Below are 144,179 nucleotides of genomic sequence, written 5' to 3' on the forward strand. Positions count from 1 at the left end.
TCTTTACCACAAATGTGTTGTATTGACATGCTGTCGAAAATTGCCTATGCTAAAAATTGATATTTAAAAATTGTCATGATTAGAACGTGTGACTCTGAAGAGGCGCAAAAACTGAGACAGTTGGATAATGAGAAAAAGTTTATTGAAAAAATGGAAATGGACAAGATAGGATTTCGGCTGTTCGGAGGTCTGGTGAGCTCTGCTGGAAAAGATAGGGAGGATGGTGAATAAACTGAGCTTTGGGATTTGTGAGAATTTGGGTTTTGATGGTGAACGCACGGAGGTGGCGGCTAGGGCTTGGTCTGGGGAAAGAAGTGCTGTTCGATGGTCCGGGTTGTTGGTGCAGGTCCAGATTCTCTCTCAGTGTTGGTTTGTTGGAGGGTGGACAGGCAGGCGAGCGCAGGCAGGAGGGCTGACAGATGGATCCGGGGTTCTTCTCTGGAAAGAGAACGTTCCAGGTTTCTCTCTGACTCTGATTCCAGGCTTGGGTTTCCAGGCCTTAAACTTGATGGCTTTCTGGAAGGAGATCACAGGGACAAGGTTAGGTTAGGTCTCACAGAAAACGAGGCCAACAAAGAGTTGATCTGTACCACGCAGAAGCGTAAACGAACTGATGCCCTCCTCCTAGTTTCAGCTCCTTATGAAGACTGGTAATTAGCTCTGATGGAATGCACCTGCCCGTCCAGCCCTGCAGAGGAGAGGGAGAAACAAAACACAAACCTGCACCTAGACCACAGAGTATGACAGCACCCCCCCCTTAACGGACGCCCCCTGGCAGCCGTCCAGCAGATGAGGCCTCAAAGTCATCAATAAGAGTCGGATCTAAAATAAAAGAACGAGGAACCCAGGAACGTTCCTCGGGACCATACCCCTCCCAGTCCACCAGGAACTGGCGTCCACGACCCCGACGTCTGGAAGCCAAAATCCTTCGGACAGTAAAAGCAGGATGGCCATCCACAACCCGGGCGGGTGGAGGGGGCCTGGTAGGAGGGCTCAACTGGCTGGAGATGACAGGTTTAATCTGGGAAACGTGGAAAGTGGGGTGAACACGAAGATGAGGAGGAAGCTTGAGGCGAACAGCAGTGGGACTGATGATGCGGTCAATGGTGAATAGGCCAAGGAACCTGGGAGCCATTTTCTTAGAGACTGCCTTCAATGGAAAGTCTTTAGCTGAAAGCCATACCTTCTGTCCAGGGGTGTAAGTGGGTGCAAGAAGGCGTTTACGGTCAGCAATGTTCTTGTTCTGGATGGTGCGTTCAAGTGCTGCTTGGGTCTGCTCCCAAAACCTACGACAACGGAGGAGATGAGACCTGACTGACGGGAGGGCGGATTCAGGAAAAGATGTGGGGAGCAGTGAAGGTTGGTAGCCGAGCGATGCTTCTACGGGGAGACTCCGGTAGCAGTTGAAACATGAGAGTTGTGGGAATACTCCACCCAGGCTAACTGTTGGCTCCATCACTGCATGAAAAGTGAGATTTTCGTCCCCGTAAACTCCCGCAGATCTCCCTGATTTTCGTCAGTTTCCGACAATTTGCAACCCGCGCTTGTCGCCGTTTGTCAGTGCCACAAATTGTCGGGAACGGACTCTGACGTATGTGGAGAGCGATCGCTGTACTAATGGCCCTAATTAGCATATGAATGCAGCGAACCCGCGCGGCTGGCCAGGTCTGGCTTGAATAACCTACTCAGTATTGGCTGAAACCACTATTCTCAAACAAGTAAAATCGCTCGTGATTGGCAGCAAAACCACACGTGGCCAGGCTAGGCTTTAATTTTCTTACTGAATATTGGACGGAACCACTTAAACAAGTAAAATCGCTCGTGATTGGTTGGCATATATATATATATTTACATATATATTTACATAAATATATAAGTAAATATATATATACATATACAAATATATATTTATTTATTTATTCATATATTTATTCATTCATATGTTGTGTATTTATGTTATCCTACACTACTACACAACTATTAGGCTACCATCAAGGACATGAATGAATTTATACAGGAAATGAACATTTGCCAGGAAGATGTTTATGCAAAGAAAGAGCTTTATTAAAACAAACACAACTATATACAACGCGAGGATCTGCCCACACATGCGTATCCAAAAATTACAACTCCGTGAACTGTCCGTTTGCCTCCCCGGGGTTGGAGGTAACTGGCAGCATTCCCTCTGAGGCAGGTCCGATGTGCAGACGCCTACTGTGCGTGGCTCTGTACTTCGGCATCGCTTCTAACAGGGACTGCAGCTTAACACAGAGTTCAGAGAGATCCGGCCTACGAAATGACGGCGGCCGTACAATCCATCCGCCAACGACGCCATCTTCTTCGTCAGACATGAGGTCGACGGTGGCGGACTTCCAGAGTTCGACTTCCTCATGAGCTAGCACACTCTGCCTCGATTCCAGCAGCTGTAAAAAAAAAAAAAAAAAAAAAAAACAATGAATCAGCACTATGCGATGGGATGCACTGCGTATGGACACAACACATCTATCAACGCACCTGAAAAATAGTCACCAAATAAAGTCTTTATGAGGAGAGATTAGGCTGTGAAAACAAAATGTACAGTTATGATCGGTATCCATCCGTATCTATTTCCTTTTACCGCAGAATGAAAGCATATTCTTTAACTCTTACCCTTGCTCCGGTTCATAGCGCCTGCAATTTGTCTCCGAGTTGTGAAGACGGCATACTGCTTCCTGTGAAACACAAAAAATACACTTTAATAAAGCTTGTTCTTTCAAGGCTACTATTAGCCGTAGCTTAGGCTAGGCTGCTTTTAGCTTAGCAGGCAGTAATCGAACATTTATTTACTGCTAGCTTCTCTTCTTTGAGTTCGTCTCTCCCGCACAGTTGTTCGACATTTTAAGTTTGTTTCAGTAACAATAATAATGAAAGAAAGGGAAAAAAAACTTAATGGTCCATGAAAAAAATATACAGATAACACAAGACAGAGTAATAAAAGATATCTGGTAAAAGACAGTAACAAAAAATCAATTACAATGACAAGTTGCAACTGTTATAAAAGCGATTTTACTTGGTGTATTTTGTTTAAATTTTTGATCAATTAATTAGAAGGGGAAGGGCATGTTTTGGCTAAAAGACACAGCTTTTTCTTTGTTCTGTACATTTTCAAATGTCAATCGAAGCTTCTGCAGTTGTAGTTGCATCCTGTGTTTGTGAAATTCTTATCCGTTGTAAATTTTCCTGGTTTTGACAAACAATGCACATTTTCTGAGAAGTAAAGGCATACAGCAGTGGATTAAAGCAATTATTTAGAAATGCAAGGGCTTTGACAATGTCCCATATATCTATACAAAACTCCAACAGACTTTTATTATTGAAGCTTATAGATCCCAAGGCCAACATGTTTATAGCATGAAGAGGAGTCCAAAGTACAAAGTTACTTATAACAATACTAGTTAGTAGCCTGGTTGTCTGTGGATAATTGAAAAAGGCTGCCTGGGTAACTTTACTGTGGAGGCAAATGTAGGAATAGGCAACCACAAAAATGGAAGCAAATCCAGATGTGGTCTCTAACAGTAGCACTGCCACTCCCTGAGCTTTGGATGAAAACTGAGGGTAGCAGTACGTCCAGTCCTTGTTAGTTTCCAGTTGTTCAAACACCAAAGCAGGGATAGACAGGATCATAGCAACAATCCAAAGCAGAACCATCAACAGTCTTTGATGTACCTGAATCCACATCCGTCGTTGCACTACCACAATGTAGCGCTGCACACTTAAAGCCGTCACAATCAACAGGCTTCCATAAAGGCTACAGTACACAAGATAACCCAGAAGCTTACAAGGCACCTCGCCGAATGTCCAGCTTTGTAGCAAAGTGTAAATCCACATGGGGAGAGTCAGCAGAGATAGCAGGTCAGAAACTGCCAGATTCAGCATCAAACACCGACTCAAGTGAGACATGTTCTGCCAGTTAGGCTTCAGAATAATCACAGCAATGTTACCAGGAATTCCCAGGAGAAAGCAAAAGGACAAAACCACCGCGGGGATCAACCCACTTGATTTCCAGTTACGAGGGGGTAGAAGTACTTGAGTAGACACATTGGTGTTAGGATCCATGGTGCAGTTGGCTGTAAAAGCTGTGCACTGAGTAGTAAAAAGGTAGTTAATGAGCTGTCAAGGAAGTAAAGTGGTCAGTGAAACAGGAATTGAAAAAAGGCCAAACCAATAAAAAAGGGGCTGGAACATCCAGCCTCATCTTTTGTTAGCAATAGGAAATGCTCAGTCCGATGTTGTTGGCACGAAAAACAGATGAAAACCTGATAAATACACTCAAACTCATTTGTGATTTTAACATTTGCAATCCTTTAGCTATGAATTACCTGACTACCATAGCCTTCTAGAAGATAACCAGAAGACAACTTTTCTATCATTGTATGCTCAGTTTTGGTTACACATCTGTTACTATTACTATTTCTAATGTCCTTTTTTTGTAGAGTTTTTCTTAACTACATTTTATCATCATCGTCCAGCATATGAAAAACAGAAATGATTTTCCTTTTTCCATCTCGTATTTATATCTTGTAGAAATGATAAGGTGGGTGCAAGCCCCAGTTGATCAGCAAATCAAATGTCGAAAGTGTTATATTACTCACCTTTAGTACGATGCAACGCTTTTTGTGCTATATTTTTGTCCTACTCTACAGCAGTTTCTGCATTGCGTGAGTGTTATATGAGAGATACACTATATTGCCAAAAGTATTTGCTCACCTGCCTTGACTCACATATGAGCTTAAGTGACATCCCGTTCCTAATCCATAGGGTTCAATATGACGTCGGTCCACCCTTTGCAGCTAGAACAGCTTCAACTCTTCTGGGAAGGCTGTCCACAAGGTTTAGGAGTGTGTTTATGGGAATTTTTGACCATTCTTCCAGAAGCGCATTTGTGAGGTTGCACACTGATGTTGGACGAGAAGGCCTGGCTCTCAGTCTCCGCTCTAATTCATCCCAAAGGTGTTCTATCGGGTTGAGGTCAGGACTCTGTGCAGGCCAGTCAAGTTCATCCACACCAGACTCTGTCATCCATGTCTTTATGGACCTTGCTTTGTGCACTGGTGCACAGTCATGTTGGAAGAGGAAGGGGCCAGCTCCAAACTGTTCCCACAAAGTTGGGAGCATGGAATTGTCCAAAATGTCTTGGGATACTGAAGCATTCAGAGTTCCTTTCACTGGAACTAAGGGGCCAAGCCCAGCTCCTGAAAAACAACCCCACACCATAATCCCCCCTCCAACAAACTTTACACTTGGCACAATGCAGTCAGACAAGTACCGTTCTCCTGGCAACCGCCAAACCCAGACCCGTCCATCAGATTGCCAGATGGAGAAGCGCGATTCGTCACTCCAGAGAACGCGTCTCCACTGCTCTAGAGTCCAGTGGCGGCGTGCTTTACACCACCGCATCCGACGCTTTGCATTGCACTTGGTGATGTATGGCTTGGATGCAGCTGCTCGACCATGGAAACCCATTCCATGAAGCTCTCTGCGCACTGTTCTTGAGCTAATCTGAAGGCCACATGAAGTTTGGAGGTCTGTAGTGATTGACTCTGCAGAAAGTTGGCGACCTCTTCGCACTATGCGCGTCAGCATCCGCTGACCCCGCTCCGTCAGTTTACGTGGCCTACCACTTCGTGGCTGAGTTGCTGTCGTTCCCAAACACTTCCATTTTCTTATAATACAGCTGACAGTTGACTGTGGAATATTTAGGAGCGAGGAAATTTCACGACTGGATTTGTTGCACAGGTGGCATCCTATCACAGTTCCACGCTGGAATTCACTGAGCTCCTGAGAGCGACCCATTCTTTCACAAATGTTTGTAAAAACAGTCTGCATGCCTAGGTGCTTGAATTTATACACCTGTGGCCATGGAAGTGATTGGAACACCTGATTCCAATAATTTGGATGGGTGAGCAAATACTTTTGGCAATATAGTGTACCTCCACAGGAGAATCCCCTGCTCATGGAAACTGCATTATTGGTCTTTTATTTTACTTTTGAACTAATAGTTAATACTTTAGTAGTTAAAACAAACCATTTCAGTGCCTTGTAAGGTTTTCATAGCCATTGAAACTTTTTCTTTTTTGTCTAACAACATCTTTATTTAGACCATTTGTGTCAGTACTTTGTAATCCAACCTTTACACTTACATCTGCAGTTTATTAGAATATATCTCTACCAGCTTTTTAATTCTATAGAATTATTTAGGTTTTACTCACAGGGTAAACTTTAGGGTTTGTCTGGCCAATCTAACAGTTAAAGGACCTCAGTTCTTGCCCTTTCAATTATAGCGTTGGCATTTGGCCAGCGATAATTGTCCTCTTATAAGGTATATTAAACCTGTGGCACTGTCTAAAAAAAAACTTGCTTGACTGGTTCTTCTTGTAGGAGGAGTGTCTATATGGGAATGAGTCATGGTTCTGTAGGTGATATGGAAAGCTGAACAGTGGCATTGGTTCTTGAAATGGTCTATCAAATCTGCCCCCTCCCCATATGAAATTTAAAAGTTTGGCAAACTTTACAAAATGCTTTCTCAGAATAACCTCATTTTGTGGTACGGTTCTCAGAATTATAACTTTTTGTGTCTATTATCTTGTTTGTGTTTGCCTGCAAAAGAGATGCATCACCTAACCATGGTGCTTCCACTACCATGCTTCACCACTTGCATAACTTGCATCCTGAGCACCTGAAATAGCTAGAAAAAGTTGTTTGAATAAATAAATGCTCAGAAATTCGGTATAAACAGTTGATATTTTTCTGTTTCCCCAATATAATAACAAAGAAAAAAATAACTTGATACAATTAGAGCTGTCTGGAAAACTTTGGGAGTATGAAGCTTATATAAGTGCTGTAACATACCACTTTATAACTGATTTTAAAAAAAAACTTCATCACAAAACAAAAATTATTTGACAAATAATTTCTTTCTCTATGAAACAATCAATTATTCTACCTTCAAAGAACTCAATGCCTTTAGTCTGTGCACCTCATTCAAACCAACATGTACTCTAAGCTGGAAGTAGAACTGACACTGAATTACCTGCAGGGAAATGGGAAGTTAAAATTTCCATGTTTGACAGAAATGTAAATGCAAAAAGGGAACATATTTGAAAGCATGTTAGAGCACTGTAGGCCACTCTGAGTAAGGGTTTGGGTTCTCAGGAAAAAATAGCTTTGCCTAGTCATTATGTGGTCAGTGTGATGAAAATGAAAAGCAAAAGATTGAAAATTATGAGAACACAGGCAGATGACGTATTAGTAAAATGATGTAAAATGAATCAGTTAAATACAGTAATAAATGCTTTATTTAGTCTCTTATTGAAATACATAGCAATAGTTTGTCCAGGTGGAAAAATTACGATACAAGGCACATTTGCATGTTTTAAAAGAGGTTTTGTTTAAAGAAAATCCCATATGTTTTTTTGATAACTTAAAATACATTCACAACAAGAACATAATTTTCACAAAGATCTTTCCTGTGTAGATGAAGCTCATCTGAGCCACCATGATTTTTAATTCAACAAGTGCTTAAACCCAAATCCTTTACAAGCTCCTCTAAAGAAAATTATATTTCATTCTGTAAATAGTAGGGTACACAAATATTCTTTCACCAATAGATGAAATGCTTGTTTTTGCTTGTCAACATGTATCATTATTACCATTATGATTCTGGATTGATCTCTGTTTCATAATTTCTAAACTTCTGCTACAACACATTAGCTTTTTTTGCAAACGCTGCACATTTTTCTAGAGTTAAAGGCATGCAATAGTTGATTTTGACAACTATTTACAAATGTCAATCCCCCAAAACTACCACAAGTCTTCCCACATAAACTTAACAGATGGTCATTCTTTAAACATACAGCTACCGCTCCCATTACATTTATCTTATTATTTGGAGCCCAGAGAACAAATAAACTGAATGATACTGCTTAAAACTGTTTTTGTGAGTGAACTAACCAGAGCAGCCCCTGCTGGAAGGTAGAACTAATCCACTCCTAATTTTTTGCATATCTCTTTTATATTCAAGTTTGCCCTCTCTGGCACATCACAACAAGATAGAACAGGATGGTCAATTCATTAACAGTAAGGAGCATTAATGCCGCACTACACAAGGTATGCTAGAAATGTTCAAGTCACGAGGGTGAATGTCCAGTATGAGAGTAATGAATGAATGAATCCAGGGTCAGCAGACAGAGAGGGTCAGAGATGGTCAGATTTAACATCAAGCATGACTTATTCTGCCTGTTAGGCTTGAGAAGAATCACTGAAGTGTTTCCAGGAGCTCCAAGTAGAAAGCAGAGAGAACTTTGCCGAATAAGACATAGTTAAAGTTTTAAATATGGACAGTCAAATAACTTTGAGATCAAAAAGGCAATATATTAAAAAGGACCATAAATGTGACAATGTCCTGTACAAGCTTGTGATTTTAACTGAGAGCTGTCAGATCCACAACATGCATGCAATGCTAAAGCTTCAAGGGGTACATTAATGACCAGGGCTTTCAAATTCCAATAAATTTCTTTTCAATACCTATCAGAAAACAAATACATCAGAGTATTGAAAATAGCAATTTGATAAAGATTTTTTAATCTATGGAAAAAGCTAATTCAAACCTCCATGACTCTTAATTAAAGATTAAATAAATACAAATCCTCTACATCCTGTTTTAAAGTATTCTATCTGTTGCTGTGCAGCATAGTTTGCAAAAATATTACATTACATATGAAGAATTTAGTCTTTTTTACTTACAGAAAAAAATTGAAATATATTAATATCATTATGGCTCTGCAATTACACTAATCTGTGGTTGTTTATTTCTAATTTTGTGCTGCAACTGCTTAATTGTTTTGCAAAACATGCTCATCTTTCTAGATGTGAAAGCATACAGGAGTGGATTCAGACAGCTATTTATAAATGTCACTGCTTTGTAAATATTTATGAGCTTTCTAAACAACTTTAACAAGGCATCATTCTTTAGACATACAGCTGCCACTCCCATTACATTTATGATATGATATGGAGCCCACAGAACAAAAAAACTGACAATGATACTGCTTAAAAGTTTTGTTGTCTGTGAATGGTTGAAAAAGGCAGTCTGATGAACTCTTCTGTAAAGGAAAACACATGACAATGCCACAAGGGAAATGGAAACAAATCCAAACACAGTCTCTGCAAGGAGAACAGCCACCTGCTGGAAGGCAGAAGAATAATGTGCTTCACAACTAATCCAGTGCTGATTTGTTCGCAGATTTCGAACCATCAAAGCAGGGATGGAAAGGATGATGGAAACCAGCCAGAGCATAAACAGCAGCATCCTCCTTTGTACCTGATGGCATCTTCTCTGACGCACAACAACAAGGTAGCGATGTATGCTCAATCCAGTCACAGTCAGCAGGCTACCATAAATGCTGCAGTAAACAAGGTATGACACAAGTTTACAAGTAATCAGGTCAAATGGCCAGCCAAAGAGATATGAGTAAATCCAAAGCGGAAGTGTCAAGAGACAGAGAAGGTCCGAAATGGCCAGATTCAGGATCAAACTCTGGCTAAGACTTGACAAATTCCTCCAGTTAGGCTTGAGAATAATCACTGTGATGTTTCCAGGAACTCCGAGTAGAAAACAGAGAGACAACACAAGTGCGGGGAACAGAATCTGTAGGTTCCAAGGCGATTGAGGTAGATCAGAAACATCAGAGACATTAGAAATAAGCCCAGTGAAATTGGATGCATCCATGATGAGTCGTGCTGGAACAATGTGCTCTGAGCAAATGGTTCTCTGAAAGTCACAGAAGCAAAATGCACTCATAAAGCAGCTCATATCCTGATGCAAATGAAGAGAGGATAGTTCTCCACAAAATGCTTTTGTGTAATCAGCTATCATATTTTGCATCCTGAATTCCCATGATCTATTTTCATATCATATTTCTTCTTTATTTTGTACATTTGACAAATTAATCTGCTATTTACTGATTTACTTAAAAAGTGAGGCCAAGAACAGGAAACAAACTATAAAATAATATAATGAGGGGCTGCTTTTTAAGAGAGAACAAAGTTTTTCAGTTTAGGAACCCTGTCAAACTACATTAATCATATATATGTTTTCCTGTGAAGGCTAAAAATATATGTATTTTTCCGGTGTGGGTGTATCTGCTGTTGCAATCTGTATACTATCTCGATGTAACATTTTATTTGATGTTTATTTGATGAAGCCTGGTCTGATTCGGAGAGACGGCATCCATCCCACTTTGGGTGGTGCAGCTCTTCTTTCTAGGAATCTGGCCACATTTATTAGTCCTCCAAAACCCTGACCACCCAGGGTGCAGACCAGGAAGCAGAGTTGTAGTTTAACACACATCTCTGCAGCTTCTCTACTGTTACCCACTCTTTACTCCATCCAGACAGTGTCTTGCCCACGACCAAAATCTAATAAATTAGCAAAGATTCCCAAAGGAGTAAATCATGATAATCTAATTAAAATCAAAATAACTCCAAGTGGGGAAAAAGTTAAAACAATTAAATGCGGTCTGTTTAACATAAGATCGCTTTCCTCTAAAAGTCTGCTAGTTAATGACTTGATTTGTGATAATCACATTGACTTGTTTTGCCTTACAGAAACCTGGCTGCAGCAAGAGGATTATGTGAGCATAAACGAGGCAACTCCTTCAGCTATTTAAATTTTCACATACCCAGAAGTTCTGGGCGAGGAGGAGGAGTAGCAACAATCTTCCAGTCTGACTTACTGATTACTCCCAAAACAGTTAATACCTACAACTCTTTTGAACATTTAACCCTTAATTTCCCTCATCCAAATTTCAAGGCAAGAAAACCTCTTCTTTTTGTAACTTTGTATCGTCCGCCAGGTCCTTACTCTGAATTTTTAGATGAGTTTTCAGAGTTCCTTTCTGATTTGGTATTAAATACTGACAGGGTCATCATAGTGGGAGATTTTAACATCCATGCTGACATTGAAGGCGATAGCTTAAGAGCAGCCTTTAATGCTATCTTAGACACTATTGGCTTTGTTCAAAATGTGAATAGTCCCACACATTCTCATCTTCATACTTTGGATCTTGTGCTGACATACGGCATAGAATGTGAAGAAATAACAGTATTTCCTCACAACCCTGTCCTCTTTATCAGATAGTGCAGTTATAAATTTTAAAGAATCGGCTTCACTTTCTCTCTCCTCTGTGTCGCTGAGCAGTGCTGCAGAGTGCAAAAGTATAGCTTATTCCCCTTCACAGGTTGATGATTTTGTTGATGGGGTTGCTAGTTCTCTGCGTACTGCCTTAGACAACGCAGCTCCTTTGAAAATGAAAACCGTTAAAAATAGAAAGCTTGCTCCTTGGTTTAATGCAGAGCTGCGTACTTTGAAGCAAAATGCTAGGAAACTGGAGAGAAAATATCGCTCCACAGGACTGTAGGAGTCCTTCCTAGTCTGGAAAAATTGTTTACTGCTGTATAAGAGGACCCTTTGTAAAGCAAGAGCAGCATACTTCTCCTCATTAATAGAGGAGAATAAGAATAATCCTAGATTTCTTTTTAATACAGTTGCCAAACTCACCCAGAGCCATAGCTCTGTTGAACCGTCCATTCCACCTGCTCTTAACAGCAATGATTTTATGGGATTCTTTATAAATAAGATTGATCTTATTAAAAATAAGATCATAAGCACTCCTCTATCCACGATTGTACCTGAGGTAGTCATGGAATCTGAACCGGGTTTAGACTGCTTTGATCCAGTTGAACTTTCTGAATTAGCAAAATTATTGTATTCATCTAGGCCTTCAACTTGTATGTTAGATCCAGTTCCAACCAGGTTATTTAGGGAGGTATTCCCTTTGATCTCCTCCTCCATTTTAGATGTGATTAATCTATCTCTGTTACAGGGATATGTACCTAAAGCTTTTAAGGTTGCTGTAATTAAACCTCTGCTTAAGAAACCGTCTCTTGACCCAGATGACTTGGTTAATTATAGACCTATATCCAATCTTCCTTTCTTATCCAACATTCTTGAGAAAGTAGTTGCCAAACAAGTTTGCGACCACTTACACCATAATGAACTTTTTGAAGAGTTTCAGTCTGGCTTTAGAGCTCATCATAGCACTGAAACAGCTCTGGTGAAAGTCACTAATGATATTCTCATGGCCTCAGATAATGGACTTGTATCTGTGCTCGTCCTGTTGGATCTTAGTGCTGCATTTGATACAGTTGACCATAATATTCTTTTAGAAAGACTTGAATATTTTGTTGGAATTAAAGGAACAGCACTAGACTGGTTTAAATCCTATCTATCTGATCGAATTCAGTTTGTTTATGTTAATGATAGATCTTCAACACACTCAAAGGTTACCTGTGGAGTACCACAGGGATCAGTGCTAGGACCAATTCTCTTTACTTTATACATGCTCCCAATTGGTAGAGTTATTAGACAGCATGGGATTAATTTCCACTGTTATGCTGATGATACCCAGCTATATCTGTCTATAAATCCAGATGAAGCTAACCCATTACATAGATTACAAGCATGTCTTGAAGACATAAAAACCTGGATGACTCTTAACTTTCTGCTTCTGAATGCAGACAAAACCGAAGTTATAGTCTTTGGACCAGAGTCTCTGAAAAAGAAGCTGATTAGCCAGTCACTTCATTTGGATGGGATTAAACTGATTTCAGATAATAAAGTAAAAAATCTTGGTGTTATTTTTGATCAGGACCTGTCATTTAAATCCCAGATCAAAGAGGTTTCTAGAATTTCCTTCTTTCATCTGAGGAACATTGCAAAAATTAGAAATCTCCTGTCCAGGGGTGATGCTGAGAAACTAGTCCATGCATTTGTTACTTCAAGGCTGGACTATTGTAATTCTTTACTATCAGGAAGTCCACAAACTGTAGTTAAAAGCCTTCAGCTGATCCAAAATGCTGCAGCCAGAGTTCTGATGAAAATTAAAAAGAGAGATCATATCTCTCCTATCCTGGCTTCTCTTCATTGGCTTCCTGTTAAATCAAGAATAGAATTTAAAATCCTCCTTCTCACATATAAAGCCTTAAATGGCCAAGCTCCATCTTATATCAGAGATCTGATTGTTCCTTATGTTCCTAACAGAGCACTTCGCTCTCAATCTGCAGGTTTACTAGTGGTTCCTAGAATTTATAAAAGTAGAATGGGAGGCAGATCTTTTAGTTATCAGGCTCCTCTCCTGTGGAACCAACTAGCAGTTTTAGTCCGTGAGGCAGACACTCTGTCTACTTTTAAGACTAGGCTTAAAACTTTCCTTTTTGATAAAGCTTATAGTTAGGGTGGCTCAGGTTATCCTGAGCTCTCTCTCTATATTTATGCTGCTATAGGCTTAGACTTTTGGAGGACATAGGGACCCCCATTTCATCATTCTGCTTCATTCTCTCTCGTGTTCTCCTATTCTGCAGAATCTGTTTGTTCAATCTCTAACCTTCTGCTCTCTCTGCTTTTCCTCAGAGTAGCTTTGCCTCGTCTGTTCCTGTTTGGCTGTGACGTCATCCAGGAAAGAAACATCAGCTGTGCTGCTTCCATCAACACCCTTGTTTGTAGATGTTGGAGATCGGCCTGTCTTCAGGTGTGGTCCTGTTTCTCTGGCCGTGGCTGGGTGGATGTGCTCTCTTCGTCCTCTGGAATGGGAGCTGCCTTGGAGCTCGTCTGCCTGGCTGTGTGTTTCCTGGACGGGGCCGCCTTTTACAGCTGCTTGTATCTCTGCTTCTGTCTCCTTGAACCCCAGTCGGCCTTGGCAGATGGCCGCTCACACTGAGCCTGGTTCTGCTGGAGGTTTCTTCCTGTTAAAAGGGAGTTTTTCCTCTCCACTGTCGCTACAAGCATGCTTAGTGTGAGGGATTGTATTTGAGTCAATGAGTCAATGCAATCAACTGGTTTTCCTTAGATAGAAAACTTTGTATCAATTTGACTGTATGATCTGGTTGAACTGTAAAGTGCCTTGAGATGACATGTGTTGTGAATTTGGCGCTATATAAATAAACTGAATTGAATTGAATTGAATTGATGTCTTGCTCTAATGCAACTATAACTTTTAATATATGTTTCATCACATGTATTTTTCTACAAAGTGTTATATAAGGCCTTGCCCTCAAAACTTAGCATGACATTGGATTTACACAAAAATGTCTATAAAAAAAAAAAAAAACACCAAATTTCACTACCTTTCTTAGTAAGAAACAAAAAAATCGCCAAAAACAGGCCACATGCATTAAAAATTATTTTGGGATGTATTTGCTGTTGCTTTGTTTTAATAAGCTTTTGTAATGGCACAAGATTTCATTGTATTAGGTTTTGCATTTAATTTTAAAGAACTTGTGTTGATGGTAGAAGATTCTGGCCACCTTACATAGCCTTTTTCAGCATATTCAAGGATTATTAATGGCGTTCACATGGATAAAGCTTATAGTAAGAGGTGCTCAGCTTATCCTGAGCTATCTCTATAGTTATGCTACTATAGTTTTAAACTGCCGGAGGACATAGGGACCCTTTTTCATCATTCTGCTTCATTCTGTCTCTATTCTCCCATTCTGCAGAAATTGTTAGGTCAATCTCTAATGTTATAAATATTGGCTGTCCTGCTGCCATCAAAATCTTTGTTTGTGGATGTTGGAGCTTTACCTGTTTTTCATTGTAGTCCTGTTTCTCTGACTGTGACTAACTGGATGTGCTCTCTTTCATCCTCTGACATGGGAGCTGGCTTGGAGCTCATCTGCCTGGCTGTGTGTTTCCTTGATTGGGCACCTGTGGAGCCTATTGTATTTCTGCTTCTTTCTGTATGCCTGCTTCTGTCTCCTCGAACCCCAACTGGCTTTGGCAGATGACCTCACACACTGACCCTGGTCTGCTGGAGGATTGTTCTTGTTAAAAGGGAAGGTTCTCTCCAGTGTCACTACAAGCGGTGTGAGGTATTGTCTTCAAGTCAATGACTCAATGCAATCAACAGGTCTTACTTAGATATAAAATTTTGAATCACTTTGACTGTATAATCTGGTTGAATTGTCTCCGTAAAGTGCCTTGAGATGACATGTGTTGTTAATTGGCACAATATAAATAACTTGAATTGGACTCAGTGGTGGTCAATAAAAAAATTATGCCTGATTCTCCTTGAACCACTTTAAAACTTTGAGCCTGATAAATGCTGGAACTGTGCTCTTAAAATATGCATTAGGGAAGAAAATCACTACTGACAGAATAAACTGGTCATTCAGTACATTTAAATAGTTAGCTGACATAATCCTTTTGGTTACTATTACTGAATATTGACCTGACACACTACAGGGAACACTGCAGGGACACCAGATGGTTGCACTGCCCCCACAGGCTTGTACAGTAGATAACAGGCATGACGAGTGCATCACTTCACTTACCCGTTTTCTTTCTATGATGCACCCATCATGGGCTTATCTTGGCTAAATCAGACTGCATTACTTTTGTTAAGTCCTCCAGAGTCTCATCTTTATGCCCCTGGCAAAAAGTAGACCTTTTTTTACTGTTGTCTTTTGAAACCACATAACTGTTCAGTCCAAATCATTTAATCACTTAAATATTTTATGTGTTGTGTGTGTGTGACAGACTTTAATTTTAACTTTTTTAAATATGTTATGGGCCTTAAGCCATGGTATTAATTTTGGACATTGGGGACCAAAGTCCATACTGGTAATAACCATGATCATTTGTGTAGGAGCATGCAGTTTTGTTTTGCTGTTAGACTCTCAGCTACAATTTCTGCAAAACTCTCTCCAAGAAACTCCCAAGATCCTGTCAACGAGGGGGGTGAGGTTGCTTGAGGACACTACAGCAGAGGGGAGTGAGGCAGAAATGAGTTCTTGTAGATTTAATGCAAACCGAGGCAAACATACAAAACACAAAAATACTGAGAACAAAAACACCCAGCAAATATCAGGGGGAAACTCACATGCAAAGCCAGACACGAGGAAGCAACTAACAATCCACAAGGAACCAGCACTGAAGCACTGCACAGGCAGGAGCGCCTGCCGAGGTTTCACAACCTTGGAGCTCTAACAGTGGGGCCTTTGAGGTGTTAACAACCTTGGAGCTCTTGCAGTTTTCTGTTTCATCACTTGATCCTGCCTGAGGTACAGGGCTCTTTGGATGGCACAGAGTGTGCTCATAAAGTGTAGCAAACTGTGGTGAAACACTAAACGGATCTGAGTGAGGAGAAACTCCAACAGGTCCTGACTGGGGAGTGGAGTCCTTAAGATGAGGAGCTCTGACTGCAGTGGTTTTTGGAACTTGCTTAAGTGTTTTCACCCATGAAGCTTGCTGTTGGTCATGGAGATGACTGAGACCACAGGGACATCTGCCCTGGTGTGGGGTGAAAAAAAGCTGCCAGCAGACTGACCCACTGGACTTCTCTTTATTTTCCATTAGGTTGCCACAGCAGTGCTTGTAGATGCAAATGCTTTATAAATAAATTAGCCTTGCTAATACGCAGTGGTGTCAAAAGTACACACATTTGTTACTTAGAAGTATAGATACTGAAGTTTAAAAACACTCTGGTAAAAGTTGAAGTATCAACTTGACCTCATTACTTAAGTAAAAATGAAAAAGTATGTTCTCCAAAAACTACTCAATGTATAAAAGTATTAAGTAACCTTAAAAAAAAAAACAGCCAGATGCCACTATATGAATTGAAAGCTAAATTTTCTGACTATTTAGGAAAATTCTTTGAGATAGGGCCAAGGATGAGGGAGGTCTTGTTGGTCTCTGTCTCCATCTACCGATAAGCTCTCACCTGTGTCCTACCTTTCAGACATTTCTACATCTTTTTCTGAATCCAACATTGTAGCATGGCATAGACAATTCACGTTTACAGTTTGAAGAACACCTGCTTGCTTCTGATGATTTCCTTTAGCTAACCAATGAGTGTTGGGCTATATGACTCATCCAATTACATAGGTATAGATACCTAAAAAGTGTATTTAAGTACAGTAACAAAGTATTTGTACTTCGTTAATTGACACCTCTGCTAATATGGCAGTGAACTGATATTTTTTCTTCTTCTGCTCTATAACACTGCAGCTTTTGCAGTCTTTTTTCCATTTAATGCCAATCAATAATTTATTGATATTAATGATTGAAGATTCAGCCTTTAATAAAGAGTACAGGAACTAGAAAAGCAATCTGAGACCGTAGACCTCTGACAAGCAGCAAATTTTGCCCCATACACCTACCATCTTAAAGGAATAGTACACCCAAAACATGATTAGCCTTCATTTTCTACTCCCCCCCATGCTGAACAACACTCTGGAGTATTTTTTTGATATCTCAAATGCATCTGGAGATCTGGGAGGCTTCTTGCTGTCTGCTGACATTCAAATAATGGAGGTCTATGGTGACCGAGACAGAAAGGTCCATAAAAGTCCACAAAAAACGTGTCAATATTCCTCCATATTGCTCGTCCAATGTGTTCCAAGTGTCCTGAGTGTGTAGCATCCAGAATTTACTCGAAACGAAGTCATTTAGAATGTTTTTAGAGCATAAACAGTAGTGTATAGGATTTCCTGAAAGCGCGCACATGCGCGCTCACGACGCTACGGAAGCCGGCAGACCAAACCAGATGAAAGTGCGCATTCAGCGTCTGCTCTGCCAATAATGCAAGCGTAGAAGAAGAAATGTGCTGTTTACCTGTGCAAAGAAAGAAACAACGAAATAAGAATGTCTGAGGACTTCAGTGTTGAGGAAGAGCATGAGTTCTTTGCCGAGCTGAATGCGCTGGTTTGGTCTGCCGGCTTCCGTAGCGTCGTGAACGCGCATGTGCGCGCTTTCAGGAAATCCTATACACTACTGTTTATGCTCTAAAAACATTCTAAATGACTTCGTTTCGAGTAAATTCTGGATGCTACCCACTCAGGACACTTGGAATACATTGGAAGAGCAGTATGGAGGAATATTGACACGTTTTTTGTGGACTTTTATGGACCTTTCTGTCTCGGTCACCATAGACCTCCATTATTTGAATGTCAGCAGACAGCAAGAAGCCTCCCAGATCTCCAGATGCATTTGAGATATCAAAAAAGTACTCCAGAGTGTTGTTCAGCATGGGGGTGAGTAGAAAATGAAGGCTAATCATGTTTTGGGTGTACTATTCCTTTAAACTCACACATGATCTGGATCGTTATATGTTAATGAATTTCTCCTTGGCATGAGATACACCTTTGGTACAAAATGTCTTTAAAACCCTTTCATAGGTTTACAAGTAAGCCACAATCTGCAGCCTCTGGTGTCTGTTCTTCTCTCACCTTCTTCATTCACTCTGCTTTCTTCTTTGTCAGCAGATTGAGACTTTGAGCAAGGCTTGGCTCCCGTTTCTTATGCATCAGTATAATATTTGTGGGCTCTGTTGAGCCGATACAAAGCTGTCAATAGTCACCGCTGCCTCCTTCTGGTTTAAGGGGGGACTGCTTTTCCCACCAAATAATTTCTAAGAAACCTTTAAAAAATTCCTTTATCCAGATTACAACCTGGATTCCCACCAAAATGTAATGGCTTGTTCTTTGGCTTGAGGCACACATCTGAAATTTTCAGCACAATCTGTCCATAACTTTTTCAGTTATTTTGATTACTTGATTATTTATTTTTCTATTTTTTTGTGAGAATTTGAAGGTCAATTTTTGGGAACTTTTTCATTGTCTGCACCTGTGCCATACTTTTATTGTTGCAAAACAAAGCTAACACTTGTAAATATGTAAAACTAACAGCCAAGCAAGAAATGGATAACAACAAAGTTGGTTTAGATGTGGTATTTGTCTTTTATTGCATCTAATTCAGACTACATGCATGTTGGGAGAGTGGACGATACCATTCGTCATAAAAAACAAAAAGAATGAAAAAAACAGCCTTCATATACCAAACAAACACTATTTATCCACAATCTTTTCAATATGCCATATTATTCTTTATTTTTCTTTCAACAGTTTAATACCACTTAATGCCACGATGGAGTAAAATACAGTCATCTTTTTTTTTAAATTAAGTAACACAGAAACATCCAGTGAACACCTGACTGTTTTACAGTAAGCCTTTAGGACCCAGAGGCTGCACATGAGCAAATGTACTGACTTCTGTTGCACCAGAAATGACCCAAAAAGAGCAAACTTTATCCTCTATTTAACCTTTCACTTCTCTCAAAACCAAGAAAAAAAATTAAGGTCACTGAGATTTTTAAATTGCAACCCAGATTGCCCATTTGCATGCACTAATTCAGTACCACTTCACACCAGCAGGGGCACCACAGAAAAAGCTTTATTCACCGCATCTCTTCTTAGAGAGTTGTGAACAAAAAAATTTGGGGAGATTTAACCAAACTTGCAGTTTTTTATTTATTTAAAGTAACTAAAAATATATATACTATGTATGCCATTTTTAACAACAAAGGTTACTGAAAATATGCAAAATCTGTCATTTAAAGTAGTCTAAAATGCATATGTCAATTTGAACAGTTCACTTTTTTGCATGTTTCATACAATGTCACAACAAAGGAAACTGAAAGTAAAACAGAAATCTGATCTGCTCAATTAAAAGTCTGGGTGAACGGGTGAATTCAGTCCTGGTGCTTTTGTTTATTTTGTTATAGTTTTACAAAAGCATGATGTTGGAAAGTGGGGGGATCAATCCCCGAGTTAATATGGGTACAAGTTAATAATGACACAAAACATTGCTCAGTACTGGTTTGGACATCAGGGGGGAGTGACTGAGGGGCTGGCAAGTGAAGCTACACTGAACAAAGTCCACATTAACTTCAAACACAGTCCTTGGTGGTGCCAAAAGAATCCAACACACGTCCACCATTCCAGGTCAGCCGATATGCTGAATGAATCTAAATACACATTTATTGATTTTTTTTTTTTTTTTTTGGTCATTTATCTTTCCATAGTATATTAAGTAAAGGTTAACACTGAAATACACACACACTCACACACATTGAAACATAACTGATTTTCTGTATCTAGGGTTCATATTCACAGTTGTGCTACAACATTAGATAACGAGGGTGGGTTTTCAGTCAAAGCTGGTGGAAGGTTAGAGGGGAACGATAGAAGAGATGATAGCTGGCTGGCTGGCTGAAGAAGAGGCTGGGACGGGTACAGACATCCATATCCACAGAGCTCCAGACACAATGACAAACCTTCAGTGGTTGAAGATAAAAAAAAATACAAATCAGGACAGTTACACAACCATGTTTATATAACAACTTTTGACTGTTGTCATTACATTTGGGTGATTTATGATTTGTAATAATTTGCGACAAATTTATACCACAAACAACAAATTGTAGTAAACAATGCAGAGATTTAATTAATTAAAATTGAGCAGACCCACCTTGGGGTTTATGGGTCAGGCAGTCTACATAAAGTCCTTGATATTCAGGTCATCCAGAGCATTCCTGGGTGGTGGGGGCTTTCTTGGGCTTTGGGCCATTCCAGGAGACATCTGCAAGCACATTCGATTTTAGCATTCACCCTTTTTTTGCATGTTTGCAATTAGTAGCCCACTTAGGAGCTTGTTACCGGTGCTCCAGGGGCCGCTCCTGTGGCAGGAAAGCCTGGTCTAGCCATGGGCATCATTGGTGCTCCGGCAACTGGAGCCCCAGCCTTATATAGAGACACACGGAGGGAGGAAACATAAATTAGATTTATTGTCTGGCATCTGATGCCAGAGGGAGGGACACCTAAGTAGCTGATTGTCCATCAATATCCGATAATGTTCAAATGGGACATTACTGGACTGGACAGGAGGGGTCATCTTACCATGATGAAGCTGGGGTAAGTCCCCATATAAGGACCAGGACCCATGGGAATGTTCTAAAGGTGTGGTGGGAAGGGGACGGACACGAGGAGTTTGGATATTACCATATTATAAAATAAATGAGAGATGCCGCAAAACCAACACACATAAGGGTAGGAAGAGAAAGTGCTGATGCTTTCTACAGGTGCTGGTCATAAAATTAGAATATCATGAAAAAGTAGATTGATTTCAGTAATTCCATTTAAAAAGTGAAACTTGTATATTATATTCATACATTACATACAAACTCATATATTTCAGATGTTTATTTTGTTTAATTTTGATGATTACAAATGACAACAAATGAAAATCTCAAATTCATCATATCAGAAAATTAGAATATTGTGAAAAGGTTCAAAATTGATGGCCCCTGGTGCCACACTCTAATCAGCTAATTAACTGAAACCACCTGCAAAAGCCTTTAAATGGTCTTTCAGTCTAGTTCTATAGGCTACACAATCATGGGGAAGACTGCTGACTTGACAGTTGTCCAAAAGACGACCATCGACACCTTGCACAAGGAGGGCAAGACACAAAAGGTCATCGCTAAAGAGGCTGGCTGTTCACAGAGCTCAGTGTCCAAGCACATTAATAGAGAGGCGAAGGGAAGGAAAAGATGTGGTCGAAAAAAGTGTACAAGCAAGAGAGATAACCGCACCCTGGAGAGGATTGTGAAACAAAACCCATTCAAAAATGTGGGGGAGATTCACAAAGAGTGGACTGCAGCTGGAGTGAGTGCTTCAAGAACCACCACACACAGACGTATGAAAGACATGGGTTTCTGCTGTCGCATTCCTTGTGTCAAGCCACTCTTGAACCACAGACAGCGTCAGAAGCGTCTTGCCTGGGCTAAAGAGAAACAGGACTGGACTGCTGGTGAGTGGTCCAAAGTCATGTTCTCTGATGAAAGTAAATTTTGCATTTCCTTTGGAAATCAAGGTCCCAGAGTCTGGAGGAAAAGAAGAGAGGCACTTCATCCACGTTGCTTGAAGTCCAGTGTAAAGTTTCCACAGTCAGTGATGGTTTGGGGTGCCATGTCATCTGCTGGTGTTGGTCCATTGTGTTTTCTGAGGTCCAGGGTCAACGCAGCCACATACCAGGAAGTTTTAGAGCACTTCATGCTTCCTGCAGCTGACCAACTTTTTGGAGATGCAGATTTCATTTTCCAACAGGACTTGGCACCTGCACACAGTGCCAAAGCTACCAGTACCTGGTTGAAGGACCATGGTATCCCTGTTCTTAATTGGCAAACAAACTCTCCTGACCTTAACCCCATAGAAAATCTATGGGGTATTGTGAAGAAGAAGATGCAATACACCAGACCCAACAATTCAGAAGAGCTAAAAGCCACTATTAGAGCAACCTGGGCTATCATAACACCTGAGCAGTGCCACAGACTGATCGACTCCATGCCACGCCGCATTGCTGCAGTAATACAGGCCAAAGGAGGCCCAACTAAATACTGAGTGCTGTACATGCTCATACTTTTCATGTTCATACTTTTCAGTTGGCCAACATTTCTATAAATCCTTTGTTTTTATTGGTCTTCAGTAATATTCTAATTTTCTGATATGATGAATTTGAGATTTTCATTTGTTGTCATTTGTAATCATCAAAATTAAACAAAATAAACATCTGAAATATATGAGTTTGTATGTAATGTATGAATATAATATACAAGTTTCACTTTTTAAATGGAATTACTGAAATCAATCTACTTTTTCATGATATTCTAATTTTATGACCAGCACCTGTAGTGAAATCAGCATCATCCAAAAGTGGTGCTGAAGACAGACAAAACAGTATGGCACACAAAAACAAAGACAAGCCCGCAAAAAAAAAACCTTACTCCAGCTGTAAAGTTCTACTCTTTACTGAAACATGCATAATGAGGGGTAAGTACAAATTTCCAAAAAAGTAAGTGAGCTGAACTATATGGAGTGAATTCAAAAAAGGCTTAAGATATTTATTGAAAAGAATAAGAAGCTGTAATTTAGCCATATCATATGTCTCTTCATCACTCTCCAGTACAAACTCCAGGTATTAAATAAAGCTAATGCAAAGTAAAAATTAAATCTTCCTGGATTTGTTATGGTGGATGGTAAAATAGCAGCATTGGTTGTCAAAATCTGTATGATACATTCCATCCTGAATCCTGCATCCCCTATTTAAACACCCGATGGTTAACACCTGGATACTGGAGAACCAAATGAAGGCAACGCTTTGAGATTGCTGCTTCTGATGTGCCCTGTCTGCCATGCGGGTCCACTCCATGCTATAAGACACAGACAACATTTACCATGGGTGCACCCCAACTAGGGGGAGCTACCTGAGGAGCCGCTGCAGTTCCCATTGTGAGGTCTTTAAGGAGGAGAGAGAAAGAGAGAAAGGTTCTGCAAAATCACTGTTTCACTGCAATAATGGAAAATCATACAACATAGTACAAAAACTTTTAGTCTTGTTTCCCATCAATCAGAATTTTACTATATGTCTAGAGCTTTTAATTCATAAAAAAATTTCCTTAATATTGGTATGTTATTATAAATTAAAATCACACCTTTGGCCCTATTTCTATTGGCTTTTCTACAGATCTCCACCATCCTGGCCCTCTCAATCATAACTTTAAAAAAAAAAAAGTCAATCAGGCTGTTGTTTGTTCATCTGCATGTCTGTCGTTGTACAGAAATATTTACATTTTGCATAAGGACTTAACATTCAGGTACTATTCAGTACAGTAGTTACACTTTGTTGAACATAAAAGATCAGATTACCGTAGTTAGAAGATTAAATAAATCTCTCTTTGATATAAAATATAAAGAAATTTGAAGCAGCCTAAAGCAATTTTAATGTTTCTTTTTAAACCTTTTTGTTTGTCTTAACAACAATGAGTTGTGTGAAATGTTAGCATGTATAGTGCGGCTCATTTTTTCCACTGACTGATTTATAATTTTATGGTTCAGTCATTAGCCAGCCTAATTGAGTATAAAAGGGGGCTGTCTACCACCAACCGTGTGTTAGTAACACTGATAATTTGAAAGAATGTTTTACAATCTATTAAAAGTAAATCGTTAGAAAATATGGTTATGTGACTCCAGTTACTTTTAACCACAGGAAGTAACTGCGAGTTCTAGTGGTTGAATAATAGTATATTACTGTATATTTCAAAATAGTTAATTGGCCCAAATTGGAACTAGAACTATACTGAGTAGAAACAGGTTCCAAATTGAAACATTTTCATATAATAATGAAGAGTTATAAGCTTTCAGCTATACATCTAAGCATTTTTATTAATTTCTTTATCGAAAATTGGTCACCAAAAAGTGCTAGTTATAGTAACAATTGAATACACAGTTCAACAACATGGATAATAGATGATTTGTTTACACATATGAAAGAGACAAGTATGTAGAGACAAAATGGCAACAAGGAGATACAAAATAGGGGTTCAAATTGGTTAGGTGTTCTAATGTATCCTGATTAGTTCGGAATTTAAAATTTGGAACAACTAAAAGCAAATTAATAGAAATCAAAGTACTTTGATACATGTCCTGTTCTTCTTATGATTAGATTAAATAAAAGTAATTGCATTCTGCTGTTTTTCAATCTCAGTATTTGTTGTACAGGCACATTTGTGACAGATGGACTGTGCAAACTAGTTGCTTTTCCAAAATAGCTTGTCAAGCAGTCTTGAAAGACTCAGTATGCAATGTCTGTAAAGCACTATTTTGGGGAATAATAAACTCTGCTGTTTGTGTCTTCTTGGTTATTGCTATGTTGTTTGACGCCGGGAGGGTATAACAAGCCATTTTTTTTAAACATACACATTTATCATTATTCAGTGTTGGAGTCTGCACTTATTACTACTTACTACTTGCCATGTTAGCCATAGAGGTGTCAACATCACCCGCCTGAGGGGTCACAGTGGGCTTCATTATGTCGCCTAGCCCATCAAATACTACAGGAGGGAGGGAGTAGAAGAAAGGAAGGGGCAGGATGGGAGATTAAGGGAAATATTAGCATCCTGTGTGAGCTATTCTCACACTACACGGCAATTCTGTAGCACATTTCTTTATTACTGGAGATTACTATGACGACCAAAAGATATCTCCATGACAACAGAGCAGTGGGGATGATCAATACTACTGTGATAGCAAACAATACAGAATTCAGATGAGGACAAAGAGTTTCTTTATAATAAGGAAGGAAATAACATTAAGAGTGTAAATGTCAGATTTATATACAATTAAATAAAGGAAAACATTTTAATTAGATATGCTTTTATATATATATATATATATATATGATTTGATTCTAACTTCAAAGAAAAACAAACACATGTGATGTATATTGCTGTTGTTTGACACAGACAGTCTTTGTCATCATCCAGCATCTGTTGGTGGAGGGAACAGTGCAGTGTGGCTGTGCCACTGCAATGCAGTGCACTGTGGGAATTTAGCGTATTAAAGAGCAAGGCAACTCACCCAATCAAATGGCAGGAAGCAAGAAATGAGCCAGCCCAAGAGCCAGATGGAGCAAGAGAGCAGGGGAGAAGTGTAGGGAAAAGACAGGATAGCAAAAAAAGCAGATATGCCAAAGTAAGAAGGACATATTAAGCTTTTTAAATAGCGCATGATAAAGAGATTGTACAGAATGGAAAAAGATAAGAGGTTAGGCCATAGAGCAGCAGTATAGCAGACCTTAGATATATAGGAACAGTGGGAGATGATTGTGAATTTGATGAAAGAGAAAAAAAAAGTTTACGTGGTCACATTAACGGAAATAATCCAATCTGTCTCCAGCAACCGACTCAGTGGTGTGCAATGGTGCCCTAAAAAAGTACCCCACCACTTGAACTTTGCACATGCTCCCATTATGAAAATATATCTAAACAATCATTAAAGAGTTCATAGATGATAAAGTGAACTGTCTTGATATTTACTCTAGAGTAAAAGTTTTGTTCGCAGCTTAAGGGACATGTGTCAGTGCCGTGTCTTTTTCTGTTACAAACAACTCTCTCAGAAAGGTGCTTTAAGCAGATATTCTACATAGAAATTACAATTCCTGATGGACAAGTCTCCATTGGTAAGAAATTGGAATTTGGTTTCTGGAGAAATTAATAAAGCATTTTGGAGTCAGTGCAAATATAGAGCTAGATTGTTTTATGATCATTTAAATGAAAGACATTCCAACTTTCTATACAGCATAAACATGTAATGTATTATTAAAAAGTCACAGTCTTTAGCACTTTTACACAATCAGACTAAAACGTTGGTCTACTCTTCTTTAATGTTATCATCAGTTTTCAAATCATGTCATAGAATCAGACTCTGGGCTTTGACTGGGTGATTAATATGAATAAATCTGCACTGTTCTAAAGCATTTTGTTGGCCTTGCTGAACATTTAACAGGCACTGTACGTATACTTAATAATGACAAAATTTATCTAAATATATGGATACCCTTTTAAATTGAACACTGAAATATAAGGGGATTTTTTTTATAAAAGAGATACTGGTAGATTGTCACTTAAATTATTATTAAAGTTAAAGGAATCAGAGAATAACACTATAAAGCATGTAGTTTTAAAGATTGACACCACTACAAAACTTCTGATACCGGTATATAATGTTCCTACTTAATGTGGGGCATTAAACTCCACATGATGAGACATCATGCAAAAATGAGACAAATACTTGCAGATAAAGGGAGGAAAAACACATGAAAGCACACTCGCACACTCACAGAAAAAGTGGGTCTCAGAGACATCTAAAACAGAACTCTCTCTCCATGGTAAAGGAAGATAACTGGTTAAAATCTAAGCTGAAATTGCAGTTGTCTTATGCTTTAGGCATAAGAAAGAGTGAAATAATTGCAACTCTGCATGGCTAAAAATGCACATGTAGGTTGGTGCATAACACATGACGATTTACCTGACATGAGCTCTGAACTTGGAGCAGCGGCGGCAGGAGCAGGAGCTGGTGCAGCAGCAGCTGGGGCATCCCCTCCTGTGGACTCTGTTGCAGGTCATCAAAAACATGACCCCATTGTGGCATGCCCCACAACAAAACGTTCAGCCATTTCCAACGCAGCATGAGGGCAAACAAGGGTAATAATCAGCCTCCTGCTTCAAAGCTGCTAATATCAGACAAAACAGTTGAAGTCAAAAATTATGCAAAACAAATCAGAACTCACACTCATCCAAGTAACAATCTTAACTCCTTTTTCATGTAATTAGTATATATATATATATATGTGTGTGTGTGTGTGTGTGTGTGTGTGTGTGTGTGTGTGTGTGTGTGTGTGTGTGTGTGTGTGTGTGTGTGTGTGTGTGTATGTGTTTGTAACTGATCAGTCCAAGTCCTGAATCCTTAGTCAGCCAAGCTGTGCAAGTAGTACAAAATAAACTATACTTATGACCCCCATTCAAAGCAGAAGCATAAGTACAGGCAATAGATGCAAATTCTGCAGCTGTAACCATACTAGAATAAATAAAACAGGATTTCACTTTACACCCTTATCTTCTTTGATGTTGTTTTCAAGAACCATGGAGACAGATTGAGGGCAGACAGTCATCTGCGTTACCCACCACCAAACAAGCTCATGATGCCTCCTGTGTCAATTTTGGGTGGTGCAGAGGAGAGGATAGGAGCAGGGGGGCTGAACAAATCGGCTAGAGAAGGCAAGGTGGAGATGATGTTTAGACCCCAACACGCAGTTGCACAAATGCACTCAGAGCAATCACTGTCATTTATTATGATGCATTAGCAGCACCTTTAGGGCAAGAAGTACATGCTCGAATCGGAAATTAGGTAAGAAACAAAAGTAAATGCTTTAAACAGCTCAATAGCTTTTATCCAATCTATAAGATGGCAAAATAGCCTTTTCCCTAATGAAAGCCAAGGACAAATCTGAAAGCAAACACAGCATGAAGATATTGGAGAACAGGAAGATGCACGCAAGATTGCAAACTTCGATGCAGGAGGGTACCTGCAGAAAACAAGTCAGTGCTGGGCAAGGGATCCGTTTTTGAGAGGCTTGAGTTTGGCATGGCGTCAAAAATATCTATGAGGGCATGCATACCAAGACAAAAAAGAAAAAAATACTTTTTTATTCTAAACCTGTTGATGAGGCTCATAAAAAGCAAAGTAACAAACATACAGTGACAATGAACAGTTAAAAGACACTCATCGTCTGCTTGAATTTCATACACATTTTGGTGCACTTAATTTTTTTAGAGTAAAATACTCTTTTAAAAAAAAATTATATGATATAGAAACTTTAAATGTATTGATCATTTTAATATGCTTTTAGGCATATTAAACAAACTCAACTCAGAGCTTTTTAGTTTGGATCGGAGACTAATTGAATATCCAGGGTCTGCCAACCACCCTCCCAATATTCAAACCTGTCATGACTTGAATACCATTTCAGTGTCCAGAGGTAAACAAGTTAAAAGTCCACATGGGCTGAGAAGGTGACAAACCAAGAAGCCAAACTGCCTTACTTTAGTTTGCAGTTTTTTGTTTGGCCAAAAAGTTATATTCGAAGACGAAGGAGTAGCTTTTTTGCTACGACAGAAGAATGTTTGAAGCAGTCCGTTTAAGGCTTTGAACGTTATACCAACCATAATGACACCTTTTTCATGCTTCTTAGATGCCTTTTTCATGCTGACCTTTCTTATGATGAAGAAAGGTCGATTCAAAAAAATTTTCATTGGCTTAAAGGAATAATACACCCAAAACATGATCTACTCACCCCCATGCTGAACAACACTCTGGAGTACTTTTTTGATATCTCAAATGCATCTGGAGATCTGGGAGGCTTCTTGCTGTCTGCTGACATTCAAATAATGGAGGTCTATGGCGCCGGAGGCAGAAAGGTCCATAAAAGTCCACAAAAAACGTGTCAATATTCCTCCATACTGCTCGTCAAATGTATTCCAAGTGTCCTGAGTGGGTAGCATCCATAATTTACTCGAAACAAAGTCATTTAAAATGTTTTTAGAGCATAAACAGTAGTGTATAGGATTTCCTAAAAGCGCGTTCACGACTCTACGGAAACCGCGGCAGACCAAACCAGATGAAAGTGCGCATTCAGCTCGGCAAAGAACTCATGCTCTTCCTCAACCCTGAAGTCCTCAGACATTTTTCTTTCGTTGTTTCTTTCTTTGCACAGGTAAACAGCACATTTCTTCTTCTACGCTTGCATTATCGGCAGAGCAGACGCTGAATGCGCACTTTCATCTGGTTTGGTCTGCCGCGGTTTCCGTAGGCTAGTGAACGCGCTTTTAGGAAATCCTATACATTACTGGTTATGCTCTAAAAACATTCTAAATGACTTTGTTTCGAGTAAATTATGGACGCTACCCACTCAGGACACTTGGAATACATTGGACGAGCAGTATGGAGGAATATTGACACGTTTTTGTGGACTTTTATGGACCTTTCTACCTCGGGCGCCATAGACCTCCATTATTTGAATGTCAGCAGACAGCAAGAAGCCTCCCAGATCTCCAGATGCATTTGAGATATCAAAAAAGTACTCCAGAGTGTTGTTCAGCATGGGGGTGAGTAGAAAATGAAGGCTAATCATGTTTTGGGTGTACTATTCCTTTAATACTAGCCCACACAGGTAATGAATTTAATTGTGTATGCTATGATTGTTCCATTCTAAAAAGACTTCAATTTGATATGAAATTAATGCAACTTCTGAGTGTATCTAAACTTTTCATTGGAACTGAATGCAGAAAACAGCCATAAACTGTAAGGGATTACCAGGCAGTGGAGGGGAGATTTATCAGAGCTGTATCAGTTCAGTGAGATAAGGAAGGTGTTAAACACAAAACCAATCATATGCCTCAAGTTTACCACCAAAGAGGTCAGTCGCAGGGCTGGTGATGTCGGAGCCTGAAATGGTGGCAGTGGTGGTGATGGTGGTGGATGTGGAAGTGAAGAGCGGTGAGGGGGATGGGGAAGGGGAGGGCTGAGTCTCCATAGAGCTAAAACAGACGTCCAGTGAGCTACTGTTCTCCACTGTCATCATCCCAAAAAGATCTAGTTCTGAAGATGCAGCGTTGGTATTGTCGTCTGACGGGGCAAAAGGGTCTTTGGGGATTAAGGAATTCAACATATGGAGAGGAAGAGGCAATGTTAGACAATGATTTCAAAACAAAACAGATGATTTATAGGGCACTGACTCTGGCTGAAATATTAAGGCAGTTTAAGGTGGTGATAAAGGTCACACCAAACTCGTTTAAATCCATATCTAACCAATAATGCTTTAAAGTTTGTAGAACTTTCACATTCATTGTGCTGCTTTCTGACACTCATGAAGAAAAGTGTGTAGTTCCCAAAAACCTATAGGGTAAAAAGAACCATGAAAGGAATAAGAGGAAAAGAAAATATGGAGAAATCTAACACACTCCAGCTGGCAATGGGAATATTTAGAGCTAAAAGGAATTGGAAAAAATACAAACCAAATGGTAACTGCGATAGTAGCACATAAAAAAGGAACCACCAAACTGTAAAGCTAGACATGCCAAATGGTTGTCCTTGATGAGGAATATATAACTATGTCAATCTTTATTCCTCAATTGTTCGTCATTTTTGTTTTAATGTAAAAATAAAAACACACAAATCAATCTATCTGGAACTTTACAGAAATATTTACTTTGAGAAGTTTCAATACGGAAATAGTTTTTATTAAAGCTTACAATTAACTTTTAGAAACAAGATGTTTCGATTTCCTGAAAAGTTACCTTTTTGTTATCTGTTCAAGAGGAGCAATATGTCAAGAACCTGAAGTAAAATGCATTTGTGTTTCTGTTTCTAGATAATAAGGAAAAAGCAATGTCTTTAAAATTCAGGAGACCAAACACACATACCTCTGCACACCAACACACCCAAAAACCATGTTCAGTCTACATTAGAGACAACTATTTTAACTAGCCAGTGGATGCCAAACAATTTCATTACTCCTTCAAGTATTTTCTTAGATATGAGCCACAAGTAAAAAAAGAAAGGTTTCACATCCACACCAGCATTTTCTGTAAAAGTGATGCTAGAACTACTATTTACATCCAGCTAGGTTCAGATTCTCCATCAAAAAAGATGTAAAAAATACTTTAGACATACGTGCAGTATACGTGAGCCGATATGATTACTTTGCCTACATAACGACAAAGCAAAGTTTGCAATACCTAAATTCTTCTGTTCCAAAATGACTTCTCAGAAGCAAAAATAGTTATTAACTTAAAAATTGTATATATACACACACACACAAAAACAATTATAGAGAATGGTTAAAGGGTGATGCTGATGCTCTGTAAGAAATATTGCATTTTTAATCATTTAGTAATACCATCAGCAAAAAAGGTCAAAACGCATTAATATTTTGAGTCAAAGTTTATCTTTCAACCTTAACAAATATACTTTTGGCTTTATATTAAATATCTTCCAACTGTGCTTTTTGTGAGCATTTACCAGAAATGCACCAGACTTTGCAAGGATATTAAGAGCTTAGTTTAATCATTAAGTGTAGGTATTCTTGCCAAGAACCATAAAGCATGTTGATATCTTCAAGGGTTTTATAAAGCATGTTATTGTAAAAAAATAAATAAAACCATTACAGTCCTATTAAAACACTGAGAAAACCTTAAATATGGAAACTTCATTAATGAAACAGATTAAGTTATACACCAGCTTTGGCACATTCACACTCAAGCAGATCCAGATACTCTGATTTGTTGTCACCCACCAGCTCCAGAGTTAGTGGCTGGGGCAGATGAAGCAGCAGCCCCACCCTCTGCTGCAGCGGTGGCCTCAGTGGAAGGAGCAGGAGTCGCAAAGGCGTCTGACGTTTGAATCAACCCAGGGGTGGAAATGCCAACAGATGGCAAGATGACAGGAGTATAGATGAAAGAAGAAAAGGAAAAAGTCAAGCGATACTTGAAGGTAAAAAGACTATTAAGAAAAACAAAGATAAGAGCTTAGCAGGCATGTCCAAAGTAGGTCCTCGGGGGCTGCTGCCCTACTGGTTTTAGACGTTTTACTGCTTCTGTACAACTGATTTTCATTGATAGCAGATTAACAGAGTTTTGTTGAACTCCAGTCACCCTAGTCAGCTGTCCCAGAGAATAATGAAAACCTGTAAGACAGCTCCATGAGCACCCACTGGACATGCCCAGCCTAGAGCTTTTGCATGTGAAGATTATTAACCCTTTGCTTTATTTCTTTTGTTGTTGTTTTTTTTCAGAGTGGAACAGTAAAAACAGCAGTGCATAACATGAGTGACGGAAAGGTGAATAGAAAAATGGGTATACAGACAGGAGGCAGTACACAAAGATCTATCTACAGCACAAAGAAAAAGCCACTTATGTTGCAGGTGCCATTTGTAGCTGGGGCCACATTGGAGGGTTTTAAAGCATTGCTTTTCAATGAATTTACAGAAAAGCATGCCAGCTCATTAAACAAGATGCATATGACGATGAATTTGGAAGGATGTTGGCAAGCCATGTTTAAGTGTGTTAGGTTTCTAAAGGAAGGTTGATTTGTGAAAATAACAATAATAAAAAATAGCAGAATAGTTGTATTGTTGACAACATGTTGATTATTGGAATAGTTGCACACATCACATAAGCCCACATAAATGGGCTTATGTGATGCTATACATTAATTTGCTAGGGACTACTACTAAAAGATTTGTTTTATATTAACCTCCCAAGTACTGACAGTTTATGTAGTTGCTTTAATTCTCTGCAATTCAAGTTAAACAGAAATCCAGTTAGCCTTTTTAATTTTTATTTCTTTGCATCTGAGACAACTTTATGGTTTTTTGTTTTTTTTTACCTCCGCCAAAGGGTATTATGTTTTTACCATTGGTTTGTCTGCCTGTCTGTTTTCAGAATGACTAAGTCTGTACAACGTTTTAGTCTCAGAAAGACTAAAACGTTGTACAGACTTTACCAAACTTTTCATAGAAGGTACGACAAATGATTCGACTAAAGGTCTGCACTCTCCGAGTGCATTTCTAGTACAATTTGTTTCACATATTCACACCCAGAATCTGTGATTCAACAGCTGTTACAGTATTTGCAATAAACAATGATGCACCTTTTACCATTTATTCATATTTACAAATAGATAGTGTACAAAAAATGGCAACTAATTTTATGAAGTATAAATTGGCAATGATGTTGAACATTACTGTAGCAGATTTTCAGTTTTTGTTTGGGGAAAAATCTTAATTCGGACTATTGGAATTTTTCTTTAAACTTCTTAGAATAAATAGTACGAGAAAGCTGAGGGTAGCAACTAATTATTAGTTCTGTAACCATTTCCAGGCTGATAAACGTGAACTAGTGCCAGAAATTTTAAATGTAACTTTAAGCACAATTATTCATCGGTTGCTTATACATTAAAAGTCAAACTGAGTAAATATTTCCATTGTCAAATGGTTTTATTCTATTTGTTTAATTTTGGGGGTATGTACAGAATGTGCAGAATCTAGATCAAATGATCTGCACACAAGTTTATAGCTACCTTTTCTACAAAACCTTTAACCACCTCAAATTATTAATGAGTACATAATAAAGCAAACAGTATCTTATAGTGAGACGAACGTGCATCAGTGCTGATAATAGTGGCTGTTTTAGGGGATTTGTTTGCATTGTGCAAAATATTTTCTCAACCTATAAAGCAGTGAAAAAGTATTTATCCCCTTAGATTTGTTCATTCATATTATTTTTTTGGAACATCTAAATGTTTTAGATGATTAAATATATTTGAAAATCAAACAAAAGTTATAAGGAAATTAAATACTGCAGGTTTCAAAAGATGATTTCATTAATTAAGAAAAAAAGTCATGATCTGAAAAAATTAAAGAAAAGATCAGAAACAAACCAATAAAAAAATACTTTTATATATAAAGGAGAACACAAAGAAGCCTTGACCAACATTTAAATGAACCACAGGCCTCAGTTATGATTAAGCTATAAGACAATAAAGTGAGGCTGGGGAAAATGTGATCCATGGGGAGTTCCTCAGCAACGACTAGTGCTGAGCACAGAAACATAAAGGACTATTTTACACCTTATTCTATAGACTTATAATACAAAATGTAATCTAAAAAGTAATACTAAAGAGTAATCTTTAAGCAGTGTCCAATTACATCTGATTTAAAACGGTAAAACATAAAAAAAAAATTATAATACAGACTGTGAGGCCATAGGAAACCCTGATTGATTCGTATCTCAACTCCAGTTTGATTGCATTTTTTCTTAATAAATGAAATCAAAATTTAAAAAACTAAAATCTCGATTTTTTTTCTTCATATTATTGTTATTCTATAGAAACTTTTTTTTCTGAAAATATAAAAGTAAACATTAAAAAAATGTAGATAACTAAAGAAATCTGGAAGGGGGCAAATACTTTTGCTGTTCATGCTTAATGTGGTTAACACTGTCTGTGTTTTTGTGCTGTGAAATGGGTTTTAGGGTCGAGCTTCCCAGAGGTATTCCTTTGCAGAGAATTTTCTGGAAGCCCACTGACCTCCCAACAGATCCATATTGGTGGCACCGGGGGACGTGGCGGCTGCTGTGCTAGTAGGAGGAGCTAGAGAGACGTTGGGTTCTGCCGCTGCAGGAGTGGGTGCTGCTGCTGCAGGGGAGGGGGCGGCCTCTGCGGCGAGTTGGGTTTCAGATAGCAAGGAATCGCCCATTTCTGCCAGTGGGGTACGTGTGTTTCAAATCCCCCCCAAAAAAGGCAGCAAAGGGAGCAACCAAAATGACCAAAGGGTCACCAAAGTGACACAGAAGAAAAAAATAAAAAAGGTAAAACACATTTCCAATCAAGGTAAACCATTTTATAAAATTTAGATTCAAATGACAAAAAAAAGTACAAACATTCCCAGGACCAGCCAGTTTAAAACCAGGATATAAAAAAAAAAAATAGTCAAATAATAAACATAGACCCCATTTTATACCAGAAACAGACAATGGAGTATGTGGAGGGAGGGGAGAGAGAGAAGGCAAAGAGAAAAAAGAGAGTACTCAGACTAAAAAGAACAGCTTAAAGAGACAAACAGGGAGGTAACCATGAGACATTGGTTCTACCATAAGGCCATGTTTAATATTAATTTAATCTCACTTGTATTGATTCAATGTCACTTTCACTCTACTGTATATAAGTGTTTTTAGCATTAAGATATTCTTTGAGATTATTTACTACTAAACCATCCTTGGAAAGATTAGAGGTTAAACGCAGAGGATGGAGACACTCACCTGATCCAAGCAGATCTATGGAGGCAAAATGAACAAAAAACAGAGAAGAGAAAAATAAAAAATATATTTTTGTTAGACTAAATTCAGTGCGAATGGTTCCTAAATTAAATACCAAAATAGTTATTTGAAGTTTACGTGTGTTTATTCATTTACAAACGCTCTAAAGTCGATTAATTTTAAGTCTTCAAAGACCTTCAAGAAGCAGGGATTTTTTTTTTTTTTTTTTACCTGCAAGTTGCAGTTATTAGTCGAAATGGATATGCCAGGTTGTTCAAGCTTGTTTGAGTATAGAGGATTTCTACTAATGAAGTTCTACCTGTAAATTACTGCTGATGATTTACAGATTTACATGCAAGTACAACTGAATGATAGCAATACTTGTTGGAAATGTGTGTCTGATATCAGACAATGGCTGTTACAGAATTTTTTGCACCAAAATAAAGGGAAAACTTTTTTTTTCAGTCCCAAGCTCTATTGGTATGCCCCTAAGTTTGGCTGTTCTTACCTGCCTTTTACTTAAGCCGTGAGGAACCTTGGTCTAATGCTAGACAATGCACTTAAACTTAACAAAATGGTTAACTTAACTACTGAGAGCATTTTCCCCTAATGAGTCTCTGAGTAAAAGCGAAACCTTTTCTATTATGGCCAAATATTGAAGATGGAATTAATATCTTCTTTAGTTCAAGGCTGAACATTTGTAATACATTTTATAATACTCCATCCTCCACAAGCTTCTGGTCAACAATGTAGCTACATCTTTCCACTGGCTCCCATTACACTTTACGATAGATGTAAAGGGCCTGGTTTTTGTTTTTAAGACGATGCATAGTCTTGCTCCAGCCTACTCGACAGACCATTTAACTGTTCAGAGCTTTTGCATTTATTTAAGTATGTTACGATACAACATACAAGATCCCAAGTGCAGTCTATGCAAAAAGGCCACATAAACAATCCTCACACCAGGGTATAAAACTGGCAGGAAAGAAATACATGGAATGTCATAACCAAGTGAATGGTATAGTGTACAGAAACATCTGTTCAGAATATAAACTGGAGATCCCAGGTCAAAATGGGAGCCACCTGTCACTCTCCAATGACAGGCTGAGGTCCTGTGGGATCTCCAGATACAAACAGACAAAGTGGTTGTGGCCCACCAACCGGTCATTGTGATTATTGATAAGCAGCAGGAGACAGCTGTGGTAATTGATGTGGCTGTCCCAAAAGATGGAAACATCCGGGAAAAAAAGAACATGAGAAACTGGAAAAATACCAAGGCCTCAGGGAAGAACTAGAGAGAGCCTGGAATGTGAAGACAACAGCAGTGCCCTTGGTCACTGGAGCACTGGGGGCAGTAACCCCCACATGAAAAAAAAGGCTCCAACAGATACTTGGAGAAACATCAGAGCTCTCAGTCCAAAAGATAGCAGTTCTAAGGACAGCTAAGATACTGCTAAGAACCCCCAAGGCCCTGGTTGACAACCCAAGCTTGAGATGAAGGAACCACCCACCCCACCCAGGAGTATGACGGGTGGGTAAGAGAGTAGATTTTTATGTAAATATATTTTTCCAGACCCCTTACAGACATATAAAGCACTTAAATGAGTGTCTAGAGCATTGACAAATGTTACATAAATAAACCTTGAATGATTGCTTTGATCATTTCTCACCTCCCCAAGATGTCGGTGCAGCTGATGGTGCTGAGGGACCAGTGGAGGCCAGAGGATCCAGATCCAATAAAGAACTAATGAACAAAAAAAACCCCATCAGGATTAATTTCTTCTGGAACGTTTTTTAGAATAAAGAACTTTTAACCCCACAATAAGTATGTGGCTAAACAGTTGAGGGTTAAGTTAATATAAATATTTTTTCTAAATTCAATGACATGACATTTTGAAAATCACTTGATTATATCTAATAGTAAACTTTTGCAGTAAAGGAAAAGCAGAAATGTCTGAGCAGACAAATTTTTTTTTTTCCAAATCAGAGAAAAACCATAATTTTAAAAATATTACCTGAAGTTTGCCTGTCAGAAAATAAAAGACTTAAAAAGTTCCTTTATTTTCTATGATGCTACACTTTATTGTGTAATATTTTTTCTTCCAAAATGAAGCCATTCTTCTTTTGATTTGCTTGTCAGCTGACTTACTTAATTCACACTACAAGAACTCGTTCAACATTTAAGCCATTGTGTCTGTCACTAAAAACACTACCAGCTGATGTCAAATAAAAGAAAAAAGTGAGATGGAAGAGAGCAAAGAGTAAACTTACTCTTCAGCTGGTTCAGGAGCAGCGGCAGCTGCTGCAGCGCTGTCCCCAGGAGGCGGCTGCAGTGTGGGAACGGCATTTGAAGATTTGGCTGGAGTCGATGTTGGAGACACATTGTTTGTTGGAGACCCCTAAATAATACAACAACTCTTTCAAGTTAGTACAGCAGACAGAAATAGCAAAACAAAACAATATAGTATTCATTTAAGAAGGATTTCTCACCTTTGTTGGAGACCTGAATGTGGAGGAGAAAAGAAAATTGTGAGTAATAAAATTGAAAAATAGATGGATATTTTTTGAGCCAGGTAACTAAAATATACCCAGTACACATTACAATAAATGTGATCCTACAGTATGAAGAGTTATTTTCCAAAGTGACAAGCTGTGTCTTGAATGCAACTCAACAAAAGAAGCAATCTAAGTTTTTAGATAAGTTCACTTTGGGAAAAAAAACTCTTCACACACTGATTCACATTTTAAATGGCATTACAGGTGGTTTACAACTTATTTAAACATGTGTCTTCTTTAGAGACCACATATTTAATCACAGCACCAAGACACATTTCCACATGTGAAGTAAATTCTGGGCATTAACCTCTGAGAACTATACATAGAATTCACTATGTCTCAATTCAGGGAATTTTCCCGGAAGCCTCTCCGGCTGGCATCTGGAGAACAATTGCTTATCTTGTCTTTGATTTTTAGATTTAAATCTGACAAAATTCTGACAAGATATAATTCACATGTGAAGAATGTGAAAATGTACCGTTTGGTGGATTGAGAACAGTAAATACATGTAGATAGTCGTTAAGCATTGAATAAGCTTCAAACAAAAACAATAATATCTGCTCACCCTTCACTGGTGATTCCAAATCAACACAAAAGAGAATAACAAAGAGCAAAAGTTAAATTAAGTTTTTTGTACAAATTAAATGAAAGTGGAACTAAATTTACTATTTCAAAAGAATCTAGCAGTAATTGCTATATATGTAATTGCTACATAATATATTATATATATATATATATATATATATATATATATATATATATATATATATATATATATATATGTGTATATATATTGTATTGTTTTTTGTGAAATTTTTATCCCGAAACATAATAAATCAATAAAAAGCATATTAACACCTTGCTACCATAGCACTAAAAAAAAAAAGATCATCAAAGGACATGATGATCTCCTGAGAAAATATTAAAACTGTTGTGTAATATCAGATTAAGAATGCCTTCATAACAAAATTCACAAACTAAAATCATTCCGTTCCGATGCTATTTTGTTATTTTATTTTAAAACTTTCAGCCAAATAAATATACATATTTTTTTTATTTATATTAATATTTTAATAAGTAATAATTTAATAGTATTTCTTTGGTATGATTGAAATATAAGATATAGTTTTTAATTGTCTATTTTTAAACTATGCTAAACTTTTTAAAATCCAATATGCTCTACTATATTAGTTTCTAATAATATTATAAAATAACGGGGGACTCTTGGAGATTTGCTAACTTTAAATGTTGATGTTATAAAATGTTTTTTCATTACCTAATAAATTTTATTTTATATGTGTATATATATATATATATATATATATATATATATATATATATATATATATATATGGGCCTTATTCCTATACTAGCCATTAATTTTATGACTTCAATTAGAAAGCCCATCTCATTGAGTACAGTTTTCTAAGAACCAAAGAGAAATTTAAAATACAGTCATGTTGTTTTATGTGATAAAACAAAAATAAATAAATAAATAATACAGAATAAAAACGAAATTGTGTGTCCATCTTCACTTTATGACTGGTTCAAGACTGCAACTTTGAAATATTACATTTCCAACGGCTTTGATAGCTGCAGTAGTCCAGCTATTACCTGTGCACCAATTCTAACCATGCCAGCTACTTTAATCCTCACCAAACTAATTTTCAGCATATAATCTAAATTGCATCCAAATCTCACAGTTTCTTCTTACTAACGTTGAACTGCTTTTGTGAGTTTTATGCAGTATTACATTCATGGAACAGAAAGAAGAATGAGAAAGTTTAAAAATATCAACCAAAACAACTATACATTATGCATTTCTTAATAATTTTTGATTTAATAATTTCTTTAATAATTACCCTTTCTTTCCACCTTTTACATCCTCTAGACCATTCATGTGTGTTTCCAGAGACTCCAGGATACTGCTGGGAGCCTAACAAAAGAAATCAAAGCAAGTTACTAATAAGTCCCCTTATCAGCTGTCCTACTGAAGAGTTACTCTGAGTGTGTAAAGCACAAAGAAAGAATCTAAGACCCACTCCAACAAATGCATGTATGAAAATACGTCAGATCATATAAGGGCACCACATGCCAAAACTTCATCCTGATATTAAACAGGCACGCAGTCAGGGCACCCTTTTGTTTCTGTGGTTACCGGGTCCTCAAGGGATCTAAAGGGGCAGTCTTCGTCGTCTGAGTCAGCTAGATCCACCACCACCCCAGGGTGGAGACACTAGGTGGGGAGATAGTGGGGTGAGCCACAGGCTTCTGTAAGGCTTCTTGTTTGGGTCTAAATCAGGAATAAGGGCATTCATCTGCATAATGTGCCTGATCCTAATCCTTCCTACGAGCAATAAATACACAACGAAGCTAGACTGCTGATAAAAGGTAACTTACATAGTTGATGTCAGGAATGTCGTTTTTGTCCACTCCGACTGTCTGTTAGGGTAAAAGCATAATATGATGCAGATGTACAAAGGATTTTCAGTTTTCCTGATGCTGGGGAATATACAGTAGATTGAACTTACCTCAGCCAGCTTCATGAATTCCCCAATTTTTGTCACCCTGGTCAGGAACCTCTTATAGATGTCCAAGGCCTCCTTACAATCACTTTTTTTCATCTTGAAAAATTTTTCTAAAAGCAGAGACAAACAACATGAAATTAATTTATAATCATTCTTACAAAGCAATTACTTCCTAATGCACTGAACACTGACCTAACAGGTTGATGATTCCATCGTTATAGGATGCAAATAGCTTCACCAGATCTTTGAAGAGAAGCATGAAGGCAGCATTGATGATCCCATTGTTTAGCTCCTTCGGATGAACCTAAAGCAAGACAGGTTCAGGCTGATCAAATAGAAACTCCATGGAACAGACAGAAGGTTTGCACATCGATATATGAATACATACATCAAACTCCAGAAGTGTGTCGATCTGAGTCTGCAGAACAGGCATGCCTTTCAGCAGCTTCTCAGTGGTCATGGTTCTCATCACTCCCTCAGCACTGAGAAGATCCAACAAAGATTATTTCACAGAAAACAAAACTTTGCTAAAACAGATGTTCTCAGACCTTTGATGACAAACAATGCATGAGAAAATTATAAGCCTTCCAAGCACCACCTTTTTGTTTCCAAGTGATACGTGTATATCATTATTTTTTAAGAAACACAAATAAATGAAGAAATTTGATGTTCTTAATCAACAGTCCTGTAGGTCAGGGGTTTAAAATCCTTTTCAGGCATTAACTCCTTAATTATGTAGGCCCATTCAAGACCTTTGTTAAGATAATTTTCACTCAAAAGATTAAAAAAAATTACAAAAAAATAAATTACAAAAAAATTACACAGGAAGTGCCCCAAATTCAAAGTAAGATGTATCTTTTCTACATACCAAAATGTTTTCTCCCACAATAACACTTACCTAGATAATAAAGTAATTATTTTAATCATTTATATCCCACTCCCTTTATTATGCAAACAGTACTGTTCAACCCCAGTGTGATGGCCGCATGTGCAACCACACAACAAATGGTCAGGTAATTCTTTCTTTAAATCTTATATTTTACTGTACTGTATTTCATTTTTTTTTTACTTTGATTTGGCATTGGTTAACTATTTGGGTGCACGCATTTAGTTGACTCATTTTGTCATTTCTTGCTTGTTTGGTTTGCTGTACATTAATATATTTTTCATTTGAGTTGCCAGTTCCTGGGGGGCTGTCATGAGTGAAGCCAGTAAAGGAAAGGAGGCCCCAGTTGCAAAGGATCTCCTCATTGACATGGAGGCCTAGTTGTACTCTTCCACTTACTTTTAGAAGGGGTTTAGGAAGGGTTTAGGTTTCTGTATTTGGTTTTGTTTTCTATAATTAAATTTGGAAAGTTTAAAATGTAAGTCCTCTTCCTCATAGGTTGCTGATTTAGTATGGTGCTGATTAATTAGCTCTTTTGTTGTTGTTGTTTTTTTTTCAGGAAAATGTATTTTATGTTTCCCTCATGTTTCAAAATGGTTTGATCAACCAGTGTATATATGTTTCCCTTGTGTGTCAGTTAGGTAGGTATTTTCCTGTGTCAGGTTTGGATTATGCTGATTTTTGTCATTTGTTTTCTTTGATGAACCCAGTCTTGTCTGAAGTTTGAACTATATTTTTGCTAAATAAATTTGTTGCCATTTTTTCATCAATAACTTCCTGTGCTTCTCTGATTTTTTGGCTCGGTTCCTCACACCCAGTTAGCCTATATAAGCCTTACCGGTAGTTTTTAAACATAGAAAAAAGCCTAATTAACATATACAGATGTTTTTTAAATTTCAAACTTGAACTTTAAAAGTTAATCTCAGATCCAACTCCATAAAAAATACATAAATAAATAACCATCAGAACATTTTCTCTATGTTTTATGCTTCAATTTAAACGAGTGGTTTTTTTTTTTAAATTCTCCACTTTTCTCCATTTTCCTGGTTTTGATTTTTGCCTAAAGCTAAGGTAAAGTTTTGCTTGAACTCATAACTTGTGCTTTTTACATCAGTTTTATATTAGTTCTACATCACAGTTGAAAAGCTCTGTGTTTACCTTGTAACTAAAAGTTTCTGTGGGAACCGTTTAAAGCCACCAAAATACAAGTAATGCAAACTTTGGTTTGAGATCGTTAAGTGCTAGATGCTTGAGTATAATGTTTTAACTGAAATGATTGCTTAGGAGAAGTAAGTTGATCAAATCTGTTGTGAAGTCTAAGGTGTTGTTCCAACATACCCTTTTTTGACCCTGGTGAAGTCAAAAGCCATCTGGCGGTAGGCGAAGGCTTTCTCATTCAGGTACCGTGCATACCTCCTGATGAATGTAGACATGTCATAGCCTAAACACACATAGATTAGAATGAGACACCAGAGAGAGGTGGAGGGGTTTTTGTTATTTCTTAATTCAAATGTCAATGCATTGACATTGTAACCCTCTTCACAATACACGTTTCCCTTTTTGACCTAAAACTGTGCTTTTTAGATATTTAAGATTTAGAACGCATGAATACATTTGGTCAAATGGGATTTAGAACAAAACTATGAAATTCACTTATTTAAGTTGACCAGAACATTATTAGGAGATAATAAGCTTAGAAAAATATAAAAAGCTTACTGATTTAATGCTTAGGAGATTTTATGGTGAGACAAATGTGTTTTGCATTACACATTTCCTTAAATGTCACCAGATTGGTAATTTGCATGCAAATATTTGCATCTGAAAATTGGGCAAAATTGTTTTCACTGTAGCACTGAATTAAATACAGTTATGAATAGGGCCTTGATCCGTATAATGTTTAATGTGTTTTCACAGATGAAAAATATGTATTTTCTGGATATTAGTAAAAAATTTTTCTTCTTTTGGTTTAATCCAAAAATGAGATTGGTGACCAGTATGACGTGTCTGATTGGGGACTCAGCTACAGCATTTCAATTTAACCCCTGACTAAATCCAACATCCTTTTGCTGATAGTTTTATATAATTTTATGTCAGCCACGGCCAGTGAGCTGTGTGTCCATGAAAACATTAACTGATTTTAAATGTCAAGGCTTAATTTCATATACCTTGTTTATCTTAAAAAAGCATGTTAATAAGAGAAAAAAAAAAACATCTTTATCTTTTGGCTTTGTATTTATTTACCATGAGAGCCAGTTTTGTCAATGAAATTGCTGAGGTTGAACAAGGAAGTCCTGGAAGCCAAATACTGAATGAATCTCTGAAAAAGATATCAAAAGCAAAACATGTTATAATCAAACATGGACACAGTGATCATCCACCTTTATTTCATGACATCTATACACCTTATGAGTTTTTATGGCAAGTGTTCAAGCTAAATTAAAGTGGACATAAGCAAAAATCACTTTTCTGGCTCTCAAATACATTCTTGTATACTTCGAGTTTGAAGGAACTCAGAAAAGTTTATTGCAATCTCTGCAGATGCTGCACAGCTGTTGGGGTAATGTTTTTAATCTGCTTATTTTTCTCTATTCCCTCTTACAGTATGTTTTTGAATAACAACTTCACACTACTGCTAAGGAAGGTCATGAACTTCCAGCTTATCAATTCCACACTGCCACCATTTTTATTCCTTGCCGCAATTTTGTTGTTAAAGTTCAAGTGTTCAATTTTCAAGTGTACAGTAATAACCCACACAATTAATTTAACCATAGACCAGTTTTTCTGCAATTAAAATTAAAAAATGGCTGAACTGGTTGGAGTGGAACGATCTACAACTTGAAGGGGTGTAAGGTGCCAAATTTGCATTTATCAAGATTGCAACAAAAAAAGTTCACCTTAGCTGCACCTCAGAACAGGCTAAAAAGAGGGCTTCAATACTGTTCCACTTTAAATAGACTAAAAATGAATGAGTTAAATAGAAAAGAAAATATTTTTTAGCATAAGTCCCCTTTAATATGTCACAGTATTCCTCGTCATTGTGAAATCTGTCTTGTAAAGCTCTGCTTCTCAAAGTATTAATAAACCTTAATTATGCTTAATCTATTTAACCTAGTTCTACGAGTCTTCTCATCTCATGATCTGGACAGGAACCCAAAATTCTTCTGGTGGTGGAAAGTTTGGCAGATCTTTCTAATATTGGGCATTATTAGCAGCTAACATCCTGGGCTCCACATGTGCTACAAAAGACATTTACTCACCTCATTGCCATGGACACATATGTGATGAGTGGTGGTAAGAGCCTTGAAAACGACCACCCAGCTGGCATTGGTGGATCGCTCAAACAGTGTGTCAGCCATCTGAGGGATGTTTACATTGGTAGTATTGGTGGCTGACACCAAGTCTGCAACAAAACCACAAACATAAAGATTTCATTGTTGGAGAACCTGAAAGACAAATTCACATTTTCTTGTTTTTAGTCTCAGCCTGAAAAGTAGGCTGACATGGCTGCTAGAATAATTGTTTATAGCCTAATGTGCGAAAGCACACTTGTTCATTGAGTAAAGTGCTTTAATTAAACTTTGATGAGTATTCCTTAGTGCAGAGCTGCTCTAGACACTCAAGAGACTTTAAAGTCAGGGCTGCAACAAAAGGAAGACCTGATGAACAAAGACCAGATTGCTTTTCATTTTCTCACTGAGACAACATTGAAAAAAAAGAAATGTTTTTTCATCTCATTTGGCTTTGGTTGTCACGTGAGACAGTAGAACAGAAATGTCAAAAAAGGGAGGAATCTGGAACACTGCATGGATACTTAATAGAATACAAACTGTAGAAGAGAAGAAAAAAAGTGTAAAAAGAGTCTACCGGTAAATAAAACTTGTCATAAAGACTAGAATTCAGTATATAAGGTGTTACTAGTTGTAAGGAATAGATATCTCAAATCTTTATAGAAATTAGGTATGTAAAGATTCCAAAGACAAAAAAAGAAAACACCACATTGCACAAGCAAAATTAGTTTGGCTGTGCAAAAAGTGGGTTTGTTGCATTGGACCTACAAAAAATGTAAGATGCATAAACCAGCTTTGTTTATAACCAAACTGAGCAGATTGAGCTGCAGATTGATTCAGATACTTGCAGCTTTGGAACTGACCTAAAAAAAAGATTTCTGAGCTATGTAGTTTGAGGTAATGATGACAATGATTATTTAGAAACTAATGATAATTCTAAACTAAACTGTATTTATAGTGCACATTACATAACCTATATCAGTGCTTTGAACAAAAGTTAAAAAATGAAATGATGAAAATAAATTTAAATTATATATAACTATATAAACTATAATATATAAAATTGTTGGGAGCTGGAGAAATTCCACCTTTCTCCAGCAGAGTCCGCCGTGGATCCTCTGAGGGAGCCTCCTGCACTGCTGCAGCTCATCAAGATCATCAGAGGATCCACTACTTAAGCTGTCTTCAGACCTTGCCTCAACGCCGCAGTGTTGTTCCAGTTGGTCAGCGCTTAAGCCTAGATCCTCAGTGTTACTCTATGACTTTTGAATCCAGCTTGGATTCTAACCCTTGTCTCTGTCTTCCAGGAAACCTGTGCCTCCTCTGTGAAAGCTCAGGAAGAGCTAACCTGCCGAGCCGACCCTCAGAGCCAAACCTGAAGAATCACAGAGAACTTCCAAGCAGCTCTGGACTAGAGCTGGGAAACCCTAAACCAAGGTCTGTTCATATTAGACGTGAGACGCTGAAGCAGCAAACGAACTCTGCTGATGAACTCTTCTCCAGATCCAACAGAGACCCTCCCAAAGCTAACCTCAAGAACCCTCAAGGTACAATCAGTAAACTTCAGGAAATCAAACCTCTGTTGACAACGCTAACTGAACTGTCTCTCACGCAGACTCCGGTGAACCAGTATCCAGGCCCCGAACCTGAACCAGTATATTCTGTGTGCTTATGCATCAATAAACTTGTTAAACTTTCATCCCTGTGTCCGTCAGTGGTGTTCTGCATTCTTGGGTCGCTTTTAGTGAACCCATCATGACAGAACACTGCGGCCAAACTCAAGGCCCAGCAGAACATCTCCGTCAACTATTGAAGGAGCGGGATGCCCAAATCCACAGACAAGTTCAAGCTCTGAGTGAGTTAAACTCCCGCATAGAATTCCAAGATCATGTTGTCCGAAACTTCACCAGTCGTTTGAACAATGCTAACGCTACACCAGTACCACAACCATTTCCGGGTCCAGTTCCACCTCCGAGGTCACCAGCAGTGACGTCATCTGAGTTCCGCCCTAGTCTTCCAGAAAGATTTTCTGGTAACAAGAAAGATTGCAAGGGATTTTTATTTCAGTGTCGTTTGATTTTTATGAACTCTCCTGGCAGCTTTCCCACGGATTACAAGAAGATAACCTTTATTCTCTCTCAGCTAACAGGAAGAACCTTGGAGTGGGCTCAGGCAAGATTTGCCACCGACGATAGCTTAAACTGCTATTACTCTGACTTCATCTCTGAATTTACCCAGGTATTCAACCAGGAAACTGACCAAACTATAGACTCCAGAGCTCTTTTCAATCTAAAACAGGGAAACTCTTCGGTGGCTGAATTTTCCATTAACTTCTGGGTTAAAGCGGCAGCTTCCGGATGGAACCAAAGCGCTCTAAAGGGAGCCTTTTTCATGGCATTAAATGAGCACATTAAGGATGAGCTCGCAACCCTCGACGAACCAGCTACCCTCGAAGATCTAATTCGCCTCTCCATTAGATTGGATAATAGAATTCGTGCCAGAACCAGTTCAAAGAAGCAGGGTACACTTTCTTCTGCCTCACATAATGTGACTGTTTGTTCTTCCTCTACAGAGCAGCTGCCCATTCAGAGGCCTAAGTCCCAGTCTCTACCGTTGCCTATTCAGGCCTCTCATTCGAGCGAAAGGGATGTCGAACCCATGCAGGTGGGACACACTAGGCTCACTCCAGAGGAGAGGCAAAGGCGTTTTCTAAGCAAACTATGTATCTACTGTGGTGAGAGAGGACAATTCATCGCTTCCTGCCCGGCTAAATCAAAAGCCTGGGCCCGCCAGAAGATCTGAGGAGTCTGGCGGGCCAGATAAACACTAAGAAATCTCCTCGACTGTTACTTCCTGCCACGTTGTTCTGTGCTAATCAAAACCTCTCTTTTTCTGCATTCATCGACTCAGGCTGTGAACGTAACCTAATCGATTCTAACCTCGTCCAGCAACTACAAATTGAAACCATTCCTCTGACTCAGCCTCTCAGTGTATCCGCTATTGACGGAAAAAGACTCCATCAAGTTACCCATCAAACTCAGCCCCTCGAGTTACTTCTGTCAGGTAACCACCGAGAGACTATAACATTTTTTGTTTTTCCCTCTGCATGTTCCCCGCTGGTGCTCGGTTTTGAATGGTTGGAGAAGCATAATCCTCACATTAACTGGACTGAACGTCACCTGGAATCATGGTCCATCTCATGCCATGAAACATGCCTTCGTTCTGCTGCCCCCTTGGTGGGGTCTCCTAGAGGTGGGGGGGAGATGGACTCTCCTGACCTTTCTTCAGTTCCTTCTGAGTACCATGACCTAGCCCCTGTCTTCAGTAAGGTCAGTGCGACGTCCCTACCTCCACACAGACCATACGATTGCGCCATTGAACTTCTACCTGGTGCTCCTCTACCCAGCAGCAGATTGTATAATATTTCCAAGCCCGAAAGAGAAACCATGGAAAAATACATCAACGAATCATTAGCTGGTGGAATAATCCGTCCATCTTCCTCTCCATTGGGCGCCGGGTTCTTCTTCGTGGGGAAGAGGATGGTTCCCTGAGACCTTGTATTGATTATCGAGGTTTGAATCAGATTACAGTTAAGAACAAATACCCACTTCCTCTCCTTGCCTCTGCGTTTGAACCTGTACAGGGAGCTACGGTGTTTTCTAAACTGGATTTAAGAAACGCTTATCATCTCCTTAGGATCCGTGAAGGCCACGAATGGAAAACAGCCTTCAAAACACCCTTAGGCCAATTCGAATACCTAGTAATGCCCTTTGGTCTAACTAACGCTCCAGCCTGCTTCCAGGCCCTCGTAAATGATGTTCTCAGAGACTTTCTCAATGTATTTGTTTTCGTGTACATTGACGACATTCTCATTTACTCCAAGAACCTCGATGAACACAAGAAACATGTCCGCCTTGTTTTGCAGAGAATGCTGGAGAACAAGCTGTTTGTGAAAGCCGAGAAGTGCGAATTTCATCAACCTTCAGTCACCTTTTTGGGGTTTGTGCTCGAGGGCGGCCAGGTAAAACCATCTGAGGACAAGATTAAGGCAGTATTAGACTGGCCAGTTCCAGAGAACCGCAAACAGCTACAAAGGTTTTTAGGTTTTGCTAACTTCTATCGTCGGTTTATCAGAAACTACAGCCAGACAGCCCTTCCATTAACTTCTCTGACCTCTGTCAAACGCATTTTTCAGTGGACTCCTGAGGCTCAAGCAGCGTTTGATAAATTAAAATCCTTGTTTTCCAGAGCACCTGTGCTTATGCAACCTGACCCAGCGAAGCAGTTTATTCTTGAGGTGGATGCTTCAGATTCTGGTGTTGGAGCAGTCCTATCCCAGAGACTAGGTTCAGATCAAAAGATACACCCTTGTGCTTTCTTCTCCCGTAGACTTTCTTCTGCTGAGCAAAATTACGATGTGGGTGACCGAGAGCTTCTGGCCATTAAACTGGCGTTGGAAGAATGGAGACATTGGCTGGAAGGAGCTGAGCATCCGGTTCTTGTATGGACTGACCACAAGAACCTGGCTTACATCCAGTCAACCAAACAGGCTAATCCTCGCCAATCCAGGTGGTCAATTTTCTTCTCTCGGTTCAATCTCATCATCTCCTACAGACCCGGATCCAAAAATGTCAAGCCCGATTCTCTCTCTCGTCTCTACTCCGTCGATCATCCCGAGACACCTGAACCTGTTCTTCCGGCTTCCTGCACAGTGGGGGTGGTCAACTGGGAAATAACTGACCTCATCAACTCAGCCCTGGCCACTGAACCCGATCCAGGTAACGGTCCCACTAACCGAACCTATGTTCCATCTTCCGTCAGGTCCCGTCTCATCCATTGGATGCACGCCGCCAAGTTCTCTGCTCATCCAGGAGTCAGCAGAACTGTAGCCCTCATCTCAAGACGCTTCTGGTGGCCCACTCTCCATAGGGACGTCAAGGAGTATGTGTTGGCTTGCCCCACATGTGCCCGTAACAAAGCCTCACACCAACCTCCTTCTGGCCTGCTCCAGCCGCTTCCTGTTCCCTCGCGTCCTTGGTCCCATATAGCCATTGATTTTGTCACCAGTCTCCCTGTCTCTCGAGGTATGTCCACCATATTCACCATTGTTGACCGTTTCTCGAAGTCCTGCCATCTTATACCCCTTAGAAAACTTCCCACGGCCTTCCAGACAGCCCAGCTCCTTATCAAGCATGTTTTCCGGCTACACGGCATTCCCTAAGAGATCCTCTCGGACAGAGGCCCTCAGTTCATTTCCAAGGTCTGGAAGGCTTTCTGTTCTGCCCTCGGCTGCAAACCCTCTCTCACCTCTGGTTACCACCCCCAATCTAATGGTCAGACTGAGAGAATGAACCAGCAGTTGGAATCAACCCTTCGCTGCCTCACTTCAAACAATCCCGTGGACTGGAGCCAATTTCTCCCTTGGATAGAATACGCACACAACTCCCTCAGATCTGCATCCACCGGACAATCCCCGTTCCAGGTTAGTCTCGGCTATCAACCACCTCTTTTCCCCGCAGACGAGAGAGAGATTTCGGTCCAGTCCGTAAACCAACACATCCGCCGTTGCCAAAGAATCTGGAGAGAAACCATCGCCACCCTCAACCGGTCAACAGAGTCCAGTAAACGCTTCGCCGACGCCAGGAGACGCCCCGCCCCCGAGTACACTGAGGGCCAGGAGGTATGGCTGTCCACTCAAGACATTCCCCTCAAGGGGATGTCTCGAGCTCTCTCCTAGGTTCATCGGGCCCTACAAGATCACTCGAGTCATCAACCCCTCAGCCGTCCGTCTCCAACTACCTCAGTCCCTCCGAATCCACCCTACCTTCCACGTGTCCCAAGTCAAGCCTGTCTCTTCGAGCCCTCTGTGCCCACCGTCCGACTCCCCACCACCCGCCCTGGAGGTCGATGGTCATCCGGCCTTCACTGTCCGTCGCATTGTGGACTCCCGTCGACGAGGTCGCGGATGGCAGTACCTCGTCGACTGGGAGGGCTAGGGACCGGAGGATCGCCAGTGGGTTCCGGGCTCGTACATCCTCGATCCTGCCCTTATCGAGGAGTACGAGCGTTCCTGCCCATCAACCTCTTCCGGACCGCCAAGGGGCGGTCGTTGAGGGGGGGGGGTACTGTTGGGAGCTGGAGAAATTCCACCTTTCTCCAGCAGAGTCCGCCGTGGATCCTCTGATGGAGCCTCCTGCACTGCTGCAGCTCATCAAGATCATCAGAGGATCCACTACTTAAGCTGTCTTCAGACCTTGCCTCAACGCCGCAGTGTTGTTCCAGTTGGTCAGCGCTTAAGCCTAGATCCTCAGTGTTACTCTATGACTTTTGAATCCAGCTTGGATTCTAACCCTTGTCTCTGTCTTCCAGGAAACCTGTGCCTCCTCTGTGAAAGCTCAGGAAGAGCTAACCTGCCGAGCCGACCCTCAGAGCCAAACCTGAAGAATCACACAGAACTTTCAAGCAGCTCTGGACTAGAGCTGGGAAACCCTAAACCAAGGTCTGTTCATATTAGACGTGAGACGCTGAAGCAGCAAACGGACTCTGCTGATGAACTCTTCTCCAGATCCAACAGAGACCCTCCCAAAGCTAACCTCAAGAACCCTCAAGGTACAATCAGTAAACTTCAGGAAATCAAACCTCTGTTGGCAACGCTAACTGAACTGTCTCTCACGCAGACTCCGGTGAACCAGTATCCAGGCCCCGAACCTGAACCAGTATATTCTGTGTGCTTATGCATCAATAAACTTGTTAAACTTTCATCCCTGTGTCCGTCAGTGGTGTTCTGCATTCTTGGGTCGCTTTTAGTGAACCCATCATGACAAAAATAAAGTTGTATTTGTGTAGTCTTACCTCCAAAAACTAACCTCAATGGCAGCTTAACCTAATATACTGCAGAAGAAGGAGTGCCCATACTACTTAAATAAAACTTTCTTCATGTGTAGACTATTAAAGAACATTAAGGGGGCGAAAAAAATTCTTCCTGCCAAAAGTAGGTGATGTACACTTTCAAGCGCTCCCTAAAAGTCCTTTTATATGCTTGTGATGGATGCTCTTTGATAGTTGTTAAAATTCAATTATGTTTTTTTTTTTGTTTATAAATATGCCAAAGTACTATGTTTCAATTATTGTTTTCATTTAGTTTAATTGTATGAAGATTTTCTGCTGAAATGCATTAGTTTGTGCCAGCCTGTGTATGTGTTTGTTTCTCCACTATTGTTATCTCTGGTCCAAATACGCACGTCTTTTTCTATTATTTGGCATAACCACAGAAATGTTTGCATGGAAATTTCTACTGACTTTCAAAAAAAAAAAAAAATTAGGCTGTGTTTGAGTTTCAGAGTTAAAAACCACTTTGCATGTGGTAAAGATGTACATTTTCATATATTTATAACAAATACATTTGCACAGTCTTGTCATTAGAATATCATATGCATGCTGATAAAGACAAACACACTAAAAAAGGTTTCATACACTGCCTGCTGAAATGCATTGGTAAATCGCTTTGAACCTACGTTTATTTTCTGCTCTGCACATGCAAACAGGTTTATAGTGTTTTAAGAAATTAATCCTTTTGAAGATAAGGCTCTTTGTGTTTAATTATTGGGTCAATTGTTGGGTATGGAATGAAAACAAGGACTGAACTTCTTACACAGAACAAAGAGGAATTAACTCAAAATCCAAGAATGCACAGGGAGACACATATGAACATTTTGATCAGGCTGGGCGAGTAAAAGACTGTATATCTGAAGAAAACTTGAATCCAGAAATTACCCAAGAAGGGATACTTTTCATAGAGTTTTGAAGGTTAGACTGTGTCTACATATGTATTTTCTTTACTTTAAAGCTGAGTAATTATTTCAGATGTGACAATTTTACAGACATCATGCCTCACCAGCTGTCAGCTGGAGAGAAGGCCTGATTCCTGGCAGTTTTCTAACTCCATCATAATAAAGCCAGGTGATATGGCATTAGTAGAAAAAAAGTATTCATAGTCAAGATAAGCTTATTGTTGCACAAATGTTGCTTTAATAAAACTAGTGTCAAACAGATAAATGTTTTATTACTCCATAAATACACCAAATTGTCATTGTTTTAATAAATACAACATATAAAGAAGAATAGTTTTAAAAAGATAATATCTTTAATGAAAAGTGTGACATAAATCATATCCCTGATTCTTTTTAAACTATGGTGGTAAAATAAATTTTAAAATGAGTCATAAAATATAATGCTGAAAGATATAATTTGATTTTATATATATATATATATATATATATATATATATATATATATATATATATATATATTATTTGATTACAACAAAAATACAAATGAAGTAATTAAAGAAAAATGTTTAAAAGATTCATTAAAAAATCGTCACCAGTTTGGTGAACGCATCAAACTGATGAGGGGAAATGTATTCTTATAATAGATAAACTCCCTAACAACCATTAATAACATTTTTCACTTAAAGCTACAGTGTGTAATTTTCAGCGACATCTAACGTCCAGACTGCAGACCGCAGCAACATGAACGTCTCCCCCCCACCGCTTCTCCCCCCCAACAGTACGGCGAGCGTTACAGGATAAAATGTCTTCCACGACGTCTGCATCACCTACCTTCTCAAGTGATGAGGTTTGTTTACATAGATAATTTACAGATAGTATTTCATTAGTCTGTGTAGGGTATAGATTCAGTACCGTCTCAGTTCATCTCTCTCAACTTGCCGTAGTTACTTTCGAGCGTAATGGGCGATCTCGCAATCGCTAGTTTGTTGGCTCTGCGCTGCCGTAGCACAAAGATGTCTGCCTCCATGGCTGCGAGACCCGCTCCTATGTAATTATAAATAACCTATTCTAAGGCAACGCAAATATTAAGGTTAAGCGGCTGAGCTCGTAGATGATGATAAATAACATAGTTATGTATAATATATTACATTTCTGACTGTATATCCCTGAAATTATTACACACTGTAGCTTTAATATCTTTACTTTTGATAAAACCATAAAGATATTTTTTTTATATCATTCACCCATTTGGTTAACTTGTCCTTCAGCAATGGAAAGGTCTCTGAAGGAGACTGAAGGAAGTAATGGATTTTGTTTATCTTCAAATCTGGAATAGCTAATTTGACGAGTAATTACAGACCAGTTAGTAATTTATCTCGGTTTTTCTAAAAGTCCTGAGGAAATTGGTAACACATTGATTAAGAAACACTGTGCAGTCAAATACAGTATCTGGTTACATGGTTTAAAGTTTTCTTCTCAGCCTCATTAATTATTCTTATATATTTTTTGAGCTGGTCAAGTCCTCACCTGATGGAGCTGGTTGTTACTGGTGGTGAAAAATCTTTCCTTCTTATGGTAAAAACTGGGGTACCACAGGGCTTAGGTCTTGGTCTCACACTTTTCAGCAAGTACATATACAACAAACTATATCTCTTGGTTGATTTTTTTTAGTTGTATGTTTATACAGTACATCTATATAAATATAGATATTTAAATAATCTGAATTGAACTAAGAAAATTTGTGTTGAAGGACCATTATTAATTCAGTTTAACTCAAATTTATCTATATCACACCAATTCACAACACTTCATCTCGAGGCCCATTACATAGACATTTAAATCAGATCATACTGTGCAGTCAGATTGGTTTATAGCTTTATATATAATGAAACCAGCTGATTGCATTGAGCCATTGACTCCACAGCAATCCCTCAAACCGAGCATCCACATAGTGACAATTGAGGGGAAAACTCCCTTTTAACAGGATGCAACCTCCAGCAGAACCAAGCTGGAGGCCAACTGGGGGTTATATCTATGAGTCAGCACTATAAGAAAGTACTCAGAAAGCCCCAAATTGTTTTGGCAACTCATTATCTTCTGTGTGATTTAAACTGGTCAGTAACCACTATCCTGTGTGAATTTGCATTATTTCCACTTATTTCAGTCATACTATGCATGTGCCAGGGATCCTTTTAGGAACAACTACATTTTCCTGTTTACACAACAGTATCTGTCACATTTTCTATCCATCACTCTCTGGCACCTGTTCCCAAATTGCTCCGTTGTGGTTTGAAACAGCAGTACAACACAACCAATCTTTTCCAGTTTTCCAAGAAAGACTGTCCTAAACAGGGCTCAAATGTTGTCCCTTTGAAGACAATATGGGATCTCCTGTGCTTCATTTCTGATGATGGGCTTAACTTAGCCTGAGTAGCAGAGTACAGTAGCAGATATCTGGAATTAACCTATAAAGCTCTGTGATATTCAGGACTTTTGGTTTAAGCACAGGTTGTGTCAGTCAGGTAGCTTTATGCTGAGTCAAGTTAAGTCTGAGTATATACAGTAAGAAGCCCTGAACAATAGAAGATGCATAACAAGGTCCACCATGGAAGCAGGAAAAAAATAAGTAGCCTCGAATGTGCATTTCCTGCCAGTGGAATCTAGAATATTGATGACTGCATATGGAAATTATCAATACAGATAGTATAAGGGATACCTTTAACACCCCATGTATTTAAAGCTACAGTGTGTAACTTTTAGCGACATCTAGCGGGCAGACTGCAGACTGCAGCAACATGAACATCTCCCCCCCACCGCTTCTCCCCCCCAACAGTACGGCGAGCGTTATGGGACAAAATGTCTTCCACGATGTCCGCATCACCTACCTTCTCAAGTGATGAGGTTTGTTTACATAGATAATTTTACAGATAGTATTTCATTAGTCTGTGTAGGGTATAGATTTCATGTAGACTTAAGATAATAAATATACCCGTTATTTTTTCTACATCGTTGTGACGTTTTGGCGATCTCGCAATCGCTAGTTTTTTGGCTCTGTGCTGCCGTAGCGCAAAGATGTCTGCCTCCATGGCTGCGAGACCCGCTCCTATGTAATTATAAATAACCAATTCTAAGCAACGCAAATATTAAGGTTAAGAGGCTGAGCTCGTAGATGATGATAAATAACATAGTTATGTATAATACATCACATTTCTGACTGTATATCCCTGTAATTATTACACACTGTAGCTTTAATATGAAAATTAAATTTCAGTGATTGTGTGCATTAAATATGCATCTAGATATACAAATGCATACATAAACTGGAACAAACAAGGTCAAAGCACACACTGCAAGCTGTTGTTGTTTTCTGTGTGCTGAGTTGGGGGGTGGGCTCCAGAATGCCCAGTGCAGGAAAACCAGGATCACTGATTAGTAATAATCTGTTTACATGCTTAAATCATAGAAGCCCCCTCCCCCTTCATCCCCTCTAACCTACTGCCAAGCATCAGCCTAAAAAAACTTCACTACAACTCTCTTTTTTACTTTGCTCTTCCGATTATTGCTTTTTGTCATTCAATGAACACCTTGAAGTATTATATACTGCATGCACCTTTTGCTCCTTTTGTTACCTTCTTTGAGTCAATCCTATCAAAGTCAATCACATCTGATCTTATCTTATTTATGCTTTTTTACCTTCAAATGCAGGTTGTTCAAGTATCTTAAGCTCTATAGAAAAACTCTACCTCGTTCCATTAGTGGTGATATCTGCCAATTTCTACAGATTTTTTCTCTTCATGAGTATGCCTGATGATACTTTTTTCATTTCCACTCTACCCAAAATCTCCCTAGCAGCAGATGTTCTCCCTTCCAGGACCCACAATCTCTGAAGATGAATATAGCGTCTTTAGCATTGGAAGCTCCAGAACCTGACAATGTGTCCCCCTCTTGTCTAGGAACCTACGCTGACCAAGTAAACCTCATCTTCACTCGCATGTTCAAATAGTGTCTGGAGATGTGGGAGATTCCCTTGTGCTTTAAACTCTCTATCATCCTTGTTCTAAAAAAGTGCACATCACATGTTTAAATGACTACAGGTATGTCGAGCCAACATTTGTGGTCATCAAATCCTTTGAGTGTTAAAGCTGTTGCACCTAAAGATTGCAGGCCTCTGCTAGACCATTAGTAGTTTGCTTACTGGGAAAAAATATGATGCAATGAACCTTTATCACTATATTTCATCCTATAACACATTGACCACCCAAGAATAAACACCAAAAACATGTTTGTGGACCTCAGCTCAGCCTTTAACAACCTCATCTACCCAGACATCTTGCACAAGAAGCCCTTACTGATGGTCTCTACCTGGCAATGTATCACCAGCTTCCTGACTTATAGCAGGTGAGGTAGTGGAGTATCTTACAAGTACCAGCATCCTCCCAGGGGTAAGCACCAACTTAACAGACCAATTATCAGAGTCATTGTTTTTTTGCTTTTTTTTACCCTTAGAATGTAGTCACCTTGCTGCAATGGTGTATAACTGCCCCTACAGTTGCAGGTTACTTAGTACCATGTCACAATTCGGCAATCTGATCATTTATTTTAAAGGAAGATACCAACAAACCCCTCTAAATCTAAAATAGAAACAGGAGCTGTTTAATATTGAAAAGCTGCAGGAAGGAAAAAGAGATGGGTAGAACAGAAACAAATTGTCCAGGATGCAGCCGGTGCAGAAAATGTATTTATAGAGTAAGGTACACTACAATGCATAAATCAGTGCATTGCTTTTCCTATCAAAACAATGACAATTCTTACTGGACTGAAAAAGAAAACATTTTAGAATAGAGTCTGTAATCAATGTTAAGAAGATGTTGAAATAAATATACATTCTTTTCTCCTGGATTTTTTCCTACACCAGTATATAGCTACTTTTAAAAGCTTGGGAAAAATATGAGAACACTTTAGTGTTTTGGCCTTTTGGCGGAGTGGTGGCCTAGTGGTTAGGGCATAGAGCTTGGAATCCTGAGTATCTGTGTTTGAACCTTACTCCCACAGAGTGCCACTCTGGGTCTTTGAGCAAGACCCTTAACCCACGATTGCTCCCCAGGTGCCCCACGATGGAAGCCCACTGCTCCCCAAGGTGATGGGTTAAATGCAGAGGTAAATTTCTCCAATGTGACATCAATAAAGTTTAATTATTATGTTTTTTATGTTATTTTTTAATGTGAAATTTCTGGTTTTAAAACTGCAAATTCTAAATATCCATCATGGTTGTTGTTATTTTTTATTGATTGCTGAGAAGGACATTGTCGGCCTAAAGCAGGGTTCCATTTGAATCAATATAGTAATTGAATAAAAGGTCTCTTCAAACCAAGTTCCTATAGGCTGAATTTCAACCCAGCCCATCCCTGTTTTAAGGGTGAAATTTGGCAAGAGCCGGACAAATATAAGCAAGAGAGATGAAGGATAGGATTAAGACACACACAAATTAAAAGATAAAAAAATTGAGAGAGATGTAAAAAGACAAAAGAAAAATGCAGTACACACACATACACATACAAGGTTATACATTCATTGAACTTATTGAAGTTCAATAATTTTTTTTGCTTTTTTTACTACATTTAAAATTGTTTCCATGCATCATAAAATAATAAAACTTAAATATTCCCCTGTCTAACTCGGCCTAGTTTCTAATCACTGCTCATCTGATCCCCCCGCCTCTGCCTCTATTTAAGGTGCTTGCATCCAGTTATCAGGGCAAAATTATTCTCTTAGACTTAGACAAACTTTATTGTCATTTTATACACACAGAGTGTATACAAAACGAAATTTCTTTTAGTACAACTCTCAAGACAGCTCAAGACACCACTGGCACAAGGGAGTACCAGTGGTTAGAGGGTTTTTAGTGTACCTTAGTGTTTCTGATTACCTGATCCTGACCTGTTCTGCGTCTCAACCGCTAAGCCTAACTGTTTCCATCCAAACGGTTTGTCTGAACTGTCTTTGGACTCCTGGACCTCTGAACCCGCCTCTCTCTGTTCTGATCTGTTTGCCTGACCTCTGACCTGCTCTGTTTGCTTGACCTGGCTTTGGACTCCTGCTTGTTCTTAGTCCTCCGGGGTTACAGCATCTTGTTGACATCCTACCTCGTTTTCAAGACACGGGCTGAACTGTCAAACCAGGTTAGTGACTCACGGGTTCATCTCATCCTCCATTAGATTTACGTGGTCACAAACCTCAGTTTCCTTTTACAGAGTTTCCTGTGATAGATGCCCTAGCTGCTGCTACTCAGATCATGCATGTTTTAAATAAAAATTTTGAATGATCTCACTGTCTGTCTTGCCTCGAATACTGGGTCCTCTCTTGTGAATCTTGACAGAATAATCTGGCCATAACATGGACCCATCAGGAGTAAGACACTGGTATTCTGAGGTCGCACTTTGTATTTCTCGGCTCGAGTCAGGCATACAAACGATTTTAGATTTTCTGCGTTTTCAGCCTACTTCTGTCTCTCCCTGAATTTTTTTTAAGGTTATCCTGACCTGTGTCTGGTTTTTCTGATATTTGGATTATTTTGTTTTGGTTTTTTTAAGGCTTTTAGAGCTCAGGAGGCCGATGGAATCTGCCCTTAGGGAAGAGGTTCTGTCATGATGTTGATGCTGATGACTGGCTTAATTATTCATTCCATTCAGCTGTCTAACTCTGCTTGGTTTCTAATTATTGCTCATCTGATCCACCTGCTTCTGCTTCTTTTTAAGGCGCTTGCATCCAGTTATCAGAGCAAGATTATTCTCGTTCTTTCATGCCAGTGGGGAGAGGGATTTTAGCTTACATTAGTGTTTTTGATTTCCTGATCCTGTCTGATCGTAGTGGTGAGAGGGTTTTTAGCATACTTTATATCGTTTTTATCTCTTTTACCTTTAAAAGTCTGAATTTCCCCCAGTCTAGCATTCTTTTATTGCACATTTATTCATCCCCATCCATCATTCCTCCCCATTATTATATTTATGTCCCTTTCCCTACCATAGTTTCTAGATCTTTTAAATAATGCCCATGCCCAGACATGGTCCACATTGATGAAATATTATGTAACATTACGATGTGACTAATACAGCTAAAGGCTGGCATTTCTATAAACACCAGGAGTTCAGCTGTGCACATAGTCAGATTATGTGATCTTCAGCTCTTCTACAGCATGTAGATGAATCTACTTTTGTATCTGCTAACAGGTGTGAAACATGTTACCTGATGGGCAATATCACCCACACTAATCCATGCTTGCTATTGTGGTGTCATCACCTGAAGCGAACACACACTGGCACAAAACCAGTGCGTGTGTGTATACATGTGTAATGAGGATTGGCAGTGCTAAATAAAGGTTCTTACTGTAATCCACAGCCCACAGAAGGGTTCTAAGAATGAACTGTGAGGCCTCATGCTGGGAAAATGTGTGTCTGTGTCTGAGACTGACTGTGATAATTGTGCGGTATGTTGTACAACAAATATCTCCCGTTGTAACCAGAAAATTTCAGAAAATAAATAACAGCTAATGTTGATGCTGTTAGAGAATCTCAAATTACCTGAGTAATGTTTTTACAGAGCAAAACAGAGAAGAAGTCAAACTGCAATTGGTTTTGATGATTTCACCTCATATGGCTTCATCCAACACTTCTAAACGCTGGAAACTTCACCATTATTTTGTAAGGTTTAAAGAATACAAATACAATTTATAGTGCAGTCGCTATCAAATGGCAGTTGTAGACTTTAAGTGTTTATGTTTCACATGTATAATAAATGAACATTTGAATATGGATCATATAAAAGGAATTTTTGTTGAGTCATGGGGATGGTAAATTCCCCTACACCCTGTCTAGAGTTACACAGCTCTGGGGCATCTCAGTTCAGGATTAGGTTAGGTTCTTTTAAAAAGCTATTAGCATTCAATATCTTACCCATAGTTAATAACTCATACCAATTTATAAAAAATGTAGTTAGTTGGAACCAGAAACTGAAGGTAATGGTTTCCATCCCCCATGTAGTACCCTTATGTTACAAGCTCTGTTGTTTGACATTTCTTCCAGTTTGTCTTTTAAACATCCCAATTTAATAAATTTTTTTCATCAAGCCACATGATTAAAACACAATAAACAAAAGAAAAAGATCTGACTGTTTTCTTCCACAAAACCTAGACTTTGCAGGTACCAACAAAATCCCACTGTACAGTTCCAAAACACCATATTCACTCCAAACCATGCTGCTATTATCTCTTTATCATATTATCACAGCAATTGCTTCCTGTATTAAAAATTGGAAAAGCCAATGTTATCTCAATTAATGATTTTTCTGTATGCATTGGATCAATGCACAATACCATCTTTGAGAGAGTTTTGCTTCTGTTATCATTTCACAGTTGCACTCCATGAAACTCTCATTTTGTTGCCATGGCATCACAGAACAATGCTACAGCATCATCACTCAAAGGGTCAATAAGCATACATCAGAAAGCAATAACACCAAATCAGCTACATTTATGCTAAAATTTAATGGAATATTGCTTATAATAGTCTGCTCTAGCAATTTGAATCTCTGTGATCTATTTCAAAGAATTTTCCTGCTGTATTTCAATTTTCTTTTTTACATGGTGCCATTTTTCTGTTTTGAAATGAGTGTTGACCCAGTCCAAAACTGCATAAAGTGTACAGCAGCCTAAATTCAAGTGTCCTGCTAAGTTGCACTAAAATAGATTTGGAATAAACCCAGTGTTTAAATTCAATAAAGAAAGTTTATGAAGATTAGTTTAAATAAAACTTTATATACAAAAGTAAGAAATACAAAACAGATGTGTAATTAAGACAGGCCATGATAGCATAAAATGTTTGCACTGATAAGCAGAAACAGACTTTAAAAAATAACTAAGTAACAGAACAATGGAAGAGGAAACAATGGTCTTCGGTGCCTTTTAGCTTTAGCTTCATCACCTTTGGTTCCATAAATAATGCAAAGCAGTCATTGGCTTCATTATTGAATTATTCAGAGAGAGAGCGGATCACAGCATAGGGCCCCAGAATGAGACGAAAGATCAGGAGCTGTCCAGTATTGACAAGGTACAGACAGAAACATAGAGAGACATAAAGATAAGCAGCAGATCATCATCATCTGCGCTCAGTACCTCACCACTACTTTGGCTTGACTGATGGTAACAAATGATGAATTGTTTTAAAGGCGGTCTCTGATGTCAACTCTAGATGTCTCAATAAAACTGTGATTTTTTTTTATCTATGTGTGTGCATTGATCAAACTAACTGAGAAAGTAACGTCGTAATTATTTTAAACAGTATCTTACCAGTTTATTGGTATCAAGATGCACCACGTTATTCAAAACTACGCGAATATGAGTTTTCTCAAGTTTGTATAGCTTTAAATCTTAGAGCGTTATCCTTCTCTGTGAATTACTGCATATTGACAGTCAGCTGACGGAATGAACTTCCCATGCAAATACGCATTTGGCTGTTTGCATATAGGTACAGACAGCTAATATGTTGAAACAAATGGACCACAAAGGTCACAGTTTTTTGAACCACAGTTGGTATGCTATGATGAATGTACCTGTTCAGTAGCTGCAGGCTGTCTCCGAGCAGATAGCATTACCGATAAACTACCTTATGTCATCATGTTGTACATGTGTTGCAAAATCTGTTTGAAACTTTTAAACTTTTTTTTTTTTATATCTATATAAAAAGAAAAACATGCAACATTTAAACGTAATTACAAAAAATTCCAGCTTTTTATTTTCAAGTCCTAGGACAAAAGATGAAAAAATGCCAATTGGTTAATTCTGGTGCACTTACAGCCAAACTTATTACTATACAGGGTTGCTGTCAAATGAATCAATAAACTACACTTAACTGCATTGAGAATCCGTGCAACATCCTAGTTCTGTTTTCAGATGTTAAAGTAGCACAGAATACGAGCCCACAAATACTTGTTCCCGGTTCAAATCATATTTATTAGGTAATACTGAGAGTATTTAACTGTTAAGAAGTTTCTTATAAATGTACTTACATTATTAAACGTTTTGGCTTGAGGTGGATTTTAGTCCTTTTTCACAACTGATTTGTTTGAATTCAGAACCACCCCTTATGGAAACACCTGGATTACATTATAATAATTGTAATGATCAGTATTCTTATATTGGTTTATCAGCATTATAAATAATTGTTTTTGTTTTAAAGCAATCCAATTATGCAAATATTATTTTGTTTTAAGCATTTATAATTGTACCACAAAAGAGTGAATTTCATTGGAAGTTCATCTTAAAATATAAGTCCCCCACCACCACAGTGGACTTGGATGTCCATAATTTTCACTTGAGGCTGGCACAAAGTGTCACCAAAGGGTTGATCACCATGGATGCACCATTTCTTTAAATGGTACCACACCCAATTAAGATGAAAGACTCATCAAATAAATGTTCATAATGGTGGTGGTAGCATGTGGTATGTGACTGTATGAGCTGCATAATGCATGTCAGCTGAAATTACTTTTAAGGTGGAAGACGAGGAATGGGGGGAATAGAGGACGGCACTTACATTCCAGGTGCTTTTTCTTGGGCGCCATCACTTCGTGAGTGGTGGCTTTGCAGACAGCTCGGGCCATATCTGATCCCGTTAGCTGGTACTGCGCAGCGGCAATGCGATCCGTGAGCGTCTGTCCCGACATTTTCCCTCTCCGCTCGATCAACCACCACAGAAACTAATTTCTCCCCAGGGGGACGACGTGAAGCTAAAATATGAACAATATAACCCAGCGATTTTGGTTTTAATCCTTTCTGTTCACCGAGGTGGAATCCAGCGCCTTCCAGGCCTTTGACCTTCTGTGTGGGAGGAAAAAAATGCAAATAAAACGATCTCAAACGGCAGATTTGATGTATCTTTGCGAATAAAATGACTAAGGCGAGTCGATCAAATGAGCGCTATGACATTAGACTCACGTAAAGCTGTGTATCCCCCACGACTCGTCTCCCTTTTGAGGTTCAAACGCTCAGTTCAGCACCTTGGACAGCTAAAGCCACTCGGTTATGTAACATTCAGCGGACTCTGGCAGCTCGTCTCTCAGCCTGCAGCAGTTATTAAAAAAACAGGGCTGCAGAAAGATCAGCGAAGCCTCTTGGATCGCGCAAAAACAAATATGAGTTTGTAAAGCTGCAAATCGCCAAATCAGCACTCCATAGGTCGCATTTCCTCCCGCATCGGTGCATCAGGATACAACGGGTCTCATATCAAGAGAAAAAGGCCGTGGTGTCTGTTGATCTGCACAGAACCCTCCACCCCCGGTGCTCCACACGTATAGAAAATATGCGCACAGCTCTCGATGCGCAAGATGCTCTGAACAGGAAAAGGGCGAAAAGGAATTCCCTTTCCTCCTCCCCTTTCTCGTCTGTTTAATCGGCCAATCTAGCCTCACTCAGCGGGTCCTTCAGTTGGTTTTACTGTCCACGTCGTATCCCACGTATCTTAAAGGGGTTGGCACATATTTTGGAGTATCTTTTCTTATACTGAAACCTATATTTTGAATCGAATATGGTCTCAGCTCTATGAAGTGGTCCCATTTATAAGGTCATCTACATCTACATTTGATTTTTGAATTATTTACCTGCTCTTAAGCAAGATTGACTTCTAGAGGCTAAATGTAATGTGGGCACAGGTATATCATATACAGAATATATACATTATTTTAAATATATATGCCATAAGTTGTATGTATAATGTATGCACTATGTATGATGTCATATATAATGTAATATGCTGTATGTATACTGTAATGCATACTAGCCTAAATTTAAAGAGTATATAATACAGAAATAATCTCTCAGAACATGGGATAAAACTTCATTAACATAAACTATTAAAAAGTCCAACCAATTATTTAATGGTTTATTAAATATAAATTCTAATAACATTTTTGTAAGTTTACTTTTTTTTTTCTGTAATGGCCTGATTTTTTTGATTGTTAAAGATAGGCTCCATGCAACCTGATGCTCTATCTCCCTGAAAAGAGATCACTCGGGACAAACTCTTAAAAAAAAATTTCTATAACTTATGTGTATTAAATAACCAGGAGACATGACAGCAGATTCTGATTGAAATTGTGATCTTACTCAGATCAGGGAATTGCTCAGGGTTACAGAATGGCAGCTGCTCACCTCTGGGCTCACCTCTCAGGAGGTGGCACCGATTAATGGTTAATAAGGCCTTTTATACATTTCCAGTCTGCAGCATCATCATATTTTACATCACACACATTAGCAGATGATTAGACATCCATGGCTCCAGCCTTATCAAAATAGGACAGCGCTCTCATTCCATTTCATAATCTTTGACAAGTATAAAATGAAGATTATAACTGTATACCCAGACGGAGGAACTGTCCTAATTAGATCAAAACGTCAGTTCTGACGCACAACAGGCAGCCCATACCAGGGAGTAATAAACTTACACATTTTCAATTATAATTATCCTAACAGGATGCATGCAATGATCTTTTTTCTTGTTTTTTTTTTTTTATAATTTTTTTATTTAAAACGTGTTTTTTTTTATAATCCTATAACATAAAATTTACTTCCGCATGTCCTCCATCCCTCCTTGGCTGTCTGCCTGCATTCAGTCTCCTATTGAGTCAGACTTGCCCTGAGCAACATGGCGGCCGTCTAAGCGGATGTATAGAAGGCGGGATTTCCGCTAATGAGCTGCGGCCACGTTGTCACGCTGAGAAGGAGGAACCGAACCAAGGCAACCAGGAAGTCTTTCATTGACTGTGAGCACTGTTGTATTGCTGCTCTGAAAACCACAAATAGTAAGTGAATTTATAGAAATTTATTGCATAAATCGTATTTCACATCGTTAAACTGTTGTTTTAAAATCATATTGTAAAGCCATTGGTAAGCGGATTGGTTGATTTTCGTTTCTTAGTTTGTTAGCAGGAAACTTCTACTATAGCTGGGTTAATACTTTGCAGTGTCATATAGCTTGTGGGGTGAAGTCAATAAGTTGTTAGTTGTCTTCACTGATAGTATTTAACTTGTAAAACATAATATTTCTCTTTACCATAATTCATTGAAATAGAGAATTAACTTTGATTGATTTAGCATCTCTAACCCCAGAAGTATCCTAGTATAAATGCAGAAAATTGAACCCCACCCGAAATGCTAGTTAGTTTGGGATTTAGATTGTGAATAAATATTCAAATCAGAATTGGCTTTTATCTTTCAATCCTTTAAGAGGTTGATCAATTAGGTTTTTAGTTTCTTAAAAACTTCTAAAACAAGTAATGTCCTCTCTAAGTCACTGAACCCTTTCAATGCTAATGATCATAATCTCTTTTGAAGCTTTACAGAGATGTCCCATTTTAAAGAAGTATCTGAGCAGTCGGGTCTGCACCCAAAGCCAGTGGGATTAGTGTTGCAGTATGGCACGGCTGGCTTCAGGACCAATGCCAGTCAGTTGGACCACATCATGTTCAGGATGGGCTTGCTGGCCACACTCCGCTCCAAGAAGACTAAAGCCACCATTGGAGTCATGGTGACAGCATCTCACAACCCTGAGGTCAGCAATTGATGCAAACCAATTAGATCAGTGTTCATAAGGTTCTGGTTTAACCTTCCTTTACCTCTTCTTTTGTTTGTAGGAGGACAACGGGGTGAAGCTTATTGACCCGATGGGGGAGATGTTAACGTCGTCATGGGAAGGCTATGCCACCCAGCTGGCCAACACTGAGCAGGAAGAGTTGATCCCAGCTCTAAAGGATATTATCGAGAAGGAGGCCATCAATATGAGCCAGGAGGCCAATGTATTTGTTGGAAAAGATACCAGGTACGTTGAAAAAGACTGAAGACAAAAACAAAAAAATGAATCCAGAACATCATGTCCTTTTAAATGTTTTATGTGACTTTAGGAGCAGCAGTGCTAGCCTTTCAAAAGCAGTATTGGATGGAGTTAAAGCTCTTGGTGGTAACAGCAAAGGTAAAAGCATATATCTGGACTCAGTTATCTGTTTTTATTCTTTTCACACATTCTTGCTGTTTATTTTCCACCTGATCCTGCCTGTTTTTCCTGTTAGACTATGGGTTGGTGACCACCCCTCAGCTGCACTACATGGTGTGCTGTCAAAACACGCAGGGGAAATATGGAGAGGCAACTGTGGAAGGATACTACAATAAACTCAGCCAAGCGTTCTCCCAGCTCGCTAAGAATGTGAGAAAGTGGGGCTTAATTTGGGCGGGTTTTCTACCTCCACCGAAGCTTTTTAATAATTTTTAAAAAATCTTTCTGGCAGGCTTCAAATCGTACAGATGACCAAAAGCACCTTAGTGTGGATGGTGCTAATGGTATTGGAGCCATAAAGGTACGAGAAATTGAGAGTCACTTAAAAAGAAACCTGCAGCTTTCCATTTTTAATGACGGCAGCAGAGGAAAGTTGAACCACCAGTGCGGAGCCGACTTTGTCAAGGTGCAGCAGAAGCTTCCAACAGGTACAGCCTCAAGACACTACAGATAAGGCAGCAACTAATCTGAATGTTTACATTACTTCCCCATGAACATTTGAACATTTTATCAGATAAAGGCAATAAACGTAACTTTTCTAGGGGATAGACCGCACTTTTGAGATAAAGCTCTGAAAGTGTTGCATGAGTTTATATCTATCTCTTTTCATTTGAAATCGCTTTGTGAAATTCTTTGCAACCAATTCAGATAAAAATAAGTTGTTATCCCCCAGGGCTAATTAAGGTGCGACTAGCAAACAGAAATATAATGACAAGCAATACACAAGTAATAGGAAGCTGATCACGTCAAACATAAAGAGTGAAAGGGTATTGTGGTTGGAAATCTAAACATGTAAAGATATACTAAAGTTGCAGCTATAATTGCTATGATTGGCTCCATAAAATGTTGACTCAAAACATTGCAGCTAAGAGTTTTCTAGTTATTTAAAAACACGAACCTACCTTGGGGTATTTGTCACATACTTACAAAAAAACAGAGACCTTGAAGTTTATGGTTACTTAGATTGATAGGTATAGTTTTAAAGTGTTCACTTACTTTTTTATACAACTATGGCTGCAACTAAAGATTTTTTTTTTCAAATCGATTAAACTGTCAATTATTTTTTCAATTAATCGATTGATAATTGGATAGCAAAAGGTTCCTTAAAGAAGATTATTTATTAAATTAAGCCAGGTGAAACTAAAACTTTTCCACTGAGGGGTTCTGGATATAGTATATTGACTGACAAAACCATTTAAAAAAAAATCTTAAATGCAAAAACATTAATATATTTTTTTTACTATTTTGATATTAATATTGCTGTAAGTGGGTTGCTCTGTCAGCTAAAGGCATGTTCTACAGTCTCTATACTATAGTTAATGATCAATCGATTACTAAATTAGCTAACGATTATTTCCATTATCAATTAATCATGATTAATCAGACTAGTTTTTTCAGCCTTACATGCAACACAAAAAAGGATCATATCTAACATGGTTGTGTCTCTGTGTTTAGGCATTGAGATCAACCCTGGAGATCGCTGCTGTTCTTTCGACGGTGATGCTGACCGAATAGTTTATTACTACACAGACTCTCAGGGTGACTTCCACCTGCTTGATGGAGACAAGATAGCAACTCTCATTAGTACCTTTCTGAAAGAGTTACTTAATGAGGTATGTTCTCTTAATGATATATTCTATTATATAATATTTTATATTGTATTATATTTTATATAATATATAATACTCTTTTTCTTCTTAAATACCTCTTTGTACACGCAGGCTGGTCTTGATTTGAAAATAGCTGTGGTGCAAACTGCTTATGCAAATGGCAGTTCAACATACTACCTGGAAAACACCATGAATGTGAGAGACTATATTTAATAGAAAAAATAAATTTATTAAGAAAATTTAGTTATATTAAATGTTTTTCTTTGATTTAGGTCATTGTGAAATGTACTAAGACTGGAGTAAAACATCTACATCATGCAGCCCAAGAATTTGATGTTGGTGTCTATTTTGAGGCCAACGGCCATGGGACTGTAAGTATTTATTAACCATTCAAAGGTCAGATCATCTGATTTTAATCATCTTATTTTACTTTAAATAAATGATTACTCTATAAACATATATCTATCAGTGAAGAAAGGTAGAATCTGTATAGGTATGGCATCACATTTATTTCAAAACACCTGCATGAAGAAAAAACATACTCACATATATGTTAAACTACTTCTGCGCATGGTTTATCTACCAACGCACAACAAAATTGCACATGCATGAGAAACTGCTGCTTTGAGGGGAGAAAAACGCTCTACTTGCGCACCAGCTCCTTGCAGACAGGATTACATGGGGAGTAGTGTCAGGAAGCCTTTGACTGACACCACTTACCCCACGTACTGCAACCGTGGAGAAGCCTCCTGCCACTGTCCCGCCTCTGGCCATTGTGTGAGATCCATAAAGTCAATCAATCAATGGCCAGCTGTTAGTAAAAGGCTTCCTGACACTACTTCATCTGTGATCGTGTCTGCAAGGCCCAATCAGGAGGAGGCTTTCAGATGAGGTTTTTCTCTACCCAACCTGTCAAAACACATTTTCTTTGGTGCGAGGAGAAAATCAGTCTGAGGGTAGAGACACTTTCGAAAGCGCAGTCGTCCTCGAGCGTGGTAACTGGATAGAAAATGGTTTGCACAGTGAGATCCCGAGCACGATCCCTAGCGTGCATGGAAGGAGGTGGCGCAAGCAGAGAGCGGTTTTCTCCTCTCGCAGCGGCAGTTTCCTTATGATGGTGGATAAAACATGCACAGAAGTAGTTTAACATACATGCAACTATGTTTATATTGCTTGTGGATGTTTTTAAAAAAATGTAATGCCAGATATAGGAAATAATATAGACTATTAATTATAATAAAATCTTGAGATATAAAACAGTTTAATGGGCAAATGATACGCATTTTGTTTCCAAATGACTGTAAAAATGTTTTACGTTGTGATCAGGTGTTGTTCAGTAGGGAAGCTGAGGAGAAAATCCAGCAACTAGCCAGTGACACCAACATCATTGATGAGCGGAAGAAAGCGGCTCTGCTGCTGCAGAATACCATCAACATCATCAACCAGGTACACAAAAATCACCATCACTAACTGATAAAAAGATGCATAAAGACTATTTGTTATAAAAAGGCTGATGGGTGTCATTACTAATGTGATTGTTTTCTTTAGACTGTTGGAGATGCCATTTCTGACATGCTGCTGATTGAGGCCATATTAGCCATTAAAGGGATGACAGTCCAGCAGTGGGACACCATCTACAGTGACCTGCCAAACAGGCAGTTAAAAGTGAAGGTAAACAAACACAGCAGCCAGAAACTGCAATATGGGACTTTGCAAAGATACTTCTGCCCCTCAAACTTGTTAGACATTTTGACTAACAAGACCTGTAGCTAGTCAAACTTTGATCTAAGTTCCAGCAGACCTGCAGAAATAAATGACGAATATATATAACCTGTCTAACAACATGGAGTAGGCTGAACATTTAAAAAGGGATAGAAACTAAGTCATCAGTCTTCAAAGGGTTACAGAGCAATTCCTAAGGCTTTAGGACTAAACAGTAAAATGTATTATTAATTAATGCCGGAAACATGGAAGAGAGGAGCGCTTTCCCCAGACTGGCTGGCCAATCACACTCACTTTTAAAGGGCTTTGACAAACTCATCCAGAAGGTGATGATGGGGACCTGGGTGACTTCACATGTTTGGAGCAATACATTTTGATCTCTTGAAAAATGTCTAAAGGAGAGTTTTTGGTCATGAGTTTTTTACCTTAAAGGTATAATGGAGGATGTTCTTTTTCTGGAGGGATCATCAAAATAAGCGGTCCTCCTAATTGTAAATCATTCTGGCATTATGTTTCTGTAAGGCCATCCTACATACTCATCCCCATTTTCACTTACCGGTGGGGAGTCGTTTAATAGGTGTTCCCTTTCAGGAGCAGGTACAGGGCTGTGCATAAGTGCATTTTATTTAAAAGGTGGAGAGGCAACATCTTTTCAAAAATTTCACAAAGATCCTCCACTATACCTTTTAGCTGTTGCACACGTTTGTCATGCTGTGGGATATTAAGACAAAGCCCACCAGGAAAACAAAATCATCTGTGATGCTGAGACTTACCTTATATTTATAACCTCTTCAAACTAACTGAAATAAGAAATAAAATAAAAAAGGAAGAATGGGGCAACATTACTCCAAAGTTAAAGTTTAATAGTAATTGTTGCTTCCATCATTTTTAGGTAATTGTTATTTTTTTAATAGGAGCAGCTTTGTTTGGGTTGCTTATTCATTTGATAATAAAAAGTGCATTTTATATTGACTCAGGCTGTGTTCGAACGTCCGCCCTAGTCTCTAGATAGGACACTATATAGTGGTTATGCCATATTAAACGTCCGAACATCTAGTGGATGAAAAAGTAGTGGACTTGAAATTCCCCTCAATGCACCTTGACAGATAACAAAGATGGCGCATGCACCGTGCGCAGAGGCAAAGTCACGTGATCAATGGGGAGAGGCGTCAAGTAACAAAGAACAAATAATTCATTACCTTAAGTAGAAATTATAGCTATCTATACTTTACTAGAGTAGTTATCTTTTAGAAAAATGTTTAGTTCTACTCCTTACATTTTAAAGATAAGACTCATTAGTTTTGCTTCATTTAAACTCATTTTAGTTACGGACTTTTTGTATTTAAAACGATAAAAACAACCAAAATGATTTTTTTCATCCTGACAATTATTTTTCTTTGTAGTTGGACTCCGTACTGCACCAACTTATTGTTCACAACGTGCCAAAATAAATGATTTTTCAAGATGATGCAAAGTTAAATTTGACAATGTTACCATTTGTTATAAAACTAAGGAAATTAACTATAAGGATGTTATCATCCAGAATTATAGAAAATGTTCCTTAAATAGGTTAGTGCAAAAATTTTTTTAAACATTTTTCTTGCGTTTCTTTTACTTTAAGTAGTTTTAAAAATGGTTCTTTTACCCTTTTACTTGAGTAAAACCTTAAAGGGATAGTTCGCTATTTTTGACATGAATCTGTATGGCATCCCGATCACCAGCGACCATGCAATCACACTGACTTACCCCTGGCAGCGTCCTGTGAGCAGAGTTATCGTCCAGTTTTGGTCAAGCCGAAAGTAGTCCTGCAGGTTTTTAGGAACAGCGAAATAAAACGTTTCTCTTCCCAAAACATTATGTGTCCAAAAGAGTGATATTTTCGCATCCCAAAAACATTGTAGTGGAAAAAGTCACACGTCGTTATCAATTGGTCCTATTTTCTCTCTGTTCGTATCAGTGCGCGCCGTCATTCAGACAGCGAGCCCAACAACAGCCATGTCTTCCTCCGCCGCGGAAGGAGACATGGCTGTTGTTGGGCTCGCTGTCTGAATGACGGCGCGCACTGATACGAACAGAGAGAAAATAGGACCAATTGATAACGACGTGTGACTTTTTCCACTACAATGTTTTTGGGATGCGAAAATATCACTCTTTTGAACACATAATGTTTTGGGAAGAGAAACGTTTTATTTCGCTGTTCCTAAAAACCTGCCGGACTACTTTCGGCTTGACCAAAACTGGACGATAACTCTGCTCACAGGACGCTGCCAGGGGTAAGTCAGTGTGATTGCATGCCGCTGGTGATCGGGATGCCATACAGATTCATGTCAAAAATACCGAACTATCCCTTTAAGTTAATACAAAAGTGTTTTTAAACTGTAGGTTTTTTAACTTCTTGAGTAATAAACATGAATACTTTTGACAGCTCTGACGGGGAGTGAAAAGTAGTGATCATCTGTCTGAACGGCCAGTTAACTGCGTTCAATATAAAGTCCACTATATAGTCCCCGCTCTGTACAGTGATTGAGGGATTTAGGGGTTAGGGCAGATGTTTGGGCACAGCCTTAGATTATTTTAGTCTGATGTCAAATGTTATTTGATTTGGAGTTCTTCACCAATTTGAGGCAAATAATTTTTTTTTAAGTAAAATCAGATACATAGTTTTCAATATCTTTCACAGGCAAAATTCAAAATGAGGTGTTATGAATAGTAGAGGGTAAACTATTCTAAATTTGTTCAGTTTGTTCATCCTTGAAGATTCATAGATCAGTTTAAGCAAAGCTCTACAGCTGAACTTTTCTAGCTAAAAAGAATTTTATTAGTTCTAATGTATTAATATTCCCTATAAAACATCACTCATCACTTTCTTTCACATATATTCTGTAAGGTTTCTGACCGCAGAGTCATTGAGACAACAGATGCAGAGAGACGGGCGGTGACCCCAGCAGGGCTGCAGGACGCCATTGACGGTTTAGTGAAGAAGTACAGACAGGCTCGCTCCTTTGTGAGGCCCTCTGGCACCGAGGATGTGGTGAGAGTTTATGCCGAGTCAGAAACCCAGGTAGGAATTCCTATTTTATGAACGTTTTTCTTTTCATTGCAGAGAATTTGAGCTTTCTAAATAACTAGGTTTTGTGTTTGTGCTTTAGGAGAGTGCGGATGCTCTGGCTCATGAGGTCAGCCTTGCTGTGTATAGCCTGGCAGGGGGAGTAGGAGATGAACCTAAACCTCTGAATTAAAAACCGACTCACACACTGTAGCTGCATGAATTTGCCAAATCAACATTTTTGGAAGAAATCTTGGTGGGTTTTCATTCTTTAAATATTTTTTTCCAGGGAGGTGCTATTATGTCATAATGTTTAACTGCACTTTTTACTTCATTCCTTTCTTTATAACTGATTAAAAAATAAGCACAACATGGAAAGTGGTTTTGAAAGGGACATGTTAATGTATGGAGGTAGATTTATGTCATAATAGGTTGCACTACATTGTACATATGGACAGCATGATGAATAGATCAGGTGTTTGAACTTATTTCTAGGGTCTAAGCATCTTTTAACCGGGTTTCTTCTTAACAAATCAAATGTTTACATGTGACTTAAAAAACACAAGTTTTCATAATAAAGTAAAAATAATAAAAGAATGCTTTTGCTTGGTGTTTATTTCGCTATTTTCAAAAACAAGTCAAACACAGTAGCCGACTAAAGAGGCAGAGGAGCTGAGACATCAAAGCACCTTGAGTCAGTAACACATGTAAAAGGTTAGATCGATGTCCAGTATTTTCTGTAACGTAGCGCAGGTTTCTACAACTTTTTTAATTTAGTGAAACGCGGGGAAACATTGATGCGTTTATTCTTCCTCTGTGTCCTCAGCAGCTCCAGAAATGGTGACGGTCCACTGCTGAGTTTCACTCACATAGGTATCCTCTCCCGTTTTAACTGTTCTGAGTAAAAAGTACAAATGTGAATGAAAAGATGGTTGATTTTTATCAATTAGGCTGCATTACTGAGGGCCAGCCTCACAGTTTACCTGATGAGGAGCGTCTTCCTCTCAGACTTCTCTGTTGCCTCCTGCTGTAGGTTTCCACCAGCTGGGTTGTCAGTAGAAGCTGCAGCTGTGTCGTTGCTCCCTGTACATGTGTTTTTGGGGCCTTCAAGTTTTAAAGACCCTCCAGGGGGTGTAATTAATGCTAAAGGATCAGAGGGATTCCTGTTGGTGCGTTGAGGGTCACCTGTCAGAGAGAGCTCCCCAACCATGGTGCTAAGGCGGCTGTCCTCACCCTCTATCAGCTTTCTGCAAAACAGTCAGCGTAATCCTTTGAAACAGAAATTCACAACTGGCATGATAGCCGACCAGTTGGTCCAGTGTTTTCTTCTGAGACTGATTGTCAAAGGCTTTGGTTACCTGTAGGTGGTTATCTCAATCTCCATTGCCATCTTGGCATTCAGAAGGTCCTGATATTCCCTCATCAGCAGAGCAGTCTTCTGCTTGGTCAGCTTCAGATCTTTTTTAACTGCCTCAATGTGCTCCTGTAAAGAGAGATCAAGAGAGCTGAGCTGAATTTACCCAAGTTACATGGGAATTTAAACTTGTTGAGGTAAACATCTCATCTTCAACAACTGACTACTTATGCATTTTTATCTGAGTTCCGGCTGTTTCTTTAGTTAGTTACCTCTAATTCTTCCTCCAACTTCATTTGTTTCTCTTTAGCGTCATGGATGTAGGCCTCCAAATGCTCATTTCTTGCCCTCGGTGACTCCAAGTCTTGTTCCTTATTCAGGATCTTAGCTCACACAGAGATAAATATGCAGTAGTTTTTTAGTAGTCCTGATGTTTATAAGCCAATCGCACTCAAAACCATTTCACAAATTCATACCCAAACACAGTCAAGAATTCATGCTTAAAGTCATGAAAAATTATGACTTGGTTTAAATTTACCACATGTTTATTTGCAAAAGCTTATTTTTTCCACAACAAAACTTACTGAACACCAGTAACAGAGTTTTTAAATTGCTTGAAAGTAAAAGATCGCATAGAGACAATGAGAAAAAAATATATATTGCAGATTAAATATGTGAATAAAATAGTTATACTCACATCTTTTCTATAAGCAGTAATTTCCTCTCTCAGAGTTCGAATGCTTTGTGCATGCTTGGATGAAGCATCACTCATGTCCTGGAACATTGATCTGTACCATGCATCCATATCCTAGATGGAAACATGGTGTGCAACTGAATCTTTTATGGTAATCACTTTTGTCCAAAGAATTATTATAGTGACAGCTGTAATCCAAAATGGAAAGGATGTTGCTTTGTGCATTACCTGCAGATTCTTAGCAGCAATGCTGTCGTACTGAGACTGAATCTGCGTGAGAGCAGAGGAAAGGTCTGGGAGGTTGAAGTTCAAGCCCATCCTTGAAGCTGCTGAATTGATCTGCTGCATCAACTCATCGATTTCCTTCCAGCAGACCACAAACATAACATCACAATTAGACCTTGGTACTTTGTGTATCAATTAATGCTTTAGTTGAGGGATCTGTTACCTGTAGCTCCAGAGCCTTACGACTATTTTGTCATGCTTTATAAGTTTGGCCAAAGATTGTTTCCAAAAGTAGAGGGAATAGAAAAAAATAGATTTAGCTATTTTCAGTGTTTTTTCTAAGTATGCCTGACCACTGTATGTACAACACTTTTCCAGTTTTGGGTGATTTGTTGATCAGTTAAGATGTTGAAAGAAGGTAACTGGCTTTATTGGACTGTAATTATGGACTATGGAGCAAAAAAGGTGGAAAAATATAATCAATCACAAGCATTTTAGACTTTTATTGTTTCAAAACAATAAAAAAAAACTGTTGTAAAATAAATAAACTTTGTCTATTTATCCAAGGCTTCATGTTGGTCCTAATAAAATCCTGATAAAAGACCTGCTTTTATGATAGCGTGACAAATCTAGAAGTTTAGGTGATGTGATATGAAAACTGATGCCTTGTGCACTCCAAAACTGTTCTTAATTCTTTTACTCCATGTTTCTTTCCAGATAAATGCCAGGTTGGATAATTCCCTCAGACCAGACTGAGACAGTTTTTAGGAATTTTCATTTAATATATCATCTGTGACTCATTACACGATGAGTGCCAAATTTAATCTATGGACTCATGCATCCAGTGTTTGTTACACAGACAGATGTATTATTACCTCCTTGTGAACTCCCTGCAGGAAGGTCAGCTCAGCCTCCAGGTTCTCCAGCTGCTTTTCCAGTTTAATTCTGGTTGAAGTGGCTTTATCCACATCCTTGGAGCAGAGTTTTGGGATATTGGGTAAATCAAACAAATTTCTACTCCAAGCTGGGCATAAACACTCTAAAGAACCCTTTCTTAATGTATTACCGGGCGCAGAGTCTCGATTTGACGCTCTATCTGCTTCCTGGCCTCAAGAGCTTCATCATATTTAGACTTCAGCACATCCAACTGGCAAGACATTTCCTCTTTGGCTACCAAGGACAAATCCTGTAAAGTATGTATGGAAATAAAAGTGTTTTTTTTAGAAGCTTTGAATAAGCATTTTAGTAAAATGAATGACAAGAAAGATACTAACAAGAACAAGCAAGAATGTATCTATGCTGTCTGAGGTTTAGAAGCAGATTTTTCCTACCCTCTGCTCCTTTATTTGTTCAGCTTCTTTGTTCAGTTCCTTTAGCTGTGATGAATAAAGCTTCCTCAAACCTGCTGTTCTCTCATAGGTGGATTTCAAAGCCTCGATCTCACCCTCTAGCAGTTTGTTCTTGGACTCCAAAGTTCTAACCTAAAGAGGCATTAACAGTAGTTAAAAACCAAATTAAAGATGAATATAAAAAATTTGAAACATAAAAATGAACATATATATAAAATTGATAGATTTCTATTTGCCTTTTCAATGTAGGATGCCAGGCGATCGTTGAGGACCACCATTTCCTGCCTCTCATTAGTGCGAGTCAGCTTGAAAGCCTGGTTTTCTGCTGCTGCTGCATCCAGGTCCAAATTTGTCCCATGTCCAGTAGACACATCCAAGCACAACGAGCCCATACTTGCACTGCTGCTGGTGGAAGTGTTAGATGGGTTAGGGTTCTAGCCTAGCTGCTTGTTTAACTTTGTTTAGTAAAAACAAAATGCTTTATGTCGTTACTGATTGACCATTTCTGTGAATTATGATGACGAAGACCCACCTGGTCAGACGAGGCTTGTAGGTGAGGGTCCTGCAGCCTGTTACCTTCCACCCCACATTTCTGTTGAAGCTGGTTGACCTGTGGCGAGTTTCTCGTCGGGTAGGAGATGGACTAGACACCCGAAGTTTGTTAACATTTACGCCCTCAAAACAACGACGATATGAGGACATTCTCTCTGGGCTGTGGCTCATCGTGGCTATCTTTTAGAGACACAACTTTTTCTAAATACTTGAAAATGGTCACACACGCTTTCCTCTGAGGGCTGCAGTGAAATACTCTTTATACCCTTCATGGTCCTTACCTCATCTCTACAGAAATATGTTGAACCCCTCCCAACCCATGCTTGAATCTTCCTACAAACATGTATCAAGTTCATGTCAAATAATTCATACAGTCTATAGACTGTTGACAGAAGAGATCTGTCATGGGGTTAAATTATCCTACTGAGTTCTCTGTAGAGGGTAAAGTCTCTTTAAGGGCGTTAATATGTGTTAAAGAATAAGCATGTTTTTATTAAAGTTAAGGTAAAGAAAAACTAGTCTAACTCATTTGCAATCAACATATTTAATGAAAAAGTGGGGTGGTTGTTTGCTAAATTTTATTTGAAAATGTGTGGAATTGAAACACAAGGTCATATTTTTGGAAAGAAAAAAAAAACAATTAAACAACAAACAGCATAGTTTGTAGCATTGTTGCCTTGGAGCAAGACGGTCCTGGGTTTGATTACTGGTCTTTCTGCATGGAGTTTCCATGTTTTTCTCTCCTGGTACTCCGGATTCCTCTCACAGCCCAAAAACCTGACTGTTTAGGTTAATTGTCCTTAGGTGAGATGTTGTGTGCATGCTTGTGTGTCTTTGTGTTGCCCTATGATGGACTGGTCACCTGTTTAGGGTGTATCCCGTCTTTCGGATATAGAATGCTGGAGGTACCAGCACCACCACGACTCTGACAGAGCAAGTGGGGGATGATGTATGGAAAACAACAACCAATATTAGCTCAAACATATAAAACTAACTGTCAAGTAAGGTGGTGGAGATGATTGCTTTAGAGTCACATGATTTCGGTGCCTTGCAGCCACTGAATAAACCATGAAGTCATTGCTTTGTTTGTCAAGACCGTTTACATCCAATAACGCAAATAAACCGTGAATTGTTGAGAGAAAAGAACTGTCAGAATTAATGATTAACCTGTTTATCATTTTGTAAAAGCTACTTCCAAATAAGACATATTGGTCCTTGCTTTATGAAATCTAATATAACTAAGAAATAAGTGCAAACTGGAGTTATGACGTGGAGTTATCTTTAAGTCTTGTACAGTTTAAAAGAGGTGTAATATGTATGGCATGATGGGAAGAAGCGACACAACGGGAACTATTCCTTTTCTTTTATGGTATTTGTCAAGCCCACTGGTAAATTGTTTTAAGCCACAAGACTTGCGTCCATGAGGTCATCAGTGTACAAATGGAAACTCTAGAAGATAATAATGGATTTTAAATCGTAAAACATTCTTTGTTTTTAAAAATAAGGACGTTATGGCATCTGCTGTATGTTTTTACAAACCGAGGTAACATTTAGTTCACATTTAATAACGTGTAGATAATTAAAAAAAACTATTATTTTATTTTCTATTAAGTTATCTTGGACATGTAGGTGCATAACACAACGACTAAACTTAAGTATGATTGTCTAAAACTGATATATTTGTTCATTTCCCAAAGTTCATTTTATTAAATTTATTTAAAATTAACGATTAAAATATTGAGTTTTTTTTCAAGCTCTTTAACGTTTCTCATAAACGCGGAACTAAAAAAAATATCAAATGATCTCCGGACGATATTTGATGTTACTCCCGTTGTAGCTAGCAGAGTACTTTCCTTGTTGTATGCGCTCCTTTGTGGGGGGAGATTATAAATTATAATTTTCTTTTAGTTTTAATAAAAATTGGCGACATGGCGGGGAACTTCTGGCAGAGTTCTCATTAGTAGGTTTTCTTGAAAATGTTGACATGTTACGTCTTTAATTCGTAGCTGAGTGTCTTTGTTTTTAGGCCTAACCGTTTTCACGTCTAATCTGACGACTAATTTCTTGAAAACTAATGCTGTGGTAAAAAAAAAAATGCTTTAAACAATTAAAAAACTCAGAGTTCAAGTTTAAGCCCTAAACATAAATATATATATATATATATATTTTAAGTTGGCAGTAGTGTCGCTGAGCTGTCTGGGGGCTTGGCTTGTATGGTTTCTTAATATATAGTTTTAACCTTGGCTAATAATAATAATATTTTTTTTATATTAATTCTATTAATTTTATATATGTCTTTGAAAGTCTGCAGTGGGTTCTGGATAAGCAGGATCTGATGAAGGAGCGCCAAAAGGATCTGAAGTTCCTCACAGAAGAAGAATACTGGAAGCTGCAGATATTTTTCGCTAATGGTATTTTCAATTCAATTAACAGTTCAGGAAAGGCATAACATGACTTTACTGTGTCTGTCAATTTTTAATACCTTAACTCTTCATATTTAAACCTTTGTATCAGGCTTGCTTGTTTTGTTTTGTTCCAAGATATTGCAACAATTTCTTTTTTTAATACTTTTGCCTTTTAGTCATCCAGGCTTTGGGTGAGCATCTGAAGCTCAGACAGCAGGTCATTGCCACTGCCACAGTCTACTTCAAACGCTTCTATGCCAGGTAGGTTTCTATAGGAAGAATGGGGCGATTTTATTACTACTTATATGTGATCTAGTTAAAGAAAGTGCATTCATAAAAACATTTTTCTCTTAATTCCAAAATCTTGTAAGACTTGCCTAAATCGCCCATTTTCTTTCTTACCTCAAAAATTTAAATTGCATGTGGGAAGACCCCGGGCCGGACATAGAATAATCCTATAGATATACGTTTCTACTGCTTCAAAATAATCTGTCTTACCTGAAACATTCTGTACCCAGCAGCTTAGCTGACAAATTGTGCATAGTCTTCCCAATTTAGCTCTTGTTGGATTTTTGGAACATCTCAAAGCTGCTGTATTTATACCAAAACCTCTGTTATCTATAGTAGGGCTGCGCGATGCTAGAAAGTTTTGCAATATTGACAAATGTTGGCGGTATCAGCTGCAATATATTACAACCTCGAGAGACTCGCTCAGAGAAAAGCTGCAGTTAGAAAAGTATTATTCAATTTATTCAAATAAGGAACAAAGTCAGATTCTTCAAAAATGTTTCTATCTAATGAAAACAAGCTGATTGTAAGGACTCGTTGATTCTCTACAATCCCTTGCACTGAGCATGCAATTGGTGGAGCCGAAAACTCCCTTTTAACAGGAAGGAACCTCCAGCAGAACCAGGCTCTGTCATCTCCAAAGCCAACTGGGGTTCAAGGAGACTGTAAACATTGAGTTAATTGGCTGAGGCTGATCAAGAGACATCGCAGGTGCTTTAAGTGAAGCTTCCAGATTTTTGCCTAAGCTTCATGTATATATAGTTCTTTCCCCCCTTTTTAGCTGTGCTTTTTGTTGCTTGTTCAACTGTTTAATGTTATTTGTGTCTATTATGAGTATCTACTGTTATAAGACTATCCAAATGGCAGCACTACATTAGCATGTAATGTTGCACTTCATAAAATGCAGTTATTACACTTAAATTATTCCTTGGCAATATGAATATTGCACAAACTGATATTGAAATGAGGATGTATTTACATACTATTAACTCCCACTTTTTGTCAGCTAATATAAATAACTCTTTTGAACTCAACCCGGGGAATGGCGAAATTTAAATCACATCATTGCTATCAGGTTATCAACTGTACTTAGTTTTAAAGAGCCTTAAGAAGAGAATCAGAAATTTTGCTCTTTGTAACTAAATGCTCTTTATATTATACCACATCTGTAGCATCTTACATATTTGCTTTAGTCCAATCCCTGCTCAATGTGTGCTCCTTACGTCTTTGCTGCCTGGCAGAAACATTAGCAATCTCCTACTTTCCTTTTCTCTCTCTTTTTTTCTAGGTATTCTCTTAAAAGTATAGATCCTGTGCTCATGGCGCCAACCTGTGTTTTTCTGGCCTCTAAAGTTGAGGTGAGAATTTTTCAGAGGAAAAAAAGTGTATGCTCTCTTTATTTTATCACCTAAGGATGTTAATGATAAAAAAACAAAACTAAGCCTTATTTCTGTTCATTGTTTTTCCAGGAATTTGGCGTGGTGTCCAACACCAGGCTGATTTCTGCTGCAACATCTGTTTGTAAGTGACCTTGTTTAATCAAGATCAACAGAACTGTTTTGGGTTCTCCTTTATATGAGGATTTCTGTTAATATTCTGTGTTTCTCAAACAGTGAAAACCAGGTTTTCCTATGCCTTTCCAAAGGAGTTTCCCTACAGAATGAATCATGTAAGTAAAATACTACTTCCTTAATTTTATCTCAGAACTTTGAGTAAACAGTAGCTGATAAACCTGCAGATGTTTTAAGCTCATATCCATTTGGTATTTCACACTGGAGAATATTATTTATTTCTTTAAGTCATAACTCAAATCTTCAAATGACTCTATTATTGTCAAAATGGTAGATGAGAACCAAAGCTATGCATTTAGCAGCTTCCTTCGCAGTGTTATTTATGTACTGTTTAAGCAGCTTACCAAGAACCTCTTATACTCTATCAAAGTGTCGCTACGGTATTATTCATCAATATGTGACATTCCACAGCTAATGTTGGCACTGATGTGATAGAAACTCATTAAGCTTAGCTCCTCGTTCGAAGGTCTGTTCACCTCTCTATAGCCAGCATGGAGTTACCAATACGTCAGCAGCACTGTTTTGACAAACTGCTGCCTTAGCTATAAATTAAAACAACAAAAGGACGGAGAGGTTCATACAGCGCAGAATGAGTTAGCACAGGACTGTGACACGTAAACATATTTTTTCTTGTCTACATTACGGACATAGTAAAAGAGATCGATGCAGGTGTCTGGGGCCTGTTTGGGGGTAAAGAAAATAGTTCTCATCTCTAGAAGGTCACTCTCTCAAAAAGGCAGCTGATGGAAATAATGTAATAAAAACTCTTGCAGGATTTAAAGAAGACAAAAATACTATGATGTGTAAAAGCTCCTCAAAGTACCGGTAGTGAATTTAAAAACCACATAGAAGTTCAAACCCCAAGCTGAAAATATTCCTGAAGGTTTCGGAGCAAGTTTGGTTTAAAGTTAAATCTCAGGGGTGATTCCAGTCTTGCATTTCTAGACTGTCATATTCTTTAATGTTCATATTTTTCCATGACAGCCACTATTAAAATATTAACACTGACAATTACTTTGGCCCTGCAACATTTCCTTATCGTACATTTTTCTTTTACAAAGGCAACACATCAGATTTAACAAACATTAACTTTAGTAAAGGATCCTTGTAAATGTGATGTCCTCTACCTGTGCGTAAGTGAGCACGTGATTCAGAGAAATGCAAATCTTCATAATTACTGGAGCTGCCACTAACGACTGTTTTTCTAACGACCAATCTTTCGACTATTTTTTAGATTAGTCGGCTAATCTTAACAACTAATTTGAAAAAGAAATCCCCACTGCTGGGGCTTAGCGGATGGTGACACCAGTTTAAAAAAAAGTTGAATTCGTATTGTCTGTGTCTGCTCATTCGATAAACCCTCTGTCTTAAGTCTGGTGCCGTCTCAAAAGCATAATAGATACTGCGCTTGCATAGGGTTGCTCAACGTTGTTTACCAAAAACATTACCAAAGAGTCGAGAGGGGCTACTTAACATCCAAAGACAGTGGACCATCATACTTTACAAGATTGATAAAAAGCACATGCTAACTAGATGTTTAAACACATATCAACATACATGCTAATTTCCTTTTAAGAAGCATCTTCAACAACTCCTGTGTTTCCTTTTAAGGTGCTTGTGCATCGTGGTTGTGCTCCCGCAATAAGCCAGTTAAAGGAATCGTACACCCAAAACATGATTAGCCTTCATTTTCTACTCACCCCCATGCTGAACAACACTCTGGAGTACTTTTTTGATATCTCAAATGCATCTGGAGATCTGGGAGGCTTCTTGCTGTCTGCTGACATTCAAATAATGGAGGTCCATGGCGCCCGAGACAGAAAGGTCCATAAAAGTCCACAAAAACGTGTCAATATTCCTCCATACTGCTCGTCCAATGTATTCCAAGTGTCCTGAGTGGGTAGCATCCAGAATTTACTCGAAACGAAGTCATTTAGAATGTTTTTAGAGCATAAACAGTAGTGTATAGGATTTCCTAAAAAGCGCGTTCACGAGCCTACGGAAACCGCATTCAGCGTCTGCTCTGCCGATAATGCAAGCGTAGAAGAAGAAATGTGCTGTTCACTTGTGCAAAGAAAGAAACAACGAAAGAAAAATGTCTGAGGACTTCAGTGTTGAGGAAGAGCAGGAGTTCTTTGCCGAGCTGAATGCGCTGGTTTGGTCTGCTGCGGTTTCCGTAGGCTCGTGAACGCGCTTTTAGGAAATCCTATACACTACTGTCTATGCTCTAAAATGATTCTAAATGACTTCGTTTCGAGTAAATTCTGGATGCTACCCACTCAGGACACTTGGAATACATTGGACGTGCAGTATGGAGGAATATTGACACGTTTTTTGTGGACTTTTATGGACCTTTCTGTCTCGGTCACCACAGACCTCCATTATTTGAATGTCAGCAGACAGCAAGAAGTCTCCCAGATCTCCAGATGCATTTGAGATATCAAAAAAGTACTCCAGAGTGTTGTTCAGCATGGGGGTGAGTAGAAAATGAAGGCTAATCATGTTTTGGGTGTACTATTCCTTTAAGACTTACTGAGTGTACAAACCACTCTGTCACTGGCTGCCTGAAAGTATCTCTATACTTTGGATACTTCTAACAGATGACTCCATCTTCGATTCAGACTGACCTGCCGCTGCCATTTTCTCATCACACTCAAAACCAGAACCAACAGTAACAGAAGCTCGTGACAGGAGAGGAAAAGGGAGTCAATGTGCCAGCAGTGTGCGCACAGCAAAACTAGTGCTGTGGAGTAGAATTACCTGAACTCAGATGAGCCGTTTGCTCAGACCAAAATATATATGTGATAAACAGGCTGACAAAAAAATTAATCATCTGATGTTAACGAAAACTACTGATGGAGGCAAGAGGTGCCACATATGATGTTAATCAGTAATATAGGGCTGGGCGATAATTCAATAACGATATATATCGATCGATAGACGTGTGGTGCAATAGAAAAAAAGAGGGTCGATAAAAGTTCGATAAAAAAGAAACGCAGTTTTCCTTCCTTCTCATTGTAGCCTAGCATGTAGGTTTATGCTAGTCACTGCTTCCTCCCAACCAATCACAATCGCGTCACAATCGTGCCGCCCTCTCAAACCACAACACAGAGCACATGAAGATGTCGCAGCAAGGAGAGGCGGAGGAAATTGTTTCAAAGAAGGGTTTTTGTAGTTCGGCAGTCTGGCAGTATTTCGGCCATGGCAAGTCGGACAAAAAACAAACCACATTCATCTGTAAAATGTGTCGGGAACCAGTGAAAACCAAGTCTGATAACACAACCAACTTTTTTTTTTATCATCTCAGCTGCTCACACCCGCAGGAGTACGAGCTGTGTAGGCCCCGGCGCGGCTCTCCTCCGAGGAATCTTCGGAAAATATATATATATTTTCAGTTCTGGGCAGTTTCCCACGTAGTTGTAACAATTGAGATAAAAATGCTGAGGGGCCAGAAACTTCTAAGTAATAACTCAGGTTAAAGCAGGAAACGGGGGCGGTGGGGGGGCATTTATTTATTTGTTATATTTATTTTGGTCACTTTTCTGGTCACTTTAGTTTATTCTTTGTCAGTATTTAATAACATAACCCAGGTCTCTTAAGTTATTTTTCTTTAAAACAATTCTGTTATGGTTAAAAAAGTTGGTTAAATAAAGATTTAATTTGAAGTCTTTGTTTGTGTTTTTTATTAAAATTAAATCATTTAGCAATATTATAAAAAGTCCAGGCAGACCTGCACATAAAATATGGTTTCAAATCTTTTCAATAATTATCGGTATCGATCAATATGCATTTTTTTTTATCGATACGCTTTTTTTCTATATCGCCCAGCCCTACATTAATATGACTTCATCATTAACAAACACAACATTCTGCTAAATCTCCTTTTAATGTACAGACACATTTTCATCTCTCTCACCACATATAAAACGTATATATGATTAATTCAGACAGACTCCCAGACATTTAGTGTAACAGAAAGCTAAGGAGCTGCCATGGGGTAAAATAAATGCAAATCTCACAGTTGGTTTTTGCTGAACTTTCCATTTTCTTTTCCAGATGTCATTTCATTAGTAGCTTGGTCTCTCATAGAGCTCATTGACTGTTCTTTCTTTTAACGAAATAACAAATTAAACCAGTGTCTCCTGGATAGCAATATGCCAGCAGCAGGTGTAGTAATTGATAGTTCTGTTATCAGCGAATAAAAATGTTATTTCTAATTGCAGAGTTGTATTATATTAAATGATTTAGCATAATAAAAGGACAATTGCTTCTAAATAAAACTAATTTGATAATTTTAGGAGAAATTAAGTTTTGAAAACAGCTGCCTGATTGGGCAAGACTCCAAGAATGTCAAATATTGAGCACTTGTAAAATTCAAAGATCAGAAATAGGAGAAAATGGTGAATGTGAGATTTTCTCCTAAATCACTGGTTCCAACGATTAAACAATTTAAGATTTTGCAAAAAAATAAACAGAGTTGAAACATCTTGTCTTATAGACACTAACATTTTTTACACGTACGACTAGATATTTCATAAAAATAAAGAATAGCTAACAAAAATGAAATTACTGTAAACTGAGTTCATGCGATTAGAATCCATCTTGAATACAGAGCTCTGATGCGTCAAAGTTTTCTGGCTTTCTGATTTGTTATTTTGAGTTCTTGAAATGATCCATTTTAAATATCTTACTTGAATGACTGGATATTCTGGCCTCTGAGTTGATACAGCTTTACATAATGTTTTCTTTTAACCATTCAAATCTAGTTTATGTCTTTCTTTCCAGATATTAGAGTGTGAGTTCTACCTTTTGGAGTTGATGGTAAGTAAATAGTTATTCTACTATACTTGGTTCAATGCCTTGTGGAAGTATAACTACTCTTTTTTTTTAAAAACCTTTTTTCCTGTTATAACCTCGGTTTGTGAGGAGTTTTATTTTTTAGTTAGATAAGCCAACAAAGTATGACATGATTGGAAAATTAAAAGGAAAAAGGAACACGTTAATTTTATTTTCTTGGAAGGAAAATCTTAACCCCCCCAAAGTTAAACTTAGTTTAACCTGCAGCCAGTTTCTAGTCCTTTTGGCTGACTACAGTTGCTCTGTATTGAGCATTCACCATCCTGACAACTCTACCCACCTTCCTTGCCTCTGCTGAAAAGGATCCCGCTGCATGATGCTGCCATCATGCAGAGATAAAGGCTGAGAGTTGCAAAGACTTTTGGATGTCATCTTACTCATTGTTTGCTGTGTTTTTAGGACTGCTGCCTGATCGTGTACCATCCCTATAGACCATTGCTGCAGTACGTGCAGGATATGGGACAGGAGGACATGCTGCTGCCTCTGGCCTGGTATGATTCTTTGCTCCGTTTGCCTTGCACCTATTAAACTAATTTGTTTTGGATGTCCTCACCCTGTGTCTTTTCTGTCATGTTTTCTCAGGCGAATAGTGAACGACACCTACAGGACAGATCTCTGCCTGCTCTACCCTCCCTTCATGATTGCCCTGGGTAACAGTTGTTCCCTCTTGCCTTTTCTCAGTCTGGTTTATAATCTGGTTACAGACCTGAAATGGGCTATATCAGATCTGGCCTAATCCGTTTGTTCTTCTCCTGCAGCCTGCCTTCATGTTGCATGTGTTGTGCAACAAAAAGATGCCAGGCAGTGGTTTTCTGAGCTCAGCGTGGACATGGACAAAGTAAGATTATTATATTTGGAAGATTTTAAGTCATCTAATTATTGACCAACATAAAAGCGTGCAGTTTTTAAGTAAAATAAAAATTACATCTTTAGAGTTTGATATCCATTTAACTGTTACACTTAAATTTTTCAAATACTAGCAGCTTACTTGAGTTGATGTCAGCATTATTCGGTGTATTTGTTTGCAGAAGATCTGCCTCAGGTCTGATTGAGAGAAATGTAAAAATAAAATCAGTCAGTAAATGGTTAGGTTCTGAATTTCATTTTCAAGCTGGTAAAAAATTATCCCAAAAGAGTGGTTGGCTGGAAATGACCTGGAAGTTGTTTCTAAAAAGAATAAACACGGATGGACTAAATACAAATGCATGCCACACTAATCAGATTTTTATGTGTAAAAATGTGTCTTTGTCAGTCTCCTATTTACAGCAACTGTTGGGATCAATGGTTCTTTTCAAATAGCTCTTATATGTTTAATTTTACAAAATAAACACAGTATATGAGACTTAGGAGGATTGAGATATTAACTGGTCTTCATTTAGGAATATACAGGAATACTATTTTTTCTTTTATTAAAAAAAAGCACATTTATTCTCATTTTAGATCCTGGAGATCATCCGTGTCATTCTGAAGCTCTATGACCAGTGGAAAAATTTTGATGACAGGAAGGAGATCCCTGCTGTTCTAAACAAGATGCCCAAACCCAAACCACCTCCAAACAGGTATGTCTGGATTAGTTGTGGATGTTGAGATAAATGAATAATATCTATGATGTATTCATAAGCTTCTTCTTGCCATTTTCTTTCTGCAGTGAAAGTGATCAGAGCTCTAATGGCAACCAAAGCAACTCCTACAGCCAGTCTTAGCACTTTGGCTGCATCTCCACCAGAGTCCTGATTGATAAACTTTTTGGGGGGGTGTTTTCAGGCACACAGAACAATCTTTGCAGTATCACAGAGATAACCTGGTCAGAATGTCCTTCATATATGGATACCCCAATGACCTCTTGAGGTCACTCAGCTACCTTTGCTCTGATTATTATGGATTCATGGACTCAACACGCAACAACTGAAACAACTCCAGTGAACAGCCACCCTTCTCCATTAGATGATTTACTCTGACATGTAATACGGTAGAACAGAGGAGCAAGGAAACGGGGGAACAAATGTAATCATTCAGTAAAAGCCTACTCATTGTGATGATCCTGACAGCCTTGAATCATTCTGTGGAGTTATTCCACACAGAGCTCCATTGGGTTGGAGAAAGAAAATAAATATATCACAAGTACTGTATGTGCAGGTGTGTAGTGCAGCCAGTCTGGGTGGGATTTTATTCCTCAGGGATTGATGTGATTCTGTGCTTTTTGGGTGGATTGATATTGAGATACCCCAGTGTGGAGATGGGATGGAAAACTTCTAGAAAAGTCTTCAGTCTGATCTAAAGGAAGTGGAAAGCTCATCTTTAAAGTACAAAATAGTTCTGTGAATAACAATTGACATTTTGATTAATGTTGACTCTTCATTCCCATTTCCTCCTCTTATGTAAATATGATAGATTAAAACTTTTCCTTTTTTTTTTGCTTTCTAAAAGAACAATATGCTTTCTAAAAGAACAATATGGAAATGTTCAGTTTTATTGTACTTTGTGCTAAACAATAAAGTGCACCTTTTGGTTTTATGCGATGTATTTGGTGGATCTTTCTTTTGTGTTTGGCTTTCACTGTCAAGATCTTTTTAGAAATTTATTTGACAAGCAATTGGGAGTAAAAGCTTGCCCCTATTACTTTTATTTATTTTTATTTTTTTTTACTTTTTTCTGTCACCCTCTACCAGCCAAATTGGTGATGTGTGTCTGAGTTTACCTGCAGATGTCCTTTATTTGATTTGATGGAAGTTGTACTTAGGTGGGCCTTTAAAAGTGCCCACATTTAGGTGTTATTCTTTAACTTGTGTTAATCTTTGTTTTTCTTTTTCCTCTGGAAATGTTAGAAACTTCAAATCTGATGATACAAATATCATTTTGTCTGAGGCTTTTGAACTAAGTAAAATAAACATAAATCTTCTTCCAGCCATTAAGCTTTCTGTGCTTCACAACCCTCTGAGGTACTGTTACCCCTGTGCTTACTGTATGCATCTTTTCTGCAACACTTTCCCTTCTATTCAACTTTTCATTTAAATGCATTTCTTATACAAAAAAAAAAAAAAAATAGCAAGTTCAGCTGCTACCTTACTGAGAATCAGTTAATCTCCCCCATAACTGGGGCAGAGTTACAGAGCTGCTATTATGAGATGTTAATTGTTCTCTCATAGTTTTTTTTTTTTTTTTTTGCCACAGCTAGCATACAGATGGAACAAAAATATTTAAAGCATATTCCTCTGGGAATCATAATTTTCACCTCTTCAACTGAACTTGTGAATTTAACTTTTGGCAGATACTAGCTGAGATGCACCTTCAACCATGAAAAAATAAAATGAATCTACTGTGCTTCAGTCCTGTCCTTTTGTAAAGCAGTTTCAAACATTTTTTCATAACATTTGGAGAGTAAAAATGTTACAAGCAGTCATGTTTATCAGTATCAACCCAGTGCAATGACTTTGGCAGCTTCTCTGCCCCTAGTGGTAAATCTAGAGGACAGGTCACACTGTTGTAAAACTGTTTAAAACTTAAAACACTGAGCAAAATTCAAACAATACTACGTTGGGTTTTATATTTTAAATGTCATCTATTGAGCACAAAATATCTTTTTCAGTGTCTTGTGTTTCATGTCTTTTTGTACACTTAGTTCTGATGATATAACCTGAAGCCCTCAGCCTGCAGAAGATAGCGGAAGTAGCTCTACAAAGTAAATCATGTATCCTTCAAAATAAGATATTTAACAGTAGTGTAAGTCCTCTGTTTGACAACACGTCCCTCAATAGTGGATTGGTTTTCATAATATTTCTTCACCTTGACAAAGATGAAAGGTGACAATGGAGAGAGGCCAAAAATAAATCAGAGGAGGAAAAAAAGCAAAAATAGTTTTCACAAATTACCTAGACATCCTCATTAAGTTGTTATAGTACTTGTGTTTAATTTGCTTATTTTATTTATTTTTTTCTTAATTTGTGTGCTTTAATTACAAACTTATCTCTTTTGTGTTAGGATTTATCTTTATTATTCATGAAAATCAGCAATAAAAAATAGGTTTACAAAATATTGGCCTAATAGATGTGTATTCTTCTCCACTAGTTATAGACAGCTTTCCCCTACACCTATGATGTATAATGCTATAAGCTATAAATTCTAATATTTTGTTAAATCAACCTTAAGAGTTGAATACCTGGAGCAGAAATCCCTTTTTCTGGATAAAAGTAATCACCTTCACTACGTAAGTCTAAAGGTTAGGGGAATAGAAAGGGGAGATCCCTATAGATATAACAGCCTATAAACAGTAAAGTATGCTAAGGTAAATAAGGGGAATCTATGTCTTAAATTATGTCTGTAAGAGCAGCACGGCATTTAAGGTAGGGCTGGATTTTAAGTAATAACACAGCCTTTCAGATAAGCCCACATGGTCTGACTCAAAATGTTACAGATATCACTGAGTTATAAGAACCAATGGGCTGAAACATTCGGATTAATCATGATTAATCAATTATTAAAATAATCGTCTACTAATTTAGTAATTGATTAATTGATTGATCTAAAATATGCCTTTATCTGACAGTAGGAGCCACTTAGAGCATATACCAAGATTGTGGAAAAAATATATACACATTTTGCATTTAAGATTTAAAAAATGGTTTAATCTGTCAATATGCTCTACCCAAAACTCCTCTAGTACCGGTAGAAACATTTTAGTTTCACCTGGTTTAATTTTGTATAGAATCTTCTTTTATGAACCTTTGGCTATCCGATTATTACCAGATTAATAAAAAAATAAAAAAATAGACAGATTATCGATTTGCAAAATAATTGTTAGTTGCAGCCATACCGTTAATGACTTAGCCCAGTGCTTTAAACACTGTTCGTTTCCTCTGCCTGACTGAGATTAAATTTGTTAAAATTTAAGAGTCATTTATGCTAAAAAAGAAGTGTTATTTAAAGTGAGATAAAGGATGAATGCTTCCAGCCTAAAGAACTGAGTGAAAGCCTTCAGGTGGCAGTAGCTTTACTAAACATTTTCACAGAAACTTTAAACCATATTTTACTATGTCACTGTTAATGTTTTAACATGCCATATTTTCAGTTTTCTTCTTTGTTGTTTTAGCTGCTGTATTGTGTTTCCTTACACTGCATTTGCCTCAGTATTGCTGAAATTTAGGTACTCCTCAACTGACATTACTAATGATAAATATAAATATATATGTTCCAGCTAAAGAAAGGAATCCCACAGCATAATGCAGCCACCAGTTTATATAAAGTTTCACTTTATATACCTTTTTTTTTCTTTTTTATTTACTTAAGATAAAAGTTAATGTTTCAAGAATAAATTTCTAGAGCAATAAATGATCACTGGAGAAGGAGTTTTTTTTTTTTTTGATTGGCACACAAGCGTTTATTTTGAAAAGAATAACCGGAAATCCCTCGGTGAGCTTGACAGAATGTAGAGGAGAGGGGTCAAACTGGAGAGCTCGGGACGGACTTCAGGATATGTCCTCCCCGGCAGCAGGAGGGTGAACCTCGGACGGGATGCTTGGCTCCCCCCGGCTATCGCTGCTGTTCTGCCCCCGCCTCGGTTGGCACCCATGAAGCCCCCTCTGATGCAGACCCGGCCTGCCAAAGCGAGGCGGAAAGCGGCTGGGGACACCGAGCATGTACTGGCGCGTCAGCTCTGCATGGACCGGGTCGTGTGTGGTTGATCTCGGCCGGAATCGCAGCTTCGATGAGCAGCTCTCGTTTCACGGGTACGTCGTGGCGCATCCTCTGCAGGATCACTGGATGATGTCGACGCTGGGCTCGGATTCGTGGTGGAGGAAGACTCTGTATGTGACCGGAGGCGCTCTGCTGGCTGCAGCTGCTTATCTCCTGCACGAACTGCTGACCATCAGGTAGAAAAACAACACAATCACCTCTGGAGTCCTCTAAAAAACAAACAAAGACAAAGTAACAAGCACCATGCATTTTATTTATCTCAAATTTCTGCTGCATCCTCTTACATTTGATGTTACTTAATCTGGTGTGATTGGGCGGGGTGAGGGAGCAGACGGGGAGAAAATAAGGAATCGTGAGGGACGGGTTATGATGTAACGGAACCCCAACCTCCTACCTCCATCCTCACTTCCTACCACTGCATATATGCAAAAACATATTTACATATTTCATTTTAACGGGATATATTTAATACAACGAGTTGTTGTTTTTGATATATGCAAAAACGCAAGGTTTTATCATGTAAATACTCGGCCTTCTGGACCAAATGTACCAGGGGGCCAGGAGGGGCCCAGTGTGTTTTCATGGGGGCACAGAAAAGCATGAAATTTAAAACAGGGCAAGGGATTCAATTATATTCAGACAGCGGCATGAAGTGAAATTTCTATTCAATTAGGTTTCATTAAAATTATATGTCTTATTAATAAAATTTTTTCAATTCAGTTTATTTCTATAGCGCCAATTCACAACACATGGCATCTCAAGGCACTTTACAGTTCACCAGATCATACAGTCAAATTGATTCAAAGTTTTTTTTGTAAGGAAAACCAGTTGATTGCTTCGACTCATTGACTCCAACGCAATCCCTCACACCAAGCATGCTTGTAGCGACAGTGGAGAGGAAAAACTCCCTTTTAACAGGAAGAAACCTCCAGCAGAGCCAGGTTCAGTGTGAGCGGCCATCTGCCGAGGCCGAGTGGGGTTCAATGAGCCAGAAGCAGAGATATAAAAAGCAGCTGTAACAGGCGGCCCCTTATAGGAAACACAGAGGTCACATTCATAATTTAGGAATTTTACATATTTTGGACTTAATTTAACTTAAAATTACCATTTTCTATAAAATCTGGATTAGAACTCAAGAAAAACTGAGAAATTCAGCTGTAAAAATTAGAGTATTTTTTTTTTATTATTTGTTTTGAAAAAAAATTTTTGCAGATGAGAACTGGGATCTCAATACCACTGAAGCTATCACCTTATTGTTTTTAAATAATTAGTAAAACTAAGTTTGTAAAGAGAAAAAATGTAATAGATCCAAAGGACCTATCTGTAACCATGTCTGTTCCAGCTCATATGATCATTAGAATTTCTTTGAGTATTATGTCTTCAGTACAAGGGACATAACAAGGGGCCAGGGCATGATATACAGGGGCATTGGCCCCCATTGGCCCCTGTCTGAAACCGTGCATGGCCTTCTTCATCCTGAAACCTGTAAACAAAAAGTGGAATCGATTATTGAAAACGGTCAGGAAGAGCATCTGGAGCAACACCCCAAATATCACAAGATTTAACATTTTGCATCTTGTTAAAAAAATACAGAAGGTCTATTAAGGTCAGTGAGATAATCCATCTTCAATTTGTGCTAGTATTCACTGAAGAAAATCATATATCAGCATCATTTACTCATTCTCAGTTTTCCCCCTCCCCTCATCAATTAAGCAGTATTTAATGCTGACCTACCCTACAAAATATTTATAATTTTCAATTAATGCAAAGACCTAATTTAAGAATTTGTATTATTCTGATTAATGTAATTGTACTTATTTAATATCCAATACTGCCCTAGTTGGGGTTGGCTGATAGCATAGGATCAAGCTGTTCATTCAGGTGTGATGGCAAACACTGCAGCTCTCTCTGCCTCTCTGTGGGCTCAGTATCATGTTACCATCTCACAGGTTTTTGTTTCAGATGACAAAAGGCTCTTATAGTTGATCTTGTTAAAGAAAAACTGGTTTGCTTGGGGTTGGACAGCCTTTCAGCACCACATTTAGAAAGACAGCTCCTCAGAAACTGTTTGGTGCTTTTAAGCACTTCAGCACCTTTTCTCTGTGCATAGTCTGTGGTTCTGCAGCATGCCCATTTGTAGGCGTGTTTCTGTATATTAAGTGCCTTCATAAAAAGAATATGATATGTAGATTATCATTAGTGAAGGCTTTATGTTTGAGTGACTGTACTTCACCATGGGCTGATAGACACTTAGCTGCAAGGTTTGTTTACTCAGCCGCACCAAGATGAGCTGTACAATCCTACATGACTCATGCACATGTTTTTTTGGCTTTGTGCTACAGTGACATCACAGCTTCATCCCCGACAGAAGCATAATAAAACCCAAAGGGAGACAGAAAGTTTTGTAACCCAGTGGGTTGTATAGACTTATAGAAATCGTTTTAGTTCCCCTCTGATTAAAAGTGTGTAGAATAATATTCAAATGTGGTCTGTTTGAATAAATTGATGAATTTGTCTGGAATTGATTTCAATTTAATTCAGTTTATTTGTATAGCGTCAATTCACAACACAAGTCATCTCAAGGTGCTTTGCAGAGACAAAATGGTCAGATTGGTTTGGAAAACCAGTTGATTGGATCAAGACATCCTCCTCCTGAAGGAACTTAGGTCAAGGATTTCTGCCTGTGTCTTATCGCTGCCTCTTCAGCGATCCTTCACAGCGAGCATGCATGTAGCAACGATGGAGAGGGAAACTCCCTTTTAACAGGAAGTAACCTCCAGCAGAACCAGGCTGTGAGCGGCCATCTGCCGGGGCGGACAGGGGTTCAAGGAGACAGAAGCAGACATAAAAAATAAAAGAAGCAGATATGCAAAAGGGAAATAATAACTAGCTCCACTGGTGGCCCGGTCCAGGAAACACACAGCCAGACAGACCAGCTCCAAGCTAATTAATGTGGTCACAGTAAACAGAACTACACTGGAAACAGGACACGCTCCTACTTCTATAAACAGGAGATGTTTCAGTATCCAGGATGGAGTCACAGCTGAACAGGAACAGACCAGATGAAGCTACTATAATGAGAAAAAAAAGGGCATAAAGTTATAAGTATAACTTGATCAATATTGAGGGAGGGAGAATGGAGATAGGATGTGGAAAAAATGACCCTTTGTGATCCAGCAGCCTATACATTTAGAGGCATAAATATAGAAATGGCTCAGGATAACCTTACTATTTTAGATGAGGTATCAGAAAGGTAAATCTAAAATAGGGCCAAGGTAGAGCCAAGGAGAAACATCTGTCCGGACTGAAATTCTCCCTGGTGGATCGGGCTTTTATAACGCTCTACCTCCAACAACATCTCTACTCACCCAGTGACTAAGCAAATATTATTCTGTTTATAACTGTAAGCTTTATCAAAAAGGAAAGTTTTAAGCTCTGCCTTAAAAGTAGACAGGGTGTCTGCCTCACGGATTAAATCTGGTAGTTGGTTCCACAGAAGAGGAGCCTCATAACTAAATTATCTGCCTCCCATTCTACTTTTAGAAAATCTAGGAACCGCTAGTAAACCTGCAGATTGAGAGCGAAGTGCTCTGTTAGGAACATAAGGAACAATCAGATCTCTGATATAAGATGGATCTATTCTGGATTTAACAGGAAGCCAATGAAGAGAAGCTAGGATAGGGGAGATATTATCTCTATTTTTAATTTCCATCAGAACTCTGGCTGCAGCATTCTGGATCAGCTAAAGGCTTTTAACTACAGTTTGTGGACTTCCTGTTAGTAAAGAATTACAATATCTACCATTGAGGTGCAGGGACTAGTTTCTCAGCATCACCCCTGTACAGGATTTTTCAATTTTTTTTTCAATATTCCATGATGAACGAAGGAATTTCTAAAAACCTCTTTGAATTGGGATCTAAATGACTGGCCGTGATCAAAAATAACACCAAAATTTTTGACTTTATTATCTGAGATCAATTTAATCCCATCCAAATGAACTGACTGAATCATCAGCTTCTTTTACTGTCAATTATGTACTGAACTTACACTGCTGTGAAAGATACTTAGATTTAACACATTTAATGACCATTTCCTCTCTATTTTATTAGTGCAAAATGCCTGCTAATTTTAAGCTTTTACAAAAGCTATGACTCTTTATCAGTATTGATCTAAAGGCCCACTCCTGGTGCATGATTATGCAGAGGTTTTTTTGCTTTTTAATCTTAGCATGCATAAAGTTTTTTGTTCAATAATAGATATTACAGTTGTTGAACCACCACAAAACCTGAAATATGACTTATGAAATAAAGTTTACCAGTAGAAATTATGTTCTTTTCTGCTTCCATTGAGGTTACTTGTATCAACATGGTTTCAGTCAGTTGTTACTCTGTGTTTTATACTGGTCTTTGCAACTTGAGAGATATTTATTGCTGACAAATTAATGATTGTTTTCTACATTTAAAAACTTAACTCTCAACTATGTGCCAATAAGACATAAAGAGGTTTAGAAACTTAAGAGAAAGGAGTGATTTGTCTTGATACATAACAGAAAACCTGATTCTAAACAATTTTGCTTGCATGAACTTTAACCTGTTTATAAATACACGATGGTTGTACACTGGTTTACATGAGCTAGTGGTCTTGTCTTCTTTTCTTGTGTTTTAGTCATGCAACTCCTGTTATCATCAGTAAAAGAAAAAAAAGACAATGTGAGAAATGCAGTCAAACCCCAACAAAAACCAGAGAATAAATAAAATTCATAACAAACGAACAAAAAGGGCAATTAAGGGTTGTTAAAACATTCGTAAAGTACTGGGCATTTTTCTATGAAGTTAAAAGTTCTGAGCCTAAATCAAAGTGTTTAGTTGGGACATATTGGGAGGGTTTGATTTACCCCCTCAGCTCATACTGGGTCTATCAACTCATTCCCTGTTTTTCTTCTCATAGAAAAGAAGAGGAGCTGAGCTCTAAAGATGCCATTATTCTCCATCAGTTCTCCCGGCCAAAATCTGGAGCCCCTTCACTGTCTCCTTTCTGCCTTAAGCTGGAGACCTACCTCCGTATGGCTGACCTGCCTTACCAGGTATGATCTTAGGTAATGATCATTCAGAAACAGGAACAATAACCTTGATTCAGCTCAGACTTGGCGTCCCTGGATCCCCATATAGCACCACCGTCAGATCTTCCCGTCTTTAATCAGGCAAAAAATTGTTTTACTAAATCCCACCTGCTTTTTTTTTTTAACTTTTCGCTTTTTATCCTCCTGATTCCTGTTATTTCTCCTCCAGAACTACTTTGACGGGAAGCTTTCGCCACAGGGAAAGATGCCGTGGATTGAGTACAATAATGAGCAGGTTTATGGAACTGAATTCATCATGGAGTTTCTAGAGGAGAAGCTAGGTGTGAGCTTGAACAAGAGCCTTACCTTACAGGAGAGGGCCTTGTCCCGTGCCATCACCAAAATGGTAGAAGAACACTTTTATTGGTGAGTTCTGACTGTAGGAAAACACATAATTAAATTTAATAGTTGAACATGTTTCCATACATCTTGTGACAAATTGCAATTGACCTGCATATGGCTTTCTTCTTTTATTTTTCAGTATCCTTTTAAGTTATGAAAACTCATATAAAACCGTAATGCTTAAGTTTCTGCTTTTAAAGTGAAAAAGTTTAAAATTTTCATTTGCATTGAAGCACTGAAGTTGGACTTAATGTCCAAAGAACAAAAAGGTGTTTCTGAAATTTTTGCCACAAAGACAGAAGGAGATTAATTTCAGTTTGTGTCCAAGGACTTTGGCTTACTGTCAGTGGGTGGACAACCTGGAGGAGACTCAGAAGATGCTGTCGGTGAGCGGACCACTGAGCGACCTGCTCAAGTGGATTCTGAGTCACCTAACGGGTGGGATCGTTAAGAGAGAGATGTACGGCCACGGGATTGGACGCTTCTCCAAGGAGGAGGTTTACGGTCTGATGGAGAAGGACATGCGCACCCTGGCTACCCTTCTAGGTAAGTTTAGTCATCAGATCACATCTAGTGAAAAAGAACTTTACTTGTGTGAACTTTCCTTTGTTTAAAAGCCTGTGGTTCTTTGTGTAAATAAATTATTGTTTCTCTAAAGGAAGCGCTTAGCAGCCTCATTTAAACTGCTCAACACTGACCTCTAGTGATATTTTTTATATTTGCGGTCAAATGTTTTAGTGTATTTATCATGACAGGATGTGATCCAGAGTCCCTGTCAGAATCCATGTTTTGTGAGCATCACCACAGCTGCAAACCTTTAGATAAAACACCCAAAATGATATAGAGTCTTTCACAATTTTGTTGCTATTTTTGTGATCAAACTAATGTTTCCACTTACTGTATGTGTTCCCACTTAGGAGATAATAAATACATTATGGGCTCCAAGCTTTCAGCAGTAGATGCTACAGTGTTTGGTCACCTGGCTCCAGCCATGTGGACTTTACCAGGATCACGACCAGAACAACTTATTAAAGGTTTGCTTACCAGAAAAGGTCAAATCAAACTGTACTGTATGCAAAAGAAATGTATCACAGAATTAAAGGGATAGTTCGGTATTTTTGACATGAATCTGTATGGCATCCCCATCACCAATGTCATGCAATCACACTGACTTACCCCTGGCAGCGTCCTGTGAGCAGAGTTCTCGTCCAGTTTTTGTCAAGCCGAAAGTAGTCCGGCAGGTTTGCTAGACCCAGCGAAATAAAACGTTTCTCTTCCCAAAACATTATGTGTTCAAAAGAGTGATATTTTTGCATCCCAAAAACGTTGTAGTGGAAAAAGTCACACGTCATTATCACTTGGTCCTATTTTCTCTCTGTTCGTATCAGTGCGCGCCGTCATTCAGACAGCTAGGGCCTACTAACCTGACAACAGCCAGATGCATGTCTCCCTCCGCCCAGCTAGGAGCTAGGCGGAGGGAGACATGCATCTGGCTGTTGTTGAGCTCGCTGTCTGAATGACGGCGCGCACTGATACGAACAGAGAGAAAATAGGACCAATTGAAAGTTGCCAAACATCCAGTGCTTCAATAAAAAGTTAATGCAGTAGCGTTATTGTTCATTGCCTGCTGGCCCATCAAAGGTAGCTGATTTCAGTCTGTTCTGCTTTCTTTGCTCCTACAGTGCAAAAGGAGCAGCTGTTTATTTGCTGGATGCAAATGATCCTAAACATTACAAAATACACTTTTATGGATATTTCAGACTATCCAGAGTAAGAAAAGGAAGGTGGCAGCTGATGATTGTTCCATCTTTTTCATCACGCTTTGTAGCCCGCTGCTGCAGAGAAACGATGCCACACTAAGCACACTAATGGTGGGCAAATTTTAAACTCTGTCGGCAATTTACACAAGCGATTAGCAAATATAGTATCAGAGAGCCACTAGCTATGGTGTGTACATGTGTCACCATAATGAGTTCATCTCATTGTTATGGTTTATTGTCTGTGTTGGATAATTACAGTGTATTATTGTAACTCACAAGTCGGTACACATCCTTTTATTTGTGTTGCACAACAAAGAGGCCCCGAGAAATAGTGTAAAAACCTTTATGTGATCGACGAATCATTAAAAGAAGAACCAGTCTAGTACAGGGCAAAAATAGAAAATGAAAAAACTTGTTTTATTAACCAATAATTTCAAATTTTTTTTGACCATTCAGTGTGTTTCCATTCCTGGTTGTGATCAACTGTAATGAATCAGAATAAAATTCAACTTTCTTTCTTGATTTTACATGATTTTGCTAATTGTCATGTTTTAGCTACTGTATAGCAGTAGCTGTGTAGTTTACACAGGATTAAAAAGATTTTACTACATTAATATTTCAGACATGAAAGAGCACAAAAAATCCACAAGGTTATATTTCCATAGTTCTTTGGAAAATGTAGACAGTCCTTAGTTGCAATTAAAGCAGCAATGGTGAAATTATATAAAAAAAAATATTTTCATACAAAATTAAGGGAGCAACAGGTATTTTTAAAATACAGTTCGTTATTAGCAATAATTTCCTAAATTCGTATTCTATATAGACATCTCTGTAGCTGATAGCTTTTCTTACAAAGAAATGTTTGGATATAATAAAAAAAAAAAAGGTTAAATATCTGGTTGTCAGAAAAACCAAACTTCATTCTTAGGGACACATTTCTAAAAGGTACATCCAGTTCTAATTCAACACTGAACAACAGAGCATGCACACATTGAAACATGGTGGTGGCAGCATTATGCTATGGTGTTTCTCTTCTCCTCATGAAAATAGAAATTGTCACTTGGAAATTACACACGTCACATCGCCAGACAAGGTCGTTTTGTATTGTAGTTAATTTATGCGATTAATTTTTTTAGCAATTAAATCCTTATTTAAAATCTGCCAAAAAAAAATTTGTAAACTTTGTTGCTGGGACCTACAGTAAAAACACGGTGCCTTTAATGTCCTTAAACTGCTTGTAACATTCCCTGGCTGGGTCTGGGGGAAATACATGCCTGAGCTGAAGGTCCAGAAGCCAGGTTTTTTAAGAACCAGTTGTTTTTTATGTTTTTATAAGGAAGTTTAACGTGATTGTGAATTTAGAGAGGAAAAAAAGGTTTTCAGAAACCAACATAAATTCAGACAGTGAATGGAAGAGTCAAAAGGACATTTAAAGAGGTTTGCCACATTTATTTTCTGTTCATACTGGTAACAGCTTCAAAGAAACCTCAGGCCATCATAAAAGACAAGACAGCCCTGAAAGAAAAATAACAGATACCTTACCTAACTCCAAAAAAACCCAAAATAACCTTCATGAAAAGCACATAAACAGGAGAAAATTAGGGTTAAACAAGAAAGCTCTCCCCCACCAAAGCAGTTTACACATGTTGAAAGGAGAATAGTACAAAGAAGCATTAAAGAGATGTACAGTATGACAACAAATGGTGTGTATTGGGGAAATATGGCCTAGAGGTCCCTGAAGTGCAGCTTCACATTCCTTAAATGGTGTGCAGCTGATTGCTAATTGGACTGAGACCCAGGAAGTAGCATCCAATCCTGGAAGAGGCGGAGCCTAAAACAGAACAAGGCATTCCTTCCATGCAAAACAAAATAAATCCCACTTTGGGGATGTAACACTGCTCTTCATTCTGACCGTAAGACATTAATTTGGTAAAACAAAGTGCAGTTTTCCATCGAACAGTTCTCGAAGGAAATATTTTAAATCAATGACTTATGTCACTGTAACCAAAACTAAAAATGTTGTCCCTTGCAGGCGAGCTTATCAACCTGGCCATGTACTGTGACCGCATCCGCCGGCGCTTCTGGCCCGAGTGGTTCGTGGACCTGGAGGATTTCCGATACGACCTCACCACAGAGATGAGCGACACGCCTTCTAAACTCCCAGACCTGGGCCTCTACTCTCGCACAGACACTTCCCAAGAGACTATTTACTCCCATTCTTCGCATCTTTCCCATCTTTCCCACCTTTCGCACACCCCCACTCCTCAGGAGCCCCCATCGCCTGTAAGCGACCCGACGGGCCACTCTCTTTACGACTCTGACATGGACACCGAGTGCTCTGAAATCGATCAGCTCAAGTGTTGATGAAACACATCTGTGTGGCTCACACTCATAAGTACGCACACCACAGGGGGGAGCTACATCTTACCCATGCCTCTTTAAACAGATAAGAGAGATGATGGGGATTAGTTGTGTTGGTACAGATCTAGGGAACAGAAAGGGGCTAACCTGCAAATTCCAGTGGAGGAAAGATCAGTGTCCACCATACTGGCGATTAAAAGAAGAAAGTAGTCAAGAACCTGAAGGAATTATAATTAGGAGGAGGTTGAAACTCTAAAAAGGAGTAAATGACGCTGCTGCTGCTGAGAAACTCCTCCATGTGCTCTACATCATGTGCAGTCAAAACCCTTTTCCATGCGCTTCATCCATGGCAGCTACCTCTGTGCACGCCCAGTGTTTCCTTGTAGCTTCGTGCTCCACCATTCAAGCGTGTGAGTGTTTTTTCACTGACTGATCCTTTAACCCCTTAGGGTGAAATTACATCAACACCTACAGCTAGCCCAGACTGAATCACAACTGTTCAGTGTAAATATTTATAAGAATCAGAGTAGAATAATTGATAAAATATGGAATTATATTAAGCTGATAGAGTGTATAGATAATCTAAAGAAAATCTTACTCCCTCTGTTATATAATGTAAATACTGTAAGTGTCTTTCCTCTTCAATCTCTGTTCATGCTGGTTTGGATCAGCAAAAAGATATGCGAGAACTTCAGTCCTGTGTTCATCTGCTTTCACAGCAGGGATCAGGCCATATGCAAGGCCTCCAGTTAAATGATGAATCATAGAATGTTATTGACATTTTTCCAAAGGTTTTGAGCCACTATAATTTTTATTTATGTTTATTCCAAGGAGTCTGAATTTTATGTTATACTTCGAGGTGGTTGTGATCAACAGATGTCTTAAAACTCATTTTCAGTCTGTTGATTTTTGACCTTTTTAAGTCCTCCTTATTTATTCATGCAGGCAAATAAAACTATTTTCAAGGATTCCACACCTTTAAATGAATTAAATTAAAATTTCATTTTATTCTTTTTTATATCATGATAAGCATGATAAATGGTCCACTAACTAGAGTTATGTTTAGAAGTGTACATAATTTATTCGTCGTTCGAGTATCTAACAACAGCTTTTTGCAGTGATTTATCCTTATAAGATGATCACAAAGAGTTAAGATGAAAAAAGACAGCTGATCTAAGAGTCTGTGCCATAAAAACACTTAAAGTTAACTGTGGGATACCCCTTAACCCCTCCACTTAAGCACTGTGGTGCACTACAATTTGTGTAACATTTAGATAATTAAAACAAACTCAAAAGTCAATGTTCGCTCTCAGTCGGTGGCAAATGTTGAAATATCAAGATAAAATCTAGAATTTCCAATGAGATATTTAGGAATCCTGAGCACTGCAGAGAGGATTTAAATAAGTGCTTTATTTCCAGTCTGTCAAAAAGATAGTTCGGTGCAATTTCCCTCTGAATCCTTGAAATCTATGAAAAATAAAAAAGGCTAAGTGATATCAAAAAGTATTTCGGAACAAAGAACGTGATTCGTGAAGAGCTTTTAGATGAATATACTGTAAAAGCTTCTCAGATATAGGGATGAGCTAAAAGCAGATATTTTAAGACTTTCAGTAAAGTCTAAACAAGCTTCTTTGAATTTGAAAAGCTTCCTGGATGGGAAATGAAACGTCTTCAAACTTGGAAACAAAGTCCAGTGGGTTTTTTTTTTTACTTTTTTGGAATGACTATGACCTGGATAACTGAAAATCTTCACCAACCTAAAACAAAGTGGATAAACACCAGGTTGAAAGATGATAGATTTTCCTCTAGCAAAATTAACATCAGTTAGAAACTTTAGGAAATTTGATTATTAATATTTACTTTATCCACAAGAACTACAGCTTTGAGTCAAAGAGAAATCTAAGACACACATTTGTAGGAGTCATCCATTAGGAGCGAATCAAACAATCTATAAAGAAGAGAAGAATTCGTAGCTTTTGAATTAAAATCTGCAGCTTATTCCTCCATGTCTGAGGTTGTAGCACTTTTCTTTCTTTCTTTCTTGCTGTTAGTGCTTTTGTTTTAAATATGTGCTATCAAGTGTAGAGTTCATCTGTGCATCAGCTGCAGCGTCTGAAAGGCTGCTTAAGATGGAAACTATGTACGCTTCTATCTGATGTTGCAGATGGAGTCTCCTTGTTTTTGCTGCTTTGTGGGTTTGAATGGTAACACATAACTTCAGCTTCAGGAGATGTGCGTTTGTATTCACCCCCTTTGAGTAAAAAAAAAAAAAAAAAAAGTTTAACCACCTTGTGCTGCAGCCACCAGCTGTGAGTCTTTTGAAGCTGTTTCTATGCCTTCATCCAGAGATTGAGATAGTTATTTTCACCCTTCTTTGCAAAATAACTCCAGCTTTTAAAGCAAGGCTTATGGGATTTATACTAATGTTATCTAACAAACCTCTGAGGTCTTCACAAAACAGCTGATTTAATAATGAGATTTAATTACACACTGATTAATTAGCAGGCATTGAAGGCAGTTAGATGCACTGGAGTTTATTTATGGGTGTCCGTGTAAAGGGATGAATACAAATTCACACCTTGCCGGTATTAATTTGTGAAACATCATGTCATTTTCCTTTCATCTGACAACTTTTTGTTGTTCCATGACTTCAAATCCTGATATGTCACTGCGGTGTGTGGATATAACATGACAAAATGTGAAAAGGTTTCTGGCATAATCATAAAGGGGCAGAAATTTTGGACTAAAATCAAAGAAAGAGAGTAAGAGGCTCAGAGTGATGCCTTCAAGAGTTTTTGTGTGCGTGAGATCATAACAGCTGAGTTTTTAGTTATGTAAAAAATCTGAAACTAACAAAAAAGAACTCATGTTTTTATGTTGTTTTGATATTCCTTGCCTGCATGATGTTGCCTTTTGTCTCTACTAAGTTCAGGTTTGTGTCATTGTTTACAGCTGTGCCAGTGTATGCTTTAATTATATTTATACAGTATATAGTTTTATACGTTAAATATATCTATATGAGTTTTTTAATTTTTTACCCTTGCTGGTTTATTCAATTAAATTATTTGGTTTTGTTTATATGCTCATATTTGTTGACACATGAACTGTTTACATGTGACACTCAGAATAACTGAGCTGTGTATCGGTGCAATAAGGTCGCTTGCTCTTAACCCCTGCACACCTAAAAAACAGACTGAGCAATCATTTTCAGATTCCCCACATTTTTCTATGCATGTTCATCTCCATTTCCAGGTAATCGTCTGTAAATGTTGAAAAAAACGCTCAAACTCCTCCCAGCTACTGGACCAAACTCCAGAAACACTTGCTCAACTTTGGGGTTTAAAATCAGGTAGTTTGGTGGCTCCCCCAAACATTTTCTGCTTGTAGACTCTAGATGCTGCTTGACATCGTCTCTTGTTGTTTGTGAAACAGAATTATGAAGTAATCACCTGGCTGTAAATAAGAGAGTGATAAAGAAATTAAATTAAAACTGAGAAAAAAGACGCTGTGTATGATTTTCTGAATGTACCACAACTAGCGATAAACGTCTGAATGAAAATTGATTCATTTCAAGTTTTCATTAAATATAGCTGTGATATTTCTCCCCCTGTAGCGTGTCTCCTTGTTATTTATTGACTTGTTAGTTAGTAATATTTCAGGCAGCACCACTTGTGGCAAAAACAAAACAACAAACACCCCTAAATATAATGAGTAGATCACTGCTGCCAGCAATTTTATGTTGATCATCTGTTTTCGTCCACTTATAAAAAAAATCATGTTTTTTTTTTTTTACTACAAAATTTTTCAGCTTTTCAAACAAGATTTTACATTAAACTATTATGATATGAATGAATAGAAAAGGCAGTTTCTAAGCAATAATAAGCTATTTAAACACACTCACACACGAACAGTTTTTCCTTATCCCTGTGGCTGCATGCATGCTCAGCAGGGCCGTGCAGAGACCACTAAAGGGGCAGGTGCTCAAAAAGAAAAAAAAAAGGGCACATCTTATCGCATTTTAGGACAGAATATTAACAAAGTCACATAGCTTTCAGAGTTTAATGAACAATGATAAATGACAAAATTGTGAGACATACAATCAAAGCTAAGGGAAACACAAGAACAACAGCCTAATGTCTGTATGATAAAAATACTGAATCGATAGATAAGAACAGCTTTTCCTCACCTGGCTGTCTCCTCCCGCTCAGTAGTTCTTCAGAGAAAGGCGCGCCGCGTCCTATACTTTCCTCCGTTTAAACCGCTACTCTTTGCTAAAGTAGAGAAATTATACAACGTTCAAAGTTTTCCGTTGTCTGACAAGTAGCAAGCCTACTCCAGTATTTTCACCAAAAATTATGTTTTTTAATTCACAAAAAAAACTGTTCTGTTTTCATTACAGAACAGTTTTTTGTGAATTAAAAAACATAATTTTCAATGTAAAAGACTAAAAGCACTGAGTAAACAGTGTTTTAGATCAAACAATACTGCATCATCCATGGGGCTCATTTGGTTTCACTTACATGTCTATTCAGGTTGACATTGGAGAGGCGGTGCAGACTGAAGACATAGCCATCCGTCCGATCATGGTTGATCTTGCTTAGGGCCAAATGAGCAGCGGCCACAGTGTAATGTGGAATGTTTGCTACCTTTAGCTCCGCAGTTAGCCGCCTTATCTGACTGTGCGGCACCGGCAAAAGGTCAAAGGTAACAATGTGACCGGAGGGCTTATTGTATTGTTTTTCTTGCCAAAAAGAAAAAAGATAATAATAATAATTTCAGTACATGTGTCAAATAAAAAAAATTAAGATAAAGCAAAAAAAAAGAAAAAAAAAAAAGACCAAAAGGGCACATTGGGATCATGGAGCAAAAGGGGCAGGTGCTCAAGCCCCCTTAGCCCCCCCCTCTGCACGTGCCTGATGCTCAGTCTGAGGGATTGCTGTAGATGTAATGACGACACAATGTAAACTAACGTCTATTGTTGCTACATGCTCATCCAGGAGGAGCAGATCCTGCAACATCACAAACTCAGTGCAAGCAGCTTTTAACCGATCTGTCTGTATGATTTGATTGTGCTTTGAGATGACGTGCGGTGAATTGGCGCCATATTAATAAACTGAATTGAAAGGTCTCAGTTAAGGTCATTGTTCATGAAATAATAATCAGAAAGGGACTGGGCAAAAAACAAAAAAATCAACAGATTGCAAGACCAAAACCACCTTTGACACAAACATAAACTGCCTTCTCATGTTTCCTAACAAAGACATCTCACTAATCCCCAAGCCTTGAGAGAAAGCAAGACTCTTACAGCGACTCAAGAAACAACATCATAGCATTCAAACCTGGTGATGGCAGTGTTATGGTATGAGAATGCTTTATTTAATCTTTATCCGAGTTAACTATCATAATAGATAAATCACAATCTATTTGTTTAACTAGAAAAGCACAAGCAATGTTTGTAAACTCGTTCAAGTACGGCTGGATTATGAAGGAAGACAATGATCCAAAACATGTCAGCAAGCGTCCCTTCAAGACTAAAACACCAGCGAAAAAAGTAGGGTTTTGGAGTTGTCTATTCAAAGATTGGACATGATTAAATTGATGTGGCATTACCTTTATTTACTTTTTCACACAACACTGGATTGGTTTGACTAAAGCTCATATTGTCTTATATAAAATGTGTTTGATGATCTGGAAATTTTAGATGTGATTAAAAAAATTGCAAGGAGAAAAACTATTTTTCAAGGCAAGATATATTTCTTTCCTTTAGTTTTGCTGCTTCCTGTTTGCCGACTGAGTGCTGCTAAAAAGTCCTGAAGGATTAACTCTTTGTCCCTATATTTAAGCTGGAGCCCAAGAGAAACAGAAAAAAGGAGCCCCGTAAGGGCAAGAAGAAGTTGTGCAGGCACAAGAATGAGGAAGAGAAAAACAGCAACGAGCAGATGAATGATATTTGATGTTTCTGGCTCATCATTTTTCTGCAGCTATTGTGCAAAAACCCCAACAAGGACCGCTTCACACATGACAAGAGGAAACAATCAAGGACTGACAACAATACCAGAGGATCTCTGTTCAGATGGGATCTATAGAGGGAGGTGGCAGCTGGGTGTGTGATACACAGAGACCTTGTGTGCAATGAGGAGTAGGTGTGTGTGTGTGTGTGTGTGTGTGTGTGTGTGTCTGTGTGTGTGTGTGTGTGTGTGTGTGTGTGTTAAGTATGAATAATGCAGAAGATGCCTGTAGGAGCATGAGGGCCGGGAGGAGGGCAGATGGTCGTTGGATGATAAGGCAGGATTCAGGCAGCGGGGTCCTCCAGAGAGCTGAATTCAGACCTGCCTCGGAAGATACAGACACACTCACACAAAGAAACACAGCGGAAAAAAAAACATGTCTTCTTTAATTTTTTTTCCCTCTTTTATCATGGTTTGGTCAGATTTTCGAATAAAATAGTCAATTACATATTCCTTTTCTTTAGAACATAAAAAAAAAGATTTGTAGTGAATGCTGGTAACTAAAACAACACAGTTTTGGATTTTTAGGTGCTCTTTAGTGTTTGCTGAGTAAATTAAAGTGAATTTATTTGAGATAATTTACTGCAAATTTCAATAGAGCAGGTGGTTTGGTACAAACTTCACTGCCATAGTACCTCACCAAAGCTTTGTTTATCTAATCAAAATCTTTCAATGTCCTTTGTTAGTATTTGGCAATTTGAAACAATAGAATGTTTATATATATATTATATTTCTTGTATAACTCCATCATTAAGACAAATAAGAAAAAATAAAATAAAATACACAGAGGTGTGAAATATTGGCCTTTGCAGTCATGACTGCTGAAATTTTTCCAGCATCCAAAAGAAGGTTAAACAAACCCTCAAAGTGCAAAATAAACTGGCTGTTCAGAGAGAGCTGCAGCTACTGTAACTAGAAAAAATAGAGGGTCTCCAGTCTGCTATCATTGCAGGAACACTGCAGTTTTACAACCATAAGCTGTGCAAATAAAGCCATACCTGACCCTTTATCATCCTGGAAATTGTCTCTTTGAGATTCCTCCTTATGGTCAGATGTTGATTTCAAACGATAGAAAATTTAATTATTTGCAACTGATGTTAAGGCTTCATGAACCTCCAGACACAGACATATCTATGATCCTGGGAAACAACTGTTGCATCCCCTATGTAAGGTCACTCCTGGACATCAACAGAGGCTCCTGAGGCGGGCTGAAGAGAAAAACAAATGAACTGTTTCTCAGTGGCATAAAATCATCTTCTTAAAGCCTCAGGATCTGGGAGAAGATTGAAGAAAGACGGTCGTTTTCGTTAACTGTGTTTTATCCAGTGAGAGAGAACAGCTGACTACCAGGACATTTTAAAGCATAGCATGCTTTATTCTGCAGACAGGTTTTCTTGAGATGCACATTTGAATGTCCAGTAGGACTTGGATGCAGCCCACATTGCCAAGGTACAAGTATCTGATGCAATGTCCATGATATCATTATGCTTAATAGGCCTGCAAACTGGCCCTGACATGAGCCCCTAGAGTGAATCTACGGGTATTAACAAGAGGAAGATTAGAAACACCACAGCAAGGAGTGTAGATGAGCTAAAGGCTGCTATCGAAGCATTCCATGCTCCCTGAACACCTCGTCACAACCACAGTCTGATCACCTCCATGCCATACAGCAGCGGTTCAGTGATATGTGCAAAAAATAGTAACAGTTACACAATGCAGGGCATGCTCATTCATTAAAGTAAGGTTCATTTTTCTTTTTTATGGCTGCTTTATACATTTATGATCTAGTTTTGGAATGGATAACCATGACCTATGACAAAAGGTACATCCTTTGAGCCGATTTACAAAAGCAAACCTTTCAAATTACATCACATCTTATTTTGAAGCATGTGTTGTAGAATAGTACCATTACAAGCCCATTACTAAACAGTTTGAGTCTAAACATCTCAGGTAAAATTCTAAATGAAAGCCCTAAAAGTGTTGAAGAAATGATATCCCCTAATTTTTTCCATGTGCTGTAATTCTTCATTAATGATTTTTTTTTTTTTTGTAACTTACACTCCTTACTGTGAGAGGTAATGAAAGAAGTAAGGTTGTTCCTCAATAATATTTCTTACAGTCCGGAGTTCTCTTGCTATTTTGCTGTTAAGTATGAATGGATGAAGGAATAAATGTATAAATTAATTAATTAAATTGATACATTCAAATGGACATTAACCTCACATTGAACTCTAAAGGATGATGTACACTTTTATTTATGCCAGAGTTGTTCTGGAATTTGACCACTAGATGGCACCAGCGTGCTGCTTTAAAGTGTTTTTTTTTTTTTTTTTTTGGACCCAACCGCATTATAAACACACTGTTTGTTTGATAAAACGCAATATAAATAATTAAGGATGAGTTAAAAAATGGAAATTAAAATCAATAAAAAAATATATAAATTTCTTTTTTTACTTGATATTTTTCTAAAACCAAGTGAGGCACAAAATCACGAAAAAATACAAATCGGGCTAAGGTCTCATCAATTCAATCCGAAGATGTAACCTCCCCACACAAAAAAACAAAACCCAAAACAATTCCTCGCGATATTTCAACGTTAAATGACGTCACCCTAAGGCACATCTGCACCTGAACTATGCTCATAAACATTAACAGTATACAAAAACGTTTGAGTCTTTTAATTTAAGATTTAAAGCAAATAAAGTAAGATGTGATTGTTAAAGAATATAAAATATACTTTGAGTAACTGATGATCTGCTGACTGTCCTGATCTGATGGCACCTAATCTTTTAAAGGCCCGTGGCTTTGAAAACGCACATATCAACAACCGTTACTAAAGTTTTTTTTTAATTTATTATTGTTATTATTATTTTTTTTTACTTTGTAGGAAGCATAAAATGCATCACTGTCGAATCGTTTTCAATTTATTCTAACCCAGTGGAGTGTATTTCATACGTAGGTGATTGAATCTGGCTATCTCTCCTCACAGTAGTATCAGTGCGCACATCTGCAAGCAGCTGAAGGACACTTCCAGCTACCGAGACGAAGCGATAAAGTCCGTAATTAAAATGCAAAAAAGGAAAGGACCGATAAAAAATAAATAACATCCCTTTGCCAGCATTGCCCCCTCTTTATTTCTCTTGAAGCTCAATAAATATGGAATAAGACTATAGGATTGTAGAAAACCAATAAGATTTAATGACAAAAAAGCAGATAGAAATTGTGCACTTGTTGGTTTCATTCCCCTTTTGCTGAATCACAGATTTCAGGTCGATACATTTTTATTTTGGTTTTATTTATTTTTTTTCTCAAACCCCCATTCTTTTAGAATCAGAAACTCAAACTCGGGTGAAGGATTAGGCCTACAGGTTTACTACTCTTAACATTCTGGGTCATAATTTCCATTCTTATTTATTTAATTTTTGGTGTTTTTTTTTTTTTTTTTTACTATAAGTCCAATAAAAACAATAAAAATAATTATTTGGTGTTACAAGTTAATATTTTAAATATTGCGATTTTTCAGTTGATTTGCAACAAAATGGAATTCGAAATTCGTATTTCTATTAATTAAAAATTCCCTAATAATTTATCTGCAATCATCAAAATTCCTCAACTGTATTTGAGTTTCTGACCTACAAGATTTCAATGAATCTGCGTCAGAGATTTGATCTCTAACTTCTGGAGAAGATCCCCACAGAAATGTCTCACATATTAGATCATAATCACAGGATTAAGGTGGCACAAGAACACGTGTCTGTGTTTGTGCTTTGGCACAGTTTGACATGGAAAAACAAAAACAGATATACAGTTAACGAAGTAAGGATATATACTTAAAAAACAAACAAACAAAAAAAAAAAAAAAACAGGTTTTTCTCAGTGAATAAGTGAGTCCATATCAGGATCTCTCACCCATTACCACCTTTTTCGTTTTTAAAGAGAGAAAGGCTAAAATAAACCTGATTGCTTTGAATTCTCCAGTCGGACAGTCTCGGTCTGTTTCATCACAGCGTTTTGGGAAAAGTACAAATATAACCGACAGTAAAGAACACAGTGTAAACGGAAGCAGATAAATGAAACAATCAGTACACACTTTATTACTACTATTATTATTATTACTATTATAATTGTTATTGCCATTACTATTATTTTTGTTTATTATATAATTATCATTATTGTTTTGATTATTAATTCATAGAATATACAAATAATATCGATAAATTATAATAATAGTAATAATAATAAAGTGTGTGGCCTGTATTTTGGGCTACAGCAGGTGTTTTCCATTTCAGCCTTTTGCCAAAAGCTGCAGGATCCCTGTCGCTTTTGTTATGATGGAAAGATGGCGTTTATTTACCACTGCAGCCTGTTCCTATAGTTTTCCTCCTGTGTTGCTGGAAAATTGCAGAAAATGTCGTTGCCTTTTTTTTTCTCCCCCCCTGTTTTATTTTTCTTCCCCATTTTGGTTAGCCCACACTTGCTCATTCTGCCTGGCGTGAAGCCATACGCATCTCTGCTGAGTGTTTTTTAGCACCGGGGTGCCACTCTGCATCCCTGCGTTCGTCCAACACTTAAAACTGGCTGAAGTCCAGTTCCAGCTGAATTTGACAAATAAGAAGCCGCCTCCTTCAAAGGCTTGTTTTCTCCCAAAATAAAAGTGAGAACACTAAACAGGGGTCACTGCACAGGAGTCTGTCCTCCGTGGTGAGGAGGGGTGTCCCCGTACATGTCCTCCCCTCCTGCTATCTGTCCCCCTGCTGGAGTCATTCTCTTCTCCTTCTGCCGCCGGTTACAGAACCAGACCCTCACCACCTCCTTCTCTAGCTGCAGGCTGTCCGCCAGGGAGTTGATCTCAGCCGCTCCGGGTTTGGGGCATTTCAGAAAATGGCTCTCCAGAGCGCCCTTGACGCCCACCTCGATAGAGGTCCGCTTTTTTCTTTTCCTCCCCTGCGCTGCGATCTTATCCAGGCTGGTGGGGCTCCCTGACGTGGAGTCCGCCTCCTCCAGCCACTTGTTCAGCAGCGGTTTGAGTTTGCACATGTTCTTGAAGCTGAGCTGGAGCGCCTCGAACCTGCAGATGGTGGTCTGAGAGAAGACGTTCCCGTAGAGAGTCCCCAGGGCCAGCCCCACGTCCGCCTGGGTGAAGCCCAGCTTGATCCGCCGCTGCTTGAACTGCTTGGCGAACTGCTCCAGCTCATCCGAGGTCGGCGTGTCCTCGTCCGACTGGTCCTGATGGCCCCCGTGCTGCTGGTGGTGGTGGGCCCCGGGGCCGCCCCCGTGCTCACTGAGGTGCGGGCTGTGGCTGTGGTGGTCTTCGTCCCGCAGGGGGTGGTGATGCATCCCTCCTTGCTCTCCCCCCGGCATCAAACCAAAGCCGGACTGGGAGTACACCAGGCTCTGCCCCTCAGATGTCGCCATGCCGGTGATGTGCGTCGTAGCCGTAGTGTTTCGCCATGCTCTGGCGTCGTGATGCGCCTGTTGGTGCGCTAGGTGAGGGTGTCGCTGTTGCTGCAGGCTGGTGGAGTTCTGCAGCTCATCTCGGTCACTGTCATGCAGGATGGGCTTCACGTCCTGCTCTCGGAGGGGACTGGACGGCCACGGTGGCCCACTGTCACCGTGAGAGAGCGCTGTGATCCACTGGTGCGCGTGGCTGAGCGGATGCCCACCGCCCGGTAGCGAGCCGTAGTCGTTCTGGAGCAGGGTGTGCGCGTCCCTGTACGCTGCCGCCTGCTGCATGCTCCCGGACTCCGAGTGCGGCGGCGGCGGCGCGCTGCTGGGGGTGGTGAGGACGCTGTAGTGGTTGGACGCTGCGGTCGCCATAAACTCTCTCGGAGCCAGAGTGATAGCCGGAGTTAAAGAGGGAAGCTGCCTCTGACAGGAACTCTCTTTGCGCCACAGGGCAACTATAGTCGTCTCTCTCCAGCATCTCCCGGGCGCTGTGCCAAGGGGACGCAGAGGCACGCACCTGTGGTCCGCCTCGCTCCGCTCTTTATTGGCCAAGAACGCCTGACAGATGTGGTTACCCCTGACAGCACCCCGCTCATTGGTCACGGGAGATTGTGTTGAAACCCCAATCAGTCTGGCCAACAATGCGATCAGTCCTGCAGCATGTTAGTGAACAAAGTGGAAATGGAGTAACTTTGTTTAAACACGGAAAATATGGCTAAATGTTGGACTTAAAAAAATACCATTGTATTCTTTATGTGGGTCAGTGGGCTATGTTTGTTGGTTTCATGCGTAAAAACGAAGCGTAAAAGTTTCAGACCTTCCAAATATGTATTATTTGTGCAAAACAAACCTAACTCTGATCAAACCAATAAATGAAGGGATTTGAAAGCAAATAGATTGCAGTGATCAAGAGGAAGAACTCCCAGCTGCCTCTCTGCCCTCAGGACGCTGTCCAAAGAGAGAAGGAGAAAGTGGGATAGGGATCGCGTGCCTCCAGCTCCTGCCCCGTTGCCATGGCGAATGCGGTGAATGGATCAACGATGCCACGTCACAGCTGCAATTCGCTGCTTCTTTTGCGCCCTCCGCTCGGGCATTGGGGACAAATAATGCAAGGGAAGGGGTGGCGATCAGAGAGGGCAGCTGAGGGGCCAAACAGAGAGGAGGCTGCAAGAATGGATCCCTTAGTGCGCCGAGCCCCCACCCACCTGCTTGTTGGGTAAACTTTGGATATGGATGCACACACAGGAATTGGGGTGGGGTGTGGGGGGTTGCTTTTCTTCTAAAAACCTCTGACCACCATAGGGGGGCTTCAATTGTTACGACATGGTTAATTAACCAAATACCCGAGATCTTCTTTAGAAAAGTAACACATATTTTCATACCAGCTTCTGTATAACTTTGCAGATTCTACGTTTAATAATTATCCAAATAACATAACCTTCTACAGGCAGACATTCACTATCAGAAAAGACTTTATAACCGCCATTGTTCCCAACAACCTTACTAAGTTCTTACATTTTGCACAGTTTCTGTCTTAGTTAAATAACCTGCTGCTGTCAATCTTAACATCTATGATGTTGCTGCTATTTTCAAATATCTGTTACTGTAAAAATAGCTGTATATTGGTTATTTATTCTCCTGGTGCAAAGTATTTATATTGTTAAAACACCTTACAGTACAGTATTTAATTTGTTTTTGTTTTTTTTACTAATATGCTTTTCTTATACTCGTTCTAAGGTCCACATTTGTGTGACAATTTTTTTTCTCCTGTAAACACCAGAATTTCCCCATTGAGGTAAAATAAAGGGATGTTCTATTCTATTCTATTCTATTCTATTCTATTCTATTCTATTCTAAAAAAGGGTATTTTTAAAATGTAGTTTTTAAACTTGATCCATGTTTAACGCATGGAAGGTAGATTTTCTATAAATTTCTATTAAAATATTTTAAACCTTTTCTTTTTAAAGGACTCTGATATGATCTATTAGAAACCACAGCAACAAAAAGGAATATGCTTGAGGTTAAAATGTGTGGGAAACACTGCAGCAATGCCAGATTTTGAGGTAAACCTTGTAAATTGCTATGCAAGGTACAGAAGAACACCAACACACATCAGCCCAAGTGCAGCATCCCTGTTATGAAACGAGGTGGGGCAACATTGTGCATTCATTGTGGTTTCCTGCAGGGAGAACAGAGGAATTGGGCAGAGATGAGAAGCTAGAGCTAAATGCATGGCTATCCGAAAAACAGCAACAACAACAGACTTCAGTTTGGTGAAGATGAAAACTTATGAGAGCAATTGTGATTCAAGTGTGATGATCGTCTCAGTTTCTATGATCTGATGTGAGTGAGCAGTAGCTCTACAGGCACTCATTTTTATTTAGGAGTTTTAGAGTAAACTGGGCTAAATACAATCAAGGTTCACACCTCCCAAATGTTTGTTGGCATATATGTTTTAAATGTATTTTATTATTATTATTATTATTATTATTATTATTATTATTATTATTATTATTATTATTATTATTATTATTATTATTATTATTATTATTATTATTATTATTATTATTATTATTCAGACCTATTCTCTACTTTGAGTTGGTTCATCACATACCATATAACTAATAGATGGAGTTTGTGGCTTTAAAATATAATGTGTAAAAGTTATAGAATTAATATTTTTAAGGTAGGTTAAGGTTTAAGTTTTCAAAGATATTATTTGTATATATTCTAGGTTATACTGACTTCATATTGCCTGTATGCTGTCATATAAAACCATGATAATGCTTCCACAGGCCTAAATTGGCTTAAACACTAAATTTTTTGGATTGCAGATAACCAAAGCCTCACAATGTAATACCAGATGTGTGTAAAACATTTGTTGCAGATTTTAAATGCATTATCACAAAAAATAAATAATGACAATGTTTTAATTACCTCCAATCTTCCTGAAGCAAATATCTGCATATCTAGCTTTGCATGTGTGTGGCAGTTTTAGTGGCAGAGCAGCAGAGATTTAGCTTTGACATGTTTAAAAGGTTTCAAAAACAATATTTTCTGATATACAGATCAAGCAATAAACAGATTATTTAATACATCAGCTTAAACCATGCCTTTCTTTAACACAGTTTCATCAATTTTTACCAGCAGGAACAGCAACGGACTGACTACACCTGAAAAAAAGACTTTCTAAATACCACACTATATTGATCCAACCTGTGCTGGAAAGAAGTTTCAATTGCTTCAATCAAGCTCTGGCTGGGCTGTATCAATTCTTTTAATTAGTTGAGGGATATTAATAATAATAATAATAATAATAATAATCATCATCATCATCATCATCATCATCTAATGGTGATGCATAAACAAATAAAAAAAATTATTAATAAATGAATACATAAATAATGATACAACTACTGAGTCCCCAGGGTATCTCTAAACCTATTTACAACAGGTTATGTGATTTCATTAGTTTGATGTAGAACAACACAGGGATAAAAAAAAAAAGAATAAATAAGTTAGCATGTGAAGGAAATAGAAACTCCCAAAACCTAACAGGTTTACATCTGCAGCTAAAACCTACTGCTTCTGGTGGTAATAGCTTTAATCTCAGGAGGGGCAGCAGAGATCGAACAGTCAGGTGAATAATTTGTTCACATGACATCTACTTGTATAAGACATGGTCCTACATATATCTATCATTTTTAAATGTTTTTTGACCAGATTAGATGGACCTTTTGACTTACATCTAACACGTTATGTATGATGATAAAGTAACATTTAAGATGGCCTTGAGAAAAAAAAAAAAAAAAAAACAATATTCCAATGATTAAACATGGTGGTGGCAGCTTTATGCTGTGGGGAAGTTTCACTTCAGTGCAAGGCAGCTGGTTAATGCTAAAGAATGCAGCTAGAAAACAGGGCAATCCTTGCTGCAAAAAAAATAAGCTGAGGTTATGTAACAGAGATTAAACAGTATAGTTTGACAAGCGATTTTATATGAGAATGGTTCAGTCAAAGTCCAAACCTTTATCCAGTTAAGACTTTAACAAAACATACAAACTGATATTCACAAACACTCTCCTTCCAGTTTTACTAAGCTTGAGCTATTTTTTACACAAGATTTTAGTCTCAATATTTGAAAAATCCTTAGAGTCACCGCCCAAAAAGCTTGTGCTGGAACTGGAGAAAACAATTGTTCAGAATAACATGCAACAAGTTATAGATTTTGTTGCTAAAAGCTTAAGAAGCAATCTGTCATTTTCCCTGCTTCACTAGCATTCCTGTCCATGCATCTTCTGCCACTTAACTGTCAAGGTCACGAGGGCAAGTGCACATCTCCACCAGTCTATGAGCAAATAAAACACCCTGGTACACCCATCCATTGCAGGGTAGACATACATCAATGCTCACAAGTCGCAGTTTAAAGAAATGAATTGTCATGTTTTGGGGACTGTGGGAGGAAGCCGATTTATCAATATAGAATTCTAACATCTACAGGTAGTACATGAAAACTCTATGCAGAAAGGCCAGGACTTCACTGCTTGAAGGCAGCAGTGCTACAAACTGCTGCCCCTAAGCATACCCCTTTATGTGTTTTTTTCTTTCACATAAAAAGTCCAGTAAAACACCACAGATATTGGTTGCTACCTGAAAAAGAGTAAAAAGTACAAGGACAGTGAATACTTTTGTAAGTTGCTGTGTATTGATTGGTTAATCAGTGAGTGTGAATGAATAAACCTGGGGTTCAGAGACTTAAACTAGACGTAGATTTAATAGGATCCAAAGAACAGCAGTTTATGATCGGGGGCACGATTCCGAGAATTACTAAATGTGTCACCAGGGGTTTTGGCAAGCCGTGTGTTGATACAGGCAAAACATATTACTCTAATAGACTAATATGCAAACTACTGGCTGCCCAATTACAGAACTTAATAATGCATAAATGATGCGAGGTCTGTTCTTACAAGTCGAAGGGGTCGCTGTTAATTCAGTCAAAGGCTGCTGGGTATGGCTCAGCAGGTTCACACACATGCTGCCTCAGTTTGCCTGCGTCTATTCTAGAGCGAGGGTTAACGATTTAGATTCTGAGCATTAAATTAACAGTAATTATGTGGCCCCATAGCTGTAAAAATTAAATTTGTTTCCAAGAATAATGGGTGTAAGTGTCCCAATGTGCAGACTCGATTCTGAAGGAGATATTTATGATTTAAAAAGAACAGAGTAATTGTAAACATCTATAGAAGGAGGCATCTAATGGTTTGGGGGAAATAAAAGAGGTAAAAAGAATATAATAAGATAAAAAAACAAAAAAAAAATAATTCGGATGTGAAAAGTTGTTTCTATTTGTTGCTCCTCTGTAAAAAAGTGTCACCTGCTCTTTGTGCTGATTAGAAAAAAACTCCCTACATGATTCAAATCTGAGATAAATAAGTTTATGTGAGTGAACCAGCCATTTCTCCAGACCAATATGTGACCCTTTCATGTCCCTCCCCCTGTGGGAACCCTAACACCGGGGGTAACTGGGGCAGAAAGGAGGGGGCTTCTTTATACTGCTGGACACAGGGAGATAATGGCCATTCCTCCACAGCTGGCCCTCACAATCAAAGGAAGAGGGAGCTTGGAGGATTCCAGCTTTAACCAAGCCTTTGTCTGGGCTAATTACATCTGAATGCGAGACCCCAAAACCCCTCCTCCCCCCCAGAGCAAAACCTGCACAAAATACTCCAAACAGCCCTTCAGCAAGGAGGCAGAGTGCACAGACATAGGGCACACATACAGGGGAACATATAAACCAGAAGACTAATTTACCATCCTTAAATGTTAACTCTCATACGCACACACAGACTCTGAACTCGTTCATTATCCAGAAACACATCCTCATCCCCAGCAGGCTCTCATCAAAGTGCTGTGCCTCACTCGCACACACTCACTTGTGGCACTTGGCATTAGATCAGATCTCAGTTTGGTGCTCTCAGAAGAGATAAGGAGGTCTTAGAGGACTTAGGTTGAATGGAAAACACAGTGAAGAGCCTTTCCCTCATGCGCCCCCATAATCCCAATCTATACCCTCTCCCTCTGGAGTCCCCCCCAACCTCCAGTGTTCAGCTCCATCTGTGCTCTGAACTATTCAGCTCCATACAAACCTCAAAAACTGCTCAGTGATGTTTGGCTTTGGAGGAATCTGTTCTCATTGGCTGTTCACTTGGTAATGGAATGCAACTTTTTCAAATCGCATGGCCACTATTTGTTAAGGCTCTGGTAGGAGTTATCTAAACTGTAGGTTTCCCAGAAAAACAAAATCTGTGTTTTAAACAATCTTTTATGCAACTAGAATAACTCATATTAATACAGCTTTTGGTTGAAGTTTGTAATTTCTTTTTCCCAAACTGGCTTTTTAATGCCTTAATTATTTGAAACATCTCTTGATTTTGTACTAGACATGATAAAATACTTTCAAGACTCTAATATTACTGTGGCAGAAAACGACTTTTACAATGTCAAATAATTTTGTGGGCGAAAAGGACAAGTTCCATTGTGGTGAACTGCAAATTATGCTTGGATGATGATAAACATCTCTCCATTTTAAATAATTCTACTTCAAATTTGAGAGGGAAAGTGGAGAACAGCAAGGTTATAACAGTGCGATGTGCAATTGAATACATGGTAATGTGATGCTGAATTTTTAAACTTTAGCTTTTAGTTTGAGAAGATATGGAACCTTGTAGAAATATTGATAATATTGTTGACAATTAAATGGTGGAAGAATTGCAGCAAATATATCCAGCAAACCTGAACAAAATAACCACCAAAACTCTTCAAAAAGAAGACAGAATATATATATATATAATATAATTCTGAAGTTAGATAAACTCTTTAAGATTACTGAAATGCTGGTATTTCCTAATCAAGGATTTGTTGCTATGAAGCAGGAGGAGTGAAAAATACACCAATATTGAAGCTCTACAAACACTAAAAGCTCTAATGTACAAAATATTGAAGTTGCTAAGGCTGCAGTCCCCCCCTTGTGGAGGTTGAAGGACAAAACAACCAAACAACCCTAATGCAGCTGCAACTTTGCACATGGAGATGTAAGAAGCTGTTATTTAACAAGTAGAAGTGACAGCAAGCATATTTTAGCCGTAGTTATGTAGAAAGTAAAAAGTAAAAAAATTAAATAAAAGATACAATAAAAGTAAAGATTTTTTTTTCTCTACAGTTTCTGCGAAAGGCAGTGTAAGCACAGTAGCACAGCCAGTTGCTACAGAGAGAAGTTACTAACTTGATAGTAAATTAAGACCCAAATAGCTACTAACATGGTCACATCAGAACCAGTGTATTTCATTATGGATTATATTTGGAAACCCAAACTCTGGAGGAGCTGCAAAGATTATTAGGTGTACAATCCACAAGAGCACAAGCAAATGCTGCTTTTTATGGATGATGTGGTTCTGCTGGTTCCCTTCTTCCTGTCAAGACCCACAGCTTCCATTGGGGTGGTTTGCAATTGAGAAAAATGGAAAAAGGTTATTTGCTCTCTTAAGGTAAGAGGAAAATCCCTGTCTCCAGTGTAGAAGTTCAGATATCTTGGGCTCATGAGTGTTGAGAGAATGGGGCAGAAAACTGATAGATCATTGTGGCAGCTGCAGTATTGCAGACTTTTTTACTGGTTCTTTGTGGTGAAGGATGAGCTGAGCCAAAAGGCTCTCTCATAAAGATAGTTTAAGGAGTTCTACCATCCAGGAGAGGCTCTGAGTGGAGCAGCTTCTCTTCCACAATAACAGGAGTTAGCTGAGGTGGCTCAGACGTTTCTTTCAAAGGACCCTAGATGCCTCCCTTAGGGGGCATGCACATCCTATTGGTTAGATGTGCCCACCTCCAGAGTGGTAGGCCTGTTGCAGGTGTCTGGAGAGGAGGAAGTATGGGTGTCTCTGCTGAGACTGTTCCCCCTGCAAGTCAGTCCCTGATAAGGCAAAAAAAACGGGGTATGAGGTTTTCAGTTTTGGCTTAGTACTTGCAGCAATTGTTAAAGCGACTCCACAAAAGATTATTCTGCTGCCCATGTTTAATTTAAGGCAACTCTACCACAGATATGCAAACATGAAGTGGAATATGTGTTTTATTGAGGCTAGACAATACTTACCTACCACCTTTCCTATGGCGTAATTAGAGTCAATGAAGCCAATAAATGTAAGTGATCTTAGAGTCAATTTGCAATTCATGAAAGCAGTTGCCATGCCATCTGCACATAAAGATCAGGTAATTGTTTACTAAAAGTGCAGGCGGAAATGCCATTGATACAATAGTACAATTGTTAGATGATATTTGAAAATTGGCTTTAAATCTGGTTGAATGGCAATAAAAAAAGAAGATTTAAAGGTTTAAACAATGAAGGCAGTTAAAACTGTTTCATCGGTTACAACTAGACACAGATGATTGAAAGGTAACATTAGAAGGCTTTAGTTTAAGTATAGAATCTATGATGTGATCCAGTGTCAGTATCTCTCTTCTCTATGAACTGTGTGTAGGGATTGTTAAGAGAAATGAGAGTATACAGTAATTCGGGTACCCTGGATGCATTCCACATTTTGTGTTTTTGTGAGTGTATGTGTGAGTGACAGCGTGAGGGTTAGGAGGTCTCAATGGTGCTCAGTTTAGCATTGATTTATTCTCTTTCTCCAATTTATTTCCTCTTCGCCTGATCTGCCTCTGGGAGGACAAATGGAGGAGAAACGCCAAACAGAGTAACTATCCTTCCCTCTCTCTCCTCTACACACACAAACACGCACACACATATTGTCAGGGTATTTCCACAAGCAGAAACGCTCTTAAATCCATTTTCCTTCATGCAGACGGTTTTAAATACAGCTCAAACTGATGTCTCTACTGCTGTGATCATTGTGTAGAACTGTAAATTCACCACTCTTTTCAAATCCCCGGGCACCATAGCTCCTATAAGACTTCCCATGTTGTCCCATATAAATGTCTTCAGTGAACCCATAAAGACATAAAGGGACGCTTGCACCTCCAGCTGAGTGGTCATAACTCACCGTTAGGTATTTTTACTGTGACACTGCTGTCGAGAAAACCCAGATTCATCTTCTCCTCTTTTTACAATGTCCTCCACAAGCTGTAGCTGTAGGAGAAGCACAAGTGTAGTCATATTTTACCATCATCTTATTGGCAGGTGCTTCTTTAGGGGTTCAGGAACAGACTTTGCTTTGTTTCTATGGGTTGCAATAATGACCATCATCTTTTCACTTTCCAGCTGGAAAAAAAGCTCATCAGGAAAGTGGGTGTGGGGAAAGGGGGCCGGCAGGTCGTTAAACCCACTTGAAAGCTCGACGCCCTGATCGATTGTCTCGAACCAGGCAGGGATTAAAATCAGGCTAAGTCTGTACTAATCAATACTGATGGCTAACCCTGGGGTTAAAACAGGTGTAAATCCCCATACACGCCCATACACAAGTCTGAGCCGTGGCTTACTGTACAGATAAATCCACGGCTCTCCATGCAAATGGAAAGACAATTGGTTACAGTCAGAGTACGGTCAATGTGAATGAGTGCTTCTTAGGCAGTAACATATGTGGTTGTATAAATGTGGAGTGACAGTCTAGTAAAAAGGTAATAGTGTCCATTGAGTGAATCTTTCAGGAATGAGTTTAAGGTGCAAGACTGTGTGACAGAGCAAATGAATAGTTACTGCTGTGTTGGCATCTATACAAATAGCTGAGCTTTAATGCAGGTGAGAACATACGGAGAAAGAGCTCACATCCACGATTGACCATTTCACACTCTAATGGAAGGTGAACATCACAGCTTTGATTGATCTCACAAGCACTGGTCTCCTTATCAGGCACCAATATGGATCAGTGTATCTATAGAAAGACAAAGCTGCTGCACAACTAAATTCCATCAGTTTTTTTTTTTTCTTTTCAGATGGTATATGCACATAAAGGATATGTAAAAGCTCAAATTAAGTAAAGCTTTATCTTTTGGCATACAGGAATTAGTTATGTTTAAAATCCACGTCAAACAAGCTGCTATTTTTGTAAATTTAATGCACATTCTCTTTAAAAAATCTAAACTTAACATTTAACCCTATGAAAACTTAAACAAATATTGAAACATATTTCTATATTATATGTTTACATCTGGAAAAGAAACTGATTGTATTTAGGAACCAAGAAATAAAAACAGCGAAACCCCCAAGGCTAATGAGTAAGACTTTTAACAAGCCTCAATCATTCGCAATGCCACGTTCAATTTCAGTTGTGGGATGTTTAGGGCATTCCATGCATGTTTAGCCTGTTTTAGAGAAATAAACATCTGGACATTTACTACGCCCATGAGTTTCTGTTCCGTTTTTAGCCTTAACTTTGATAAATTTAGCGGGATGTTTTGGATCATCACTATGTCATTGGTCCACTTCTGGTTAAGTATCATTTTTCTACATCTGTATTGTTAGAGAACCTTCTGCTACATAGTGAATTCAAGGTGGATTGTCTGACAGTGAGCCAGCTAAGCCCTGCAGCAGCAAAGACTATTAGACTTACCTTCATGCTGCAGTTGGTACACGTTTCTTGAACTGGAAATCTGTATTTGGTTCACCGCCTTTCTGTTTTCCTTGCATTTCTCAAAACGATCTTATTCCAGAATACCATGTCTTTGTCTGGATCCTCAGCGAGAAACTTAAATCTGACCTTTATGTTTTTTATTATTGAACAAATGCTTCCTCTTTGTACAATGCAGAAGAGACATCAAGTTGTACCATATCTTTCTATTTAAACAGCCAGGCATATTAATATCAACAGCAGCAACAGCCTGTTGTAGATCTGTAGTGAAGAGATTTTCATTACTGGGACCATTAATATGTAAATAAGTTGTAACACTTTAAAGGCACCTTTGCACTCTAATAAAAAGCAGGTTAGTTAGAACTATGACACATTTTCCCTTTACCTTTTTTTTATTAATACTTTCTGTTTTAAACATACAGTCAAACACCACAAACAATGTATAGACAAATCTCCCCACACTTTCTATGGTTTCTTCCAGAACCTATAAATAGGTGCCTGGAAACCTGGGGAAGCTTTGTCCAAACACCTTGGAGAGAACATAGAAAAGACAGGTGAGTCACTTTCTTAGCACCACAACGCTTCCACTGCACTTACTTTCAACAGATTTTACAATAAAGCCCGGCATACACTTTGTGATATTTTCACTCGTTGCACGCAGCTACAGCTCAAATTGTATGACGAAACTGCAGGGTTTAAAAGTTTACAGCTCATGATGTATGTTCTTACACTGTGCGGTCAGATGCTCTGATGCGACATTACGATGGCCGACTGAATTTCACACATGTTTGATTTTCTCCCGACCTTACGATTCCTGATCGAGAGGTGGTCGTGAGAGGCTGATTACCCCTTGTTACCCCGTGTATACTATATAACGCACAATCAGGCTGAAAGTCACCCTGATTGAAAAATTCTCGCATGACTGGAGAATCAGCTTGAAAGGGAAAATAATTGTGCAGTGTAAGCCCGGCTTAACATTTACTAATAGTAACCGTAAAGCAGGGCATACAATGTGCGATTTTTTTAAATTGTTGCAAGCAGCTGCACATCACACAGCTCACGATGTATGTTCTCACACTGCGACTATATTGTCTGATGCAATCTACCTGCTCACACTGTACATCTAAAATCCGCACTGAGCTCTGCAGTGATATAGCGCTACTCGGACTCATCTATCTGGAAGCCAAATGAGTAGAAGAGGAATATGAAGCTCACTACTGTAGAGTGAAACATGCTGCCTTGGCAATTTGTAAAATTTTGTGCTGAAAGCCCTAGAAAGAAAAGGCAAGGACCTATTTAGACGAAGACATGGCTGAGCAAACGTGGCTGTTATGATCTGTCAATTTTAGAGAAAGAACTCCAATTTAGTCCAATTCACTGTTTTCATCTCAGAGGAACAAGAAGAAGAATGATCTTTGTTAGCGCATGCCCTCTGAGTGATTTGCCCATACCGGCTGTCTGACTCTCAAACATGTTTGACTTTCTCCAGACCTCACGATTCCTGATTGGGAGGCTGATCGCCTCTCATTATCTCCTGTACACTACATGACACACAACATAGGATCAGGCTGAAAGTCGGCCCGATCTGAAATTTTTTGCACGACTGAAGAGCTGGTCTGAAAAGGGCAAAAAAATCTTATAATGTGTGCCTGGCTTTTTTTAATTATAATTTCAAATCCAAATGTATGAAAATTATATTTTCATTGATCTGATGCCACAATCATATGTACAGCTGAGGGCAGTATTCAAAGGTTGTTTGCAACCAGAGATGAAGAAGTGTACAGACGATAACTAGGTTAATGCTTAGTAGATTCCTTCGCGATCCACTTCATACTGTAATAGTGACATGCTTCTGTTTTCGGAACATTTAGTCACACTATCAAAGCAAACAGAATGACGAGATTTGGTGGTAGGTCTGTAAAATGTTTTTTTCAACACACGTTACTTTTACATAATTGCAAAAATATATTGTCAATAAAACCAGACATAGGATATTCAGTGCCCATGTAGGACCTTTGACAAAACTGGCATATGCCGCTTCCCAACTGGCATATACCATATGCCTTTTTTGGGTGTAGCTGTAGAAAAGAGCTCTACAGGTTATCTTTACATATTGGTAATATTTTTTTTTAAAAGCTTATCTAGGGACAAGTGCTGCGAATTAGCTGTTGCTATTGCACCATGATGCAAACATGGGACTGCTGTTTCATTCAGTTTGTCTATGTAAATGTGTGTCTGTCCCTATCAAATAAACTTTAATAATAATAATGTGACTATGCTACACAGTACCCTAAGGCCTTTCCACTTAGACTCATTAAAGCTTGCTATGTTGCTAACTGTCTCCTTAATTGTTCATTAGAGTAGGATTCCCAAGAAATTCTTACAGATTGAGGGACAAACTTTTTACCCAAATTATTGCAGCAGGTATACAAGTTGTTAGGGATTACGGGTCTTAAGACCAACCCTCATCACCCCCAATGGCTATTGGAAAGTTATAACCAGACTCTCAAAAATAAGCTGTGCAAGGTGGACTCTGATACAGGTTTGGAGTGGGGCCAATGGCTTTTTGCCCTTTGATCTACTGTTAAGTATGGGCGCCAAGTGAGAGGCCCACTGGATCTGCTGAAGAACTGCTGTGAAGATCCCAAGCCAGAGGGTGAGAAAATTGCTGCATATGTCATCAACACGAGGGAGAGACTGCAGGAGATGGCATCATTTTTACAGGACAACATGAAAGCTGCTCAAAAGCATCAAAAGACCTGCTATGATAAGAAGGCCAGAGACAGGGTAAGTACTGTTACTGCTTCCTACCAGTGAGAACAAATTAGCGACAAAATGGCATGGAGCATATCAGATTACTAAACAAGTAAGTTTTTTATGAACTCCATATGCCAGAAAGGGCTAAATATCACACATTTCATGTCCACCTGTTGAAGGAGTTTCGGAGTCATCAGGAGTTCTTTGTGAATGCAGTTGAGGATGAAGAAGTGACTGAAAAATTCTTTCCAACTAACACATCAGAGGATGCTTCAGTTGACCTTTCTTATTTGTCCCCTGTTAAGCAGAGCAACATAACTAATCTTTTGGATCCTCAGTGTCATGATTTTATTCAAAGATCTGACCCACATGCAGAAAACCAATCAGAGAGACAAGGGGAAGGTTTAACAGGTTTATTGAGAAATGGTAGGGATGGGTCCAGTGCTGCTCTGAACACCGGCGAACCGGGACTGAAAAGAGAAGGGGAAGTTCCTGTGGTTAGTTCAGACTCAGTGGGAAATTTGAGCTTTGATTTGCAAAACGGAGTAAAGGCAACAGGACTCACGTTTCCAGAAAAGGTGTCTTTCTTGGAATCCAGTCAGAGTGGGTTGTTCTAGAAATTGGTTTGCTCGTTGGAGGGCGGACAGGGTTTACCCAGGTTAAGTTGATTCCTTGAGGAACGGAGGAGCTGACTGCCACTTAGATTTCCTTTGGTACTTGAACGGATCTTGTGGAGATGAATCCCCTGCTCGGTGTGAAGCTCAAACAATCATTTGGGGAAAAGTAGATCCAAACCTCCAGTATGAATCCCCAGCTCAGTTTGAAGCTCAGATGATCCTTCCAGGGGGAGAAGGTCCAAAACATCCAGTTTGCAGGATCACTTCCTGCCGAGAGGCAAAGACAAAAACAGGATTAAGACTCAGGTTGACAAGAACTCAGTTTGACTCAGCAAAACTCAGCTTGGCTAGAGTACCCAAAACTGGCAAACACTCTGGCGTTGAGGTAGTGGCAGTCAGCAGCTTAAGAGTCCTTCGGTAAGGAGGCAACCATCCGCAGGTGTGTGAGAGGGCCAACGAGAACCAGGCGCCACCTGGTGGTGGAGGGAAAACAAACAAAAACACAACCCACACAGACTAGATTCCTAACACTCAGCTTTTTAAGGAAACTTTCTGATTCACATCACTGGTTCAACATAAGATCTGGGTGAAAGATAATGCATCTAGTCCGCGAAAGAGCTATTGTATACCACAGCGGTCGGTGCGGGTCTTGAGAAAAGAAGTAAAGCTATTGTTGGATTTGGTAATAACTAAAGAGCCCTGTAGCGAGTAGGGTAGCAAAATTGTTATGGCACCCAAGAAAGATGGGTCCCACAGATGCTGCATTGATTTCAGATATGTGAATGCCATGTCGCACTTTGATCCATACCCGATGCCCAGGGTTGATAACCTACTGGAGAGAGTTGGTTCAGCAAACTGCAATACAACAATGGATCTGTACAAAGGATACTGCCAAGTGGCTTTGGCAACAGATGCAAGAGAGCTGACTGCCTTCAAAACTCCTTTTGGTATTTCCAATTCAAAGTTATGCCTTTTGGGCTTCAGGATGCACCCGCAACAACATTAGAAAACGTAAACCATGGAAGTAAAATCCTTATAGCCCTGAGAAAGTAAAGATCAGGTGTCAGTCAGTGTTAAGATGATGTGTGGAGTTTTTTTTTATATTACAGCTTCTAACAGACGTTTATAAAGTCTTTGTTCTTGCACATAATATGCAAATTCCAGAAACATTAGCTACCAGTAGCGCTTCTTCTGTAGGAACGATGTCATGGAATCAGTGACTCTGCACCATCTTGTCTCTGTGCTCATGCTGAAGTTGGCAATAGCTGTTACGTCTGCCATGTGTGCTTACACATGCACTTTGCGGACACATGTGGTCATACCAGAAAACTGTAGTCCTTATTTACACATGGCAAGTAAAGAGTAATGAATCTGCTCAAAGCGTGGTAATGACTAATGTGTTACTGACTCTTAAAAAGGTATTAGTTACAGTGCTAATAACTGGAAAGGAAACATAGTAAATGTAATGTATAATCCAAGGCCTGGTCATATTTTGAAGGTCTGGAATACTAAGATTGATTTAGAGAGAGGGCATCCAGCACACTTAGGAGGTCCAAAATAGGGAAAATAATCTAAAAGGAGTAATCTATTTCCCTTCAATGCACAGGCAGATGGACATACAGACGGACTGAGTAAATTGTGAGAACCTCATAATAGTTAATAAGACTCCAACTGATCCAAACATTTCAACAAATGTGGGTTATTTACAGTCTCTTCTAAAATTTTTTAGGTTATGACTTAATTTGTGATAATCAGATAGACTTGTTGTGTCTTACAGAAACTTGGCTGCAGCAAGATGATTATGTCAGTACAAATGAGTCAGTTTCTCGTTGTTATTGTTACATTTACATCATACCTAGATATTCTGGGTGAGAAGGACAAGAAACAAACTTTCTGTAACGTTCCTGGCACTGGAGCTGCTAATTGCAATCAGTGCACCGGTTCTCACTCCTCCCCTCCTGCTTAAAAGCTCCGTGCCTCCAGCCTCCAGTGCCAGAACGTCTCTAGCCTCTTGGTGAGAACTTCCAGCCTATTCTTTATGTGCCTCTGCCTGTCTGAACCTCGACCTGTCTTTGCCCCTGTTTTTTGAGCCTGCCTGACCCCTTTCTGGATTTTTGTCTGCCCGCCTGAGCCCTGCTCGTCAGCCTCAGAGATCTGGACTGTCAACCCGTGCTTCTGACCCAGCCTGCCTGTGAGTTACTGAGATTGCCTGCCCCTTTGAACTGTCTTTGCTTCTGTGGATATTGAACTGGATCTGGACTCGGATCTTCCCCTGGATTCCCCCTTGGATACCTCTGCTGGATTTATGGACTTCCCTCCTCGTCCAGACCCGGACTGAACCTTGGATTTCCCCAGCACGGACTCCCTCCTCTCCTGTAACCAGACAGAGCCCAACCGAGTCTTCCTGTGGCCAGGTTAGTGACCAAGTTCCCTACTCGAACATCTGCCTGCCTCCACTGGTCACTAACCACCACTCTGTCTATAGGAGCTGCCTGTCGCTGAACCTGACCGCTCTTCCCGGAGTCACTAAAATACACTAAAATAACCACTTTCAGATAAAATTAGATGTGACTCACCTTCGACCAGCAGTGGGGGAAAGCATCTGAGCAGATCTCCACGACCAGCTAAGTTCCCGGTGCAGCAGAACCAACAGAAAAACCTCCCCCCCTCACCATCCAGGATACCTTCCTCTGCATCCAAGGTTCGCCAAAAGCCCTTAGATCAGACTTTAAATCCACCTTTAGCATCACAAAGTATGGTTTGGTGTCTATAGATGTTGACTGAACTGTTTGTGTGCATAAAAAAATTATCCTTGGTAAGACCTCTGGTTTTAGAAGTCATCATAGCACTGAAACAGATCTTTTGAAAGTTACTAATGATATTCTCATGGCCCCAGATAATGGACTTGTATGTATATATATATATGTGTATATATCTGTACTTGTCCTGTTAGATCTCAGAGCTGCATTTGATATAATTGTCCATAAGACTTGAATATTTTGTAGGAATCTTCATAAAACAATCAGTAAGGAAGTAAAGTTGTTTGCATTGAATCCATTTCTTTGCTTAACCGAAGATTGAAAAATGTTTAAAAGGATGTACTTATCTTCCAGTGTCAAGTTGAACATATATCTGCTGTAATGTTACATATTTGCAGCACATTTCATGGAAAACTGTTCTTGAACACATTTTCACTTGCATTGTTTAGACAATTCCATTTAATCCTGACACATAAAAGTGAAAACCTGACAGCTCTGTGCCAAGTACTTAAAGCGAAAGCACCCCCCACACACATAGACTCACAAAATCACACATTTTTGTTTCACCAAACACAATTGACCACCTGTTGGCAAATTTCTATAACTCTTGTGCACATGTGGCCAGCATTGTTTTTTTAAAATATTGTTGTAATTAGTTGGCCTCTCGGACTAATTGCAGTTGCTAACAATAAAGTTACAGAACTGGTTCAGTAAAATTCATAGATGAGGGGGGTAAGGGGGAAATCCAGAGAAAATAAGGCATGAAAATATACGAAGGAGAAAAAAAAGCTGCTGCATTTTTAGAGCGATTTTATATCATGAATGTCAGCTTATGTAAAAAAAAGTTAAAACTTTGAAGGTTTTTTTCAATAAAATTAGAAAGCAATTTTTTTGTATTAAATTATTGAAAGAGAGAAAAAAAGTGAATAATGGACATATGAATATCACACTTATTGAAACATGAAATATAATCAGTGGTAATAAATTAATGATAACAAGATAGACATAATTTAAATTAAATAAAATTATGAAGGGTATTGATAATCAGAAAGTCAGATTTCATATATTTTATTGATGTAGAAACCTTTGTTGTTTAATTTCAGGTGAAGTTAGTTACATTATTTGCATGAAAGCATAAAATGATTTTTAACTTTAGCTTGAAATGCACAGCAGTTATATTTATTAGATAACAAACTATTCATGATTTCTTTGGAAAAAAATAACCTTTCACTGTTGTATCTCTTTAGATGACTGACAGTTGTTTATTACCTGAGCTCCTTTACTGCCTGCATCCTTCCTCACTGCTGCAAGCTGGTAGAGGTAGGACAAGGACAGACCTCTCCAGCTTGCTTTTTCCTATAGGACGCTATTTAAAAAAAAATAGGGCAACAAATCATATATCCTTTGAAGAAAACTAAAATATCTAATTATGGAGAAATAAATCATATCAAAGAGAAAATTAAAAAGTCTCTGTATTTGTCCTTTTTAGCTTAAGTGTTTTTAGCCTTTATCAAAACCCCTTGAACCCTAATAAAAAATACATCTTTGTCCTTTTACCCAGTTAAAGTCGGTTTCAATCAACTTACCTGAGAGGGACATTAACAAGAATTACATTTATAGGTTTCTACTGAAATTAGATGGTATTAAATGATTGAAACCAAAATTGATGGCAGACTGACCTCTGGGAGTAATAAAATGGACTTTCATAGGGGTAATCAAACCAACCTCTGCATTGTTCTTTATCTTTTTTTTTTTTTTTTTTTATCTAAGACACATAATGACAAGCTCTTATCTTTAATTCCAATCTGTATTTCTTTCATTTCTTATGTGTTTCATCTCTGCTAACAAGTTTTCTTGTAATCAACCCACCAAAGAAATTTTCTGCCAGCATTTCCAGTCTCTAGTTACCATGTTCTACGTCTGTACTCCAGTTTAATACAGGGTCTCTTAGCAAGTGGAATTTATGTGACTTTTAATGAACAAAATTATCTTCAGCTAAAAAGCAAAGCAATAAGTGCAAATTGGAAACACTCTATATCTGAAAAAAGATTTAGAGGTCATATACATGAGATTATGAGTCATACACAGTTTGTGTCATCTGAGTGGCAGATGATTAAATCTAAAGAAATCACAGCAAATGTTGCTTTTGTGCACGAACACGGATTTACACACTCATTTCTCCGCCATGCATATCAATTGTGTTACAGCAATTGAAAAGGAAAAATCCAGGGTAAAGGAAACACAGAGGAGCCACTCTTAGAGGCAACCTCGCCAATTAATTTGCTGCTCAGATCTCAAAGCCTCACTGGAGAGGTGCTAGGCTACATACCACTGGGCTAATTTGTGCAGCAAGTCTGTATTAAATATATGCATGAGGCTAATTCGGTTAGAGTCATATCCCTGTAGCTGTGTGGTGAGCTTGGCGCTGGCTTCCATAATGATGTTTCTGCCTCCAGTGGAAATCAACAGAAGTTGTGGTCGATACCGAGCTTTTTATGCATAAAGCAAACAAAATTAAATTTGCTTCTCTAAATCAAAGTGCCAAATGTGGGACTCTCTCTGCATTTGTGTCTGTCTCTCTCTATCTCTCTAAGGGATAAATTACTCCAAAATAAAAAAAAGGGAGAAAAACAGAGTTACAAGGAAAGTGGAAAAGAGAGGTTTCAGTCCAGCGGGATTCCCATTCCCAATCAATCTCTGCTTGCTTTTGCTTACTGCGATGTTGGCTCATATTTTTTCAGCATGTGGTAAGAGATTCTCTGATTTTATCAGCTTTTTCCTGCATGTTTCCCTATGTGTCTGTTTGCATGATTCATGTATTTACCCTGTTAGTGTGCTTGATCTCAGTGGAAAATTCAGACAGATCAGTTCAAAAATCTATAAGAAAAAGAAATAAACTGTGAATAGCTGTTATTCACAGTGTGTGAGATAAAACCCTAAGGGCCACATAATGCATTGTCTTGTATAACATTAAACAGTCTTGAAGCAGAAAAAGTTACACAACAGTATAAAACCCCAAACCCCAAAACAAAACAAGAAACCAAAAACAATTGGTAAATATAAACATGAAAAAGTCAAGATCATAGAAACCTTACAATCTTCAACCTAAACCTTGAACAGACTGTGTAACATGTAGAGATATTGCACTCCAAAAGAATCGAATCAAACTGAGTTAGGATGTGAAACGTCGAGATAATTACAATATAATTAGAAATGGGTTAAAATAAATAATAATGTGTATCTAAATGCATAACCAGGTATAGTGGTGGAGAATGGATGGCTTTAGACGGCCCGTGTACACTTTTTTTACATTCAAATATGACATCATACCTTCAAGATTCAGCCTGATTAGCTTTGTGAGAAACTTTAGAAGACTGAGGTGGCATCCACAATCGCCTTGATCAAAGACCACATGACCACAGTTTGTTAGACTGAAGGATAAACTGTCTAACTAGTCAGCGGCACAGGAGCACCATAGGGAGCAGTACTCTCACTGTTCCTGTTTACCCTGAACACCTATGGCTTCCAGTAGTCTTCTTATTTGCAGATACTCAAATGACTCTGCTGAGTAAAGCATCAGGGGAGCAGAAGTAGAGGTGGTTAGGCTCAGACTGGGAACGATTTTCGGCCCTGGCTTTTTTTTTAAATCTGCACCAGCCCATTTATAGACTGGTGCATGGACATGATGCAACATATTTTTGCAAAAATATTCAAAAATAAATCCGCCAAATATAAGAGGAACATCCTAGTTTGGTTTAAAGAGAGCATTTTAGTTTTATTGTAATTAAGTTTGTTGCAAGGATTTTATAGTTTGAAGAAATTGAAAATTACACCATATGTCGACGGTCACATGTGCATGACAAGGAAGGGCAATATATACTGCATGCATCATTTGAGTAGTTAACATTGTATAACTTCTTGAGCTCCTTGAGTTATTTATTATCACAGGTAGGTGCTTCGGCAAGAGAATAAGTGTTGGGGCCAGTATGGTTTAATTCACAGATTACCAGTCCGAGACTGGAGGTGGTGGAGGAGTATAAATACCTTGGTGTTCACCTGGACAGCAAACTCGATTGGAGATACAACTGTGAAGCCGTGGACAAGAAGGGACAGAGCATATTGTACTTTCTTAAGAGATTTAGGTCCGTCTTTTTCAGCAAGACTGTATATCTTCCATAAGTCTATTGTTGAGAGTAGGATCTCTTCAGAGCATCAAAAGAAAGCTACTTAAGCCGGGCATACATTGTACAATTTTTTGCCCTTTTTGGACAGATTCTCCAGTTATGCGAAAATGTTTCTATCGGGCTGAGTTTCAGCCTCATTGTTCGTCGTGTAGTATACAGAGGTTAACGAGGGGCTATCAGCCTCTCACGACCACCTCCTGATCAAGAATCGTAAGAGAAAATCAAACAAGTTTGAAATTCAGTCGACTGTTGTGAGATCACACCTGAGCCTTGAGCTGTACAGTTTGAGAACATGCATCATGAACTGTGAACTTTTAAACCCTCCGTATCTGGACAGTTTGAGCTGTAGCTGCGTTTAACAGTTGAAAATATCGCACAGTGTATGCCCGGCTTTAGAAAATCTCAACAAGCTGATAACAAAGACTTGCTCTTTTCTAGGACCTCCTCTAGAACCTCTAAAGTTGATTTCATGCAACATACACACACAAAAAAAAGAAATTGGATTGACATTCGGTATTTTATGTGGACCATCCTTTTCAGAAAACTGTTAAATACCAACAGTGTTTTGAGTCAAAGGCTCGTGCAGATCTGGTGCAGCACAGACTGCTACAGAAGACCCTTCCTGCCAACAGCTTTCAATGTATGGGAAGGAATGTGTGAGTACTTACAAAGTGATATTTTTCTAACAAGTTAGCAAATCTACATAAAAAGAGACAAAAAAGAGCAATACATATTTAATTTCAAATGCAATACCTGTAAGCATCTATAGGTAAGATTAGGCCAAGAAAGGCAATGGTTTGCACTTAGATCTAAAATAGTGTCTCATGATATTAAAGCAGTAGGCATGGACACAGATAATTGCCGTGAAACCTGGTTTGAGAATAATATTATACCTTGCATTATTGAATACACTGAATTTGGTTTTGTTGGCATTAAGAGTACAGAAGGTGAGAAATGCATTTGACACAAAAGACTGTTTGTAAAATTCATTTACATGCAGTTAAAAGGACAAAGATGGTTGAAAGTGCCACAATCCAACAAACAGTACAATCATTTTTCTTTATTTTCAGAATTTAATTTCTGTCTCATTATCTAGGACTTCACAATAGATAGGATTTTTTATTTAGTCCACAAAACAAACATCACATATATAACTTTGCAGAACGTCATCTGATCCAGTGATAATTTGTTATCCAATGATCACTAATTGTCACTTGATCACAGTCACAAATGCAATGAAGTCGGTTAGTAATTCAACAAAAAGTTATTAATAAAAATATAAATATATAATGTGGGAGATTATAGATTATTGAAAAACCAAAACAGATATTTTAATATAAATTATTATAATGTTTTTTTTTTATAAAAAAATATGTTTAAAAACTTCTGGGAAAGATGCTAAAACAGAGAGGACTTTGTTTCACCAGTTTCATAAAATCGGCTTGGTCTTCTCATTTTTTTACCACCTCTATACCCTAACATCATAAGATTGATTGATTAGCAGAAGGAGTTTTACTGCAAATATCCCATTTTATTGCTAATAATTCCTACTATAGATTTTTTTTAAACATCCAGCTGTGTTTTCACACTGTCCTACTCTCCATGATGTTTTGTATGATGATATTAACCAAGCATTGGAGAATTATTTTAGACTGTTTTAAGAACTGATTACCTTCTGGCCATTCTTATATAATATTGAGGCTTGTATGGTAAAAAAACAACAACAAAAAAAACAATCCTGTAAAGAAACTATAAGAGCTGCAGGTATGAAACAGTGTTTGAACATTCAGTTGTGTCTTTTTTTCCACATTCAAGTGCATTGATGTATATAATAACAAAAAAAACAACAGCACTGAACTAGCATTAGTGAGAGAGTAAGGTAGATAAAGAGAGAGCTCCTTGCAACAAACAGCATAGCTTGTCATTAAAAAAAGGGGGGAAAAAATGTCTGCTTGGCTGTTCCTATTGAACTTGACCTGCGGGCTAGATCAATGTATGTGTGTGTGTGTTTATGGGTGGAAAAGACAATCCTGGTGTGTTTGTGAGTGCGGATGCGTGACTCACGAACATGAGTGCGTAGCGCCTGATCAATGTGTCTCAGTGTGCCACAGAATGAGAGAGCACACTGATTACCCAGGGGTGGCACGAAGGAGAAGGAGGAGGAAGAGGAGGAGGAGGAGGAGGGTTGGCTTGAGAGGATGGAGGATGATGATCCAAAAGGGAGGTGGTGTCTGTAACTGTGTGTATGTGTGATGAGGACAGAGCAGAGACCAGGATCAGCAAGCGAGGCTTGGCTCATTTCATTTTCATTTTCCCTTCATTTCACAGAGAGACGGAGCCGTCTGTCGGGGCATTTCCACGCGGACCTGGTGCCAAAATTTAAAACCAGAGCTAGATGGTGTAGATCAGTTGGGATACGGTAGCACAATCGGAGTGGAATGGGTTTGGTGTGGAAGGTTCAGGGGTCCTTGTTTTTCTAAATCCCTCATACTTAATTATTTTCTGTCCTCCCAGTGAAACACCTTCATATTCATAAACCGCAAACTGACATTACCAGAGTGAAGTGCTTCCAGTTTACAAGGTGGCAATAAAATCCACCTGCCTCAAGGCCACTGATGGTATTTGTTATGTATATATCAAGATGTTAGGAGTCTCTGTCCTTGCCTGTGTGACTTATCTTGTTCCCTGATGATTTTGTCAAGATGTGAAAGGTTGAGTCTCATTCCTCAGCACTACAGGGGCTCCTTTTATCACTACATGTGTAGTTCCCATCAGCAACCACTCTGGTGACAATTCTGGAGTGTTTGGAGTTCTAGTTAGAGGTTTAAATACATTTATCGTAATTTGGGATTTTCAGTCTTCTTTTCAGATGGATTGGCCCCAATCATTACTGCACCGCAAGAAATTAAATAACCTTTATGCATCTTATTATTACATGTGCATTATATTTGTTTTTTGATCATCCAAATAATTATGACAGACTTCAGTTTGGAAAGAAGAGTTTTATTAAAATGCATTAGATTTATTAGTGAGCATGCACATTTAGTTCAGTTATGAATTTTTATTAACTCACTTTCATTTTACTACCAATTCTGGTAACTTCTGGATCCCCACCTTTGGTAATTCCTAGAAGTTTTGCCAAGCTAAATACATAGGACTGTGCCACCAGTGAATGATTGGGAGGGGTTAATGGGATATTGTTTATAATAAAGTAGCATTTTTTCAATTTTACTATAAATCATTTTTTTTTCCTGATGATTTGATTTGTTTAATAACCATAATTATAGATTTTGTGTTACCGATCAGTCATTGTATTTACTATTTTTAAGTCATTAGCTTTGTTAATTTCTCATTTTTGTGACTAAGGTTGTTGTTTTTATTTTGAAGTTTCTTGTTTTGTTATTTCTTTTATGAGATTTGCATTATTTTTTTGTGGATAAAAGTTTTGGGTTAAAATAAACCTAATTTTCTACAAAATTCTTGTGATTCCCCACGAATATTAACTGTGTTACATTGGCATTTTTATTAGTGTTGCGCCGATGCCATTTTTTGGCCCCGATACCGATACCCGATACCTGGCTGTGCAGTATCGGCCGATACCGATACCATAATAATGTAAAATAATTGCCATCATGGCTTTATCAAGCTGCTGCCTACCTTTGTGAAGCAGGAAAAAGACTAATAAAAAGTGAATCCAATAGAACTTTTTATTGCCTACCAGGAGTGGGTGACAGCAATTGAATAAACTTAGGGCTCTCAAAATGGTATCGGTGCCCTCTTTGTTGGTACTCGCCGATACCGATACCACCATTTTAGGGCGGTATCGGTGCAACACTAATTTTTATAGTGATATAAAAACAAGTTTAATAGTTTTAATAAACAATAACTGGGTTCACAGCTTCAGAATTACTTCAGTATGAAGAGGTATGATACTTTACATAAGGGCTCGAATAATACATAATGTCTGAAGTTGCTGCAAACCTAAACACCTTTTAAAGTTGTTTACAAACAACTTTAAAAGGTGATATATATGGTAGGATATTTTACAAATTTATTCACCATCATTTGTTATTATTCCAAAAGTGCAGGCTGGCTAAAACAGACCTGCTATTAGGTATTTCCTTAACTTTCCAACATTTCCATTGTTAATTGTTAGCCTGACTTATCATATCCAATTATGGTTTGTATTAAAATCATTAAGCGTTTAGAAAAAGGAATTTCCTTACACAGGGTTTATACATGAATGAGTTACTCTTATTTAATGCTTTTTAATGCTCTCATAAATAATCTTAAGTCCATCAAAAGTACCCATGGCTTTATACTATATATATATATATATATATATATATATATATATATATATATATATATATATATATATATATATATATATATATATATATATATATAAATTTCAAATTTGCATTTTTTCCCCCATCTCAAGCTCCTTTTCCGATTATCAAATTTAATGTATTTTAATGCCAATTAAGGCCTTAATAAAAAATAAAAAAATGATTTAATGACTTTTAATGATTTTCAATGACCCGCTGAAACCCTGTTACACCATTGTCAAAGAATGGTTCAAATGGATCATTCCATTGGAACAACATTTATGCCAATAAGTTTGTTTTTAAAGTGGCAAAGTGTGATTCAGGGGAGTTTTGGCCTTATGTCTGATAGCTTATTGAAAGACAACTTGGTTTTAACTAAAGTATATCTGTAACACAATATATACAGAGATGCTTTGACCGTTTCTCACATTTTGTCACTTTATGTGATATGCTGACACAAAAGCAGCCTTTGCAGTTGTATTGATCATTGGTTGCATGTGCGTGTAAAAGAGGTCTGCTTCCAAGGCCAATGCAGAAAAAAGGGGCATAGAAGAATCAAAGACTGATTAATTAAAGTAACCTTACTACTTTTTTTTTATATAATTTGTTTGCAGGGGGAAAAAAAATCTATATGTCCTACACAGACAGCTTTGTTCAGCTTATCGGTCCAGAGACTGTCAACGACACTGAAAGTCTCCTGCAGTTCACTGTACTATAATTTTTTTTAGACAGATCTCATTAAAAATCCTATTTCAAAACAGACACAGCCAAGAATTTCCTTAGATAAGGTGTGATCATTGGTCATGAAGAGAGTGGCAGGACCAGACACAGGTAAAAATCCCCACTGTAGAACGAATTGCTCAGTTAATTAGATTATGATGGATTGTTGACATTACAAACAATTAAGCTTGTTTTTAAAAGATGAAAATTGTTCCTTCATATAAGGCATTCATGTGTCATTAGAGGAGCCTGATTAGAGCCAGTGGTCTGACAGTAGAATATCACAAACGGCCAAATGTACAGCTGGAACTCGCTCACTATAACTCTGTCCGTGTAGCTTTACCTCAGGAGGAAATTAAATTGAGGAGTTGACCTAGCTTGACACAAGGCAAGCACCATTGATTTTTATTGAAACATGTGCCATCGATACTGAAATTGCTTTAGATTCACAGAGCCTTGGCTTCGGTATGCCTTTTTTCCTCACTGAACAGAAGGAGACAGACTGTTTGTCCTTTAAAGCAGCTATTCTAATTTGATCTGCCACACTCCCAATAATCATCTGTGTTACAAATGAAAGATCTTATTATTTTGATAATTTTTTTTTATAACAGCTCACATGTCTCTGTCCTTTTCGTTTTTTCTGTTTTTTAAATATTAAAATTTAAGCTTCAAATTCAGCTGTAAATAAATCAACCATTAGGTACTTACAAAAATAAAATGAATCTTGAATCCTATGTGTTATTTAACCTCATAGAAATGCAAGCCAGAAGCTTGCAATGGAAGGAAGATCAAGAATCACAGCAGACAGATCAGGGATGCTGTTTTGGTGATTTAAAGCAGTTACGTTGTAAAACAATAACCAAAGCTTTGATGATTTCAAAGAAATGCAAATTTACTTCATTCATTTAACTGAAGACTACTGCATATAACCCAAAGGACAATATTCCAACAGTAACAACATCATGCTATCGGAATTCTTTTTTCAGTGGTGACATGGAAGCTGGTCAGACTCAGCTGGAATATGAATATAGTTAATTACAGGTCAGCCCTGGAGGAGAATCAGGATTCAGACAATGGCAATAAACATACAGCCAGAGCTGGAGTGGAAGAGTTAATCTAAGCAGGGTTTTTGTTATGTTTTAAATTGTCCCATAATATACAGTTGATTTTTGTTGTTGTTCATATCACTTGCCCTTTTCTATTTGCTGCTAGTGTCTTGAAATTCCTCCCTGATGGACAGTAGAGAATATTTTGTGTTTCATTCTGTTGCATAGTCCTCAGCTAGAATGGATCAGCCACAGTTCTAAAAGAGAGGTCATTGAAAGTCTTTACAGAGATTTGAAATTTGACAGGATTTTAGGCATGTTGCAGCTGTAATTTCAGAAAAATGAACTCTACATGAAATTGATTACTCTGATAAAAAACCGTTTGTTCTTGTTTGTGTTTTGGTTTTTCTTCAGAACTTATTTATATTTTTTTAAACTAATGTTGTTTATTATAATATTTATCTGACATTTTCCATTATCATTTTTCTCATTTGTATTTTGTTGCTTGGTTTGTTTTGTGTTCTGTTCTAATTACATTTGGAGCATTTCTCTTAGACCTCTGATTATCGTTCATAATCTATCTATCTTGGTTTGTTTTTTTCTTTGTCTTAGTTTATCTCCATTCAGGTTTATTGGTCTCCTCCTGAGTATCTCTGCTTTCTTCTGCCTCAGCTGGTTCTCAGCTGTGAGATCCAGGCCTGCCAGGCCCACATCTGGTCACAGCTGACATTCATGAGTGCCAAATTAGCGGTAAATGAAGACAGGTTAGTGGCTTTATTTTTATGCTTCAATATACCAAAAAAGCCTCTGATTGGGATTAAAATTGCAAACTAACATTACTGAATGACATCATTGACTGCATGTGCCTGACAGTAACTCAAGGACAAAGTGACAGAACCCCCACCCCACACACACCCACCACCACCATTCCCTCTGAAAATGAACACTTTGCTGCTGTATCCTGTGCCAACCTTCACTCCTCCCTCTGTCTTACTGGTTTACTGTTTTTGTTGTTGTTTTTTTACTGGTTTCTTTCATTAAGTTCATGCTCCTTGTCTCTCAGTTTAACCTTCCAGATCCTACTTCCCCAGTTTCATGCATTGCTTAAAATTGGATGTCTGTGAGATGGGAAAATTGAAAAAAAAAAAAAAAAAAAAATTTGAGCTGTATTGCTTGTGCAAGGATGGAAGTGTGACAGCTGTGTCTGAAAGAACTTTGCTCTCGACCAAAATTCTACCAAGCCGGTTATCAACAGCAAATCTTTAAAACAAACAAACAAAATTAGGATGGGCATAAACCAGCAATAGCCTGACTAGTGCAACTTTAATTTCAGCTTTGAAAGTAATTTAAACTTTAAGGAACTCAGTGTTAATTATCCTTTTAATTCACTAGTAGATTTATAGATATGTATACTTAAATATCAAATACATGTGAACTTTGTCCTAAACTATTTTTTCCCCCAATATACAGATGAAGCAACACTTTGCTGATGAAAGCAGTGGTAGAGAGGCTTCTTGGTGCATATTGATGCCTTGCCAAGAGCTCCCTACTGGGCTTTACTTGATCCCAATGTGCCCCTGATAGTGTTGCATCTCAGAACGGTAAACTTGCAACTTATGTTCATAACCACACTCCCACACACACACACCCAACTGACTCTGACTTCCAAAAGCACCCAGCAAAGGCTTCAATTTTGGTTTGTTTTATAAGCCCGAATTTGTATTAGAGCACACAGCCTCATTTTACTGTCACAGGAAACAAAACACACCAGAGTCTTTCCATGTAGGTGTGTGTATTTGAGTGTATGTGTGTAAAATGATTGTGCACTGCCAAGCTGGGACTCTCACTCTTTTCCCTCCGAACACATGCTGATAGACACTCATATTTCCTGTGGCAACAAGCGTGAAAATGGCTTCATAAATCCAAAGAGGTTTTACAGCGACCACATTGGCGGCATAAAAGAGATGTATTATGTAAATAAAACAACACGCCATCAGTAATGCTTGCTTATAATGACTCAGTGGGAGACTTTCGGTTAAACGCAGCAACGGCCCGATTAGGTGTGCTGTAGCAAAAGTGCGGTTGTGTTTGTGTGCACAGGCAAGCCCCCCTATGCAGACACACTCTGGCACCATATAATTTGATGTTTCATTATAAGTCTCTATTCCAGCGTGGTGTGGGTCTCTGCAACACACCATGGTCTGACGATCTGTCAGCAAAGCATAAGGTGCAGAGCTAAACCACGTTCTATGCGTTTATTCTTTCTTTTACACACATGCATACACTCACCCACCAGTCACGCTGTTCATTAGAGGTGAAAGAGGGAGGAAAGGCGTGTGTATGAGCATACGGCCCTGTGTAGGAAACTTACTCGCAAACAGGAAGCTCAGCCGCGTGTATTTGCTGTGCTACTTTGAAACACAAACTCAGCTTCCCATATTCAGCCGTTCATGCACATGCACACGCTCCGCCGGGTCGCCCAGCTCTGACCCGTGATGGATTGGCTGCACTCCCGCCGTGACAGACGAGCGATGGATGGAGAGCTGAGAAGATGAAGAGAAGAAAGCAAGGAAAAGCAGACTATGTGTGTGTGTTTGTGTATGAGTTAGGTGAAAGAAAAAAGCTGAGTGAAGTGTTCTTGGTGCCAGGGAGGATCTTACATGGGGCCAAGCAGATCATTTCCTCTTCGGCAGCACGTGTCATTTCCTCTAAACAAACAGCCCTTCTGTGGACAGGCGAGAGGCTAAAGGCCTGCCCTGTCAATCTAAGTCTCCTCTCTTTTGCCACCTTGTGTCCTCCCTTCTGTCCTCTGTGAGCATCTGAGAAGGTGTGCATGCATAACTTATGTTTCGTATCATAGCAAATGTACAAAGTTAGACTGGTGAAGGCAGTTGGGGTTCATGGCTCACTAACTCCTCTTTAAGAATATATCCAGCAGACATATGCAGTGCTTTGCAAAAGCATTAATAAATAAATACAAACAAATAATGTGAGATCTAAAATGCTATTTCTTCTTGCAAACTGGCACAACTGCACTGAGATTAGAAAGACAGCATATGCAATTATAAGATTTTACAATTTTACTAAAGCTTCCAAATTGTATTCAGGTCTGGATTTGAACTTGGCCATTCTCACACGATTACGCTTTGATCTAAGCCAATCGATGCTGATGTTTAGCTTTAGATCTTAAGGTCCATAAATCATGACAGAATATTTTAGTACAGTGAAATCTGCTTATAGTGTTCATGCTGGTCCAGAGCCAATTTGAACACTATAAGCGGTTGATTACTAAAACCGAATTTACCGTTATTTCACTTATTTTTTATGCAGAATATAATCTTAATGCCATTTGTATGGTTAAATTTAATGAAACTGTTAGCTTCCGCATTTACTGAATTTTATTACAGTACAATGCAAGTTTAATTCCAGTATACTAAAACTCTGGTAGCCTACATAACTTATAATGTGATTTGCATCGGCTCTGCTGTGCCGCCGGTGCATTTTTTTTAAATCAAGTCTGAAAATAAAGTTTGAAACAAATGCATAATCACAGAACATTACTGCGCAGTGTGCGGACATAACTGTGATAGCCTACAGTAGGCCTATGTAACTTATTCTGTGCGTCGGCTCTGCTGTGCCGCAGGTGCATTTTTTTTAACATGTCTGAAAATAAAGTTTGAAACAAACGGTTTCATAGAACAACATAGAAGATAACTACATAGGCTACGGAAAATTAAAGCTAGCCGGCCTCTGTTTTTTGTTGCGGATCCGCTGCACCGCATTAAGAAATCACTAAACATATTTATCCATAATTCCCTGGATCAGAGTGTCCAACACTGAGTTCACTTCTCTTTCAAAACGATGTAAAAGGTCAAAGGTTTTGAACCCAACATGCAGGAGACCGGTCTTTAAAATGTAAACTGCATTCCTCATCTCAGCTCCTCTTCTTCATCCTCCTCCTCCTCCCCCTCCTTGCTGCGTGCAGCACTGGTACCCTTACCAAAGCGCTCTTGTACCTCCGAGCTAGCTAGGCAGAAGCAGACACCCAGAAAGGAATCATGGGAGTGAAAAGATAAGACAACTAGGCTTCACGTAATTTTAAAATTATTTTTGCACATGTTTACATTCATAAAATGACCATAAATGAACACTATAAGCGGATTTTTTTTATTACTATAAACATATTATTTAAACAGCATTTGTATAGAAACGATTCTGTCCCAAGCCTTTTGATCTATATAAACGGTTGATTACTATATCCGTGACCACTATTAGCAGATTCCACTGTACAAATATTGATGTTTTAAAAGGAATTGTAGCGGACCAGTCAAGGACCAGCGAAGGGTCCATCAAGGAAAATGGGGATATTTTCAATTAACTGCTTGGTAGATTTGCGTTTATATTCCCATCTTTAGATAATGAAAATGTTTTTAGCTTGGGATAAGGCTAACCAATGTTAAACTTTATTTCTGACATGTCTGCTTTGTTTTTTCATAAGCAATAAGTCT

General features: G+C 38.5%; 8 protein-coding genes across 31 annotated transcripts; 3 read left to right on the forward strand and 5 right to left on the reverse strand.

Moving 5' to 3' along the window:
- Positions 1 to 2,936: 2,936 nt before the first annotated feature.
- On the reverse strand, positions 2,937 to 4,114 carry LOC119777571 (atypical chemokine receptor 3-like). The gene has a single exon (XM_038276479.1). It carries the CDS (start codon positions 4,093 to 4,095, stop codon positions 3,145 to 3,147), a length of 951 nt encoding a protein of 316 aa, XP_038132407.1. The 5' UTR covers positions 4,096 to 4,114; the 3' UTR covers positions 2,937 to 3,144.
- A 4,695-nt stretch (positions 4,115 to 8,809) lies between these two features.
- Positions 8,810 to 9,766, reverse strand: LOC119777605 (leukotriene B4 receptor 1-like). Its single transcript, XM_038276556.1, has one exon. The coding sequence runs from the start codon at positions 9,764 to 9,766 to the stop codon at positions 8,810 to 8,812; it is 957 nt and encodes a 318-aa protein (XP_038132484.1).
- Positions 9,767 to 19,893: 10,127 nt separating this feature from the next.
- On the reverse strand, positions 19,894 to 63,679 carry LOC119777572 (clathrin coat assembly protein AP180-like). Of its 22 annotated transcripts, none has more exons than XM_038276483.1 (26): positions 63,176 to 63,678; positions 62,775 to 63,058; positions 44,369 to 44,511; positions 43,353 to 43,428; positions 42,450 to 42,552; positions 40,614 to 40,707; positions 40,418 to 40,529; positions 40,229 to 40,335; positions 40,098 to 40,139; positions 39,560 to 39,633; positions 38,263 to 38,268; positions 37,632 to 37,644; positions 37,413 to 37,540; positions 36,812 to 36,885; positions 35,145 to 35,159; positions 34,414 to 34,584; positions 31,622 to 31,717; positions 29,734 to 29,970; positions 27,854 to 27,928; positions 27,453 to 27,536; positions 26,797 to 26,880; positions 24,735 to 24,806; positions 23,166 to 23,227; positions 20,590 to 20,673; positions 20,402 to 20,512; positions 19,894 to 20,207 (listed from the first exon to the last, which is right to left on the reverse strand). In XM_038276483.1, the coding sequence occupies exons 2-25, from the start codon at positions 62,902 to 62,904 to the stop codon at positions 20,426 to 20,428; spliced, it is 2,169 nt and encodes a 722-aa protein (XP_038132411.1). In that variant the 5' UTR covers positions 62,905 to 63,058; positions 63,176 to 63,678; the 3' UTR covers positions 19,894 to 20,207; positions 20,402 to 20,425. The 22 variants fall into 22 exon arrangements, with proteins under 22 accessions (XP_038132411.1, XP_038132412.1, XP_038132409.1 ...); XM_038276484.1 differs by having other exon boundaries at positions 23,196 to 23,227; positions 24,735 to 24,821; XM_038276481.1 differs by having other exon boundaries at positions 24,735 to 24,821.
- Positions 63,680 to 64,919: 1,240 nt separating this feature from the next.
- Positions 64,920 to 73,259, forward strand: pgm3 (phosphoglucomutase 3). The gene is made up of 13 exons (XM_038276504.1): positions 64,920 to 65,037; positions 65,570 to 65,786; positions 65,869 to 66,053; positions 66,136 to 66,203; positions 66,301 to 66,434; positions 66,517 to 66,712; positions 67,740 to 67,897; positions 68,006 to 68,089; positions 68,167 to 68,265; positions 69,221 to 69,340; positions 69,443 to 69,565; positions 72,504 to 72,677; positions 72,766 to 73,259. Exons 2-13 carry the CDS (start codon positions 65,580 to 65,582, stop codon positions 72,853 to 72,855), a joined length of 1,638 nt encoding a protein of 545 aa, XP_038132432.1. The 5' UTR covers positions 64,920 to 65,037; positions 65,570 to 65,579; the 3' UTR covers positions 72,856 to 73,259.
- Positions 73,243 to 77,086, reverse strand: ngs (notochord granular surface). Of its 3 annotated transcripts, none has more exons than XM_038276506.1 (11): positions 76,817 to 77,086; positions 76,521 to 76,686; positions 76,267 to 76,416; positions 76,002 to 76,121; positions 75,811 to 75,906; positions 74,939 to 75,073; positions 74,714 to 74,824; positions 74,289 to 74,399; positions 74,021 to 74,145; positions 73,646 to 73,909; positions 73,243 to 73,559 (listed from the first exon to the last, which is right to left on the reverse strand). In XM_038276506.1, the coding sequence occupies exons 1-11, from the start codon at positions 77,005 to 77,007 to the stop codon at positions 73,466 to 73,468; spliced, it is 1,563 nt and encodes a 520-aa protein (XP_038132434.1). In that variant the 5' UTR covers positions 77,008 to 77,086; the 3' UTR covers positions 73,243 to 73,465. The 3 variants fall into 3 exon arrangements, with proteins under 3 accessions (XP_038132434.1, XP_038132435.1, XP_038132433.1); XM_038276507.1 differs by having other exon boundaries at positions 73,243 to 73,554; positions 76,521 to 76,689; XM_038276505.1 differs by having other exon boundaries at positions 76,521 to 76,689.
- Positions 77,087 to 78,645: 1,559 nt separating this feature from the next.
- Positions 78,646 to 88,471, forward strand: ccnc (cyclin C). Its single transcript, XM_038276508.1, has 12 exons — positions 78,646 to 78,796; positions 79,141 to 79,247; positions 79,418 to 79,502; positions 80,818 to 80,887; positions 80,999 to 81,050; positions 81,143 to 81,198; positions 85,886 to 85,921; positions 86,357 to 86,448; positions 86,540 to 86,607; positions 86,716 to 86,795; positions 87,398 to 87,516; positions 87,606 to 88,471. The coding sequence occupies exons 1-12, from the start codon at positions 78,765 to 78,767 to the stop codon at positions 87,658 to 87,660; spliced, it is 852 nt and encodes a 283-aa protein (XP_038132436.1). The 5' UTR covers positions 78,646 to 78,764; the 3' UTR covers positions 87,661 to 88,471.
- A 3,117-nt stretch (positions 88,472 to 91,588) lies between these two features.
- faxca (failed axon connections homolog, metaxin like GST domain containing a) lies at positions 91,589 to 104,842 on the forward strand. Its single transcript, XM_038276511.1, has 6 exons — positions 91,589 to 91,824; positions 96,596 to 96,731; positions 96,937 to 97,133; positions 97,438 to 97,655; positions 98,027 to 98,143; positions 100,902 to 104,842. The coding sequence occupies exons 1-6, from the start codon at positions 91,589 to 91,591 to the stop codon at positions 101,231 to 101,233; spliced, it is 1,236 nt and encodes a 411-aa protein (XP_038132439.1). The 3' UTR covers positions 101,234 to 104,842.
- Positions 104,843 to 110,413: 5,571 nt separating this feature from the next.
- Positions 110,414 to 118,647, reverse strand: pou3f2a (POU class 3 homeobox 2a). Its single transcript, XM_038276510.1, has 2 exons — positions 118,617 to 118,647; positions 110,414 to 113,336 (listed from the first exon to the last, which is right to left on the reverse strand). The coding sequence occupies exons 1-2, from the start codon at positions 118,630 to 118,632 to the stop codon at positions 111,913 to 111,915; spliced, it is 1,440 nt and encodes a 479-aa protein (XP_038132438.1). The 5' UTR covers positions 118,633 to 118,647; the 3' UTR covers positions 110,414 to 111,912.
- Positions 118,648 to 144,179: the final 25,532 nt, after the last annotated feature.

Source organism: Cyprinodon tularosa, unplaced genomic scaffold, assembly GCF_016077235.1.
Source record: "Cyprinodon tularosa strain WSP-4 unplaced genomic scaffold, ASM1607723v1 ctg125, whole genome shotgun sequence".
NCBI classification, from domain to species: Eukaryota; Metazoa; Chordata; class Actinopteri; order Cyprinodontiformes; family Cyprinodontidae; genus Cyprinodon; species Cyprinodon tularosa.

What these genes read in the sequence shown, in the direction of transcription:
- LOC119777571 (XM_038276479.1), bottom strand. Translation starts at nt 4,095, where the DNA reads ATGGATCCTAACACCAATGTGTCTACTCAAGTACTTCTACCCCCTCGT.
- LOC119777605 (XM_038276556.1), bottom strand. Translation starts at nt 9,766, where the DNA reads ATGGATGCATCCAATTTCACTGGGCTTATTTCTAATGTCTCTGATGTT.
- LOC119777572 (XM_038276481.1), bottom strand. Translation starts at nt 62,904, where the DNA reads ATGTCGGGACAGACGCTCACGGATCGCATTGCCGCTGCGCAGTACCAG. An exon ending in TTCACCAGGGTCAAAAAAGG is followed by an intron (nt 40,708 to 42,449) that starts GTATGTTGGAAC and finishes GGATCTTCTCAG; the next exon opens with TGCTGAGGGAGTGATGAGAA. An exon ending in TATGGCTAACATGGCAAGTA is followed by an intron (nt 23,228 to 24,734) that starts GTAAGTAGTAAT and finishes TCCTCCTTAAAG; the next exon opens with ACCTCACAATGGGAACTGCA.
- pgm3 (XM_038276504.1), top strand. Translation starts at nt 65,580, where the DNA reads ATGTCCCATTTTAAAGAAGTATCTGAGCAGTCGGGTCTGCACCCAAAG. An exon ending in GCAGCAGAAGCTTCCAACAG is followed by an intron (nt 66,713 to 67,739) that starts GTACAGCCTCAA and finishes CTCTGTGTTTAG; the next exon opens with GCATTGAGATCAACCCTGGA. An exon ending in CCATCAACATCATCAACCAG is followed by an intron (nt 69,341 to 69,442) that starts GTACACAAAAAT and finishes TGTTTTCTTTAG; the next exon opens with ACTGTTGGAGATGCCATTTC.
- ngs (XM_038276505.1), bottom strand. Translation starts at nt 77,007, where the DNA reads ATGAGCCACAGCCCAGAGAGAATGTCCTCATATCGTCGTTGTTTTGAG. An exon ending in TTACTGCTTATAGAAAAGAT is followed by an intron (nt 74,400 to 74,713) that starts GTGAGTATAACT and finishes GTGTGAGCTAAG; the next exon opens with ATCCTGAATAAGGAACAAGA. An exon ending in AGGAAGACGCTCCTCATCAG is followed by an intron (nt 73,560 to 73,645) that starts GTAAACTGTGAG and finishes CTTTTTACTCAG; the next exon opens with AACAGTTAAAACGGGAGAGG.
- ccnc (XM_038276508.1), top strand. Translation starts at nt 78,765, where the DNA reads ATGGCGGGGAACTTCTGGCAGAGTTCTCATTA. An exon ending in TTCTGCTGCAACATCTGTTT is followed by an intron (nt 81,051 to 81,142) that starts GTAAGTGACCTT and finishes TTTCTCAAACAG; the next exon opens with TGAAAACCAGGTTTTCCTAT. An exon ending in TTCCCTACAGAATGAATCAT is followed by an intron (nt 81,199 to 85,885) that starts GTAAGTAAAATA and finishes CTTTCTTTCCAG; the next exon opens with ATATTAGAGTGTGAGTTCTA.
- faxca (XM_038276511.1), top strand. Translation starts at nt 91,589, where the DNA reads ATGTACTGGCGCGTCAGCTCTGCATGGACCGGGTCGTGTGTGGTTGAT. An exon ending in TGGCTGACCTGCCTTACCAG is followed by an intron (nt 96,732 to 96,936) that starts GTATGATCTTAG and finishes TTTCTCCTCCAG; the next exon opens with AACTACTTTGACGGGAAGCT. An exon ending in CACCCTGGCTACCCTTCTAG is followed by an intron (nt 97,656 to 98,026) that starts GTAAGTTTAGTC and finishes GTTCCCACTTAG; the next exon opens with GAGATAATAAATACATTATG.